Below are 125,514 nucleotides of genomic sequence, written 5' to 3'. Positions count from 1 at the left end.
TTATTGCTCTTAATATCTAGGAGTCCACACCCAGTACAGCCATGTCAAGTTGTGGGGCAGATGCGGTGGGAGATGGAGAGATGGTCCCCAAGGAGCTGTTGCAGGCCAAGGAAGAGGAGCTTAAGATTGTAAAAGTGAGGCTCCGCAAGTCGGAAGCAACCTGCAGGCGCCTCACCCTGGCTCTACTTGACCAGATGGGTGTGTATTCGTTTTGCACCCGGATGAAAACAATGAAGTGCAGCTTTCAGTAACACCACTGTCTTGTATTGTTGGCCAGAAATCACCAGGGATAGGACACTCCAAAAGCCTTGCTGCCGAGCCCCCCTTGAAGGAGCTGTGGTGGCAGAATCTACTTCGTTGCCATCAACTTCTACTGCAGGTAGGATTAGTAACAATAGTTTCCTTCCGCCTCGCCTTCTGCGAGAGGGTGGTGTCGAGTTCAGGGCTGGTACAGACACTCGTTCATGCCAGTCCTCTTCCTGAGTTTTTTACTTCTGTTGTAGACATGTAACTGCAGCTTTTGTGTCTTATTTATTTAAATATTCATTCTGGTTAGAGGTCTTTCCCAAGCTGTTCTGCAGGAGCTGGTGGCACTCCCATCAAATGCAGGTGCAGATAATTTCACATCCCTTAACGAAATATACGAGTACCGCAGGTAAATTGCCTGTTCTGTTTAAAAAGGCACTGACACTCTCAAAGTGTAATTTTTTATAATGACTCGTACGACTGAAAATTATGCCTTGACATCGCCCTCAAAATCTGAAGCTTGGGAACTAATTTTCTGTGCATCAATGCCTGCGCATCAATGACGTATATTCCCACTGAGCGCCGACGCTGTGTTTTTTGTATCTCTGCCCTGTCGTCATTCGTCTGCTCTTTCCACCTCTGTGGATCCTCTCCACATTTCATGGTACTTCAGTGGGCTTGGCCACTTGGTGGCTCCTCGCTCTCTTACGCTACCCTTTTCGACGACTGTTGGGGAGAAAACGGAAGGAGGTGACTGAACTTGTCACTAGCACTTCCCGGCTTTTATGTTATTATTTCGGAACAAGGGGGCGAGGTTTGTTCGAAAGAGCCTTAAAAAATTTTGCACGAATGTCGGTATTCAATGTTATAGAAATGCAACTTGTCAAGTCTCTAAAATGCTGTATCCTCTACGTCATTGCAACGAAGAAGCAAGCAGATGTCCAGTGGGAGAAAAAAATGCAGAAATACAAAATGTGCGCTTGTGCGCTATAAAAAAAAAAAATTGCAGCACAATTTTTTTGGGGGTTTACATGCTATCCTGAAGCTTCTGAAGTTATAAAATAAATTTTAATTTTAGGGTATCAGTGCCCCTTTAAGGACAATGCTTTGTAGAGGTGGATGGACTAATTTGCTTTTGCCAGTATAGTATTTTCTAGCTTGAGGACTTCCCCTGAATCAATACAGCATTGCATTAGTGTTTTAGTTAGTGCACCAGCCGGCGACGCCTGCTGTGGTGAAGAACCTTGCAGCATCGTGCGGTGCCTTGCCATGTATGTTTTGGGTGCTCACTCATCTAAAAAAACAAAGAATGAACCATGCTTCTGTTTGTCTTATTTCAGCACCGGAGAGCCTTCTCGTGGAGATGCGGGAAGCACCCCCACATCCTTCCTCGGTTGTGGTGCTGCCATCGTCACGAGGCTGCTCCCCAAGTGACGGAGGCATGTGCTCTTGCATCTTGCAATTTTCAACCAAACTTTGCACTGGACGCTGGCTTTACGGTAGCGCTTACAAGTGCATATAGTTTCATATCAGCATTTTTAGACTGCCAGGGGGCCATACCTTATTACGAGGGCTCAGTTTTTAGATTCACGATAAAACATGTATACTTTTGCCAGTAACTTGTTTTTCTCAGTGCAGACTTGTTAAAACAATAAAACATAACTTTTACCAGTAAAACTTACTCCAACATTTATACCCATACAGTGTAGACCGCATATAACGTATGTCGCGGGAGTCGCGAAAATCCGCACTATAAGCGGTGCCGCGCTATAACCAAAACATAAATTTTTTAGGCCAAAATGCATGCCATCAGATAACTTACCTTTGTAAAGGAATTTATTTTATGTTAGATGAAAAATAAAGCTTTAGTTTGAGGAAAGTCTTTATTTCACCAGACTAGTACACTTCTCTCTCAAGTGTGTCACACATATTGAAAGAAATGAGCGACTTTTGCCTGGCGCAGCCTTTTAACGGCGTCATGGGTTGCGGACGGACGTTGCGAGCGTTCCGGATTGCTAACCCTAATCACTTTTCTCCGGCGATGAAAACGCGTGAAAATTCGCATCCTTTATATGGTACGCGCCAGTAATACCTTCAACTTGAGCACAGGCATGAAATGCTCCAAATAAGAAATCCGGGCGATGTTCGAAAGCACAAATGCTTAGAAAGCACCACTGTAGTCGAAGTAAACAAACACAACGACACAGGCGTTTCTGCCGTCTTGAGAGTGCCGCCACAACATCGCCGCACGAGTAGGTGGATCTTCCCTTCTAGTACGTGCTGGGTTATCATAGAATTCAGTCAAGGATAGCGCTTTTACGCGGAACAATGAGCTTCTACGCTGTCTACGTCGAGGATAAAAATCGACGCCATGTTTGCGGATAGAAGCAGCCGGCATGCAACGCGCGCGAACACTTCTCCTCGACCTGCGATTGGTCTGTCGTTGCGGTTGTTTTCCAACGCAACGGAGGGACGCACGCATGTGAGCGACACATGCGTGCATCCCTCCGTCACTATGGCAACTGAAGCCTCTCTCTTCGCTTCTCCCCGCTTCTTCGAGCAACCTCCTTGCCCCGCGAGTGCCGCTTGCAGCTTGCGCTGTTATCTAGTGTCCCACAGGGAAGCGTGCTCTCTGCGTCGGTCAGTCGGCGCAGTCGCCAGGCTGTTCCGAAAACCACACTATAACCGGTATTTCCCTTCGCGCCTGCATTTTAAGCAGTATGTAATTACATAGAGTTCTATGGGAGGCGAACCGGTGGTTTAAAAAAAGCCGCGTTATACCCGGTCCTGCACTATAAGCGGTTATGTTGTAATTTGTCTATACTGCATTTCTTTGCTTGTTTTTTCGATGGTTTCTGTCTTAACCTGATATTCTTGTATGCATAAGAAAAGAATCTCTTTGCCAGAACCTGCCGAACCAAAGCAAGAAGTGGTGCCGTGCACGTCCGTAATTGTTCCCTTGCAATAGACCTATTGCTGCTTTACCCAAGTGCCCCGGCCCGCACTCCGGGAGTTCTAGAAACATACCGTAATATCCCGAGTCATCGCCCACCCCCCAACCGCCTGAAATTCGTTAAAAAAGTGGGGTGGGCCATGTCTCGGTGGGTGAGCACAAACACTTGAAAAAAAGCGGAAAAACCGCCTATTTTTCTCTGCGTAGCCAGCGCTGATGCACAAGAGATACATCAAACTCAAAACTCGATTTAGTTTCACTGTTTTATAAAAAAAGAATGCTCACGAAAGAATATTTTACTGTAGCGAAGTCCGTTGATTGCATACGCGCTAGAAACACCGCCGATCTGCATATAGCACGAACGTTTGTGCCGTGAAAGAATGTCACCATTATGTTGTCCTAGTTAGTAAAAAAAAAAAAAAAAAAAAACAGAAAAGTCTACACGAAAATAGAAAAACCGACCAGGCGCAACGAGCGAGCGAGCGAGCGCGCGGACCAAAGAAGCGACTAAGAGCAATGCTGGAAAAGCGGGAAAGACGGCGGTCGCGTTGGCAAATACTTTGGCGTCGGGCCAAGTCGGGCGCCTTGTCAATTGCAAGCTCTTGCGCAACTTTCTTGTTTGGTGCGTACATACGTGCGTCCGTGCACGGCGGGCTATCAATACACGGTTGGGACGCTCTGCAAACGTCTGTGTAGGACGTTCCAGCAAAGCTTTATTTACGCTTTGGCTTTGCCTAAAATATTGCACAACCGCGGTCGCGACGGGCGGGAAGAAGGAGCGGGTTCGCGGTGACCTTACTTCGGCGGAGACAGACTTTGACCTAACACTCCGCGGTTACGTTAACAGACTCTTATTTTGTTATCTCCATCGTTTTCTTTTCGCACGGACACACGACCACTTCGGGGTCGCTCACGGAGGAAATGCGTAAACAAAAAGAAGTGTCTTTCCCTCCTTCGTTTTACTTTGTCACGGACGTCCTCCAACTGTAAAGTCCGCGGCCGCGTCATTCAGGTAGGATGGGTGTTCGGGGATCGCAGAGTCTGCGCTGGGGTATTTGAAGGGGTGGGCGATGACTTGGTGTTTTTTCGGAAATCGATATTGGCCCAAAAAATAGGGTGGGCGATGGCTCGGGGATGGGCGATGACTCGGGATATTACGGTAGTTCCGCGGCTTTCGTCTTCCGGCTTCTCTCTCTTTGGATCGCTTTCCCTCGCCGTTGGCACTTTCATAGTCTTCTTTTTGCTCGTCGTCCCCCCTCTGCTAATTATGCCAAGTTTAACTTGGGCTCGGCCACTGTACAAACCTTGTGCCCTGACAGTTACCATTTTGAGCTAAGCCAGTGTGCCAAGATTGTTGCAGGACTTTTTGCTTTGGTATGGATAGGTGTATGCCAGCTCTGGATGTTATTGCCAAACACACTCTAACGCTATGTTATGTCTGCCACTGCTTTTCTTTTAGGGCCACACCAGGAGGAAGGTGCTTCCCTAGCTGCACCTGCTCCAGCAGTGTCTGTGCCAGCGATAGTAGTGCACGAGCCATTGCCACCTGGTAAGCAGTTATTTTGTGAAATGCGTCAAAAGCAGTGAGTCTCTTAACGCGACAGGGTTAAGGAGCTCGTGCCCCAGACAAGCCGACGTCGGCGACGTGACGTGAAAGTCTTGATTGGTGGATAGGGTCATGGCATCACAGCCCCATGACCTCTTGCGGGACTGTCAAACTATGCTCAGGTGAAACATGACGTTGCACGAAAACTGTACAACTAACTGTACAACTAATTGAACATTGTATTAGTAATAGACCACTCTGAAAAATGCACAGATTATAAAAACGAACTTCACTGCACATAAACTGGCTTCAAAGGTAGCTGAGAGTGCCTTGGCTAATGTTGCGCTTTAATGGAATATTTACTTTCATTTGCGCGAACATCACTGGCAGCGGTTGCAAGGGCGGCTGGCGCGGTCGGCGTCAAGGTCCGACTCACTTTTTTGCTGCGCGAGTTTTCAGATCAAGTGAATGTTCTGCTCTCTTCAGGAACATAGACAGTCGCACTAGTTTGTAAGCAGCTTGCTGCTTGTAACAGACGACTAAAGCATTCTCAGCCTGCACAAGGAAATTCGCTGAGGGTGCTGTCACATAGCTCCCAGCTTGCATTGGATTGGCTCACCTATTCATAGCTTCTACTGTGTGTAGCTTAGGAGGAAAAAGAGTGTAGGAGAGCTTGTGTAGGCTTTCTTCTCTCATGCTGCATATAAGAAAAGAATTGTGGCATAAGTATTTTTTTTTTTCTGAATCTTGTTTCATGGGCACTCAACAGGCCGTCAAGAAAATTGCTTTGCTTTTTATTAAATTGGACAAGCAAGTGTGCCAGTGGGTGAAAGGAGGAAGAATTACTGTAAAATGCCGAGCATCCGCTTATTCCACTATAAGTGCCCACCCACAATTTTTCAACATTTTGGAAAATATGCAAAGGGAACATTTTTGCATATTCATGACTAAGAGGCGCCGATCCCCCAGGGCATCATCGAAAACCTACAGATCGCCTGTTTTGATAAAGATATAGCACGGCCATCGCGCTCCTGGCAAAGGGTGCTGCGTCACCTTAGCTCTTCCCTTCTTTGGAGGCATGGTCATGATGACGATGGGCGTGATTAGTCGCTTTGGCTGCTTAAAGCGGGCCTGCGCCTTGCGAAGATCATAGTCGATAACAAATTGGAACTACTTTTTCGCACCTAAATAAGGAGGCTTTTCAGGACACCTCAGAATGGTGTACATGCGTTGCATCCTTTAAAAAATGGGTGATTAGGGGGTTTTCGATGATGCCCAACAACATTCTAATAGAAACCTTTTTCTTTGAATGATAAAAAGTTAATTAGTGAATTTGAGGCAAACAGCCAGTTTTTATCTGCTTTCTTTCTCAAACCTAAAGGCTCGTTCACACTCTTGCAACTGAGTAAGACAGAGAGCGACAGAACCAGTTTTTGAGCCTCTTGCGACATCTTAAACCCAGGCGCGCTGCTGCGGAGCTGGTTCTAAGACATCGTAAGAGGAATAAAAACTGGTCTTGTCTCTCTCAATCGTACTCGGTTGCAAGAGTGTGAACGAGCCTTTAGGCTCGTTCACACTCTTGCTGCGGAGCTGGTTCTAAGACGTCGTAAGAGGAATAAAAACTGGTCTTATCTCTCTCGGTCGTACTCGGTTGCAAGAGTGTGAACAGCGCTTAATGTCCGTCTGGCCGTATAACCCACCTACGCAAACTTCAATTACTTAACTTTCATGGCTTTTTTTTAGAAAAATCTGTAATCGTTAAACAAAAAAGTTCAGCCTTTCCACTCTTGTGAAGAAGGAAGACCAGCGGAGCTGTACTCGATACACTGTGTGCTTCTTCGTTGTCGTCTGTTTTTCGCTCTGTTTCCTACGATGAATTCCCACCAACACGCCCAATTATCCATTCCTCTATTATAGCTGGAAAGGTTGCCACCATCTACGAGCGACGGCGGAAACCATACTGGTTGTGTGCTTGCTGCCGTCGCTTATAGATGGCGGTAGCTGTCCAGGTAGGTTTGTGTCGACATACGCAGACACGATCCTGGGGAACCTAGCCCTTAACAGCTCTGCTGTAAAAAACAGCCTGTGTATTTAACGAATGCAGTGTCAGCTTGAAGAACTCTTTTCCAGCTGTCTCTCACCAATGATGTTTATGTTAACAGTGCCGGAACAAAGGCAGGCCAATGTCCCTCCAGTCACTAAACCCAAGCTGTTTGACGTGATTGACGGCCACGTAAGTTATCATGACATTGTGTGTACAAGATTTGCAATTCTACAGTGGTTGTGAAAGATTAACCGAAAACTGGAAATGAGCTTGTGAACACGTGTGTTGTGTTTTGCAGGTGTATTTTAGCCCAGGCGTCTCCATGCCACTGCCCAAATTCAACTTGGCACTGTCAGCAAAATCGGACTCGAAGTGCGTGATAGAAGGGTCCAAGTGCCTGTGGACTCAGGAGCAGCTGGCGTCGAGGAGCGTGACCGGCACAGCGTGCCGGAACAAACCAGGCTCCAAGGCTAAAAGGGAGGCTTCACCTGAAAAGATGGAGGCACTGAGGAGTAAGTGGCCATAAGACTACATGAGGGTGACGACAGTGGGTTGAATCTCCATCGTGATTCCTTGACTCTCAGCAGCTACATGAAATAATTGTATTTGGGGGTGTGTTCAGATGAGTTCAAACACGTGTCCCCAGTTTGCATTTTTTTTTTCTTTCATATTTTTATATGCTACTCCCCAATATATGGAGAAAACAATATCATAAATGTTTTCTAAAGAAAACAAAAAACTTGATTGCTTCCATACAACAACACTTTTTTCAGATTTTGTCGGTTCTGTCAAGTTTAAGTGCATGTAAAAGCAAGCTAAAAAAAAAGATTATTTTTTACGAAGCAGTAAATTACAATGTTTGTGGAGAATAACATAGAGGACGAAAACCGGACGACACATTTCTCCAACTGTTGGAGAAACGTGTCGTCCGGTTTTCCTCCTCTATGTTATTCTCCACAAACACCGTAACTTAACCAGCACGCTCCATTTCCACCAATAAATTATAGTTACTGTATTCTTAAATGTTTACAGGATTATAAAATATTATATTTCACACATAAAAGATAACAAATTCGGCTGCTTTAACGTTTTTCTGCCATTTTTGTGACTCATTATCTTATTTCGTGTTAAGGATATTAAACAAACTGTTTTCATGTGTCCCTTATAAAAGTGTCTCTTATCAAAAAATAAATTGCTGGTCTAGTTTATAATTCAAAATATTCACAGCGCTTCAAACATATTCAAAATTGAGAAGTTTCACAACTTCAACGTGCAATGGAAAGAACAAAAAACTTTTTCGATCTTTTTAAAATTTGGATGAATCACTCTCCTTTACACTCTACTAATATTCCATTAAAAATATGTTGCATCATTTCGTCCCTGTCAAAAGCGCAGCGCTTTGAAATTTACCTCCCACGTGGACATATTTGCCCAAGGCCACAGCCGCCGTGGCTGCCTTCCAGTTTTTTTGTTTAGAACTTCGCACAATGTCCTGTTTTTTACTGGTGCACAAGTTTGAATTACCTATTCATCTGGACCGCTCTAAATACGTCTATGAAGTGCACATAGCTCACTCAGGACAGCAGTTCGAAGCATCAAAGAGGCGAACGGTGGGGAGCCCGCCCTTCGTGCTTAGTTGTTGCATAGGCCACTGCGAGGTCGTGCGAACTGTAACACAACCCCTCGCAGGAGATACTACACTCGATAGCAAGAAAACAGTACATACAACCAAGAAGCTCCCAACCCCAGACACACAAAAAGAAAAAAAAGAAAAAACTCGCTTTCAGATGTTGTTCACCCAAGTAAACTGACGGTGCTGGGAGAGCCGGGCTGGTAGGGTTTTTATGCATTTTTACATGAATGAAGGAATAAGTAAATAAATATTTACACTCAATGCTCAAGGGAAACTCCCTTGATCAGCAAATCACGAACAAGGAAAGGGGGGGGGGGAAGGAGGCAAGGCGGGGGGTATAGGTTTGCGCACACCAGTGTGGCATTACATTTGAGGAAAGGATCACACACAGGACAGACAGACAAAACTTACAACTAGCAACAACATTTATTGTTCCGTGAGTTTGTATATATGTGATATTAAAGGGAGGGGGGAAAGGGTGAAGGTAGGAGAAACCTAAGCAGGAAATATTTCACGCCATGGCAGAAAGTGGTGCCTCTTGAACAACGTCGCAGTTTGGGAAATGAGAGAGAAGCTGCTACAGAAGGAAGTTAATCTCTTTCCTAGGTAGGCTTATCAAGGGGAAACTGAAGTTGTCCTTTGAATGATGCATGCTGAACGTCTCCATAATATCGGCCATATGTGCAGGGGTGACCGCCGATTCTACTGGTCGAGGAATAGTCAACCGCGCAACAACCGCAATCCAACTTACGTTTAGCGGTCGGGTGTTAAATGATCTCAGAGTCACCTTTCCTGAAATGTATACACATTACCAGCATGCTCATTTCATTCCTTACAGTGTAGCAAGCGACACCTTTAGTTTGGAATTGGAGCTGCCGTCTCCCCATGTCTGCGTTTGGATTTATTTATTCATTTATGCATAAAAACCCTACCAGCCCGACTTTTCCAGCTCCGTCAGTTTACTTAGGCAAACAGCGTCTGAAAGCAGTATTTTTTTTTGTGTGTGTTTGGGATTGGGAGCTTCTTGGTTATACATGTCATTTTCTTTCTATTGAGCCAAGCATCTCGTGCGGGAGGTTGTGTTTCCACAAAGGGTGGGGCTCCTCACAGTTTGCATCTTGGATGCTTCAAACTGCTGTCCTGAGTGAGCTGTGTGCACTTCATAGATGTATTTAGAGTGGTCCAGATGTATAATTCGGACTTGTGCACCAGTAAGAAACAGGACACTCTGAGATGTTCTAAACAAAAAAAAATTAGAAAACAGCCATTGTGGCCGTGGCCTTAGGCAAACTTATGTCCGCATGCGAAGTGCATATCAAAGCGCAAAACTTTTGACAGAGACAAAATGATACGTACATGTTTTTAATGAGATATTACGAGAGCGTAAAGGAGTGTGATTCCTCCAACTTTTAAAGAGATCGAAGATGTTTTTTTTTTTTTAATTGCACATTGAAGTTGCGAAACTTTTCAATTTCGGATATGTTTAAGACGCTGTAAATATTTTTAACTATAAATTAGACCAGCAATTTATTTTTTGACAAGACACGCTTCTATGAAGAACATACGAAAAAAGTTTGTTTAATGTCCTTGACATATAACGAGATAACGAGTCGCAAAAATGGGGCCAAAATGTTAAAGCAACCAAATTTGTGAATTGCTTATGCGCGATATATACTTTTTAGGATTCTGTAAACATTCAAGAATATAGTAACTATAATTTACTGCTTCTTAAAAAATTCAGTTTTACAGAACCAACAAACCCCTGAAAACGGCGATATCATCATCTTGGGGCAGTCATGTTTTTTTTTCTTTAGAGATATGTCTTTTTGAGAAAATATTTGGGATTTCGTTACCTCCACATATTGGGGAGTAGCATATAAAACTATGAAGAAAATCACAAATGCGAACCGGACTCGCATGTTTGATCGTATCTGAACATATTCTTGGGCAGAAAATACCCGGGTACTGTGAGGTCCAGAAGGAATATTTATGGGCGAATTCTCATCGGGTTTCGTTAGAAGAAAGTAACCTCACATAAGGTGTTTTTTTTTTGTATTCTTGAGTGTTCCATATTGCCGCGCGCGCAGCTGGCCAAGTAGGCAGCGCGCGCGTGGCCTAACGGTTATCGCGCTTGCCTCTCACGCAGAAGGCCAGGGTTCGATTCCTGGCAGCGGCTACACATTTTTGTTGAGAGTGTAATTTGATGTTGTGGTGAATTCGAGAACCGTCTTGTTGATTTGCGGTTAGAATGTTCTACGCGCCGAACCTTCTACGCCGAACGATCCAGAAACCCACGAGGGTACATAAGGGATCCCGCCAGGCGAGCGCAGTCAGTCTCGCCCCTGTGCTCGATCCTGCGGTTTCGCCGATTTCGACGCCTGCGACGCTTTGTTATTATCTTTTGTACTCTTTTATTTTTGGCACAAGTTCGCCACATTAAACGTTTATTTCTTCCTGTTCATCTATTGTTTTTTTGGTCACCACCCGTGACATATTGGTGGAGGTGCTGGGTAACGCATGCCCGTGCAGCGTTCCCCTCCGAGGGTTCGCAGTGCAAGTCCGACGCCAAGCCCACGAAGAACCGACGAAGGCACTACCGAGATCCGGTTCAGTCGTCGCACCCAAGGCCTACACCCGGAATTCGGACTTCTGCCGCCCAGGACCAAGCAGCCAACGAAGCCGACGATGGCCGACCAGTCGCCGACCCCCGCCGCTTCTGCCGTCGTCTACCTGCCCGCCGCTCCCCGTACGCCGACTCCCTTCCACGGTGAGATCCATGAGGATGTCGAAGACTGGATCAAGCACTACGAGCGTGTGGCGCGGCACAACGGATGGACTGCGGAGCAGTGCCTCCAGAACCTCTACTTTTCGCTGGAGGGTACTGCGAGGCATTGGTTCGAGAATCACGAGGCTTCGCTTACGTCGTGGGACATCTGTGTGGCCGAGTTGCAGCGGACGTTCGCCACCCTACACCGACGGGAGAAGGCAGAAGATCTCCTCAGAATTCGAACGCAGGGCCCCGACGAAAGCATCACAAGCTTCGTAGAAGATGTCCTCCGCCTGAGCGCCCGTGCCGACCCACGAGCCACAGACGACAAGAAGCTGCGGGTCCTCATGCGCGGGGTGAGAGACGACATCTTTGGAGGCCTCGTGCGCAACCCGCCGGGCACCGTCGAAGCCTTCGTCACCGAGGCGACAAACATCGAGCGCGCCCTCCAAGCGCGCGCTTCCCACTACCAGCGACATCCAAGTGTCGCTGCAACCGCGCTGCTTGGCGGCGAGCACGCTCCTGGTACGGATATCCGCGAAATTATCCGGGAGGTCGTCCGGGAGGAACTCCGCCAGTTGCTGCCAGCCGCAAGTCGTCCAGCGACACTTTCCATTGCCGAGGCTGTGCGCGAGGAAGTACAACGGGCGCTCCAACCAGAGGTTCCCATCACCACGGTGGCACCGCAGGAACCGACGTTGAGCTACGCTGCCATAGCCCGACGACCGCCGCAAGCTCCCCGCCAAGCCGCGGCGCCACCCCGAAGAGACGCCCCAACGCCGCAGTATCCCCGACGACAGGAAGATCAGGCGCACGTTCACCCAGACCGACCTGCGCCGAGGAAGACAGACGTCTGGAGGACGGCCGACCGACGCCCGCTGTGTTACCACTGCGGGGAAGCTGACCATGTGTACCGCCGATGCCCATACCGACGACTCGGGCTGCGCGGATTCCACCCAAGCGACCCGCGTCCCAGGTATGGTGAACGCCCTCGGGAGATCGACGAGTACTTGCGACGACCCCAGTCCCCCGAGCCTGCGTCCCGCCGAGAGTTCCGATCGCCTTCACCACGACGTCCAGCTTCGCCGATGCACCGACCCCGACGTGAAAGCATGTCGCCCCTCGCTCCACGCCGGGGAAACTAGGCGCGGCAACCCCTGGAGGTGGAGTTGCCGAAGACGACCGACGCCAAGATCCTCCACGAACGTCGGAGGGCCCCCACTCGAATGCTACCGGAGACCGAAACGACGCTCATGAAACGGTGTCCAACAACCTAAACGTCATCATCGACGGCCACGACGCATCGGCACTCGTGGACACCGGAGCAGACTACTCAGTTTTGAGTGGAAGGCTCTCCCGCCGCCTTCGAAAAGTCACGACGCCGTGGGATGGACCTCAAATACGAACCGCCGGTGGGCACCTCATCACACCAGTCGGGCGATGCACCGCTCGCGTCGAGATCCACGGTGAGACGTGCCCTGTAAAGTTCGTCGTTCTGCAAGACTGTTCGAGGGACGTTATCCTCGGAATGGACTTCCTCTGCGAGTATGGCGCCGTCATCGACCTCGGAGCAAACCGGTTGATGCTGCGAAAGCCTGTTTCACCACCGGAGGAACCCAAAGCGACGTCATCTGCGGTCCGAGTCCTCGCCAGCCACGTGAACTTACCGCCGCGGTCGAGTGTTTTCGTACCCGTCGGGATCACCGAAGATTTCTGCGGCGAAGTTCTGCTCGAAGGAAGCCTCCAGTTGCTTCTGGGAAGAGGAATAGGCGTCGCAAGAGGAGTTGCTGAACTTCAGGATGGCCGCACTGTGGTCCTCGTCACGAACTTCCGATATGAAGCGCAACACCTCACAAAAGGTGCAGCCGTGGGCCAGGTCGAGGAACTCCAAAACTCCGCCGCTGTCGCCGCCATTACTGACGAATTCTCGCCACCTCAGCAAGACAGTGCGTCGCCAGCGCAGCTCGACATTGACCCTAAACTCCCGGGCCCAAAACGACGACAGTTGATTAACCTTCTCGCCGAATACCGCGACTGCTTTGCCACGTCGTCGAAGGTGCGCCAAACCACCGTTGCGAAGCACCGCATCGTTACCGAGGACGACGCGCGCCCTGTGCATCGATCGCCATACATAGTCTCCGTTAAAGAAAGGCAGGCGATCCAGGAGCAAGTTCAAGAAATGCTGAACGACGACATAATTCAACCTTCAAGCAGTCCTTGGGCCTCTCCAGTCGTACTGGTTAAGAAGAAAGACGGGACGCTTAGGTTCTGTGTAGACTACCGGCAGCTGAACACGGTGACAAAGGTCTACCCACTCCCCCGCATCGACGACACTCTAGACCGGCTGTGCCACTCTCGATATTTCTCATCGATGGACCTGAAGAGCGGCTACTGGCAGATCGAAGTCGACGAAAGGGACCGAGAAAAGACAGCCTTCGTCATGCCGGATGGACTGTACGAGTTCAAAGTAATGCCCTTCGGACTGTGCACGGCGCCAGCAACTTTCCAACGTGTCATGGACACCGTACTGGCAGGACTGAAGTGGCAGAGCTGTCTCGTCTACCTCGACGACGTCGTCGTGTTTTCCAGCGACTTCGACGAGCACTTGCGACGACTCCGAGCAGTTCTCCAAGCCATACGGACCGCCGGACTCACCCTGAAGCCGTCAAAGTGTCGGTTCGCTTATGACGAACTGAAGTTCCTCGGCCACGTGGTTAGTAACGAAGGTGTCCGCCCAGACCCCGAGAAGACTCGTGCCGTCGCAGCATTTCCAGCGCCAAGAGACAAGAAGGCCGTCCGAAGGTTCCTTGGGCTATGTGCCTACTATCGGCGCTTTGTTCGAGATTTCGCAAGAATTTCCGCACCGCTCACACACCTCACGAAGGACGCCGAGAAGTTCGAATGGGCCGATGAACAGCAGCAGGCATTTGACGAGCTGAAGCGACGACTGCAGACTCCTCCTGTTCTTGGACATTTCGACCAGGATGCGGAAACCGAGATTCACACGGACGCAAGTAACGCAGGGCTTGGCGCGGTTTTGGTTCAAGTACAAGAAGGCACCGAGCAAGTCATCGCCTACGCAAGTCGGACATTGACCAAGGCGGAGAGAAATTACTCCACGACTGAGAAAGAATGCCTTGCGGTCGTCTGGGCAATCACGAAGTTTCGTCCATACTTATACGGGAGCCCGTTCCGGGTAGTCACGGACCACCACTCGCTCTGCTGGCTTGCGAACCTCAAGGACCCGTCAGGACGCCTCGCGCGGTGGAGTCTCCGACTACAAGAGTTCAACATGACCGTCGTCTACAAGTCAGGCCGCAAGCACAGCGACGCCGACTGCCTTTCCAGAGCTCCCGTCGCAACACCTTCCGGCAGCAGCGACAACGATGACGACAAGTGTTTTCTGGGCGCAGTGAACATCGACGACATGGCCCGGCGTCAACGAGACGATCCTGAGCTGCGCGCACTAATAGAGCACCTGGAAGGGCGCGGGAGTGCCATGCCACGTGTTTTTTCACGAGCGCTGCCGACCTTCTCCATTAGACAAGGTGTACTCTACAAAGAGAACTTCGGGAACAACAACTCGCCATGGCTGCTGGTAATCCCGACCGACCTTCGGGAGGAGATCTTTCAAGCCTGCCACGACGACCCGACGTCCGGACACCTTGGTTACAGCCGGACCCTGGCACGTATTCGTGAAAAGTATTACTGGCCCAAGCTCCCCAAAACCGTCCACCTGTACACGCGATCATGTCATGAATGCCAGCGACGAAAGAAACCTCCGACGAGGCCGGCCGGACTCTTGCAGTCAATTGCTCCGCCAACAGCACCCTTCCAGCAGATCGGAATGGATCTACTTGGCCCTTTTCCGCCGTCGACGTCGGGAAATCGCTGGATCATCGTCGCCACAGATTATCTCACGCGGTATGCCGAAACGAAAGCCCTTCCTTCCGGAACTGCTGTGGAAGTTGCCAAGTTTTTCATTGAATCCATCGTCCTCCAGCACGGCGCTCCCGAAGTCCTGATCTCAGACCGTGGATCATCATTCATGGCCCAGCTGACGCAAGAAGTCCTTCGTCTCAGCCACACCAGCCATCGCCGCACCACGGCGTACCACCTGCAGACCAACGGGCTAACGGAGAGACTCAACAAGACCATCGCCGACATGATCTCCATGTACGTCGACGTGGAGCACAAGACATGGGACGAGGTGCTGCCGTACGTCACATTTGCCTACAACACGGCCGTACAAGAGACCACCGGAATGACACCCTTTCAGCTGGTGCATGGGCGCAAGGTAACGACAATGCTGGACGCTATGTTACCCCACGAAGCGGCTGTCGACGCAAGCGACGACGCCCAGGTGGTTGCCCAAAGGGCAGAAGAAGTCCGTCAGCTCGCCAGACTTTGGATTCAGGCTCAACAACGTGTCGACACTGGCCGCTACAACCTTCGTCGTCGGGACGTCCACTTCCAGCCCGGAGAGAGGGTGTGTGTGTGGACACCGATTCGCCGCCGCGGTCTCAGCGAGAAGCTCCTGAAACGTTACTTTGGACCCTACAAAGTGCTTCGTCGACTCGGGGATCTGAACTACGAGGTGATGCCCGACGGAACACGGACTTCATCACGCCGCCCTCCACGACCAGAAGTCGTCCACGTCGTGCGCATGAAGCCGTACTACGCTCGATAGGACAGTGGACCTTACGTATTCCAAATACTCTTTAGTTTACCGTTCTTTTTATTTGCTTTGTTTTGTTTTTGGGTTGCATCGGGACGATGCAATTTTTAAAGGGGGGAGTAAGGCCGCGCGCGCAGCTGGCCAAGTAGGCAGCGCGCGCGTGGCCTAACGGTTATCGCGCTTGCCTCTCACGCAGAAGGCCAGGGTTCGATTCCTGGCAGCGGCTACACATTTTTGTTGAGAGTGTAATTTGATGTTCTGGTGAATTCGAGAACCGTCTTGTTGATTCGCGGTTAGAATGTTCTACGCGCCGAACCTTCTACGCCGAACGATCCAGAAACCCACGAGGGTACATAAGGGATCCCGCCAGGCGAGCGCAGTCAGTCTCGCCCCAGTGCTCGATCCTGCGGTTTCGCCGATTTCGACGCCCGCGACGCTTTGTTATTATCTTTTGTACTCTTTTATTTTTGGCACAAGTTCGCCACATTAAACGTTTATTTCTTCCTGTTCATCTATTGTTTTTTGGTCACCACCCGTGACAATATGGTTTAACTTAAATATTTGTTGCTGTATAATAATTCTTGTGTATTTTGTCCTGCATTAATGAAAAAAGCACTGAAAGTTCAAACTTCAATTTTGTTTTTATTTTCCTGGATGCCTCAGAAATGGTGCCTGGACATCACCCTAAACAAGTGAAGCTTGGAAATTACTTTGGAAAGAAAAACAGCTATTCCCGGAATCCGAATTTGAAGTTCCCGCACACAGCTGGGCATTGCCCTTTTTGTTTTGTGGCTTTATTGATTGTTGTTGCTGGCATGTATGCAAACTGCCGATATAAAAGTCCATTGGTAAAGAAATTGTAATTCTGATTTTACATGCAAAAAATTATTTTGTGCTTGAATCAGAAATCCCTCACGATTTTATTAACCTGTTTAAACAGCCTCGCAGGAACGCGAGTTTGCCGCGTCTGCGGTATCTGTTCCCATATCGCGCGAGTTTGTAGCCAGTGCCCGAGTATTTTCTACTTTTATTTTAAAATTATGCAGTTTTATCCCCTGATGGCCAACCTCATATATTTACTGTTCATGCTATCAGTTTGGGTGGGCATTTGTCAAGATACTGTGGTAGATATGAACTGTTTTTAGTCCCAATGGATTGTCTTTGGTTTTCTTGCTTCATTTTGAGGAAATGATTTGTTGTTGAGGGCTAATGCACTTGTTGCCCTTGTAGATCTGCTGGGGAGGTACGTGGCACTGCACCCAAGGGCCAACGAGGTGGACGTTGTCAGGGTCGCTGCCTTGGGTGACCTGATGACCAACTATCTCACGGACTGTGGCCGCAGGGTCAGGAAGCGCCTGGAGCAGCTGGCGGCAAAGGAGGCCACGTCTGTGTGAATTGTTTTTCTTTGAACATTTGTGGTGTGTTTTTTTTTTTCTATTCTCGTGATGTCAGAAATAAAAACATGAACTGGATGAATAAAACTTTAAATGAAAGTTTAACGCGGTGAATTAGTGCCGAGAAACAAAAAAGGAAAAAGACACCGTACACGATTTGACGGCGATGGATAGGGGACTGCTTTCAAGCAGTCACGAGAATCTCCTTGTGAAAGTGTGTGCGTATCTAGAACATTCCGAGCTTGAATGAACAACAAGATTTTCAATCTATCTGAAACATTCCAGTCATGCAAAGAAAAAAAAGGATAAAAAGGACTAAACGCTGGCAGAAATCGAACCCTGGCAAGAGGCATGGGAATCAAGCGTGCTGCCGACTTGTGAAATGGCTTGTTTGCTTTTTAAAACAACCCCCTGCACTCTTTTTTACCCCCTACACTTCTTTTTCCTGGTACTAAAAGCTTTGTTTTATTTACACCCGCCCAGTTATTTTTCATACTTTCAGTTCCTCTAAGTGTTTAGATCACTGCTTCACTGCCATCATTGGCAGCACTATGTTGCATTTTATGGGATTTTTTCCTTAATATCCTGTGCATGGACTGTTATAGGTTTGGTTGTGCAAATTATTTTACTGTTAGCGACCCTGTGAAGTAAAGACATGGAACTTGCGGGTCTACAGTCGAGCTCGGTTAGATTTAGATCACACCCGGGTATTTCGAATTATTGTTTATATCAAACAGTCCAAGGATCCCCTTGAAAATCGCATGTCATAGTACAGGAACATTGTTTTTCTCTATCAAACTCCCATGGCGAGGACACTCTAGTATAGCAAACTAAGCACTGCCGCCAGTCCCTTCTCCCCAGGTCGGATTGGCGCTGGCTGCGAGCATATACGTTAGCTCGCATTGCGGGGCTGGCAGACTGCCAAGCCAGCGCACACTCGCAGAGAGACGCAACAAAAAAACAGTTGCAAAAACAAAAAGGAAGATGGCAAAAGCAAGGGGAAGGGCACCTGTGCGCATAAGGAGGGCAGGAAGTGTTGCTGTTGGAACGGCAGCGTGCGCTCTTTCCCTGAACACTGCTGTTACTGCCAGATTCTTTAGCCCCAAAATTGAATAAGCAAAAAGAGAAGTTTGTCAAGTTGAGTGTGTGGACAACGGTTCAGCAATTACACTTTGAATGCCTTATCTTTGTTTACCTTTCCCTTATGCCACTTTTGCTTTGCCCGTTTTTTTTTTTTTTTGCTGCCTGATTTTAGTGATGTTTCTTTTTTTGAATCGAAAGTTTTTTTTCTTTTTTTTATGCGGCTCGTTTTTTTTACATTATTTTTGTGTTTTGTTGCCGGCTTTGTGTCGAAATCATGGCCAGGCGTAAACGATCGCAAACACAGTCGTGTAAACGCGGCGGTGTTTGTGACCTTCATTAACTAAGCTCTATACTGTATTTAGCGGCTCTTAGGGGCTCTATTTGGCAAGGTCCTGTTTGTCGCGGCCCTCGGTATTAACAGAGATGCGTGGAAATTTCAACTGGGAGCTTAAGTTAAAATATTTTTGTATATCAAATTATCAATATATCAAACTATTTTACAATCCCCTTTGAATTTGATATATCCGGGTTTGACTGTATATAAACTAACTGATTTAAGGGACCCAACAAGGTTAATATTTTATCCACTTGACTGATTTAAATGACATTTACAGGGTGAGTTTCTGTTGCTGTGGAGAAAATTTGAGACAAATTTTTGAACCTGAGTGAAGTACAAAACAAATTGCAAATGTTCAAAGGTGAATGTGGGCGTATCTGCGTAGGAAAACTATCGTTCTGAAATTACTTATAAATTTGTTGTTTTCATGTGTTATATTGCTTTAGGACAGTTCAGAGCAGATAGCTATGAAGCTATATTTTTATATTATACCATCGTTCATGACAAAAAAGCCACATAAACACAAACTTTTTTTAGATTTCCATCCTTGGTCCAAAATTTTAGTTTTTGGGCATGAAAAATGACAAGAATAAAAAATACAAGCTCATAGCTATCTTCCCCTTAAAATTGTACCCCAGAAAAACTCAAAAATGAATCGAAGTTACGTAATAACAAAGCGATAGTTTTCCTAAAGTGAAATTTATGGCAAAAAGTGGAATGGAGAAAAATGTGTTCAGAGGGCTCCAACCTCTACCTTTTCTTTAGCAATGGTGGACTGAAAATAATCCATAAAAATATAAATATGCAGTGTAAACTTATGAAACCTTCTGGGAATACTCTCTAGATGTTGGTGGATATAAATATGACATTTTTCAAAATCAACTTTTTTGCAGAAATTGTTTTTTCTGGGTAGTGTCCCCCCTTAATGGTTACCAAATCGTCCAACATCTGGTAAACATACGGTTCACAGGCTTCTTCCTAAACCCTTCCGTTAACTTCCGAAAAAAAGAAGAGTAAGTTTTGTTCATAATGTAAAAACAGCGCAAACAAACACGGACGAAGGAGAAGAAACACGCGGACGGGACAAGCGCTGCCCCGTCTTCGTGTTTCTTCTCCTTCGTCCGTGTTTGTTTGCGCTGTTTTTGCATTATGATCAACGAATACCAACTAGCCCAACTCTCGACATTAAGCAAGTTTTGTTCAATTTCGATAGATATGGTGACTTCCGGTAATTTCCGGTGAATCCAGGCAAATCCGGTAAATTCTGGCTTTACCGGAAGTGAAGAGTCCCATAATCCAGTAAACTTAGATTTTTTACTGGAAATAAAATTCCAGTAAAAAATCTTTTTATCAATAGGGAGGCCTATTCAGTAGAGGCACAACTTAAAGATCGGTAGGGGTAGATAATGAAGGTTTTTCAAAGATTTGCCTCTGCAACCCGTGTTGGCCATGTCTACGCTCGCACCGCCCTCTTTTTGCTGTCGTTCCAAGCCGTTTGCATGCCTAGTTTCCTTTCCTTCCGCTCTCCTGGAATGGCGGTCCTGTCGCACATCCCTAGTTTCTTCTGGCCTCTCAGGGTGGGTCTGTATCGTGTGCTAAACAGCTTCGCTGGTCATCCACCTTCACAGAGTGGTATGGCTCATGATTTTTTCTTGTGTCACTAATGTCTGCATATTCCAGTGCCAATGGAACAAACTGGGAGCCCACTCTGCACACAAAAATATGCAGCGTCCATTTTGTTGGAGGTGCAAAATTCAGCCTTTCCACTCTGGTTTTCATCAGAGTGGAAAGGCTGAATTTCTCTAGGTGTCCTAGAAGCAGAGGTCGGCATTTTAGGTCGCCCTCACTCACCCTCACCCTCACAGCCACACTCACCTAAGTCCCTCACTCACCCTCACCCTCACAGTCATACTCACCTTCAGCCCTTCACTCACCCTCACTGAACCTCACGGCCCTCACGCACTCACCGCCCTCACGGCCCTCACGGCCCTCACGCCCCTCACGGCCCTCACGCCCCTCACCGCACTCACGGCCCTCACGCCCCTCACTCACTCATGGCCCTCACACCACTCACCGCCCTCACGCCACTCACCGCCCTCACCGCCCTCATCGCCCTCACGGCCCTCACGCACTCATAGCCCTCACCGTCCTCGCGGCCCTCACCGCCCTCACGGCCCTCACGGCCCTCATGGCCCTGACGCACTCATAGCCCTCACGCCACTCACCGCCCTCACCGCCCTCACCGCCCTCACCGCCCTCACGCCACTCACCGCCCTCACGTCACTCATGCACGCCACTCAAGCCAGCTTCAGATGGGGCAATTTCGGCCAGAAACTTTACGTCGCAACACCAGCAACACGCGCCGCCCGCGATCACACGCAGCAACCACTTGCTGCAATTTGCCATCGTCATCATAAAATTTTATTTTTCTTGCACTATTTAGACACAATTAAGCGTTATAAACGTGTTTTTATGCATTTAAATCCCGTTAAGAATACTAATGCACCTTTCTGAAACAGTTTATTTCCAAAAAACGATCGATTTCAAACGAGAACCAAGTCTTTCGGTGTCGTCATCGCCGGCACGAGGTATCACGTGAAAATTTTGCGTCCCTGATTAGATGCAGCCGCTTCAAACGTATTCGAATTGCTCCGAGTTGCTTGCTTATTTCGAGCCGGACCCGATCTCAGCAATTCGTGTCGATCTAGGGAAAGCTAGAGAACAACCCGCCATTAACACCAAAATTGCTGAGAAAGATGCTCGACCTGAAGGGGGCCTCGCGCACTGACCGCCCTCACGGCCCTCACACCACCTCATGCACTCACCGCCCTCACGGCCCTCACGCCTCTCATGCCACGCACTGCCCTCACGCCACTCATGGCCCTCGCACCCCTCACGCACTCACCGCCCTCACACCACTCACGCACTCACGGCCCTCACCGCCCTCACCGCCCTCACCGCCCTCACCGCCCTCACTGCCCTCACCGCCCTCACAGCCCTCACCGCCCTCACCGCCCTCACCGCCCTCACCGCCCTCACCGCCCTCACAGCCCTCACGGACCTCACTCACCCTCACACTCATGAATTTTCCTGGTTCAGAAACTCACTCACCCTCACCTCACCTGTGAAGATGAGGGTGAGTGAGGGTGAGTGAGGGCCCTCATGAGTGAGGTTTGCCGAGGTATGCCTAGAAGTCGTCCTCCAGGTCGTCCTAGACGTCGTCCTTTGAGGTCTTTCGAAAGGTTGTTCTCGAAGTCGTCCTAGAAATCATTCTTGAGGTCGTCCTTGAGGTCGTCCTGGTTGTTGTCCTCCAGGTCATCCTTAAGGTCGTCGTAGGCGTTGTCTTTGACAGCGTCCCTGAGGTCTCCTAGGCGTTGTCCCTGAGGTCGACCTTGGGGTTGCTCTAGACGTCTTTGAGGTCGTCCAAGACGTCCTCTAGGTATCGTCCTTGAGGTCGTCCCACCATAGTACTGCTTCGCTGGTCTTTCTTCTTCACCAGAGTGCAAAGGCTGAAAGTTTTTTTTGTTTTGGTCTTTTGCCGGAGCCTAAGAAGGAGAGAGGGGGAGAGCATATTCATGATACCCGTTGGCTGTTAACTAGCTGACGAGATTGCTTCAATCTAAAGCAATTCTACTGCCTCACCTCGGTCTGTGCGTGATATTTCAGTTTGAGGCAGACACTGCTGATTGCAACTGTTTGAAAACTTACAATAGTTGCCCCCCCTCCCAGTTAAACTGAGAGGTTTTCTCATTCGATGTCAGCCTGCACTGTAATCAATTGGGGAAGTGACGGTGTGAATTTTCAATTTTTCTTTTTAGAACTAAGAAGCAGAGAAGAGCCGCAACACCTGTTACAAATCTCACCCACTCCGCAACATCCTCGCCGAACGTGCCTCAAGCTGCACCACCTACGGCCACCATGGACTCGCCAGTTTCTCCAGCACCAGCAGTCACACCCCCACTGAAGGAACCTGAAAGCACAGATGGGACAAATGAACCCAAACAGCTGCAAGGAGTTGAGGTAGGTTCTCCTGTACAATCGTAAAATACAGAGCAAGTGCCCACTCAAGATTTGGAGATTATTGAAAAAACCACAGGGTGGGCGCTTCTTAGGTTTGAAAGCTACAAGGCGGAAGAGACATATTGTCACAAACGATAAATGATGAAGCAGTGAATAACTGCTCCTCCCATAATTATCTGACTAATCACATGCCATAACTTCAATTCACTTGTTTTTTCTAGTGTCTTCATGAGCTTCATGGGTATGTTGTCTGGGCCTGTCGCTGTACCTGCTGGAACTTTACTTTCTGCCTTGTCCCATTCCCTTGTGGTCGCCTCCTTTGCTACACAATTCTGCTCGTCCTCTACACTGCTGTTGTCAGTGCTATCCACTCGCCCCCTCTGCTCAAGCTGGGAGAAAGCTTCTTTGATTGTCTGCCTAATATATTCCCATGCCTCTTCTCTCTCTACTCCTCTCCCCTCCTGTGTGGTCTGTAAGTGTTAGAAACCCTGTCTTTCTCCCCTGCGCTTTAATGCACTCGTAAAACCTTGTTGCCGCATTCCTACCTTTTTTATTTATTTACATCATCCACTGCACTCCTAATTTTGGCCTGTGTTAATAATGCCTCCCTTTTCTGCTCTTGGAAGTTCTCCCATTTTCATGCTACTTCAGCTGGCAAGGCTCCTCTTTTCTTTGCCCACTTATGCTCCCTAGATGCTTCTTGGCACTGCGATATGGCTGCTTTGATCTCCTTATCCCACCAGCACTTTGGTTTCTGTCTTCGTTTTGACTTCTTTTTGTTTAATTCAATGTTTCCGTAATTTTTTTTTAAAGATTCCTATTACATCCTTATACGTCCATTCTCTTTCTGCTTGTTTTGATATATGTTCTCAACACTTTTAGACACTTTCTTTTTAGAACGCAGCTCTTAGGCGCCCGTTTCCGGGTTGAGCGGCGTCGCCGTCGCCATCGGCGTAACTGCACATTTAATTATGGGGCGTTTCCCCGCTAAAGATAGTGGGAAAATTTTTACCGCTAAAGCTAGCGAGGAAATTTTCACCGCTAAAGCTAACAGGGAAATTCTTCCGCTAAACAGTAGGTGAGCATGATTGCAAACCAGGAAAACAACGGGGGCAGGGATGCGAACCAGATGCAAGATCGCGAAGTGGAATCTTACCTCTGATGTTGCGGTACACCTCACCCAATCAGGGCGCGGCGACCGCAGCGACGTTTGTGTTTGCTCCCGGGGCTAATAGGTGCTTTATTTTGGATGAATCTACAGGACAGGTGTTATACCGAAAGGGAAGTAGAATGAAGATAACAGATTGACCCTTGGCATTTCAAAGCCAGTTATCTTCAAGTGAGATACCTAGTGATTGGATGCCTGCAAAGTGTTTTTTTGATTTCCAGCAGCATATTTGAAAAAGAAAAGGGGTGTAATCGTTTAATTGCTGTTAGCTACGAAAATGATGATTTTGAGTGGAGAGATGTCCAAGTGGGCATTATCTCTAATTAAGAGCATGCCCATTTGTGCCGTTTTAGCCATACCTGAAAAGGAAACAGTGTTTTTGGTGCATGTTTGGTGCACTGAGATGTGTCAAACAGTTAGATGCCCAGAGATTCACTCAAACTACCAAATACTGTGTCAAAGTGTGCCTAGCATTTATGACTATCTCAATTATTGTTCTTTCTAATACAGAGTGTGTTGTATGGCTGAGTCCTAGCATTTTGTTTGTAACGCACTCCTGTAACGGGAAACGTTGCACAAAAATTGGTTTAATACGAGTGCTGCATCTGCTTTTGGCCGGAGCTTGTGTCCCCGCTGATTGAACACGATTGCCAGCCGATCACCAGCAGACCACTCGTGTCCAATGTGTGCCCCTTGCTGGCCTTCGGTGGGTAACAGAAAATTCAGCACTGCGGTCTAATTATCTAGGAGCTGCCAAGTGAACATGCTCACACGTATGTTAGGAGAGCGTGCGGGCAGTGACAGGGAAGAGAGCGAGCGTATGCTTGGGAGGAAACGGGAATTTACAATAGAGCAGGTTCAAGGTGTGTGACTGCCTGAGACGCAAATTTCACGTTCCACGCCCACTGGAGTGCTAGTTTTGGCAGGTTTTTCTTTCACAAACACTGCACATGGCAGTGTTCGTGCTGTCGAGACACAAAAGGCGTACCAAGTTCATCTGTGCAACGTCACCTTAGAGCTGGGGTCAGCAACCTTTTGCAGCAGCGGGCAGAGTTATCACGAGGCTGACATGGAGGGGGCCGGACGGCAAGTCGCGAGGCAGGGGCAGGTAAAACAAGGTAAAAAGAAAATGAAGACGCTCTCTGCCCATTTAGGGGGGTGCCGGGCAATATGCGAAATAGCACCGCCCCCCTAGCGGTTCAGGTGCACTCTGGGAGCAGGAGACTGCCAACAGGTAGTTTCGGTTTTGCTGGGTTAGTGCATCGGTTGCTTGCTGTCGTCTCTGCGCCGCCATTGCTCACGTCGTCGTGGCTTGCTCCACACCTATGCGTGATGCAGTAAGTACCCCTTCCTCCTCGTCGCTACATACGCAGCGAATGATGAAGTGATCACCATTTTGTTGGCACGGGAAGCGAGCAGGAACGCCGCAACAACAAAGTCAAGTGAATATGGATGGTTGTACGGTGAACGCCGTGCCAGCTCACTGCATGCATTTGTTTGCAACCTCGAGAGCAGCCACTGAGACTAGTACTCCAGTTTTAAGACACACTTGCTCCCGTGGCCAATTTACTCACAGCGATGTAGCAAGAGTTGCATGTTTACTCTTGAACGCATTCTTGTCCAGCAACGTTCATCACATACCGCGTAGGCTGATTGAAAACAGCGATTGGCGAACCAAGGGTGTTATAAAACTGGAATATTAGCCTCAGTAGCTGTCCTCAAGGTTGCAAACGAATCCATGCAGCGAGCTGGCACGGTGTTCGGCATACATCGATCTGCATACATTTGGTTTCATTGTTGCGGTGTTTTCGTTCGCCAGCACAATCGTAATTGTTTCGTTATTTGCTGTGTCTGACATGTAGTGACGACAAGAAAAGAGTATTTTCTGCACCGCGCAGAAGTATGGAGCAGTTTATGGCGAAGTGAGCAATGGCGACGCGGTGACGATAACAGACGACAGATGCAAAACCCGGTGAAACCGAAACTACCCGTTGAGTCTCCTGCTCCTGGAATGCACCTGAACCGATAGGGGCGCTAATACTTTGCATCCAGCCCATTGAAAGGGCACTTCGCCTCACAGGCCGCAGGTTGAAAACCCCTGCCTTAAAATAGCACACAATTGGTTTTGTTTTATCACTAGCTTTGTCACAATAATGGGCAAAAGGGGAGAAGTGTTTTCGTTTGTTTTTTATAATACACATGATGATGTCTGTTTGTGTAGGTGATGCAGGTGAATGCCCGAAGGAGATCAGCTGCTAAAAAACCCATGACGGACATTCTCTTCAATTGCTGTTTCTGCACCCAAGTCACTGGGGATCACCGTGGAATCCTCACTCATCTGGTTGACCACGGTGATGAGCAACTCAAGTGCTAGCAGTTGTTGTTGTTGTTTTCCAAAGAGGAAGAATTAAGGTGCCACGCTGAGATTCACAAGCCAAAAAGAAGTTTTGGGTGTCAACTATGCCCAGCAGCATTCCGAAAAAATAGTCCATTGGCCAATCACATTGAAGCCCACACTGGTGAAAATCCTTCAGCAATGCGTGTAAACTCTTTCTCGGTGTAGTTGCCTGAGCTCTCACATGCAAGACCGGACTAGCAAAAAGCCTTTCAAATGTGAGCTACGTCCTCAACTCTTTAGTGCAAATGCAAATCTGACGTGCCACATTCGAATCACATAAGCAGGACTCCTGACAATTGCAAGCAGTGTCCCCAAACCTTTAGTGGCATTCACAAGCTAACTTGCCACATTTCAAGTCACACAGGGGAGACATTTTACAAATGTGAGCTATGGTATGCACTCAAGACTTTAGTTGTAGAGGAAATCTGACATGGCACATTCAAACGTACACAGGTGAAAGACCTTGCCTTACACAGGCGAAAGAACCCCCAAGCCTTTATCGTAGCGTAGGGCTGACTATCCACGTTCGAACACACACGGGCGAAAACCTTACAGATGTGAGATGAGATGTGTCCCAAAGCCTTTATTCAAAGTGAGAAGCTGACCTGCCATATTCGAAAGCACAATAGTGAAAGACAAGTGCGAGTGAAGTCCCCTCTTTTTCGTGCGTTTGGGAGGCTGATTCAACACATTCAAAAGTATGTGTTATGTACTTCGGATACTTCAGGGTTCGGGTATAACATAATACTTTATTAACAACAAGCGGCCGGAATGGCAGCAGCCTTCCTTGACGCGGTTCCAGAGTCGGCTCCTTCTGATGAGAGTTTCTTAGGCTTCCTCGGCGCAGTCGTTGCAGTGCGGGTCGGTGGCACCATCTAGTGAGGGCGTACACAGCACTCCTCCCTTCTTAATGAAGGCTACCTTCTTATTGAAGGTTACTTATGTGAATCTTAGAAGCTTGCGGACGGTTCGTGGGGGTCGTCCCATATTGGGTGTCCTTGAGGTCTTCACTGTCCTTGCTTCGCTCGTTGCGTAGCCTTGGTCCTTGTCGGGTGGTAGTTGTTCCCCAGGACTTGATGCTAAAGTGGTCAAGTGTGGCTTTACTTGGTCTTTGTGGCGGCGCACTTGCCCTTGCGGAGTTGACACAGTAACAATGGATGTTCCGCTGGTGTTGTCACCCTCACCCAACCACCATCGAGGTCCCTTGCCGAAATTGCGAACTGCTACCTTGTTCCCTTTCTTGTGGCGTAGTCCCTTTTCCTTTTCTTGCTCGGCCCGTTGCCTAGATTCTGTCGGCAATTGCTTTAGGATTGCCTCTTCACTCCTCCTGGGAATACAGAGGTCCAGTCCTGCTTTCATTGGATAAGCCAGCATCTGCTTTGCTGGAGACATTTCGCTCAAACGGGGTGCTCGGCGATACATGAGCAACCATTGAGCAAGTCGGAGCTTGAGGTGTCTTCCCTCTGTTTTCTTGAGTCCACCCTTGACCGTGCAAACAGCTCGTTCTGCTAAGCCTTTAGGTGCTGGATGAAAAGGGGCAGTTCAGAGATGCTTGATCCCATTTCCTTGAACGAAGTCTTGGAAGGGCTGGCCAGTGAATGGAGTTCCATTGTCTGTTACAATGGACCTTGGTAGTCCGAACCTTGCAAAAATGTCACGTAGGTGTTCTACGGTTTGCTCAAATGTGGCACTTGCCACAATAATGACTTCAAGCCATTTTGACTTCGCATCTACCAACACCTGTAGCATCCTCCCCTCGAATGGTCCTGCGTAGTCGAGATGGAGACGCTCCCAGCATTCCTTTGGTTCGGGCCAGGGTACCGGTTCTGCTTTTGGTGGCATTGGGGAGTTCTGGAGGCACTGCGAACATTGTCGTGAACAGCGCTCTACTTATGCGTCCATGTTCGGCCACCACACAAGAGATCTCGCCATACCTTTCATGACCACCATTCCCTGGTGAGTTTCATGCAGCAGGTCTAAGATGTGTTGGCGTACAGGGGTTGGCACAACCACTCGGGTTTCCTCGGTACAGGAGATTCCGATGCACGCTTAGCTTATCATGTCTGTTCCCCGGGGAATCGGTGGCCGAGTGGACTAAAGTGCACACCCAGCTCGACGCACGTGGAGCGAAAGCTCGCGCTGCAGAACCCAGGGATCCTGGGTTCGAGCCCCACCCTGCCCGTTTCGATCTGGATGAGCATCGTACCGGTGTGCGGTCGTGTATCACTACTGCGTGAGCACGTTAAAGACCCCAGGTTAGCAGTCGTACTGCACTGGCGAAATTGCTCATCTACAGTGTAAACCAGTGTCGCCCCTACTGGCAGACCGACCTTACGCTGTATATATCACTAAAACGTCCAAGTTGACTTTTTGACGTCTCTTCCAAAATGGTTGTAGTGATTTGTCCGGAGGCTTTTGTGGCCATCCTTCTTCCTCCCACTGTAGCACTTGGCTTAAGTCCTTGTCGCTGCTTGTGAATTGTTGTAGTTGCTTGACTGAAATCTCCAGCTTTTCTAAGCTCGAGACTAAGTTGACCAGTTCCGGAGGATCTGTATCTGCCGTCTTCAAGGGCAGCCTGCTCATGGCATCGGCATTTCGGTTGAGACGTCCTGGTCGGTGCTCGACGCTGTACCTGTAGGCTCCAAGAGTAAGAGCCCAGTGTTGGATGCGCGAGGCTGTCATGGCTGGAATTGCCTTGTCTTCCTGAAAAATCCCCACAAGTGGCTTGTGGTCAGTGATGGGCACAAAACTTCGACACAGCAGGTAGTCTCTGAGCCGTGTGACACCAAAAATAATGGCCAGTGCTTCCTTTTCTAACTGTGAGTAATTCCTCCCGGCCGGTGTCAGAGTCCGGGACGCGAATGCGAGTGGCGACTCCACGCCATCCTTCCGATGCGAGTGCTCAGCAGCCACACCATACGGTGAGGCGTCGCATGCCAGAACAAGCTCTTTTGATGGGTCATAGTGGGTCAGGGCCCTTGCCTTCATGATGGCATTCTTGCTTTTGCCGAAGGCTTTTCGTTCAGTGTCTGTCCATTGCCAGCAGGTGTTCTTGCGCATTAGGGCGTACAAGGGTGCAAGCACTGTGGACAGATTCGGAATAAACTTGCCGTAGTACGAAAGAAGTCCAATATCACTGACAGTTCACTGACATCCCTGGGTTCAGGTGCTTCAATGATAGCTTCTGCATTTTTCTTTGAAGGCTTCAGCCCCTCTGCGTTTATCTCATGGCCCAGATAGCAGAGTGATTCTTTGAAGAACTCACATTTCTCTCGCCTGAGCTTCAGCCAAGCGAGACTTGCGAAGAACTTTCTTTAGGTTCTCTAGATGTTTTGCATTGGTCTTTCCAGTCACCAGAACATCATCCAGGTACACAGATATGCCTGGAATTCCCTGCAGGGTATCTTCCATTCTTCTTTGGAACAGTGCCGGAGCCGAGGACACGCCAAATGCTAAACGGTTGTAAGCAAACAGTTTTCGGTGTGTGTTGATGACCAGGAGCTTGCTGGTTTCTTTATCAATGAGTACTTGGTTGTATGCTTCACGGAAGTCTAGTTTAGAAAACTTGACTCCTCCTTGCAGAGAAGTGAAGATGTTTTCCACTTTTGGCAGTGGGTACTCGGTTGTCATCACTGCAGGAGTCACACCTAACTTGTAGTCCCCGCAAATCCTGACACTTTTGCCATCGGCTTCTATCAGTAGTACGACAGGGGATGCCCAAACAGAGTGGTCTACGGCCGCAATGATGCCTTCTTCTCCAAGTTGTTGGAGTTTCAGTTCCACCTTGTCCCTCAGTGCATATGGTACTGAGCGGGCTCTGTAGTACCGTGGTTGGGCGTCGGGTAGAACGTCCATATGCACCGGTGGTCCTTTGAATACACTGCAACTTGGTTTGAAGACCTTTTAAAATTCCTGGAGTGTTTCCAGTACCCCTCGGTCGGTTGCAGTTTCTCCTAGTTGAGTGGAGTTTACTTGCCGTGGAAGCAGGTCAAATACTATCTAGTGAAGGCGTACACAGCAGTATGAGACACTAGAAATGGTATGTCCCATAACTTGTCTAGGTCAGCTGCACCGAGGAAAGTTTTTATGAGAAAATAGCCAGGAAATTCGCAAATCTCAGCAGTCGGTGTTTTGCTCCGGGACATAAAAATGCACAGAGAAGGCCTTGCCTATGTCAACAGTTTTCACAAGGCTTTCTTTACATAACATAGACAATTGGACAAGTTGATTCATCATTTGAAGTACAAACAGCACAAGGACACAGACAGTCAAAGAGGGCAGACAGTGCTGGTGTTTGTTTGTCCATTTTACCCTGTTAGTGTTTTTCTGCTGTATGTGCTTTCTGTACAATGCTGCTTTCTAGCCACTAGAAGTTGTGCTAGGAGAGGAGGTGGATTTTTAGTAATGCATTACCTTTAATTATAATGCAGATGCCAAACAGCCCTCACTAACCGTCTGAGCCTGATAGATCTTGGTGGCCCTTATTTAGAAAGGAAGCAGGCCTACCTGAATACTTTGCGTTGAAAGCATCTGTGCGGGTGCCTGAGGATTTTCGTGCCTAAGGGGGCACCTCGGGCATGCCGTAACTATTGTAAAAAGGATTTTAATGTGACTTTGTAAGTTTCAATTATATGTAGACTTTTGGTGTTGGAAAGATGTATAGTTGTGTCTCACTAATATGAACACCTCTGTTCTTCCCAAAACTGTCCATAATGCGAGTTCTCAGTAATGATGATACAAAAATGTATGTGCGAGGTGTGACCAAATTGTTCCGGGACTGATTTTATAGCGTAAAAAGAGAGGGCAGCACAGTGACGCGCGGGCAGCAGTCGGAAGGCGGGGGCTTTCCTGCGTCATTATGCCAAATGGCGTCACTCTGTAACCTTTTGGAACTGCGCTACACGAGTTTGTTTGACCACATGCACAAGCATAACGGCGATCTCTCCACAGGCTGCAAACCAAAGTGAGAGCGAACATGAATTTTACGTCAAACTCGGCAAATAAAAAATAGATACCTCTGAAATGATATACTAGAAGGCTTATGTCAAAAAGCAGTGAGGTGTGCGAGGTGTTTTGAGTGGCACTCGCGCCTCAAGAATGGCAGAATGTCACTGAAGTCAAGATGTCGGATGAGGTCACCCCACCGCTCTTCGTCTTCTAGCGATGTTCAGCCGTTCCTGAAGCAAGAGTGTCGCCTAAAACACTTCACAAAAAGCTTTTACCTTTCCACTTTGGTGAAGAAGGAAGACCAGCGAAGCTGTACTATGGTGGGAATGAAGTAATGGCCGTCCAGAAGTTGGCAAGCCAGAGTGGAAAGGTTGCCGCCATCTATGAGTGAAGGCGGCAAGCAGAGTGTTGTGTCGACATTTGTTTGGTACCGGACACCATCCTGGGGAACTTAACAACTCCGCTGTAATTCACTGCTTTTTGCCACAAGCCTGCTGAAGCATTTGTAAGGTTTCTGTTTTATATTTGCCGAGTTTGATGCAGAATTGATGGTCGCTCTTGCTTTGGTTTGCAGTGTAGGGTGAAATCACCATTCTGCCCGTGCACATGGTCACAAAAGCTCGCGTAGCGCAGCTCCAAATGTTCACAGAGCGACGCCTTTTGGTATAACAAGACACAAAAGTCCCTTCCTTCAACTGCAACGCGCGCATCGCTGTGCTGCCCTCTCTTTTTACGCTTCAAAATCAGTCCCCGAATTTTTTGTCACACCTCATACTTACCAAGTTGTCCCCAAAAACAGTTTCCATATATTAGCGGGGTATTCATATTTATGAGGCACATATTAACGAGACATCACTGTATTACAAAATGATTTGGAGAATAAATGTGTTAAAACTCTGCTTTTATTTCTGGCCCCGACTTCTGTGCCACCTCTGGCCATGTCCTTACACAGTATGCCAACATCTATTCAATGCTCTTTGTTTGCTTTTAGCAGGATATTGGGGAACCAAAATGTGGCATGTGTTGATATGAGATGTGAATTCTCTATCACAAGTAATTGCACAGAGTTCATGTGACCTAAGTCCAACACTTGTAGCTGTGCAAGTCCAATACAAAAGACCTCATCTTTATTTTTCTAGGCCATGAAAGCACACATTCCGAAAGTATTTCGCCCACTAAGCACTGCTGAGGACCTCGAGTTGAAATGTTGCTTCTGTATATAGCAGGGGTGGCCAAACCGCGGCTCGCGAGCCGCATGCGGCTCTTTGGTCGACCAAGTGCGGCTCGCGGATCCCTCGTAAGGGGACCCCCCCCCCACCTTCCCGCATTTCCCCAGGAAAAACAGAAGAGATTTCAGGCGGAATAAAGTACGGCTACTGGTTTGGCAGCCTTGTACCTCCATACGTACACGTCGTACAGCCTTGTGCAATCATACGTAGCCAGAGTCCGAACAAAATTTAAACTTGCCCCCCCCCCCCCCCCCCCGTGGCTCTTAGAAGTTTCGTGGTTTCGTTTGCGGCTTTTAGGCCTGGTCGGCCTGGCCACCCCTGGTATATAGGGTGGTCCAAGTCACCAGGCTCGATCTAAAATGGACCGTAAAAATCGACGCCTGCACGTGGCAATCAAAACTTTTCGTCAAAGGTGTATTTCACAGGTCGGTTTTTTCTTGTAAAATTAGAAAGCGTAGTTTTTTTTCTGTAAAAAATAGGGCCAAGAAACTTGCCAGGGTCTACAGCGGGCGACGACCCAGGCGACCAAGTCCAGTAGCGGGGTGTGTTTGGAGTTTATGTTGATAGATGGCGTCAGGAGCAGCGTCCGAAGGTGCAGCCGACCAGTGGAAGAAAGCAGACAACACGCAGACGAAATCTGTTGGCAGCAAAAGCGCCGTCTTTATGCAGACGTGTTGTTTTGCTTTAAGTTTTGCTTTTATTGTTCGCATTTATTTTTTAGCCGAAGGTACGTTTCAAAAAGATAATGTTTATTTCAATAAACCACGGTTGTCGCGAGCCGTCACGATAGGGAGGTAGTGCCATCTCTCAATACGAACGCCAAACACACCCCGCTACTGGACCCCCGTCGTTTGCGTCGCTGCCCACCGTAGACCCTGGCAAGTTTCTTGGCCTTATTTTTTACAGAATGAGAGCTACGCTTTGTAAATTTACAAGAAAAAATTGACCTGTGAAATACACCTTTGACGAAAAGTTTAGATTGCTACGTGCGGGTGTCGAATTTTACGGTCCATTTTAGATCGAGCCTGGTGTCATTTTTAATTCGAACAGATTTATTTAAAAAAAGCTGTGAAAGTTACACTACTGCTGCTTGTGGAGGTGAGTTATACGGCCAGGGGGACATATTATAGGGGGCTAATCGTAACAATCAGTTGGCTAATTAACTAAAATTCGATAATTAACTTTTTAATTAATGAAAATAGACATATGGTTCCAATTAGAAACTTGCTCAGCGTCATCGAAAAGCACTAAATCAGTCATTTTCAGAAAGACTTTGAGCGCGTGAGAAGCGTAGTAGTGCACTAAAGTTACCACTCGTGGAGCAGGTACAAAGCTAGCGGTTGCGGTAAGGCGCCCGCGCGATTTTTCCGTCTCTTATCTAGCCCCAGCCTTGTACCTGCTCCTGTTGGAGTGGTAACTTTAGTGCACTACTACGCTTCTCATGCGCTCAAAGTCTTTCTGAAAATGACTGATTTAGTGGTTTTCGGTGACGCTGTGCAAGTTTCTAATTGGTACCATATGTCTATTTTCATTAATTAAAAAGTTAATTAACAAATTTTAATTAATTAGCCAACTGATCGTTATGATTAGCCCCCTATAATATGTCCCTCTGGCTGTATAACTCACCTGCACAAACTGTATCAGTGCATCTTTTACGGATTTTTTAAAATAAATCTGTTCGAATTAAAAATGAACACCTGGTATATATATATATCATAAGATCAATGCAGAATTGTCAACCACCCACATCTTGTTCATGGCAAACAATGAATTGAGTGTCAGCACTGCCCAGATGTCATTGTCTGCAATGAAGGATTTGAGCGGTCAGAATGTTCCAAGTGGGCGAAACACCTTTCGAGGGTCAAAATGCATTGAGCAGCATTCTGCAAAAATAGTGACCCAGTCCGGCATGGGTGCAAAACCTTACCAGTACTGGCAGTGCACTCAAGCTTTTACTTTTCACGACATTCAGCCATATCAACTGTAAATGCATTGGAGTAGGAATGTTATTAAAATGTACCAGCTGTCAAAAGTCTTTTGTGCAAAATGTAGAGTGTACCAAGCTACTTCGAAATATACACAGGAAAGATCCTACACATGCAAGCAGTGCCTAAGAGGTTTCACTTGGGTGGGTCATTTCACCTGCTATGCTGGAGTGCACTCTTGCGAGAGAGCTTTCACATGTGAAGAGCTTCCAACAATCACATTTGAAGCATGCACTCTGTTTTGTCCCACGCTCAACTAATAATTTGTTCAAATGCACTTGCTGTCTGAAGACCTTCTTAAACAATGTGCATTTTATATTGATGAGCACACATAAAGTGAGCGACCTTCCAAGTGCATGCAGTGTCATATATCCGGGTGGCACTCAGTCGGTCGAATAATGTTTTACCGAACAAGGTCTTGCACCCGACTTTTCATCGAAAGATACTTTAGCAAACAATTGGCTGCTGCAAAGCGGCATGTACGGGTGGGCCAGGTGGGTTAACATTTTTAGCCGCCACAAACTGTCGCTTCAAAGTGGTGTGAGTGATGCGTCATTTGCTAAAACTGATTTGCTCAAAGGACCGCTGTTCGCTAAAACGTCATTCAATCGTGATATCGACCTGTCCGTCATATCCAGCCTCTCTGCTTTGGTGGACAACAAGAACGCCATTTTAAATTTCAGTCGCCGATAGAATGGGTAAGTCACGGTTAAACAAAGGGGTCCCAACATCGATCGGTCAGCAACAGTAAAGCGACTCGCATTCCAACAGTGAGCATGACGAGTTGATCACCCTTGTGTTTGACGACTGTTCATTCAAAGGCAGTTTCAACTATGAGTGTACCTAGCCTTGTTTAACATTGAATTCTTACTGAAACTGTTGTTCTCGATGTTAGGAATTCTTACTGAAACTTTGTTCTAGGTGTTAGGTGGGCTATCTCTTGGGGGACTGCTGGAGTTGTAATTTTCAACTTTGTGTGAAATATATATTTGCCTGAATAATATATAACTGAAAGTTCAGATACAATATATAAGGCAGTTAATATTCCTAGGCAGACCAGCAGACACCTACATTTGTTATATCTCTGCTGAAACCTGTTCGGAATCGTGTGGCCGAGCGTCGCTCACGACTCAAAAGAACTAAACAGACTGCCTCCGCCCGTGGAAACATTGGGTGGGCCAGTCGCCGAATGCAAGACAGAAAACGCGGGGAAAACTATCGGCCATGAAACATATTTATTTGCCTCAAGAAAGGGAAGGAGGAATCATGTCGGTAGCTTTCGACCTGCAGGCTGAAGCCGGTCACTCGCAGTACCGTGAGTACCGTGGTAGCCGTGGTAGTACCAGTAGTACTACAGTACCGTTGATAGATGGCGCCAGAATTTGTAAACAAATGTAGAGAGCCCATGATCTAAGAGAGAAAGCAACCGAAACCATGGATATCGTTTTAATGGCGGGCGCCATCTGCTAACGTTGCCTTCTGCGGAGATCAGTGCAGATCGGTCGCAAACGCACGAAGTTCAAATGCGCGTGCGTTGCTCCGGCGGCTAGAGGCGCTTGCGGACGATCAACACAAATCCGCCAGTCGAAGTCGACGCTTTCGCCACCTGCACCCCACCTCGGAGCCCTCGCAGCGTGTTGCAAACGGGACGCATGTCACGTGACCCGATCGAGCAGTTGGAAACACTCTAAACTTCAGGCACACTTAGCAAGCGAGGCGTTCTTTGCGTCGCTCATCAAGACGCTGGAACGAAGTAAGTGATTTTGCACGCGAGATTCACAACTTGACACTTCAATGCGTCCCCGAACCGATGCCCTATTTTGCCGGTCTCCTTCGAACACTTCTAGGCATGACTGACCGGGCGTTCGAAAACAAATTCGCCGACTACGACGGTAGCTCAGACGTCATTCTGCCGGACGGGAAGGTGCGTCAACATTTCGGCACTCCCTTCAAACGCGCTGCCGAAACGGCCGTAATTATCGCGGCCGCTCTGTTTCAGTTCACTCACAAGTTCGAGCAGGACGTCAGGAAGCACCTCCTGGAGCTGGTGGCAGTGCTGGAGAAGAACCTTGACAAGCACACCGACTGGAATGACGCTTCCGTCTACACCGGCACCACAGGTGTGGAAGGCTCTTCAGCGAAGTGACAGTTATTGCGTCGTCTATGTTCAAGGCATCGGTATCCAAACGTTGAATCAATAAGAGACTGGGGATATATATTTATAGATATATATATAAAATCTTGCGGTATTCACAGGTGGTGTTTCGTTTGCTGAAAGTCCAGTCTTTTGCTAACGTGTATGTTTCCGAAACATTTTGTTTTCCTTACTTTGGTCTTGAGGTGGAAAAGCATAGACGTAAATAAGAATATTGACTGAACTCGTAGCGGAGTGGAATAGATTAATCAGTCGATCATCAACATTACTATGATTACATGCAGTTCGGACGGAAGGCCATCATGGCTGTTGTCCGTTGACTTTACAGCATTCTTTCTAATTTATGAATGGCCTGCACAATGGAAGTCGCCACTGTTAGCTAGTGTGTTGGTAAATTGTCACTCTTGTATGAAAGTCACTGAACTATGGTGAATGCTATGAGGGCAGATGGCAGAGTAGGTGGGAGTATTAACATATTAACCATGTTGAATTCACTTGAGACGGGAGTAGAGAAGAAACATCAAAACATGGAAGAGACAGAAAATGGGCAAAACGACGTCTCGAAAATTTGTTTAGTATTCACCAGCTCGCCTGCACCCTTACCCTATTTTCTAGGGGGATTGTCATTAAGCTGGAACTTCTTTAAACCAATACCCCAGTTGAAAATTCCTATTAAGTTCCAATTGGAATTTCCTTATTGGTACCAATTGGTGACTTATTGGTACCAATTGGGTTTTTGGACAACCAATTGGTCACTGCCAATGGGAACCAACGGGAACCAATGGGAACCATTGGGAACCATTGGGAACCCATTCAGGTTCCAACTGGAAAAATAATTCCAATTGGTGAGACCCATTGGCCAGTGCGGTTCCAGCTGGAACCCACTAAAACCAATTGGTTCCAGTTAAAACCAGTTGGAATTCCAATTGGATTTAATGGGAATTTTCAGCTGGGACATCATCCTGGTTCATGTCTCATGCCAACGAATATGTCCTTGTCCTTTGTTGCTGATGCATTCTTTGAGAGTATCAATAGACTGGCACATTTGATTTTTGTTTTGTAGGAGTGCCAGTCAGGTGGTCAAGGACTATTTGCGTCTCCAGCTCGTTGCTCGCCCTCCCGCAGCGGGAACGGGAAGCGCTCTAGTAAGGGTTCCCTGGTTCTCCTGCTCAGCGGGCACGGCGGAACTGCTCGCGATCATGGCTCGCGAAATGTCATTTCCGAATGCAAACAACACTCTTCACTGTCCCAATATAGTGCTGCAGCCGGTATGGGATTGTAGCTTATTAGAGTCTTAGTTTTGCATATAGTAGAAGAAAACGCTGTGCTTTTGCGTTAAAGTTGCGTGCTCCACGCTGCACATGCGTATAGTCACCATGCTTCAATCCAAGACTGCAATTGTGGGCTCCGTGCACAAGCAGTGTGAAACACTCAAACACCCAGTGCTTACAATTGCTTGTATACGCACTAACAACTTACTACTGTTTCACCGGCTTCCAACGCCAACGAAACATTCTGCAGTGAGCAGACGAGCAAGTGGGTAGGCGTTCCTTCGAACTGGAAAGACTGAGATTGGCAAAACCACAAATATTCATTCAAAGTCACGACTTTGATAGCTTCATATGCTATACCCACAATTAATGTAATTTTACATTGATTTTTTAGAGGAGCTAGAATGTTTAATTGATTTTAGACTATTTTTATATTATAACATGTTAATTAAAAATGCTACAATTGGCACCAGTGATGATAATTTGCACACTTTCGATTGCCAGACTTGTGCGCTGATCATTGGCGACAAATCATATTAGAGCTTGCAAGACTATGTATAAAAATGTCTTAATTCTATTCGTATTAATACGAATTGTGGCAATATAGGCCCCCAATAAACGCCACGATCACAAAAATATGCCATTTCACCATAATAGTCTTTCCAGAAAGGTCTAATCTTGTTTTCTTTTTAGCATATAAAAAACACTGGCATCGTTATCAAGATATACAAACTGTCACACTGGATCTAGTATAAACTCATATGCGTCACGCATTGCTTTAAAAAAAAAACACACTTCTGCTGTCTGACTTGGATTCTGCCTTCGGGTTTTATAGCGAGAACAGCGTTTCTTAATTTTTTTTTTTTTTTAACATATTCTAAACTTATTGCAATATTTGTGGTTTATTGTTGACGTTGCATGGGATGCGCTATGCAGATGCCTACTCGGGCCACACCCATGTCCCGCGTCTCGGGATCGTTCCTCGTCGTCTTCCGCAACTTTCCCCTGCTTGGTGGCGCCCCCTAAGGGTATTACACTCGTCACCCGTGGTGATATTTTGTCAAATTTAAATTGATTTTGTTATTCTTGTGCTGGGAATAATGTTAAAGCAATTAATCGTCTAAATGCCTCAAAACTCATTAAAAGGCCCGCAGTTTATTATTTCACGTGACAATTATCTGAGCGAGAAAAGGTACCAAAACACACAAATATCAGCACTGATTTTTTAACAAATACAATATTCTATATTACCTCTAAGGTGTAAGAAAGACCCTGTCACACGTATGTCACAAAAAATAAAGTTTCCCCAAACAACTTCTTTAGCTCAATAATTACGGTGCAAGTCCCATCTTGAGTTATTAATGAATCCGATTTTCACACCGATACCGAGAAATTAAATCCAAAATAGAGGTTAGTTTCTGTTTCGTTCCAGAATTCAAACACGCCTCCTGGTGCAAATATTATGCTAAACACCGTTTTTGTTTTCAGGGTAAAGTGGTGACCCGCGCTCATAACACACTAGCTTCCTCGTACAAGCAGGAATAATTAATGTCACTCAGTGAAGCAAGCACACTAGACAGGCTCAGCAGCCTGTATACCGGCACGCATCTCCGACCCGTGCCCCCACTAGAACTGCCATTTTAGAAAACGAGTGGCGCCACCTGTAGTGAATTGGAGTCGCGAATACAAACAGTGAAAGTCTCCAAATGCATATCTAGGTGTATCTCGGCTCAAAAGAGGTCTCCATCTACAAGCAGGAAAAATCTAGAACTTGGAAATTGAAGTATTCAACACCCCCTGTGTAGACGCTTTGTGCGAGTACAAAGTATTAAAGGACAACAAGCTATGTTCATGTAGACCTCTGCCCAATCTGCACTGGGATCTGCATATGACAGGCCTTACGCTCAGTGTCCCAACACAGATCATCATTCTTGGGTCCCTTTCATTGGCCTATTATCATCTGCTTGCCTTGTCTTGGCCCGTCATTTGTAGAGAACTTCCGCCACACCAGTGGTTCTCAAGCATTGATGTGTGGGGAACTCCTTGCTGACCTACCGAAGGGATGGGGGACCCATGCCAGCAAGGGAAAGGGACAGAGAGGAATAAAGGGCAACCTTAACTGTTATAGACAGGAAAAGAGAAGCATCAAGTGAAAAGGTTGAATGGATGGATAGATCGTAATGCCTATATCCTTTATAATGTGTGGTAGCTTGCACTACCTAGCCAGGGTCAACAGAAAAGGCCATTTAAAAGAAGGGGGGGGGGGGGGTTTGAGGCGAGGGCTTTGTGGAGCCCCATTTTAGAACCTCTGCGCTACACTATTCTTTGTCTCACTGTAACTTGGCAAACGGCAAAGGCTACGGCCCCAGTGAGCCATTCAGCGCATCAGAAGGAGATACGTGACTATACTGTGATTAGTTTTACTCAGAGCTGTCAAAGCCACAGACAGGAGAGAAAGAGGAAGGCTGCTTTTGTATGAATTTGGGTGAGGAGCTAATCTCCGAAGGAAACAAAAGTGACATCTCGGATATACAAACGAGGGTTCAATTAAAGGGGTCATGAAGCGCTTTTCTAACTTGTTCCTTTTTAGCTTTCCTCCACAACTCATAAATCGTGCATTGTACCAAACAGGTCAAGAAGACGAAAAGGGGGTAGTCCCCTCTTGCTCGGACTCTCGTTTACAGCCATTCTCCTCCTAGAAGATTAGCCCGTCGCTCAAAATTCAGACAAAAGTTGCTTTCTCCATTCTTTTCACCCCGAAGCTGAGAGTGCTGTGGAAGCAACATGCTCGTTGGGCCAGCCACACTTTTGCCACATGATCACACTCTCTCGTGCATACCCACTCGCAGAGAATGAGGTCAGGTGATGAAAGGGAGGCGGCTGATTGGTCCGGCAAGCGCGTAGCTTTCACCGCGATGTCAGCTTAGGGGTGAAGGGAATAAGTGAGGTCCGGTGTCGTGTGACGTGGGTTTGGACCCAGTGACGCGCCTTGGGGACCGCGGAGGTATCACAGTGAAAAGGCAGAGAGCTTACGAAGGGAAGGAGGTGCGAAATAATCCGCTGTGTTTTCAAATTTTTGTACCTAAAGTCAGGCTTTTAACTTTCTACCTTTTTTCTTCTGGCCCACTGAACGATGTGCTATAAGTAAAATACCAATCTGAATTGATTTATCCCAACCCAAAGTTTGTTTCATGGGCCCTTTAAAGAACCCCTGAAAAGGGCTTTTTTTTTTTAACGTTCTGGTTGGGAGACACGTGTCAAAAATAAAATTTTACGTGAAAAAAACATTTTTTAGAGCAATATTGACGGTGCAAGATGCGATTTCGTCTGTAGTCACCTTCTTTCTACTTGTTTTCTCTCTCAGAATTTTGGGCGCGTGGAGGAGAGGTAGATTGGCCAGGCCGTCACGTTGAGGTGGAGAGAGTGCATGACCATTGACCATTTCGTGAAATCATAGACTTTGCGCGCAGAGTTTAAACTAAATCTTGCGCCGTCAATATTGCTTCGAAAATTTTTTTTTTTTCCACGTAAATTTTTTTTTACACGCGTGTCCTAATTGGTTTACATAAAGAAAACATTTTTTTTTCTTTTCGCACTGACAGGGTATTTATGCTCGCCAAGGTTTTTATTTGTACATTACATAAGAGAGCCCAACGAACCAGAACACAATTCGCGGCTTGAAATTCGTTTCCTTTCCGACCGAAAGCAGCCGATCGAGAACTGGCCGGTTTAAATTGTGCTCACTCTCTTCTCTGTGGCCACGTGCCGTTTTCTATGGTTTAGACACAACCACCAAAAACATTATCAGAAACACACATGCAATATTAAAAAGAAATATATATATATGATACCCATTTTTTTTTTTTTTTTTTGTGACTTCTAAAAAGCTGCAAATGTGTTTGGGGAAAAAAAAGTGTCACAGCCATGTGACTTCCGCCACCTCCCTCCTCCTCTCTATTACTTCTTCCTCCCCAGTCCAGTTTTTCAGTTTCGTGCAGTTGCGTTTTTTTAGTTTATTAAAAATATACGTGACGCTGTAGCAAAATATTAATTGGGCAGTCTTCTGCCACCATTGTGAATCGCCTGGCAAAACATTAAGAATAAATTTTGGGAGGTGTTAGTGTTCGTTTAAGGAAGAACATAGGCCTAAATTTCAGTTTTTTTAAAAATTCATTTTTCAAATGTGAGGTTTTCGGTTTTAGAAACTAATTATTCAGCCTTACACTAGATTTGATAACCATACACCAAATATTTATGTTGATATAAAATATTTTCAACACATTGTGAGGGAGTAAAGAAGCTCAATGTTTGAATGCATTTTTCTCAGTTCCACATTTTGCTGCAAATTTCATACGAAGGACATAGGACAGATATGCATCTCATATTTTGAGATAATACCTCTTCCTAAAATATTTACATTTGAGTCAGAAAAACTAGACAGCCCAAAGTCCCACATCCCCCACTTTATATTCAAGCAGTCAAAATGGTGCTTAATGGCTTCATTTGCATATCATAGATTTCTTAACGAAGAGTGACACATCTTTTTATGCAGGTATATAAAATTCTCCTAGAGAGCTGAAAGTTTGCACAATGCACCTACATCTGATGTCAAATCTCCCCTGCAAATTTCATTCCGATCACTTGAGTAGATTAGAAGTTAACTCTCTAGCCAGTTTCCGCAACTTCAGGCATCCACCATGCTTTTTGCGAACATCAACAAACTAATGGAACTCATCGTTTGGACGCAATCTTCCTTTTCTCACTGGAGCGATCAGACAATCTGCACAGTATGCGGATTAGCAAGCATCCGTGACACGAATCACATAACTTCAAAACATGGTGACGTATATTCCTCTACCTGGAGAAAATCTCCGTTGTATGAGTACGACACAAGAGCAATGTCACACTGTCAACATTAACGCTGTTGTTGAATGTGACGACTTCAAACTTGCCTCATACTTTTTGCACACGCCATCGAACTTGTCGTTTGATGCCATCTTTTTTTCTTGCGGGAACGATGGGGCAATCTTTGGCTTTTGGCAGAGTACAGGGATTAGCAAGCATCCGTGATGTGCTGCATGTGACCTCGAAACGCGATGATGTTTGCCCCTCTCTGTGGAAAAAATTTCCGACGTGTGAATGCACTGTTAGGAGCTTCACTATGAGAGATAGATGGCGACGTGGGAAAGCCGGTTCGTGCGTGCAGTGCCGTGCAAAACTAACTTCGACCTTACAAAGATTTAGCGTGATGTTCCCCTAAACCTACTGTATTTACACGCCGGCATTGTTCAGAAAAGAGTTGGCATTCATTCGGGAAAGACTTGCCAACGATGGAGGAGTCAAGCTTTCACCCTGTAATTCGACCAGTAGGCCCACAAATAGCACAAAAAGTGCCAAAGATGAACCATCTCGTGGTGGCGTTAAATTAAGAGAATGCTGTACTTTCCCACGGTGTATGCAAGTTTTCATTTACAATAAGATGAATCAAAGTTAAAAAATCTTAAGCCATAGGCATAGCTTGCGTGGAAAAGGGGCATTTGGAAAAGTGTGAAATTCCGAGCTAGGCTTCTCGGCGCATCAATAATATCTTGTTTGCCCCAAGTGCCCTGGTATAACGCATAAGACTTTCGAAGGGTAATATTTGTAAGCTTTTTATTGTCATAAGCCAATTTAGTAGATGGAAGCTTTATCTAATTCAAGCACAGGTTTGGGGTTGAATTTTTTAATAAAAAAAAAAATACCATTTTCTGGGGGAATTTCTGAAATGAACGAGCGCACAGACAACTAAGATGGCTAATTTTTTTTTTTTTTTTTATTTTTGAGTTAATGATTATTGAACTGGCCAAGGCGAAAACTGGTGTTTCTTCACCTGACGGAGATCGCATGTTTGACCGCTCGCTATTCTTTCACTTTTCACACTACTGCGCTAGAACTCTTCCGAGACAGTTTCAAAATAAATTTTATGGCACTTAATAAATAAATAAGTGGGTATTTTGGAATAATTAAAAAAAGGCAAACTTTCTTTTTCCAATAATTTTTGGCAAAGATCGTCGTTGCATGACCCAACATCATGTTACCTAACACCACAACTTGACACTGATGTCAATTTCCCTGCTAAATTTCATGGAAAATTGGTGCCGCGCGAGACGTCAGGTTGTGACGTCAATTTTGCCACTGAATTTAGCATGAAGAAAACCTTTCAGCCTTTCCACTCTGGTGAAGAAGGAAGACCAGCGAAGCTGTATTATGGTCAGACAACCTCAAGGACGACTTCTAAGACGACCTCGAGGACGACGCCTAGAGGACAACCTCAGGGACGACATCTAGACGACCTCAAGGACAACGTCTAGGACAACCTCAGGGACAACGCCTAGGACAACCTCAGGGACGACGTCTAGGACGGCCTCAAGGACGACTTCTAGGACGATTTCGAAGACAATATCTAGGACGACCTCAAGGACAACTTCTGAGACGACCTCGAGGACGACCTCAAGAATGACTTCTAGGATGTCCTCGAGGACAACCTCTCGGATGACATCAAGGACGACGTCTAGAACGACCTCAAGGACAACTTCTAGGACAACCTCTCGGACAACCTCAAGGATGACGTTTAGGACGACCAAAAGGACAACTTCTAGGGCGACCTTGAGGACGACATCTAGGACGGCGCCTAGAGAAATTCAGCCTTTCCCCTCTGGTGAAAACCGGAGTGGAAAGGCTTAAAGGTCTGGTTGCCGCCGTCGCTTATAGATGGTGGTAGCTGTCCTGAGTTTTGTGTCGACATTTCTTTGCGGGGGACACGATCCTGGGGAAACTAGCACTTAACAGCACCGCTGTAATTGACGTGATGTGTCCTCACGGGGTCAGGTTGTAGTGTCATGTGACATTTATTTCCCTACTAAATTTAGCAGGAAAATAAATAAACGATGTGTTGCCGTCCACTTCCTGAAACAACTGTTTAATGTCGTCTCAGATAACGTAAATGTTGACTCCTAAAAAACTGTGTTCCATGCATTGTAGGTTTGGATAAAGGTTGCTGTCAATTTGTTTTAAATGGAAGATTGCAGAAAGGAGAAACTGTGGAGGAGAGAGTTAGGAAGGGAGACATACAATGAACACTCCTTATTTTGAGAATGGAGTCAACCCTTGAGAGCACCCTTCTTTGAGGCTGCCCCTGTGTTTATTTATAAGAAAGAAAAAAACATGGCCTAAAAATATATTTACTAGGTATAAGATTTTTTTTTGCAAAAAAAACAAACAAACATTGATTTTGAAGTGTGTCATATTTAAATTCATGAACATCCAAAGAATATTTCCACAAAGTTTCATTATATTTTTGCTGCATAGTTAACTTGCTAATTATTATTTTCAGTACCTTGGTGGATAGTTATCAGAACATTTTGAATGCTTTTTTGCCCATTCCATGTTTTCAGTGTAAATTTCAGTTTAGTTAGACATAACATAACTTCAGTTCATAACAGGACTAAAGAAAAGGCTCATTCTTTGTTTTTCCTGATCGAAATTTAATGAGAAATGCATGTGTGAATTCTTTTATTTTAGGAATGTTTTCTGAAAAAAAGCTTAGCATTTATCCGGAGACACAGAAGGTCTGAAATTTGCTTTCATTTTATCAAAAAAGTATTTGTAGAGAAATAAATTACTTTTTACAAAATCCCCTTCACAGTGGCACTCTCCAGAAATTCTGCATTGTATCTGGTAAAAAAAAAGTTCTGAACATTGTTTTATTTTTTGATACATCGACTAAGCAACTTTACTGGGAAATTGACACGAACTGTCGTAAGTTCCTTCACAATTAATGTACAGAGAAGAAACTTCTTGCAGCCCTCCTTATCACAACTAGCCGTCTACACTGTTAGTTTTGTTACTTCACTTTGATAGCCTCACAATCTTCTGTGCCTACCGGCGCCAAAAGCGTGAAATCGACCAAGATTGTGTCACGCTCTGCCAAAGGTCATGGTGACGCTACAATTAGTGGAAAGTGAAAACTCGGTTGACATACTTGGCTATTTCATCGAGAGGAGGTACGAGCCACCGCCCGATTCCTTCAGCCGTATCTGTACATCCATTCATCCGATAGATTCAGTGTATCATACATCCTAGCCATCATACTGTTGCATTATACATCATACATTTACGATATATGATGCAACATAGCATGTAATGTTATGTTGCCGAGTTGTACACCTTCATTTTTAATTAAAATTTGTTCCTAAAATTATACATATTTCTGTGTGCGATTTCAGATATTTTCCAGTAATGTTCTATTCAATACTTTCCAACACTTGTAGTAGTACTAACCTAGGTCACTTGAACTGTAACTCATTGTTCAACTGTCTAAGATGGTTTCTTAAAATGATGTCACAGTTACTCCTAGGTACTCCAAAATATGTTTTATTTTTTTTTATACTTAAGTACTCCACAATGCGGGTTTTACTACTTGTAAGTTGCTCCAAAATGTAGCTTGTCTGCTCTAAGCTGCTTCAAAATGCAGATTTTTCTGCTCAAAAAATGTCTCCAAAACCAGTTTTGGTCTGTGCCCTTCCTTGCTAGGGCTTAAAAAGTCGGCCCTCCTGAGTAGTGTCCTCCCATAATGCCGAGGGCGTGGAAACTGAGCTTTGCACAAGCATCCACAAAACAAGGGTCCATGCAGGCGTGGCCCTGATGTACATGAACTTGGCGGAGCGCCTGGGGGACCCGGTGTACCTGAAGCGCGCACTCCCCCTGGTGGAGACACAGCTCAAGGGCCTGAAAGAGAGGCGCTTCTCCTTCCTATGTGGGGACGCGGGACCCCTGGCGGTCGGGGCGGTTCTCTACCACCTTCTCGGCAGGGAAGAGGACTCGCAGAAGCTCGTCAAAAAGTGAGTGCGTGTGGATCGCGAAATGCTCTTGGGTTGATCTAGAGCTGGGGTGGCTCGATAGATTAATACGAAGAGCCATAAAAAGGGATCCATTTTAAAAGGAAACTGAAACGCTTCTTGAAAAAAAAAAAAAAAATAACGAGTTCGAGGTTTGTTTTTCCGTGAATCTGAATATCAGGTTCGTTTCCCCTGAAGATGCAACTAAACACGAGAAAACAGGAAAAACCTCCGACCAGTCGTGACGTCGTACTAGAATATTTTGGCCTTTAAGCGCGCGTCGCTCGTGTGGGCAGCGCAAACAATTGCAGGCTTTCCAGGTATATTCCCCTGCACCGACACCAGTTCTGACGTTTCTTTCTGACTTTTTTAAAATTATCCAGAGTACGGGTGCATAACTTTGATAGGCGCTGTAGATGCGCGCAAGCGGGGACTCCAAAAGCTCGAAAGCTCCTAATATGACGTCACGCCCCTGAAAGAAGGGATTTCAGTGGTACTTTGAAAATTAATTTCTGCAGCCTCCGTGCACCAAATTGTAAAATAATCTTGATATTTGTGATTCTGGAGGTCAATTGAAGACAATTGAAGTGTTTCCTCTCAAATACAGTACCGCTTCAGTTTGCCTTTAGTGACAGTGTTTTTTTACTTCTTTCCTTCGAGTTAAAGGCCACAACAAATTCCACTTGTGAAGTGATTGCTGATGATGTATTTTTATTGTGGGTCCCCATTCATGGAACAAGCTAGAGCTTTGAGGTTTGGTTTGGATGGTGTCGTTGCAGTCCTGAGCAGCACGGTTAGGCGTTTCTTCGTGAGGCTCGCATGCTGTTTTGATTTCGCCGCCTTCCATGTTGAGAAATGTGCATCACAGTGGCATGTTTGGTGGTACAATGCCGCCAGAATGCAGGCTGTTTTATATTCTATAACTCTTTCCTTCTTATCTTGGGGAGAGGGGGAAGGGACGTAAGGTTACCGGAAAGCAGCAAACCGCTTTTGGACTCGCGGGGATCTGCGGTTCGGCCACTCCTGATCTGGAGTCACTAAACTAACTAGACTGACTATCGGCCCTTCCTCCTCCAATTATCTCGTGAGTGCCACCACCTTGCTTCTTAGAGCAGAGGGGGTGCAATTGGCAATATAGTTACCACCTGAAAATGAAACTCTCTTAGCTTTAAATAAAGTGGGGGAAGCTCAGGTGATGTCGTTTTGATCTGTCATGGACTGCATGCTCTGGGAAAGTGTTTACATGGGCATCACAAATAAAAGCCACAATTAATAAAAATTATAACAACAAAATCCTATTTGTTGAGTACATCTTTCACGATCGTGACGAGCATTGTCCTGGCTTGTTAGGCATTTTGCGAACGTAGCAAGTGCAAGCCTGCTTTTTGGGAGAGCGTCTCGATGCTCCTGCACTTGTGTCATGCGTCTGTAACCAATGCTCGGAGAGCGGCTGTCCAATCTTGAGCAGAAGGTCAGGAAATGGGATCCTCTGCTGGATTTATGGCAAAGTGTTGTATTATGGAATTGTGTAGCGTACAGAATAGAATAATTTTCCCGATCAGACTGTGACAGAGATACATCCTGAAGAGGGAACTATGCGAATGCCTGTGTTGTGCAAAGTGTGTGAATTACTTTGTGGCTCTTTCAAAATTATTTTTTCTGAAGCAAGTTGAAAATTAATGTTTTGTATACAGTTGAACCTCGATTTAGCGAAGTCACCGGGACCCAATAATTATTTCGTTAAATCGGGAACTTCGTAAAGTCGAGAAAGACATTCTTCGGGATAGGCTGCGCGGGGAATCCGAATTTGTTCGTTAAATCGGGAAACTCGTAAAATCGGGTTTCGTTAAATTGAGGTCCAACTGTATTGCATATCAGGTTGAAAACATATTTTTGGTAACTGTGCCAACATGTTGCCATGTTTTGTAGTTCTTTACAATCGTATTTGGTGCTTCTGCCCACCTCCTTTTGTAATGTGTCCCCGGAACACGCCTTTGAGGTGAATACCGTATTGCCCGGACTAAAGACTGCTGATTATAGTCCACAGACTATCCACTTTTAAAAGTAGAAAGTGACGTGGTGCAGCCTATCTATAGAGGTCATATTTTAGGGGCGAAGCTCCTTAGGGGCTAGCCATGTCCGTATGTCCGTTCGATGTCCGGCGTCGGGAGCTCATGCTCACGAGCACGTGAGCACGTGCTTTCGTGCTCGTGTAGGGAAAAAAAAAAAAAAAAAACGCATCTCCACGTGGTGAATGATGTTGATTGGGGCAAAGCTCAGGTGGTGCTTGTCTGCGTAGATGGTGAGCTGCAGCATGCCGAGCCTTTCGTTCGTTTTCATCCATGTCAGAAAGAGAATGTGTGGTATGGAACGTGGTTATATACGCATTTGAGCATTTGACCGCAGCGTGACATGGATGAAAACGAACGAAAGGCTCGGCATGCTGCGGCTCAGCGTCTACGCAGACAAGCACCACCAGAGCTTCGCCCCAATCAACATCATTCACCACATGGAGATACATTGTTTTTTTTTTGGGATCGTTTAGTATGACAACTTGTGAATGACTTTTTGAATGACAGATTATGTTAATAATGATTTCTACTAATATGGGCACAAGCTTCGTTGTGTGCACATAAAGCAGGCATTTGTTTTAGAAGTGCAAGGAGTATATTTTTATGTGCACACACACATATGTACGGGGTGCAGAGTCCATACCAGGTGCGAACTACTTAAGAAACAAACTTCTTTTTCTAAGCTCGAATTTTCCCTAGCAGAGTTAAATACACAGTGTGTGGGGAGCATACGTTAAATGAAATGAAAAATCCACTGTGGTGTGCATTTCAGATTGCTAGATTTGAGCAAGCACGTGGTGCCCTTGGAAACGGACATCCCGGACGAGCTGCTCTATGGCCGCGTGGGATACCTGTCCGCCCTCCTCTTCGTGCGCAAACACATTGCCACGGCTGTAGTGAGCAGCGAGGTCATCCGTGATGTGAGTGGTCTTCTTCAAAGGTGCACTGAGTAGAGTTTGAGATCGTCTTCCCGTGATGCAAACCCTGTGTGTGTCAACGTTACTAGATCGGCTCAGTTGACTAGCTCCGCTTTAGTTGCGCTTCGGAAAGCCGGCCCTCTCCGTACGTACGTGCGAACGTGGTGGCGCTGTTGTTGCAGCCCGTCCGATCCGCAAGGCCGGCCAGGCTCTGGGCAAGCTCGGGATGCCAGCTTTTAATTGCGAAAGAAGGCAGTCGGCGGTATGTCGGTGGCCCCGTGCGCTCTGCTTTTTAAGAAATTGACTCAGCAAATAGATTCTGCTGCGGCCACATGATTGAAAATGTGCACACTAATGATTTCTATGATTTTTAGACGGTATAATGCAATGGATAGGAGCTTAGGGGCTTAGCTTTGGGTCGAGTTTCCGAATGTGATTTTCTGCTCGTGTAACATTAAAGTAAAACGGGATTTATGTCGAACTTGTCTCTCATATTCGTCTATGACCAGCATCCACAATCAGGAGCTCGCATGCGTTGTCAGTGCCGTAGCCAGTTCTCGATAAATGCTCCCACATATTTGACACAGAAACACTAACAAAATATGTTTTCTACCTTTTATTTGTTGCCACAACAAATCTTCGGCGAGGCTAAAATTGTAGATGAATACTGTGCATTGTTTATTTCTTTTTCCATGAAAAAATTGCGACCAGAATGCATAATACCAAGGCTGAAAATACATGTAGTTGACGATCACGGAGCCGGGCTTTGTTTGCTATTCCCACCTTCTCCGTCATCTCCTACTTTTGATTGGTTTCTCTTACATAGAACTTCTACGATAGAAGTGCATTCGTGTTACAACAAAGAGGCTGAGTAGTTGTGCAGTAAAGTTTTCACAGTTGTCTTTGCACTTCAGCCTTTCTATGTCGCATTCTCAGGGGCTCAGTGAGGTGGCTAGAAATGTCTCTATTTTGACTTGAAATACTAGATTGCAGAAACGTCATGAGATTAATAAAAGAACAGTATCATAAACTTGTTTTTAAGCACAACTGCAACGGTAAGAAAAGAGTAGTTAACATAACTACTCATATCAACGCGTCAACAAGCACGTCACTCTATTAGACACTGGAGCATGCATACATGCTTACACAAACAAACTCGTTTCACATAGACAACGAGAGTGTTTCAAAATTCGAACACTGTTGCCGTAAAGCTGTAGCAAGTACAATAAAAATAACAGCTTTAATATCTATCGGACGTTTAAACGTAAATCTTTGAAGTACACACATGAATCTGCGCTGATCAGCTGATCGAAAGTGATGTCTTGAAATTCTTCCCCCTTTGTCACACGTCTATGAAATGGCCCTCACACGCAAGGGACCAAGGTAGGCCCCCTCGACATAGCCGAATACAAATACAAAAACAGCCTGCTTCCTTTAAATGACGAAGACGTCTTCAAATTGGCATTTTTTCCTAATATAGCTTTGGAATGTATGCAGCAGTTCGTGCTTGAACTTCTGACACAAACACAGGACACAAGAAGAGGGAAGGTAGCAGTATCTCAGTCCGCAAACGACCAAAACACAATGGTCCATGTGCTGGAAACCACGATAGACGCAGTCATTTCTCCGAGCTGGCCTGCCTAGGTGCCGAATGTCGAAGACTGCCAAAACTATGAAAGCCCGGCGGGCTTGAATTTGCCTCAAAAGCCCCAAGAAATGTTGTCTCAATCTAGACATTATCATACTGGCACCAGTCGTTTGTAATACACTTTGTGAACCCGCACAAAAAATGATGTGTTTCACAGCGTATCCAAGGGCACCGAGGCGGGTCAGACCGAGCAAGTCGGGCGGGCAGTGACACGAGCGCTATATGCAACAGCGAATGGCAGCGCGTCACTTTTTTCTCAAAGCTTGTCAACTTAGCCGATCCAGTAACGTTGGTCTGTGTGCCCTAGGCGTCCTAGAGATAAACCCAAGGCGTTGTGTTGCGACACCTCCCCTCTCGGTTGTTGACTCCCCAGTTTTGCTCAAAGCCTCGTCGGCATTCCCGATCTGGCATCCTCTTGTGCTGCACAGGTGGTATGCTCGGTGCTGGAGTCCGGTCAGCGGCTGTCGGCACGGACAAAAGCGAGCTTTCCTCTCATGTACCAGTGGCACGAGTCATACTACTTGGGAGCGGCCCACGGCCTCTCGGGAATCCTCTACATGCTGCTGCAGGTGAATGACCCCGCTGTTCTTAGGGTGTCGGCAACTCCATTCCCCGAATACCTCGTGGGTGCCGCCATTTTTGCGCAGGGCGGGTGCAATTGGTGGCGGATGGCACTTGAAAATGCAACTTCCTGATGTACTGTGCCAAAAAGCTCAGGCGATATCGTTTTTTTTTTGTCGTGTACAGGGTGATAAAGATGGGAACGGAGCGTGGCAAATAGTGAGAGCTGACGTCGGTGGTCTTGAGAGAAAGAACGAGAAAGAGAGTGGCGGAAGAGCGGAGGAAGGAAACAGACTACAAGTTAGGAGTATCCTCTTTGCCCCGACGAGTTGAAGCTGTTTGAGTGCTTGTTCGACTTTATTTCATCTTATACAACGCGTGACGCCTATGTTTTTGTGCGAAATAAAGCTAGGAAACAACAAGGTACAGACCTTGTGAGGAATGGTTTGCCACTTCTTGCGTGTAATAGTGTCGACAGGAACGTGGTTCCATCGGGACCACCAACGTTTTTTTCTACGCCTTGCTTGTCCAAAGTGGCCGAAATGCACAGAACTTTCTTTCTTTGATTGTTGCGCAAACTCCATAGTTGCGGACTGATTTAAAATTTACGGAGAAGTTTCCCAAGATTTCGTGTAGGGCTTTGGATAACCGGCAACCACGATTCTAGGCACCAAGATGGTAGATGAGGTGTAGTCGCTCTAATTTACGGCTTGGTTGGTGGCTCCGGGCACCCTCCGGCATGTCGCGTAACTTCAGGCGCGGTCAATGCGTGCAGGTGCGAGCCCAGCTGAGTGAGGCGGAGCTCAAGGACCTGGTTCGCCCAAGCGTGGACGCCTTTGTGTCGCTGCAGTACCCTTCGGGCAACTTCCCCTCGTCGCTGGGGAGCGAGACGGACAAGCTGGTGCACTGGTGCCACGGGGCACCCGGGGCGGCGCACCTGCTGGCGCTGGCTCGCACGGTGAGGCCGCCGTCGACGGCGGTCTACAGTTGGGGTCTTGTGTTTTTGGTGGATGTCGTCACGCCGACACCTCAACGTTCGCTTCTGCCGCCTTCGACGCTTGCTGTTGCTTCCCCACACGCGTTAATTCCTTGGTTTCTGGCTCAAGTTAGTACCCGATTAAAGCTTTATTTTCAATTTCTTACAGTCGTCGATCCGAGCCTGTCTGCTACAGTAAACTGATGAACCCCGAAAATTTACCCCGAGCCAGTCTCATGAAAGTGAGAAAACCGGGGAAAACCCAAATTGGAGCCATCTTTGAATTAAAAAAGTTGAAACTTCACGAGACAAAAAATAACATTCTACCTACATATTTATTTTGTGTTGTCCCGAAACAGAACCCCCACCAAATTGTTTGTGAGGCTATACTTCTTTTTTTGTCTTTGAACTGCACCCCTTGTGTTGCTTCTTTTGCTTGTCGGTACTATCGAGTCGCTTTCCGAGTATTTGGCTCATGCGTGCGTTCCGCGATATTCAGGAAATCCCGTGCTCACGGACCACTTGATCGACACGAGTCCCGATAAACACCGTTCTTCTATTTCCTACACTGAAAATTGACATTGAAATGCACCAAACTGTGGGGAAAAAATTAACCCCGAAAACACGGTACCGCACCTATGGCCACCGACAAGAGGAGAATGGCAGGAAATCTTCCGGTTGCCTTGCTTCTTGTGCGAGTTTCCTACCTTGGATTACGCATCGAGCAAGCAGGCACAGCCAAAACACAACGAAAGACGAGAGCGCGTAGGAGGTGGGGTGTCCGAAGGAGACGCTCCATCGTTTTCATCCGGCCAGTGACCATAGCCGCCGACGCCATTCATCCGTTGCTCTAGCCGTCTGTGGAGAGCCGCTTGTGTTTGGAAGAGATGCAGTTCATCGAGAGCTGCTGCTTTGATGCGGTACCTGGAATGCGACTGGGGTCCGATTTTGCTTGAGGTGAGAGCGAGAGCGTTTTCGGCTGCCGATTGGACGTGGCGCCACGCTTTGCGCGTAATTGACCAATGAGACATTTTTGACCCGTTTGCGAGTTCACAACTGGGCAATATTTTATTGAGAATGTCTCACCAACATACAAAAAGCGAGAGAGGTGTCACAATCTTCGATGCGCTTCTCCTTGGTACTGCTTCACCCACTGGTCGATATCAGCTTGTGTACGGCATCAGAATAACTTGAGGTTTGCAAATGAGGCGTAAGCTGTCAATGGCTTCCGCTGTTAAAAGGGTGGATGATCGCAACATCTGCCTGTCTCCCATCTTAATTTGTCTCAGTGCTCGGTTCGTAGCAGGCAATCTACTCTTTTTCCGGGCTACTATGTACTGTGTTTTCTCGTTTTATTTTCGTCGGTGAATGATGCTTCGTAGCAAATGAGCCGCGTTTTTCGCTCAAGTTGGCAGACGAACAGTCGAGGAATGCTATCGTCACTCTCTTCAGGAGTGCTGAATTAGATCTCGCTCTTACTCTCGTGGGTACCAAAGTTGGACTCCTGGTGTGTTTACCGCGTCTTCATTTGTGGTTCTTCAGCGTCTGCCTGAGGTCGTAGAAGTGTCACGCTGTTGCCAGCCACGATCCTTGTGGTGGTACGGCAGCGGAGGTGGGCACGGCGGACACTCGTTCTGCTGTGGCCTCTAGGTCGCCCTTCACCTTTATGGTCTACGGAAATTCAAACAGCCACGAGTGGGGTATGCGGCAATGGCAGTGACACTTGCTTTTGCTCATACTTCTTGCTGGAACTTCTAGGACGGGCCACCTAAATCGCGACATCCCACATCACGGTAGCCGGCTTGTGTGATGTAACGTGTTGCCACTTTGGGACCCTTTTCGACGCACCGGGCGGTGCAAAGCACGGAGTTCACCAGTTGAAGGCGCAATCTAGGCCCCCATAGTTTTGGAGGGATATTACGACGCATGCGCACATGGAAGCCTCTTGCGAATCGTGAACCATCATTTTCATATGTTCGTTCATTAGCTCAGGCTTTTGACACTGCTCTGGGAAGTGTGCCTGAACATGTGTTCATGGTTCATGTCATCGTTTTGCTTTTTTGTGTACTCGTTTTCACCTCGAGAACCGTAGTAAAACAAAGTCCAATTCCTCACGAAGCATTACTAATTTCCCCTTAATAGGATATATATGTAGGTGCATTTGAGATTAGTGATACATTATTTTACTAAGGCCTACACATTTCAAACACTATAAGGATAGTTTCTGCCGCCGAAAACCTAATCTTGTAAGAATTATTTTGCGCAACGTGAAATAAACAAGGCGCATTTTTCTTTTGACACCGAGTATACATACGTGAATTGCCTGCAGTTATTACATGATCTCCAGATTATTCGTAAATTGTATGTCGATGTATAAAGCGGTCTTGTAGCATAAGTGGCACCAATTATCCACCTAGTTCAATCGAATTTCTTTATCAGCTAGAATTAAAATTTTAAGGGACCAACGAAGCGGTGGGAGATTGCTTGCAAGAGTCGGTTCCATGGCACTTTGCACTTCAGCATCTTAGCCCAGCGAACACCTTCTATGCACGAACGTCCCGGGTAGTGCCTTGTCGCATCCCGATCTGCTGAGGTATGTATGGCCGACGGCAGCCGTACGGATCAGAGTGCATTTACCCATTGACGGTACGGTGCATCATAGGAGCGAATCTATGGCTCCGGTTTGGGACGGGGGCATTTGGCTGAGGGAATCTGCAAAGAGATTGAATGTCACAAACAGATGTGACGTCACGGGCGAAGCGTTACCCAGGTTTATTTTGTTTACCTACTAGTGTTTGCCATTTCACCAAAAGCTGAGCATTTTGCCGTAAGAAAACCCCAAACTGTGTCTTTTTTTTTTAATGAAAAAAGCTGCCCTCGAGGGAGGGACTTGGGAGCTCTTCACAGTGATGGTGCGTGCAGTGCAAGACAGAAATGGCATCCTCATTTCTACGAGGGTCGAATGCCACATGGCATTGTACTCCGTACGATCAGTGTCTTCGGTGCTGCACAACGTTGGGTGCAGACAGAAAGTAACGGACGCAGCAGTCGATGGTTTTACCGCCTCCTCGACCCCTGCCAGTTTGGCACGCTTTCACACATTTCCGTTTGCGGTGTGACCGAGTGTGTTATTGTGCTCGCTTGCGACTGCTAACAGCAAGAAAACTCGCCGGCACCATTGGTCGGGTAGTTCGAGAGCACTAAATTTTGATCTGCATATGTATTTCCCAATTAGAGCAGATTGTGTTTTATGGGGCGTGTCCCACAAAAAGATTGCCATGAACAAGCGTCATAACGAGCGTCGGTCAGATATCGTCAGAGGTCGGCATTTTAGGTCGCCCTCACTCACCCTCACCCTCACAGCCACACTCACCTAAGCCCCCCACTCACCCTCACCCTCACAGCTACACTCACCTTCAGCCCCTCACTCACCCTCACCCTCACAGTCACACTCACCTTCAGCCCTTCACTCACCCTCACTGAACCTCACGGCCCTCACGCACTCACCGCCCTCACGCCCCTCACGGCCCTCACGCCCCTCACCGCCCTCACGGCCCTCACGCCCCTCACTCACTCATGGCCCTCACGCCACTCACCGCCCTCACGCCACTCACCGCCCTCACGGCCCTCACCGTCCTCACAGCCGTTACCGCCCTCACGGCCCTCACGCCACTCACCGCCCTCACGCCACTCACGCACTCATGGCCCTCACGCCACTCAGGCCAGCTTCAGATGGGGCAATTTCGGCCAGAAACTTTACGTCGCAACACCAGCGACACGCGCCGCCCGCGATCACACGCAGCAACCAATTGATGCAATTTGCCATCGTCATCAAAAAATTTTATTTTTCTTGCACTATTTAGACACAATTACGAGTTATGAACGTGTTTTTATGCATTTAAATCCCGTTAGAAATACTAATGCACCTTTCTGAAACAGTTTATTTCTAAAAAACGATCGATTTCAAACGAGAACCAAGTCTTTCGGTGTCATCATCACCGGCACGAGGTATCACGTGAAAATTTTGCGTCCCTGATTAGATGCAGCCGCTTCAAACGTATTCGAATTGCTCCGAGTTGCTTGCTTATTTCGAGCCGGACCCAATCTCAGCAATTCGTGTCGATCTAGGGAAAGCTAGAGAACAACCCGCCATTAACACCAAAATTGCTGAGAAAGATGCTCGATCTGAAGGGGGCCTCACGCACTCACCGCCCTCACGGCCCTCACACCACCTCATGCACTCACCGCCCTCACGGCCCTCACGCCTCTCATGCCACTCACTGCCCTCACGCCACTCATGGCCCTCACACCCCTCACGCACTCACCGCCCTCACACCACTCACGCATTCATGGCCCTCACGCCACTCACCGCCCTCACGCCCCTCACGCACTCATGGCCCTCATACCCCTTACCGCCCTCACCGCCCTCATGGCCCTCATGGCCCTCACGGCCTTCACGGCCCTCACCGCCCTCACCGCCCTCACGGCCCTCACTGCCCTCACGGCCCTCACCGCCCTCACAGCCCTCATGGCCCTCACGGCCCTCACCGCCCTCACGGCCCTCACCGCGCTTACAGCCCTCACGGCCCTCACGGCCCTCACGGCCCTCACAGCCCTCACGGCCCTCACTCACCCTCACACTCATGAATTTTCCTGGTTCAGAAACTCACTCACCCTCACCTCATCTGTGAAGATGAGGGTGAGTGAGGGTGAGTGAGGGCCCTCATGAGTGAGGTTTGCCGAGGTATGGATATCGTAGCCGCCGAACCATCAGTGCAGCTGCTCTGCAGTGATAAACAAATTTTTATTTGAATGCGAATGTACCGGCCAGAGTGGCAGGTTTTAGATGCAAATAATAAATAAAAATCCATAAAAAAGATTGACACAAAAGATAAGGCAATAAAACTAAGAGAAGGGGTAATCCAGTTGCGCCAATTGCACCATTTTGATAGATTCCTCTTTGCCTGCGCCTTGCTGCACCTAAAGACACAAATTGCACCAAACAGTGCCAAACTGCGCCAGAAAGAGCTAATCAATCCATGAACGAATCCTTTTCTTTTGAAGAATCGCATTTTTGACTGGCAACTTGGTGGCAGTGGCATTTTCGACTGGGAATGTTCTATCATAAATAAAATGGGTGTCTTTAGGTTAGTTATTTTCTTTATAGATTACTGAATGAAATCCAGATTTTTGTGACACACACACACACACAAAAACACATGCACGCGCGCATATATATATATATATATATATCAGTGTGTCGAACCGAAAAAAATACGGGTTCGGTTACGGTTCAGGTTCAGGTAAATTAATTTTGTTCCGGTTCAGTTCCGGTTCGATTAATTCGATCCGCGAACCGGTTTGCGAACCGGCTCGGGGCGCTGAACCGGTTCGCGAACCGGTTCGGAAATTATAAATGACAAATTGCAACATCAAAATAAATTACAAATAAAACATCTGAAATCTGCACATACGAAACGGGATACATCGTAGTGTAAGGCTCAGGGATTTCTACCAGGAATGGTTTCTTTATGTGCACTCAAAGGTTACCTCACCGACGTTTACGTATTCGAACTTCATCTAATTGGGTCCGACGCAGTAGCTGTAAAATCCGCGACCTCCTTACAAACCCACTTACAAGTAGAACTCGCTAACTATCCCGCCACCTCGGCGTGTAAGCAATTGAAGGAACAGTGGGGAGAAAATACAGCTTTCTTTATTTGAACTAGCCTTCTGTAACTCAAATTAGACCCTTAAAGAAGTTTTCATTAAACAAGATACGGAATATGAAAAACACTTCACCGAACGCAACGCCAGAAGGACGTAATAGGATAAATATTAAAATAGAAGAGTTCGCTGTCTCACAAATATGTTAGCCTCTAAGTGCCTATATGAAACCGGATGCATTATTATCGAACTCCACAGCCTTTTCTTTTCTCATTCCGATGGAAGCAAGCTTCAAGAACTCGCGCGTTCTGGAAACGTGTTATGAAATGAGCACACAGCAGCATTTAGGATTTACGAGATTGTAGGAAAATAAAATCCCGTGACGCGATTTTTTTTTTTTTGCACAGCCTTCCAATTCTCTTTCTTCCGTGCAAGCCACGACCAGCGCAATACTGGTTCCTATGTCAAGATTCATGGATGCAGCGTTTATATTCCTAAAGGCTCGTTCACACTCTTGCAACCGAGTACGACTGAGAGAGACCAGACCGGTTTTTAACCCTCTTGCGATCTCTTAGAACCGGATGCGATGCAGCGGAGCTGGTCCTAAGAGATCGCAGGAGGCTTAAAAACTGGTCTGGTCTCTCTCGGTCATACTCGGTTGCAAGAGTGTGAACGGACCCTAAGACTGAGTGGAGAAGAAAAATATGTAAGTGAGGTGTGTGTCAGTTGACGGCACTTAAAAAACAAATGGCATTGATAGCACATTCATTGTCAACAGCGCGTGGCCGAACCGTTTTGACATGAGCCGGTAACCGTTATTTTTTTTCCGGTTCAGTTCCGGTTCGGGTTCATCTTGATAACAATATAACGGTTCGGGTTCAGTTCCAAAAAAAATACCGGTTCGGTTCCGGTTTTTGGTTCGGTTCGACACCCTGATATATATATATATATATACACACACACACGCACGCACGCAAGCACGCGCGCACGCGCGCATGCGCACACGCGCACGCGCGCACGCGCACACACGCACGCGCACGCGCGCACGCGCACACACGCACGCGCACACACGCACGCGCACACACACACACACACACACACACACACACACACACACACACACACACACACACACACACACACACACACACACACACACACACACACACACACACACACACACACACACACACACACACACACACACACACACACACACACACACACACACAGAGAGAGAGAGAGAGAGAGAGAGATATGGGGGTGAGGTAAGATTGACAAGGGCAGATGTAATATTGTGAATGGATAGGGGTGAGAGTAATTATTGAATTTATTGTTTTAAAGTTAAGGAGAGAGAGAAAGAGCTGGTGCCGCCCCTGGCCCAATTTTTTGCCAGATCTTTCCCTTTTCCTAACTTTAATGCAATAAATTCAATAATCACTCTTCCCTCTTCGTTCACTATATATATATAATGATTGTGTAAAGCCTAATAACTTCTTTCCACCACAGTCCTGTAAAACGCTTATTGAGGGCCTCTGCTAGAATAAATAGCAACAAACAAAACGCTATTTTGTATTTAAGAGGTTTGTGGTAATATATTATGTTGTGGACTTGTTTGAAAGCTGTGCAGCCCCACTTTGCAAGGGCAGTACTACTGCTAACCTGCGGTTTTTAATGTGCTGCAGGATTTGATTTAATGAATAGGCATTGGTACCACCAATGAAAAACAACACAGAACTGCTATTTGTTCGTGCTTCTCCAAGATGTTTAGTTTTCGTGATACCATGGTGCTCCAAAACGAAGTTTTCCCTGCTGAAAAAGGGTAATTTATGTGATACAAATTGCTCCAAAATCGGATTTTTCTTGTTCCAAAAATCGTTCCAAAACCTAAAATGGCTGGACCACCACTGTAAGAGTTGAAGAGAGAAAAGCAGTGGATAAAACAAAGAATAAAAAATATAGCCCAAACGATGCACGGAATGTGGCCTGTGCGGGACGCGTTCTGTGTTCCCTTGTCTTTGTCGACATCGTGGAGCCTGTATCAATTTCTTTCATGCATCATTTTTTATTTGTGGGCTCGAAAGAAATCCAATATCGTTATAGGCGATCATTTCTCTAGATGGCACGTAGACTCAATCTCGCAAACGCCGCTAAACCTTGTACGCAGAGTATGAAGCATTCCAATCTTTTTGGCAGACTGTGCCAGCGTGCCACCGCATCCTTCTATCGAAAGTGGTAGCAGGCGAGCACAGCGCACTCAATCACGCTCAATCGCAAGCGCGCAAATCAGTCCCGAAAGCTATGAGACTGCATTCGGGAAGCGACTTTGATAGTCGTACGGCGCCTAAAACGCGTCTTGGACCGGTGTGTTTGGCACCTCATGGTCCAGAAATGGAGTTCTAGAAAGTGGTCAGAAAAAGTGGTCCAGAAATGGCAATGAGTAACATCGTAAGAGCTAGAGCGTCGTGCCGTCGGATGTTGCGGTTTCGGCGGTTGGCGGTAGAAGTCCCGACAAAAGGTATGACCGAACGCAAGCGTGGCCGTCATCGCGGCTTCCCAACCACCGGCTGCTGAAGCTTCCGTGCACTGTCGAGCCAAAGGGCCACTTGTGGTGGATTGTCATCTGCCACAACGTATCCAGACCACCGCTGCCACGACACCGCCGGGATCTGAGCCGGCGACGACGTGACACATCTGCACGCCGCGTTTTGTGCCGTGCCGGCACGCCGTCACGACCTTGGCACCGCCTTCCTGTGACGAGCTGCTTCGTTGTGGTGTCAATTGTGGCGACAGGTGTTCGACGATGCCCGGTACCTGGATCCCTTGCGGAAGAGCGTCGACGTCATCTGGAGGCGGGGCCTGCTCAAGAAGGGCTACGGCATCTGCCACGGGGTGGCCGGGAACGCCTACGCGTTTCTGCGCATGTACCAACTTACCAGGGAGCTCAAGTACCTCCACAGGGCTGCCAAGGTGGGCATATCTGGAGCAACCCCACCTAGAACGATCAAAGCCTGCTCGCCAGAATTGTGACATCATCATGGCAAGATTGAGCGCAGACGCGGATTGGACGCGAGTGATGCATCGGCGTTTGGCATAGAGTCGCTAAATAAAGCTATGCTTTCAGAGTACCGAAACTCCAAAACTATGCGTCTGAAGCGCATCAGGCACCGCCATCTTGGGTCCACGCACAGATGGAGGAGTGACTCTAGCCGAGCCAAGCCGAGCTGTAGCCGTCGCCTGCGCCAGCTGCCGCAGGCAGCGAATCAAGGTCATGTTGTTCGTATCTCGACACAACATGGAAAACGCGCGTGCTGAGCGACGGACTTCAGCGTGCACGTGCAGTGAACAGTAAACAGTAGCAGGCAGAGGACCTCTTGCGACCAAAGATGGTGACATTGAGAAAATGCGATGATGATGATAGTGACTCACGTGACTGCCACTGTCCAATGACGCCGCAGCGAACCAAAATATTGTTGGATAGAGCGACTGTATTGTCGGCAAATTGCCAAAGAAAGGGAATGCGGTACTTTGAAAGCGTAGCTTATTTAGTGACTCTAGTTTGGCCAAGCCTCGTGTCCAGTCGACGCGTCAAGTTGCCGAGTTGTCGCCATCTGACTGTGATGGCGTTCCGTGGAGGAAGAGAAGGATGTTTGCAAGCCTTGTGTGTTCTAGGTGGTGTTACCTAGAGTCACTCAATTAGCTCTGCTTCGGGGTATCGATCCAACTCAATTTATTTGACTCCCAGGATACATGATGGAAGCATGAAAACAACCGCAGACTGTTTTTTTTTTTTTTTTTTTTTTTTTCGTTTTTTTTAATAATTTTTTGAGGACGGAAATGCATTTCCTGTGATTTTGGATACAGCTTTGGATTGCCAGCAACAATAATTTTAGGTAACGAGGTGGCTGAGCTTCCTTTGTTTTTCTGAAGACACCTCCTTAATTCGCAACAACTCCTCTATTCTCAATGCCCCCCCCCCCCCCCCCCCCCCCAAACAAAAAATGTAGACATCCCCCCTAAAATCCATTCCTGGGGAAACCCTTGTTGGATGTTGTTCACGGAGTGACAAAATGCTTGGGGTTTCACTTACTGTCACTGGACGTTGTCGGTGTCCTACCAGCGTACCCCGCACCAAATTGTGGTTGCATTCGTCTACAGGGACCTTGACTGTGTCTGTTCTGAACGCTAGAATGTATCCATTCTGAAAGCTAGAATGTATCCATTTTGAAAGCTAGAATGTATCCATTCTGAAATCTAGAATGTATCCATTCTGAAAGCTAGAATAACTTCAAACGAAGTGCAGTGAGTAGTCGTGAAAAGGGCACAAGCGTTTAGCTGAGAAGCTTTTAGGCGAGGCAAAATAAACGAGTGCAGCTCTCGTGTAACAGCTGTTTCTGTGCTACTACTTGGGCATTGTCTGGCTCCTCAATTGCTTCTTTCTTGCATTGCAGCTGGTGTTGCTACGTGTAGAAAATGTTTGCTTTTTCATTCCTGCTTTTTTTTTTTTTTAACACTTGCAGTTAGCTGCGTCGACGTATAGTGTAACTTTTAGCCCTGAATATTCTACTGGTTGAGCTTGACAGGCTCTGTTTGCAAGTATGGAGTCGAATCACTTTTTAGAGGGATGCCATTCTCGATTATCATTCAATATAACTGTCAATTTGCTCGAAAGGGAGGGGCACCTAAGACATGGAGGCAGCTATCAGAAGGACCACAGGGCAGAAATACAAAATGAAGGGTTACAGGAATTAGGAAAACAATGACAAGACTCAGCACAACATAGTTTTGTCGGTAGGTTTTACACCAACCACTGCCTAGTACGAAAGCTTCAGGCCTCGACATGACACGTGTAAAGAAGTACAACGGAAATGGGCGTGTACTTTGCGTGACGGTAGAATGATTGGTTAGAACAGACTGGACAAAGACAACAGTTTCAGGTGCCCTCATGAGATGGCTGTAGGTATTTTGCTGGCAAGGGTTGCAGCACTCCTGGACCAAATAAGGAAACTTGGTCATCTGTGATGCCGTGATCAGCCTTCGTGCTCGGCGAAAAGACGAGCACTTAATTTTATTATTTTTTGCATGTGCATCTAATATAAACCTTTAATTTATAAGCAATACCACTCAAATTATCAGTGCAAAGTGCTTTCATGAGCCACAGTCAGGTTTAATTATGGAGTAAGGATGTAACTCTGGTAGGCAAGAGCATTGTTGACCATGAGATTTAGCAGCCACATGGGCTATGTTAAAGGGCCCATGAAACGGATTTTGGGTCGAGAAAAATCATTTTAGATTGGGATTTTACACATCGTTCAGTGGGCCAAAAGAAAAAAAGGTAGAAAGTCAAAAGCCTGACTTTCAGTGCGAAAATTTGAAAACACAGCAGACTATTTCGTACCTCCTCCCCTTCGTAAGCTCTCTGCCTTTTCACTGTGATACATCCGCGGTCCCAAAAGCGCGTCATCGGGTCCAAACGCACGTCACACGAAACCGGACCTCCCTTGTTCCCTTCACCCCTAAGCTGACATTGTGGTGGAAACTATGCGCTTGCCGGACCAATCAGCCGCCTCCCTTTTATCACCTGACCTAGCTCATTCTCTGCGCGTGGGTATGCATGAAGGAGCGTGATCACGTGACAAGTGTGGCTGGCCCAACTAACACATAGCTTCCACAGCACTGTCAGCTTCGGGGTGAACGGGTTGGGGAAAGCAAATTTTGTCTGAATTTTGAGCGACGGGCTAATCTTCTAGGGGGACAATGGCTCTGTCCGGGTAGATTCCGAGCAAGAGGGGACTCTCCTCTTTTCGTCTTCTTGAACTGTTTGGTGGAATGCGCGATTTATGAGTTGAGGAGGAAAGCTAAACAGGAAAAGTTGGAAAAGCGTTTCATGACCCCTTTAAAGCGTGCAACCGTATCTCATTTTACTGCAACTCGTTTTCACTAACTCATTGCACTGTATCTCATTTCACTGTAACTTTTACTGTAACTCGCAGCTTAGTGGAGGCCTTGGGTGGTGCTGGACCTGCTTGTTAAAGGGGATTCGCCTGTAATTTATTTGTACAATATTCAGTACTCGTGTGTATGGTGGGTGTTTGCTCACTTTCTGAATAAACGAACAAGCGTGTGCTGGGCTGTGATTTTGTAAACATTGGAATGGTGTATAAGCTGTCAGATCTGCCCATGCGTGCTAATATAGTATAAAAAATAAAAATAAACGAAAAGGAAATGAAGTATGCACCTTTGGCATTTAATCAAAACGCTAATAATGCTCTCTTTTTGGCTTTTTGTATTTGTTTTCTTTCACACATTTGTTGTTCATGCTCAACTAGAGCGAGCATTCGAATGGTAACAAATGGCACAAGCAGAACATGCACCTTATACACACAGACGCTAAAAGTGGCACCGGCCAGCAACCCTTTTCTGAAATGATTTATACTTGGGGACAACTTTCTGCGGCATTTCAGAAGAAATGAAGAGCACGTGTGTACAGCTTTGAGCGGCACTCGAGCTGCGCAGGTGCCTGGTCTCTGGTATATAGCTTTGGCCTCAAAGCCACGGGAAGTAACTCCAAGGAAATGGTACGCCTTATGTGTTGTTCGCTTGACACTTTGCGCTGCCGAAGTTGGTTTGCAGGAAAACTGAGAATTCTTTGCCACCCAGGGATCGGGTTCGAGCAATCTGAAAGGCTGTATGTACGACTTAGTGATGCCATGGCCATGTTCGCTACCTCGCTACTGCACGCCTTCCTTTCACTTTGAAGCGGTGACCGAGGCTGGTGCAGCGAGCTATCCCAGAGTTACTTTGTCCCACTCAGTTCAGTACTGACCTCGAGCTCTGCGAATCGCAAGTCCAAACCAAAAAGGCACGTGCTCTCAGTGCTGGAGTGACTCTGATGGCTTGCAGAGTCCGCTTGACACATCTCGGCTATTCACTGGCTCATCTTTTATGTGTTTGTAAATTTCACGGACTATTGCATCTCTAGGCCCGAGCGCATAGACTGTACCCTACCACAGCTCTATTTTATCATAAGTGCGAGTGCAGTTGAAGACACTAGCGCAGTTTTTTTGTTGCCTGCACCGATGTCACACCAGGCGCCATTGAGACTCTGGTGGCCTTGCTGCTGAGCACATACCTTTTGAAGCGTACAGTTTATACCACTGAATTTCTTTTATGTCAAGAACAAGTTGGAATGAACACCAGCATGATGCAGTGACATTACTTGCAAGCCATATATAGTGTCAACTTGGCCGAACTTGTGTCTCCTTGTATTTTTTAGATTTGCGACGCTGTAGACTTTCACGGTTCTCACGGGATCGCTCTTTTTGGTTAATGAAACAAATGCTAAAAACAGCACTGTGTTTCAGCACAGATAATTGATGAAACAAAGTATAGACCTCTCCAAAAGAGGGCTTCTGGCCGGTGCCATTATCAGCGTCTGTGCTTATATAATGCAAGTGCATTTTAAAAAATTGTCCACATGTTTTTCTCTTGCCCTGAGATGAATAGGCAGTTTTGTAATATAGGACTTAGTAAATGTGAGAACTAACACATTTTAAACAATTTAAGATCAAAAGTGACCTTTTTCAAAAATGACTTCAGTGCCCCTTTAACAGTGCATTGAAATATGGCATCCAGTGAATGCCCTCTATAGACTGAGCTTTCATGCTGCTGAGATATGCAATGCTTTTTGAAAACACAAGATGTTCCAAAAAACGGCCACGATGTCAAGCGGGTGATACAAGCCTGGGGAAGCCAAACCTGTTCTCGGAGTTAAATTACCCGAATAAAATTAATTCTTGGTGTTGTTTTAGTACCGACAACCACTGTTGTGTGAACATTTGAGACACAGGCCACGAGCAAATGCTGCACCACCATTTGCTTCCAAGGGCCGCACAAGGCATGAGCATTGTGCATTGGCGCATTTGATGCTACATGCTTGCGAAATAAACTCGAGCACATCAGGGGGCTTTACTGAGAGCATGTGACCTTTCGGTTTGATTTTGGGGCTTCTGGAGCACAAGGTCACATGGCATGTTCTGATCGCTGAATAGAGACATTGCGGCGTTGAGACATCGCACATTGCTATGGCATCACTACGTCATACATCCTTTGCCTTCGTGCAGCGCTGCCAACAGAAATCGCACACAGACCATTCTCCGGCAAAACCGATCTCAGTGACGTCGGGCAAACGACGTATGCTGCGAGCTGCCGTCTGTGCAAGCTCGAGAAAACAACAACGGCAAATTCTCTTGCTTGGGGCGTTTGGTGCTGGTGTCGCCATCTCATTGAACCTATTGAAAATAACACTAGTGGAAACTGTCCTGTCAAGTTTATTTACACAAACGCGCAAATGCCGTAACATTTAGTCACATCGTCATGGTCTTAAAATTGGGATAGGAGACACCTCTAGTATGTACAGCCAATCATTTTGTCATGCTTGTCTTATAAGTAATTTTAATTTCCAATCTTGAAGTTTTATTAAAAATTGTTAGCGCAGTCAAGGAAAAGTTTAAGGAGTGTACAACCTTTATCACATCTTCATAATGAACCTAGACTCAATATTCTCGTGCATTCCTGAAACTCAAGTTTGCATAGCGACATTTGCTCATTGAGTGATGAGCAGGTGAATACCCTTTAAAAAAACACTAAACCTTGGGAAAATTTTTTTTTTCTAACTGGTTAAGACAGGCAAATCTCAGGATGAATGTTTGTTGTAAAAAACTTTTTGCCCACAATACAAATTTTTCGATTTGCGCGCAAAACTGAAATTGTACCCCTGTGGGATGATGATGATAGCATTTGTACCCAACTAGTGTGTGCTCCCAATTCCCTGGACCTAAGGCCCGTTCACACACGTGCAACCGAGTACGACCGAGATAGACAAGACCGGTTTTTAAGCCTCTTACGAAGCCATAGGACCTGCTCCACAGCAGCACATCCAACCCTCCGCCGTCGCAAAAAGCTTAATAACCAGTCTCGTTCTCTTGGTCTTACTCGGTTGCAAGTGTGTGAACAGCGCTTTAAGGCCCGTTCACACACTTGCATTTGACTCCGACTGATTGAGTACGACCGGCTGCGTTGCTGCGCATCCGGTCGTCAGCCGTCCTAAGAGGCTTAAAAGCCGATCTTGTCTCAGTCGGTTGGAGTGAAATGCAAGTGTGTGAACAGGCCTTAGAATGCACACTAGTTGGGTACAGATACTGCCATCATCATTCCACAGGGCTACAATTTAAAATTTGCCTGCAAATCGAAAAAAAAAAAAAAAAAAAACTTATTTTAGCATAGATATTAGGCAGGAAAAAAATATATATATTTTTTTCGACCAACATGTATTTTGAAAACGTCTGTCATAACCAAGTAGAAAAAAAAAAATTTTTTTTTCTATGTTCCAAACTTTTTTTTTAGCTCGTGCGGTGGAAGCAGTTGCCAAATGTTAGATAGCACTCAAAATATAATTTGTGCTTTGTATCGGCGGTGGGGATTCCTTGCTATCACTTACTGTGTTAGCGGGAGAGAATCAGCACAGGGCTCATAGGAAGCAAAACAAAAGCACATGTCCACACTATTCACTGTGGCACTCTGAGCTGAATAGGAAAATTGAGAGAGCGTGAGCTGGATTAGTGAACAAGAGTGTTTGGTGCAAATGCTGCAACCTTTTAAAACTGTTCTCTGCCCGCTACGGTGCAATAGGAATAGGATATTGCAATGAGTAAAACATATTTTGCTTAGAAAAAAAAAAAAAAGAGTGCAAATGGAAATTGAATGTGGATTCTTTGAGGATGAAAATGAACTCTGCAGGCATTTTTGGCTTTGGCACCTCGAGTAATTACTCACCATTCTAGTAAAGAACTGAGCTTAGTGTGAAAGGAAATTAGTCTTGATGTTCAATATTGTCCATCCTTGCGTTTTGTCTCCTCTTGCCTGCAAAATTGAAACCGTTTTGCTGTGTTTAAAGTGACAATATTGTATGTATTTCTTTAATGTCTGGTGCAGTTTGCTGAGTGGTGCTTCGATTATGGACACCACAACTGTCGCATCGCCGATCGTCCGTTCTCTCTTTTCGAAGGTAAGCTCAGCCTGGTGTCACCTACGTCAGTGGCTCTGTTTGGATGTGTCCTCTGCCGAGTTGAAAGGAAGGATGGAACGATACAATATGACACACACCTTCCAGGTCTTACCGTAAAATGCCCCGCATCCGCCCATTCCACTTTAAGCGCCCATCCCCAAATTTGTAAGATCTGAGAAGATACACACAGTACATTTACATGTAAAATTGATGACCGGACAAGCGCCCATCCCCCATTTTTTGTGATTATCTCTGAAGTTTGAGTGGGCACTTGCCCGGTATTTTACGGTACCTTTTAATGCTTTGAAATTTGCATCTGCATAGGTACTCTCTTTGCTCTACCCTTTAACAGGGTGTCTACTTACCAGAAAAACCTGGAATTGTCAGGGAATCAGCTAGAAAAGTCCAGGAATTGTCAGGGAAGTTGTCAGAAAGTTGGTGAAGTCGGGGAGAACGACTGACATGGGCACGGCACAGTGACATGCAACGAAGCAGGAGGGTGCGACGTACGGGGACATGGATGGTTTTCGTATTGAGTCACATTTATTCAAGGTATCTTGTGGCAGCGTAAGCCACCACATACATGTTCGATCGAGGCACTTAAAGACCATCTGCTTAGAAGTTCAGTGTCCCTATTAAGCATAGATTTTTGCCTGGAGAGTCATGTGAATTTATAGAGGCAAGAGATTGGTGCATGCGACCCACAGCTTTGTTTTTCGAGCGAGTTTTAAAACTGGACAAAATACTGGAGTTCTATTTTAGAGGGTCCACCAAGCGATTTCTTTCACTATGATTAACCGATGCTCGGAATAAACTTTTTTCATTCGTAAGGCATGGAACAGGCACTGGTCTTTGTTCACATCTACTGGTTTCTGATGCTAGGCTTTGTTTTCTTTTCTGACTACACATTCCGCCTTTCCACGAACGGGCACACCCTCATTGAAGCTTACAAAATCGGTATATCTTCTCATTCGTGAGGCATGGAACAGGCACTGATCTTTGTTCACGTCTGCTGGTTTCTGAGGCTAGGCTTTGTTTTCTTTTCCGACTACACATTCCGCCTTTCCACACCAATGGGCACTCCCTCATCAAAGCTCACAAAACATGGACTAAACCTCTCGACGAGAGACAAGGGCGTGTAGGGGTTAAAAACACAATGCCGTAGACGTGAAAAGCGGCGAAACCGGTTACAAAAATATTGCTGCAACCAAATGGTGCACGTCCAAAATTTCGTCTTCCAAATGCTCGCGACAGTGAAGTTGGCGGCAATGTGAACTGAGGCAGCCAAGTGCCAGCCAAAAAGGGTAAAATGCTGCATGGGGTGCCTCCAGTATGCTAGGCCAAAGAACCTACTGCCACACTGCGACAATAGGGAATTAACAGCTCGATGCACCGGGGGCCCCCCATTTTGGCCACTCTGGTGCGAACGCCGGTTTATCGACTTTGGTAGGCCTTTTGCAAAGCATTCAACACCGTTTGCGGCGTCGAAATGAGTACTTGTCATAGCAGGTGACAGAGGCGAACTGGGAGGCGAGCGACTGCACTATCCTCTCACTCTTTTCAGTTTCACATGTAGATCGTAGATGCTGCTGGTGCAAGGACTTCGCGCGCGGCCTTCTGAGATTTTTGTGGGAGGTATATCGCCGTACCCTGCAGCCATGGTAGTTCATACACCCCCTCTTCATGGTTAGACAGCATCATCCGACTCGTATGCGGAGAGCAGGTCGTCTGCTCCTTGCGCAGGAGTTGCGGTGAAGTGAGAAAGACACCGAGTTCCGATTGGCTTTGATTGAAAGGATAGTGGGCAGACCTCAATGCTAGGTCCTCGAAGCAGGCACGTAGCCAGGGGGGGGCTACGTGCCTGCCTCGAGGACCTAGCATTGAGGTCTGCCCAATATCTTTTGAGGCCCGAAATTGTCCGTTTTGCTGGGACCTCCTCTCCCCCCTCCCCCTCATACAGCATTTTCTCATGGGCGGCCCTTCCCCCCCCCCTTCCTGAAACAAAATCCTGGCTATGTGCCTGCCTCGTGGTCTACCTACTTTTTCCAATCGGCCAGTGAGAGCTCGGCATTCTGACAAAGCAAACCCTGTGCAAGAAGCAGACAAATTTGCACCCCACATTAAATGCTTATTGGGCATGTTCGATTGGTTTCTAATGCCGTGATGCCCGTCTCAAACTTCTGGATCTTGAAGGACTTCATCCCTCTCATTTGAGATCCAAGGAACCCTTCCCAATCTCGGGGTTGACTCAGCAGAGCAGCGCAGAAGCCTACAGGCCCTCCTCTTGGCTTATAGTTTTATGTGTCTGTTGGGGAGACTCGGATCTAAAATAGTGCTTAAAGGGGCGATGCAACAATTTTTGTACTTTGCGCAAATACCGCTTAAAACGGATCCCTGATGTTAAGGACCTATGAAACACGCATTCATTTTTCGCCGGGTCCATATCACAGGAGCGAATGACGTTTCAGCGAACAGCGACATTTGAGCGAATCTATGTTTTAGCGAATAACGGGGGCGCGCGTTAACCCATCTGCCGCGCTGCGCTTTCGCCGCTTCGCGGCGACAGTCTGCGGCGGCTCATTACAAAAATGTGAACCCACTTGGCCCACCCGGAAAAGCTGCTTCGCGGTGTCCAACTGTTCGCTAAAGTGTCATTCGATGAAACGTGGGCGTTCGCTAAAACGTCATTCGGTCAAGTGAGTGCCTCCCGGTAGAACAAGCGGCCACGTGATCTGGAGCCGATTATATGCCACCAATGTTGATCATAGCCACGCGTTGGGGTTGGCAAAGCGCAGGACGCGTGCTGAGTTCCAGACATTGTTATGGCTCGGTTATTGTCGTCGTTGCAGCGATTGGACATGGGCCACTACCCGAATGCATGTCGAGGCATCGATTGTCACGAGCCCAGATCAAATGTGTACGCAGTCTTCGAGTCCACTGTGTGAACAGCATTTGAATATCGTCACCGCAAAGCTCAATGACGCATTCCCGGGGATCGTACTGTTGCCATTGTCCCCACAGCTCCGTTATCAAATTTCGCGAAGGAGCAAAAGGTGGCTTCGGAAGGAGAGACTGAAAGAAAAGCTCCGCTTTCATCCTTTGAATTCCGCCGCGACAAGACGCTTCTTGGTCAGTGGTGTTGCGTTCGAGTATTCTTGGGTCCCACTAGTGCCAGGAAGCTGGTGTAAAGTAAGAAATACTCCTACCCAGTGTCGATGCACAGCCCCTTTAAACAGGAATATCACTTTACATAGGGGCGGAGACCGATGAGGAAATGGGGAACCCCTGAGACCACTCTGGGGAGCTGCTGGGTTTTTAGGAACCCAGTTAACCCATTCCCTGGGGGTGACCAAATATCAATTTCCAAAACTGCAAATTTGCTTCACGATTCTTCGAAAGATACTCTGGCTGTGGGAAACTGGTGTTGATGCAAATAAACATTACGCGTCTGTGTGACTGCACTTTTTTTCCTTTTTATTGTTTAGTTGAGGCGGTTTCTGTTGCACCTCCCGCGAGTACTGTGTAAGTGGATTAGTCACTGCCCCGAATTATCCAAAAGCGAGCCCGACTGTAGATTATCGCTAACGATCCCCTTTGCTGGGAGCTTTGTAATTATGTTTGAATTGCAGGGCGAGTAAGTGCACGTGTAATATACTGAAAAAAAAAAAAAAAAAAGGTAAAACATTTGAGGGTGGTTATTTTCAAGTCTTAGAAGCATAAAGTTCAAAAATCTTTTTATCTCCGCAATATTGTTTTTCTTTTTTTTCGCAGGGATGGCTGGCACAATCTATTACATGGCTGATCTGCTCGAACCGGGAAAAGCAGCGTTCCCAGCTTTCCAACTCTGCTGAACAATGAACGAAGCGCGCGCACACGCGCGCTCCGCTTTTCGCGCATGTATGTACTGCAAAAATAAAACCGACGCCAGCGTTTCAATGCTTTCGATAAATCGACGTGGAATTCTATTCCGGCAACGTCAATAAATTGGATGCATATTCCATGTTTCTACATGTTTAAAAGTTTACAGTGTACGCGTTAAAAGGCCAACGGACGGGGCAACATATGCTACGAAGGAGTGACTGCTGCATGTGCGAAAAATTGCAGTTCCTCGCTGCTCATTGTTTGGAAAGACACCGTTGAACATCTCAGTTGCGAAGCTCGGAGCCCTTTGCCGTTTTCCATTTGTTTCTCTTTTTTTTTTACTACTATTGCAAATCAAACTCAAGGTTCTCGACAGGATACCGCCCGAGCTCCGTGCTGTCCGCGCCCGCTCCCATTTCCGACACCGCCCCCAGACATGTACACTGCCTCAGTACGATCGATCGCTCCTCTCCGACAAGAAATATAGTTCCTGTCGTATATCTCTCCAGCGCCTTGACCTCTCAATTCCAGCCTAATATACTCTAAGCAGGACACTTAATGGGCGACAGGATCCGAATCGACTCAAAAGTGAGGCAGATGATCTTATTTGAGCGTTCTAAAAAGCGTTCGTCTGCTGTCGCGAATTTGCCGAGTGTCGTCATGGCTGTGAATCAGCGCGTCGCATCCAATGGCGGTGACGCTTCTACTCGTCACGTGCGCGTCGCAACTGGCTCGACCAATGGCGGCCGTTGGTGGTGACGTGTCGCGGAAGGATATGGCGCTCTTAGGCGAGGGTGATGCGGGCGTGCTTTCAGTGACGACGACGTTGTACTTTGACGTGGTTCCTACGTTTCTGCCAATTTACCCACTCGGGTTGCGGCAAACTTGGTGACGAGAAATACGTAACCGGTAAGTGCCCTGCGTCGGCTACAGTAACAGTTCGTGCGTGCTTGTGTTTCGGGGATGTCGCGGCGTCATATTTTTGATCGTGGGTCGATGGGTCCGCGCGATCGCCACGGTGGACTGGTGATTTTTTCCGCAGGACCAAGTGGAGTGTGGATATGGGACGAGGCGGTTCGCCGTAAATCCCCGCAAATATGGCAGACTGCCAGTGTCCGCGATCCTTTGCCGAAATTAGAAGTGTGCGTTAGGCCTAGTCGAGGTTGTGGTCGCGAGTAGGGTCCGTTTTTGTTTTATATCGGTCAGTTTGTTGACATCGGTTGTCGGGAAGAGAATGCTTCGATGTTTAGAGCGCTTGTGTTTGAGTGATGGACGGCGCTCGAGTGTTGGCGGCCTTGGAGGCGAGGCGGCGAATGGTGCTGGCGTGGCTACCGCGCTGCGCTGACTCGCCGTTGAGCGAAGAAATTAATTTTTTGCATTGGGTTCACGCAGTCGGGTTTTTAGAAGAAACCTTTCGTTCTGTTAGGTCGGTCATGCAGGCTCGTTGATTTGTTTGTTAGAACTGCGTGTTCGATGCGGTTGTGGTTCGATATCCGTTCGCGTCGAGCCAATGCGACCTCCCCCGATGGTTGTTTCAGCACTCCAGTGTGCGTTTCAACTAACGGTGACCCATGTTTATTCGCTGTGACCTGTGTTCGTCGATTTCTTCGTCGTGCTCGGGGAATGGTGCCGCGCGTTCCTTTTTCTGCGCTGTTGCTAGCTCCGTGGCCTTGAGCTAGATACCGCAGATCGCTCGACGCCGTGGCTAATCGCCGCCGATTGTGGCATTTGCTGTTTTGGGTTGCACTCTTTTTTTCCCCCCTTTGTTTCTTAGATCAATTTAGAAAGGTTCTTAATGTCGGCGAAGCTCAGAAACTTGCTCACGCATCCACGTAATGTATTCTTCAAGCTCTGACTTTTTTTCTTTTTTTTTTTATTACGAGTATTTTTTTTTTCCTTCTTTTTCAAGGAGTTACAAGACAGTGGAAATTTTCGCGCACCTGCAGTCAGTGCGCATGTGCGAAAAATAAAGAAAAAAAGCTGGGGGGGGGGGGGGGGGGAGGTTGGTGTTGTTTTTGCCCTTGCTTCTGGCTGGGCTGGTCTTTTGCTGCTGACGTAGGCGCGCTCCTAAAATGCGGCGTGCGTCATCTGATGACGTCATCCACGGCGCGTGCGCTTTGGACGAGCTCACGTCATGTGGTTTCGTAAGCTCCTCCGGTCGCAGCAGCTTCCCCGTTTTTTCTTTTGGTTTTTTTCCTTTCTTGTGTAGTTTGCATATTTATTTGCTTGCTTTTTGATGCTGCCTCTTCCGATTTCTCGTTTCAGTAAAGTTACGCGTGTTGGCGCCTAGCCATTGAGGTAGCCAACGTTTTTCCCAACTAATTTTTTCTCATCGTCTTGCTTATTATTGCCTGCTCTCATCTAGAGTCGCCTTTCAACTAATTGCTGAGGGTCAATTACCTCAAATGTTATACAGAACGCATACAATAGCCCGTCAATATTTTCTCATTGCTTCCGTCAAAATTGCCCATCAAGATATATCTAATTTGTTTTGTGTGTATGTATCGCTCGATTTAGATTTCCTTGGCCATTGCTTTTTCCTTTGCTCAACCTTCCCTCGCTTTTTCAAAGCTAAGTGGTAAATGTGTTTGCGCAACACCCAATCTTCATCGGACTTCTTCGCATGCGGTGCATTCCACTGACCTCACGACATCGACGAGAAGCATGGAAGACTGCTCTGTTTGTCCCCTGCGCCGTTTCAGATTGTGATCTCTATGGAGGTGTCGCAGGAGCTTTCTCCCATGCAATAAAGACCTGTTCTGTTACAACTCTCCTCTTTCATGGTAGCGTGATCGGGAGCTCTGCCGCTGGCACCTGTTGCAAGACTGCTGGGTGTAACTCTAGGTCTAGCAGCAGGCTACCCATCACTCGGTTGATGGGATACTGCAGAGACGGGGGTGAGCTAGCAAGGGGGTAATGCGGATCAAAAGGCATAGATAGCAGGGAGGTTTTTCGGTGGTCCCGCCTCTAGCGATATACCTTGAGTAACATTCGAACATCGCGTGAAGTGAGCCTTGAGTGTACGCACACATTTGAAGCGCGATGGAAGGTGACGTGCACATTCTGGAGACTGAGCATTTGAAGAAGACTCCCTACCATTCTTTTCCTGTCTGTGGCCGTAGAAGGCAGAAAAGTTTGGACGTATGAAACATATCGGGGTGCCTGATTTAGTGGCATTTTCTGAATCTGCATAAGAGATGCAACACGAGCTTGAGAGGAGGGGGGGGGGGGAAGGGGCAGCATACTTATTGTATGTCCTCGCTGGACACTACTCCTGCAAAATCGAATGAGGTTTGAGTGTTGCTGCATGTGCCAACATAGAAAGCGCATTTAAATTGCTCTCCACTTTGCTCGGCCGCCGGCAGAATTTTCAGGAAAGGGGTTCACGATGGCGACAGTCTCGTCTTTTTAGGAGATGGTTGCGAAGGAAGAAGCTCGAGCAGTTGGTATAATGCGGACGTTTACATTAACGAGGAATGCTTTCAGTGGGATGATTTCAAATTGAGTTGGTCCGAAGTGCTGGTCTGAATTGTCGGCCCTCTGCCCCATCGTTGATGCCAACGCCGCAAAAAAAATCATGTTTCGTAGCATACAAAGAGCTTCCGTAGCTTCGAGGAGAGGTTTTGCGACCAGAAGTGCCTCGAAGGACTCTTGTCGTTCGAATCCTCAAATTGCAAACGAGGGGCATTGTACTTCACAAAAGAACGTACTAGTAGGGAGAACTTTCGTGACCAGATGCGTATCGGAAGACTCCGGTCGTATTAACACTTTGTTGCATTTCACGAAGGGAAGCTCCGCCACCCTGAAGACGGCCATGAAAGGATGCGTTCGTTTGCACGTCCCTCGCGCAGTTAACGGTCGTTCGCCCGGATGCCTGCCGAAGTCGGGACGAGCCCGTAGGGGGTGGGGGTCGAGGCACCCGGGGGTGACGTGTTGGTGGCCTCGTAGATGGAAGTCCTGATGGAGGAGGGCTCGGCCACGGTGACCTCTGCGCCCTCGATCTCCCGTGGCGGCGGCGGCGGCACGAGCACGGCGGCGCCCTCTCGCTCTAGCCCGGCTCCCTCCACTGTGGTGGCGGTCTCCTCGTCCCAGGGGCGCACCAACGGCACGGTCGTGTTTGCCTCCCCGGCACAGGTCAAGCAGCTCAACGTGAGTTGTTGGCCGGAGCCCCTGCCTCTCTCTGCCGCACCCCGACTGCAATGCTCGGGACGCGTCTCGGTCCGATCGGAGACACGTTCCAGGTGCCGTACGCCAACCCTACGAATTCCCTTTGGGCAGCCCGGTTGCCGGACCCGCACGAGTCTCGGTAGGTTCCGGCTTCCGGCTGTCCCGACGCAACGACCCTGCACCGAAGCGCAACCTTCTGGGTCGCACCTTAGTGCCGTCACAATTAAACCATCGTCCCGGAGGCTGGTCGACAAATTTGTGTCGGGTGTGATCGAGTGCTCCACGCTCGTTTGTAACCGCTTGCGGTGAGAGTGCGCCGGCAGGGCTGCACAATATTTCGGGTGAATCCGGAAAGCTTCCGACCTGCATATATATTTCCAAATTCTTTTTGCTGTATTCGTTCGTCGTGAGCTTGAAACGATTCTGACAATGTTATGAGGATAAATTTCTCATAGGTAGTATGCAGATTTGATCTCACAAATTCTGCACAGTTTTGTATCTGGTGCCATCTGTCGGGTCTGCCCGAGAGATCGCCCTAAGTGGTTACAAACAAGCACAGCACACTCGTGCTCCAACGCAAGTGCGTGAACCAGCCTTACCCAGAGCCGTTTATACTGAGAGAGTTTGGCCTTCTTAAGGAGATTTTGACAGTCTGACAACCACAGCAGCTTAGTCTGACAACCGGGGGATGACTACTTCCGTCCGCCATATTGTGGATCTGACTCATAGGAACTCTACGCGATTTCACAGGAATGAACAAGACAAAGAAGTAACGCCATATTGTGTTATCGCGAAATCCGCTTGTTCTAGCGGCCAACAAGCTCCGCCCATCGGCCAAACTCTCTCAGTATAAACGGCTCTGGCCTTACCAGTACCAAAGGGTGCCCTCAGCAGTGCGGAGTGGTGGTGTGGCCGTGCTTTCAGGTCTATCTATATTCATTAATCTGACCTCTCAATCAAGATAGCAGACAGTGAACAAGTCACGCGCAGACTAATGGCATTGATGATAAATATTGGGTGTCTCAAATAATGGCCAGGCTCTTGAAATTGACCGCGAAATTCGGCTTCCGACCTTGTCGCGCTACAATTTTGTGCAGCGTTGCCCACAGGTGGTGCATTTTTTCTATAAAATTTGCAGAGTGTACTTACTTGAGGAAAAAGTAAAGAAAGAATAAGGCTTAACTCCTATGGAGACCCAGCAAAGCCACCGGTTTTCAATCAGTAGGGTGTGAAGACTGGTGACCTTGGGTGCATTTCCGTAGGAGTTAAGCCTTTTTCTTTTTTACTTTTTCCTCAGGTAAGTTTGCTCTTTGTAAGTTTTACAGAAAAGTGCACCACCTGTGGGCAGCGCTGCACAAAATCTTAGCACGATAGGTTAAGAAACCGAATTTTGTGGCCGATTTAAAGAGCCTGGCCGCTACCTGACACACCCGGTATTGTTGCGTGATGGTCCGCCCGGCCAAGTCGGCGGACAGGGCGAGAGACATTACACTAGGTGTCCGACGAAGACCCCATTGGGGCAAGCCAAACTGGAAAACCTGTAGATGCCGAGTGACTCTAGGTGCTTCACAGGCAGCGCACTAACTTTGAACCACGTAATACTCCACACTTTGGTACCGGTAAAATGATGGCTTTGTCGCGGCAGCGGGTGTTGGAAGATCAAACTGGAAACGGGGCCAAAATTTGATGCTCACTTTAGGTGGGATCATTAAGTTCTGCGAAATTTCGGTGGCCATCTGAGCTCCGTGGGAGGAGGTTGTTTGCTCGGGGTCGTTGCGTTTGAAGGTGACCGTGGCTGCTGGTTGGTTGTTTCTGCTACGTGGGTCTTGCAACTGCACTGGAGGAAGATCGGTGCAATGGGTGCTCGCCGGTCTTGTGGTGATTGCCGCCTTTGTCTTATGCATGAGGCGTCTGCGCTAGGCACCGCTGGTGGCGGACAGGTTTGTTCGAAACAAACCGGTCGTCACAAGTGTGGGTGCGAGAGTTTTCGTTGGTTTCGGGCTCTTCCTGCATCTTGAAATTGCATGCTTGCTGCTCTGTGTTGTACTCGAAGCTTGCTGCCTTTGCACGATACAAACGCGGTAATTAAAAACACGATTTATACGCGGCAAAGTGTAGGAACCGATTGCGCATGAATGTTGTGTGCGGCGTTGTCCAGGTTGGTCGTGCGATGTTAGGAAGCTTGTCATAAAGCACTAATGAGTGCAAGTAGAAACTTGAAGTAACCTACGACACAATAGCAATTGTCTCGTCAATTCAAGAATAAACTCATAGAACAGATTAATCTAGACTCTCTAAAGTGACTGATTATGCGGAGAGGATGGTCGGCATGCATGTCCTGCTTTTTTTAAAAGGTTTCGCCCATGTGAACTGTTCTCTCTAATTTTTTGTTTTTCGTGCGGCCATTTCTGGACCAGGATTGGTGGTGGATGTCCTCTTTGGGCATATTTTTATGTGAAAGCGAAACAAGTGCCTGTTTTCTCTAGTGGTTCTAGAAGCTGTTGACTCATGTCTAGTGTGCCTCTAATCCTCTATGTGCTGTGGTCAACTGTACAGTGTCAACTTGAGAAAATGTTTGAGGGTCTTTTGCAGAGCATAAGTGGTTTGCATATTCATGTGCTGAAACCTGACCAGAAGGTAGTCCCAACAGTTGAATCTCTATACGAAAATTCTTGATTAAAAAGTTAGAAGCATTTTCTTGTAAGATTGGATTGAAGGCCCATTCACACAGAAGCATTTGCCTGCATTCAACTAGGTTGACAAGACTTGCATTTAGTTAGGACCGCAAGTAACTGGGAGATCCGTGCGTTGTATGAAGCGGGGCAACCTAATCAAGAAGTAGCTTAATTTGCACGTGACATGGAAACAACAAGTGTTGGCTAAAAGGTATGTTTGGGCTAGTTGGTTGATGAGCGTATTGGTTTAATAATAATAGTACCTTTATTTTTTTCCTACAAAAACAATGTTTAAAATAGTGGAACAAGACAAGAAAAAAGTAAAGACAAGACAGACAACAGTGCTAACGAGATGACAACATCTCCAACAGATGTTGTGGAGACTTGCGGTCGTCACAACGTAATGTCGAAAGACAGTCAAGTGCGAATGGGCCGTTGGGTCACTGTCCTTATTCATAGCAGACCATCCCGCTGCAGGCTGCGGCTCACAGATGGCACCAGTTGCCTGTTTCACATTAAGTAACCATTTCGTGAACTGACCGCTAGTGCCATCTCCAGCAGCATCAATTGGCCAGCTCTTGTCCACCACCGACAGAGGCCCTTCGTAGAGACACCGATTCTGGACAAAAGTACTTGCAACACCAGAGAGCAGACTTATTTGACACTGCAGTGTTAGCAGACATAGACAAAAAAAAAGCTTCCTAAAGAGACTCGTCTATGCACATGCGACTTTTCATGTAGGAATAGTCCCTAAAGCGGTGTTCACACAAGAGAGAAATCCGTGGAGAAATGTGCGTGACGTCGACAGCGGGTGCAGTTCCCTCCTCAACTTCCTTCGTTCACACCGACAAGGTACTGAAGGGATGAATGTCAGCGTTCGCAGTATGACTTTCATGGTTTGCAATCTAGATTAGCGGCTTCCGCTCCTGACACAACCACAGACGAATTCGGCGGTCTCTACACTCAACGCCAAAGCGTTTAAGAAACAACAATCCCAAGCATCCCTCCCTCCATTGCAGAGCCGACGTCGCACTGCCGTGTCGTGCAGCACGAATTTCTCCCCGGGGATTCTCGTGCAAATGCCGCTTAACCGTCACACTTTTTTCATCACCCGGATCGATAAGGAATGCAGCACTCGGATGTCTCGTGTCTTCTCGTCTAGCTGTTGCTTCCTCATGGCGCTTCTGGCGCCAATGCCTCCAAGGCTGGAGTTTTGGATTTTCTATGTTGCCTGCTGTGCAAGTATTCGGCTGTAACCTGCGTCTTTGCAGGTGTCTGATCTATGTCCCGTGCCGGCCTCCGGTATTAGACGTAGAAAACCCAGCACTACGGCCTCGTAATCCGGAAGGCGTCGTTCTAGCCCCGCATGGTTTACGCACTTCGTGCCCGGTATTGCTCAACGGCTAACGGGCGCACGTCCATCGCAGGTGGTTCCCTCCTCCACAACGCAGGCGCTGGCAGTTCAACAGCCGGGGGGCGGTGTCTCCATTGTACACGTGTCCATCCCCAACCAGCAGATGCATGTCCAGTCGGTCATCCAGCCCAACCAGCAGTCGGTCATCCAGGCTGCCGGGGGCGCCGCCCTCCAGACGGTAGGCACTCGCTGGCAGCTCCGAGCGGCCCGCAGTTCCGTCTTTTCCCCTCGACCGCGGTGCCCAGACTGTGTCTTCGACCGCCGCGTTTAGCGTCCCATCCTGCCCATGCGTCGAAAGTGGTTCCAGAGTGGTGGCAAATGATGTCGCGAAAGCCGGATCGTCACGCTGCCAGATGTCGCGATCCTGACGGTTGGTCGTAGGGCTTCCGTCAAACAAACAGTATTAGCGAAAGCAAGTGTTGCTGTCAATGCGGCGTCCCACCTCCTGGCAGCCGAAGCTTCCTCCATCTGTTGAACTGGAGAGCGGCCTGTGGCAAAACGGGCGTCTGCTGCTTCCACCACTGCTGCCGCGATGGTGTGACTCTTCTGTGACGTCGTGGGGCGGAAATCGAGGGACCACTTTTTAGGATGCGGCAAACGCACCGGTCGAGGACGCATTACGGGCACCATATCTTGACTTGGTGGCCTTCTAAGGAGTATGGGCGTGTCGTGTGTCTTGTTCGGCGCAATGGCTCTTTTTGGGGTGCCCGGCTGTGGCACCTCGTGTGTTGTCGCTTTTCTTGCGTGCCACGAATTTCCTGTCTCTCAACCGGTGGTGTCTTTTAAGATACCCGTGGTTCTGTTTCTGAGTGGTAATGCAGACTTTGGGGCGACGTTAAAGCCCGGTGTTTACCTGCAAGTTGGCAAAGGTGCGGCTTAAAAGCGCTTTTATTTATGCTTCCGTGCAATTTTCCACGCAGTTCCCCGCGTCCGTTCTTGCTAGCCTGTCCTAGCTCTTACTGCGATCGTTCAGACGAAGGTTTCTTCAACTGGGTTAGGGGAAATCCTAAGATTCTTTGCACCTTTTGGGCATACTAGCGCATGACTATGCAAATTTTTAGGCGTACAGTTTTGGCAGGCAAAATCGGTGTCCGTAGTACCCTCAGGTCATGTGCCATAATCAAGTGAGTTTGTTACGAGAATACAAGGAAGTTCTTCAGTATGACGCTGGGTTTCTAGAGACACGAAGGTTGCCGACACAGAGAGGGTGCCAGTTCACCTGCCGCCATTGCGTGGCTTTAACATTTCAATTTGAGAATGCATGCGACTGTGTCACTGTTTTACTTCATACTCACTTAGGATACACCTCTTCAATATAAAAAGAATGATACACTTCTTTAGTATAAAAAGAGCAAGCAATTTAACAGGATTCTTAGCCATAGTAAAAGCCTAGATTGTCGTGAACCTATATACTCGTCTTTTTTCACTAAACTTCACACGAGGCATATGGTCATTTCCCTAGATCGACACGGGCAGTCATGAACTGATATGTATAAAGGATTAATAATGTTTACGGCCGTGTTGCCTAATGCAACAGTTTCCAGAAAAAGAAAATAGTGCACAGTCGCGACACATAGCGAATAAGAAAGCAGGTAGAATGCCCGAGTCATGGAGAACAGACGGGCAAATAAGTTAATTGTGCGCAGCTCATTTTCACACACCCCAAGCCTTTTTAAAATTTGCTGGCTACCAAATGTCACCAAAATCGACCTTGAGAACCTGAAAAAAAAAGTGACATTCTTTATCACATTTTGAAACATTGAAGAATGATCTCGATAGTCCATCTCCGCAGGTTGTACACATACCGACGGCAGGCAGCTTTGTAGCAAGCATAAGCATTAGATAATAGTCTACGAAATGTTATAAAAACTTGGCGAATCTCTTTGGAAAAGATAATCCAATGCATTGGCCAGGCACAGAGTGCCCCGCTGCGTGAATAACTGAAACTGCCATTTGAAACCCGCGTCACATGTATTCAAGGCAACAATGAGTGGTTTATTTTTTTAAATTACACACTGCAGTGGCTGAGTGTGTAATGCAATATTAGAGCAAATATTACAGGATATTACAGCAAAAGTTTGAGCACAAGTATAGTGTTACTAGTGACTTTATCTTTACAACAAGCGCGATGCATCCAAGAGCGCCAAAAGAATTCTGCAAGTTAAAATGTCTGTCGGTACTTCTTTGAAGGTTATGGTCGAGGGTTGATCCTAAGAGGACAAGGAATGTTTCGATTGAATGCATGGTACATTATGGCTGAGCAGCTTTGTACCAATAAAAGGAGCCATCGAGCCGACACATAGTGCTCTTTGTCCTTGCGCATGATTTATGTCGGTTTTGTTGAGTGTGCACTTTTGCCCCTGTGTAGCCCTACCACCTTCTGGGTTGTTACTCTCTGGGGAATGGTGGCCAGACCCTGGCTTAATCGCCGTCGAAAGGCTCTCATTCTCTTTCAGCTGCAATCCCGAGGACTCGTTATGTTGGTCTTGTAGGTTTTAACGGGTCTGCACTTGCCCTGCTGCCGCAGTCTTTGTCCTAATGCTTTGTTTTTTCTCTCTGCTCAAAAGTGCCTTGGAAGTTTCAGCCTGCGCTATTTTGTACAATCACCCTCGTTCATCGGTTTCCAATCGCTTTGAAGTTGGAGCACTATTTAGTGGATTAATTCTCGAGTACTTATAGCATGTGGCCAACCATTAAGCCTTGCGCGGCTCAAGTTGGGGGCAGCAGTAGAGGTTTTCTTTTCCACTTGGTATTCAACCGACTCTCAAGACTGCGCCGAGCTGGCATGTCGTGCCAAGCTTGTTCCATGCAGTGTTAAAATGGCGAGACGAATGGCAATGGGAGTTTGTTCCAACAAGGGTGGTAGCCCATGCCATCTAGATTACTGTTTTGAAAGCTTTCATGGTTTTATGGTCCCACTTTTATTTCCTTTTCTGGAGTGTCTCCATGAAAAGTATAAGAAGGTAGCAAAACTTCTGGTTGTCATCTGTGTGGGAAGCAGAAACAAAGAAGCGTCGTGTATTGTGAGGAATATCTGTAACAAGCGTTTTGATATAAGTCTGTTGTCTCGTCTTCTCACTGTTTTATTCTTTCCACTAGAGAAATTTTGAGGAACTTGTTTCTTTTAGGTTTGAGGGTTTATATACGTAAAGGCCTGTTTGCCGAGCCTTTGGCAGGGCAGAAAATCTCGTCGAGGGAGAGGGTGCGGGGTTGCCCTTGCTGCCGCTGCTCTGCCTTTCTCCAAGTGGGCCTCTTGTCTGTTTGCTTTTTGCAGCTGGGCAAGAATGTTATTTTGGTAAATAAGGGCTCAGTGATCCACAGTGCCGACGGAGACGCCGGCGTCCATCCCGTGCAGGTAAACACCCTCCCCACCCCTCGCCCTCGGCTGCTCGCACGCCTCGCTCGCATGCCTTGCCCGTCTGTCCGGCGCTTGCAGTCGTGCTGGCAGCCGCACTCCGGTGCTTCGTAACGCCTACTAACCCCCCAATTGTGACGGTCACTAACGGCATGGTGCTTCGCATCCCTTTGTCGTTGCTTCTTCGAGGCGATAATTCTTGTGCGCTCCCTTCTGGACCTTTGCTGCTTCTGCTGCTGCTGTATTGGAAGTGTACCGTGTGGTGGGCAGATCCAACATCTGCTTCAGTGTCACTGGGTGTTGAAGGTTGGGGAAAGGGAAGGGGCCGTCACTCAAAGGTGCCGTTTGAATGGGTGCGCCAGCATGGCATGTCACGCATGAGTCGCGTTACGGCAGCGTCCCTTCTCTTCGTATCGATGTATTTTGTTTCGGGACTGTAGATGCCGAAAGGATGAGAACGGCAGGGAGTAGCTTTACATGTCCCGCCTCGGCGTAGAGGACGCTTTGCGTATGGTGAGTTTCGGGTAGTCGCGTGTGCATAGTGGAATTTAAGCTCAAAGCGAATGGTGGTTTTGGCTGGAAATTTTTGAATCTAATAGTTTCTTTGAGCCTTTCACTACCATGCACCATGCTTAAACGAACATTCAGCTGAACTCTTGAAGGTGGTTCCCAACCTTCCACTTGTCCACTTCTAAGCTCAGTTAATTTTAATTTAGCTCCGGCATATAAATGCCAAAATTGTCGTAGCTATCCTAATAGACCGATCTCACCAAGCGTTCGGTGCATGCGTGACACTGCCATAACTTTAGTTCGCAGGAGGCAGGCAGCAGTTCACAAGACGGCTTGTGCCGCCTCATGCTCCACACGCGCAGAGCTCCAGCAAGGTTGTTGCAGGTGCAGAAAGACTAAAGCTCCCTCGATGCATTGTGGCAGTGGTGGCGTAGTCATACTGGCTGGTGAGATTGGTCTATTGAGAGAATTCGTATGTCTGCTTGCTATACGCAGATATTCTTTCTTCAATTCCTAATTTGGCAGAAGAATACAACAATTAAACAAGCATGAATGATGAGTGCGGGTTGTCAAGGCATGACAACCTAACACAAAGCGGAGTCCGCGAGCTCCGCAGGTATTGCTTCCCCGCAGTGCACGGGTGCTCGACGAGAAGCGCACTCAACAGGGCTAACTCGCCGCCATCAACGCCTAGAAAAGTATTAATGTCGCAGTTTATCTCGAAGCGAATATCGAACAGCATGTTATTTGAAACTACTATTAAAAATTTTGGGTATTTGCACAACACTACCTTTGAGCGTCAGTGCACACGCTAAGCACGACAGAATGCTGTGCCGAAGGATGGGCATTCGAAAAGATGTTCCCTGCCGTTTTCATCCTGTCGGCGAGTAAGGTGTGCATAAAAAAATGCAAAAAAGTGAAAGGGTAAAAAAACAAAAAGCTTGTTATCTGCCCGAGGTTTTTTTTATCCTCCAGGCAAACAATGTTGTTATCACTGCTTGTTGTGTCTTGTGTCTGAAGGGGAGAGGCTTTGACTCATGTAACTTGATCTTTATGAAATGCCAGCAGCTTAAAACAAAAGGGTTTGAAAAGGCCATGTTTTGGAGCAGCTGCTATTGGAGTGCCTAGCTGACAAGGCAGTTCCATCACCATCAATCAACCTGCCGTAGTAAAGCAGGTCGGCTAGTGCAACATAATGTTTATTGCTGTACGAGACAGAGATGCTCGGATAGCTCGAGACTGTTCCCTAAAACTCTCGTGCTTGTTTTCGTGTTAGCTACTTTGGCGGAGGAAACCTTTTGTTGCGACGAAAACGTCCCTCCGTCCTGCGTACCCCCCTCCCCCCCCCCCCCTTTCCTCCTCCTCTGATGCCGTCTGCCCTCCGCAGCTGATTCCGGCGGGAAAGCTGGATGCGACGGGCCAGGCGGCGATGGTGACGGGAGAAGACGAACCCAAGAAACGGAGGGAGCTCCTGGCGCGGCGGCCCTCGTACCGCAGGATCCTCAACGAGCTGTCGTCGACGGAAGCCCAGGGAGCGGTGGCGTCGCTGACGGAAGAGGCCAAGGAAGAGCAGGAGGACGACCCGGATGGCACCATCACCGTGGCCGGCACTCAGTACCACACGGCCGCCGGACTGCTCAAAGGTGGGCGCCGCCGCTACGGCGCCTGGGACGCGTCGTCTCTGACCGGTGCGTTTACGGTGTCCTCGAAAGTGGTCCCTCAATTTCTAGCAGAGGACGTCATACAAGTGTCACACCGTCGCTGGCCACGAACCTGGCGGAGTCCGCTGTAGCACACAGTGGGCTTGACAGTCAACTAAAGCACACAGTGGACTCGGCAGTCCACTAAAACACACAGTAGACTCTACAGTCCACTGCAGTAGACTTGCGAGTCCACTGAAGCACACAGTAGACTCGACAGTCCACTGAAGCTCAGGCAACCAGAAGCTGGGACGCCGCGACGACGGCAGCACTCGCTTTCTTTGTCTGTTTTTGCCGGAACCTGACCGCCAGAGTCGTGATATGCGATGGAATTGTTATTGTTATTATTTTATTTATTTTGTGCGCTCTGCAAACAGCTTGACACCTCCTCTGTGATGACCTTATCGATGTCGAATGGTAGTACAATTGCTTGCACAGTATAAAAAACTGGAAAGTTACAACAAAGCAATAGTAGCAACACACTTTTTAAATTTACGCTCTTTATCAAAAAGTATATGGGCTAACATTCCCACAAATCTTCTCTACTCTAACTGATTGTACGTCGATCGAAGACATGTCATGACTCATGGGTACTATGTGATATAAATAGGAATGATAAAGTGAAGAATAAAGTTACTAGACCTATGAGGAACAAGCAAGTAGATGTGACTTAGTGGCGCCGGCGACACAATTATGCCATATATATATGATCTTGTACAGAAATATCAATGCAAGTATTGTTCTGCTGTTCTGCAACGTGTCGAATTTCACGCTATCGCAAATCCTTAAGTAGCTGTAGAAATGATTTGGTTTAAAATAACTATCAAACAATACATGAATGAATTTACATTGAACATGCTCTATACTTGAATTACCATAGTCTTTCCAATACAGTTTCATACAGTTGAGGCATATTTGACATGATTATGCAGCATTAAAGAAAACAAACATAAAAAAAAACCAAATGGTTTAGAAAAACTGTGTGTTATTCGCGTAATGACTCTTAGAACACTAAAGGAAGCATTTGTAATTGTACTTACGTGATGATCCAAGATAATTGCTATACTAATAAAAACTCCCAGATCACAATGACCTCAACGCTAATATCGGTTAAATCTAATGCATATGAAAAATTCCGAATTTTATGTTTTCTAGAAAAAGACTTAACTACCGTCTTTGACTCATATGAGAATAGGCCATTTGAAAGACACCATGTCGATAATAGAACCTATATCATGCCGAAGACATTTACAATCTTCAACCACTTTGACCATTGTAAAAAACTTAATATCATTGGCAAATAACAACTACATGTGCTTGGTACAAGAAGCGAAATCGTTCGCAAAAATGAAAGACGGTAAAGGATAAAGGATACTGCCTCAGGGAATGCCGGAAGTAGATAAAAAAAAAAAAGAGTGAATATTCAACCAGATGCTCACACAAAGTTCACTCTACGACATAGATAGCTATTGCACAGGCGACGGTACTCAGTAGACAGACTGTAACTAGAAATTTTACTAAACGGTAGTCAATGATTTACTTCATCAAAAGCTTTGCTCACATCAAAGCACACTACATCCGCTAGTCCTCTGCCATGTACAGGTGGTGCTACTTGACTTGGGAAGGAACGTAGGCTTGTTTGTGCAGGGCGGCCGTTCACGAAACCACGCTGTTCGGGAATAACATTCCGACAAAAAATATGCACTGAGGCAAGTGTGCGGAACAATTTCATGTATTTCTGACGAACTATGGGGCCGACTGTCATTAACCGTGGATCGATTGGCCGATTAGCTCAAGGACACGCCGGCTTCTGCATCATAGTTTGTCACCATGTCGGGACCTCTTTGGACGCGTGGGTGGGATAGGACGCCAAGCACAACGCTCGAAGATGCATTGCGGGCACTGTACTGCCCAGCTGCTGCCATGCTCCGTTCACCCCCTAAAGGCTGGTTCACGCACTCGCGTCCGAGCGTGCTCGAGAGCGTTGCCCTCCCTCGTATCCTCTCGTGACAGGACAGCTCTCCTGGCACAGTCTGTCGGGTAGCCCCAGTACACTTTAGATCCGCGTATTTATCTTCTCGAGTTTTTAGCACCATCTCCTGACAGTGGCCTCGAAATAAATCTGACAATATTATAAGCGATCGTTTCTCGCGGATCGTGCTTATTTCTGATCTTGCAAATGCTACAAGTCCTTCGGTCCAGTTATATGCAGTTCCAGGGTTGTCTGAGAGATGGTGCCAGTGGGCCGGTGCATTCCCTCAGGAACATTTGTTAAAAAACGCGACGCAACCGTGCACGGCGAAACGCAAATATGCGTACCTGCTTTCAGCCGGCGGTTCGACGGGAGCCACATGTTCGCCGGACCGATAGACCGCCTGGCCTTCGTTGCAAGATTGTCCGGCAATAGGTTTAAGCATACGTCCGGTCGGATGAGCACGCAGCTCCCGTCACACCGGCTTAGGAGTGACCGGAGTAGAGTGGGCGTGGTTCTGGTTTTCTGGAGCGGGCGCTTTAAAATTACTTGATTTTGAGAGGCGCCTTCCTTTCTACACTTATGGCCAAGGAACCCTTCTGGGTCTTGGCGTTGAAGCAGCAGTAAAGCGGCGTAGAATCCTAGAGACCTTGTAAACAATCGTGCAAATAGAGGGGCACGTAGCCGCGCACCGATGGATAGCGAAAGCTTGGATCTTCTAAATTAGTTGTTAATCTAAAAAATAACCTCGGGTGCAGCTGCGGCCGAGAAACTTTCAGGGCGCGGGCCACGCCGAAATGCCTGGCTAGTCGTTGCAAAAAAAAAAAAAAAAAAAAAAGCCCTTCATTTCCGAGTTACTGGCTTCAACGGTTTCACCTCCTTTTTGAAGTGCTGCGACACAGACTGCTTTTGTTGCGTCGATCCACAGCCAAAACGAGGAGTACGAAGTAAGATATCCGTAAAATGCTCAGACTTTGAAAGCTCATTTTGTCATGTGTACGATAGACCTTCATTAATTTACACTCCAGGAAGCCACAAATTTCATTTGAATTATCAAAAATTTATCTAAATTTAATGCGAGAAAAAAAGTGAAGATTTTGCTGTGTGAATGGCTACATATAGACCAGGGGTAGCCAAACCGCGGCTCGCGAGCCGCATGCGGCTCTTTGGTGGTACAAACACGGCTCGTTGATCACTCGTAGGGGACACCCCCCCCCCCCCCCCCCCCCCCGCCCCTTCTTTTGCCCCTTTCCGCATTTCCCCAGAAAAAAAAAAAGAAAGGATATCAGAATAAAGCACACAGCTTGCAGTTTGACAGCTTTGTACTCCCATACGTACAGGCGTACAGCCTTGTGCCCCTACAGTCAGATTTCAAACAAAACTTAAGCTTGCCCCCCCCGCGGCTCTTTGAAGTTCCATGGTTTTGTTTGCGGCTCTTAGGCCAGGCCAGCCTGGCCACCCCCGATATAGATCATTCCATTTAGCGCTGTCAAGGCGGTGCCATTTTTTTCGACCACAGCACCCTCTCCATACATCCGGGAAATTCAGCGGGTTCGGCGGGGTAAAACGAGAGCGAGGGCACGCGCCCGACTCCGCTAGCAGACGACAAACCGGGAGATTGCCATTCTCCATCTTTGGGCTGTACCGGCGGGCTGTTCCGAACATAGAACTCTCGCTCGTGGGTGCCGTTGTGAAGTGGTTCGCATTCTTGGAATAGTTATGGCTACTCCAAAATCAGCCTATAGCGCTCTGTTGTTTTATTTCTGTAAATGATCAACTAGCGTATCTTTGTTCCGTTACTTAAATAACAGTGGACTCGGCCGGCAGTACTACCCTTAACTACTGCGTGTATTGCGGCAGGAGAGCACGTTTTTATTTATTATTTCAGACTTCCACATATGGTCGCTAAAGGCCTACAACAGTACGAACCTTGTATAGTAAAAAAGGTACAGCAACCAGATTTACTTTTTGCCGGAGAGTCCAGCCAATCTGACACAGTTTCCCTTTTTTTTCTTTTTTTATTTGCACGCAGGTAACAGCGCAATTGGACCCGGTTAGTTACACGATAACTTGCATACCAAAATCGGCGCATCTGCGCTTGAAATTTCCAAAATGACGCAATTTTAAACCGAGTGTGCACGCCAGCCAGATGTTAGGTACAGCCCACTCGGTGGAGCAGACGACGAGCGGGGCGAGCGGGAGAGGGCTTTTCTTTATCTCTGCTCTTCCTAGTGGAACGGTCTATACAAAGCAGATATTTGATGATTTCATCAACATAGGCCTACTGATCATGAGCAGGTATGCCACACAAGAAACATTATTAAAATGTATGAGATAAGTTTATTTATCCCTCAAAAATATTGTTTATCGTGGACTGTTTAGGCAGCACATGACTACTTAAAACAAAATTAAGTTTGTTCATCAGGCCAAGAAGTTGTCTAATGTGAACTATTGGGACATATGAGCGACAAAAACGGCCATCACGCAGCACTTTTCATAGCAACTTGCGCGGACGCTGTGATGGGAACCTATGCCATGCCGTCACGTCAGCATCCGCGCAAGTTGCTATGTAAATTTTTGCGTGGTGCCAGTTCTCATAGCTCATGGTGCCCTGCTTTCACTCCGTGAGTGCGCTTCTCATCGAGCACTGGTGTACTGCAGAGAAGCTACACCTGCGAGAGCAAGCTTCGCGGGGGTTGCCTCTCTGCAACACACTGGTGCTCGGAAAGAAGTGCACTCAACGGGGCCGCAAGTACAAAAAAGTATGATTTACAGGAAAACGACTTTGAAATTGAGCAGCTTATGTATACATTAAAACAGAGCGGGACAACCAGAAGTTTGAACTTCGTTTGAAGAATTAACCAGAGGCACGAAATATCCAAGTTTGAATTATCGCGAGCCTACTGTAGTTTAGTTTGTTTCAGCCAGCTTAATGTTTCACTTCCCTCAATGTACACTATTTATTGCGACCACTCGTTGCATCTGCACTGTCCTTCGGTGGTCTCCCGTTTCTCACGACGTGGGTGGTCCCTTGCAGTGGTCCCGGCGTCTGCCATCCAGCTGGCCACCGTGACGCAAGAAGGCAGCCTGCAGGGGCTGCAGACCCTGACCATGACCAACGCGGGTTCGGCCGCCACGGCGGGAACCATCGTGCAGTACGCCCAGGGACAAGATGGGCAGTTCTTTGTGCCAGGTGGGCAGGTTGTTCTGGGAAACTCACTCTGCGGGAGGGGACCAGCAGAGCAAAGCGTTTGTCTCGCTGGTCTATATAGTAAAGGAGGGGTTCTGGTCCATCTCACGGAACCCCTACCAACCTTAAAGGAGCTGTGCAACGATTTTAATGTTGAAAGAATTGGCATTTTCTGCTTTTGATATTGTTCACTGTGTCACAAATGGCAGAAAACACACCTCCTTTCATCGAAATGTTGCGATTCCGCCGCGTAATAGCGAGGCAAAACTTCGATTATTCCCCGACCTGCAGCCACGAGCGGCGGCCATGAGAAACAAGTGGCGTGACGTCACTTGGGTAGTTGTAAAAAAGATAGCAAGTTGTGCTAATACCTGCTCGATAAAAGGTAAGTTTTCTATAAATCTTGTCGTTCCAACATATATATAAATGCGTCAAAATCCTGGTATCATCGACAAAACTTTTATTATACGGAGTTTTAGTGGCGCCATCTATCCTAGGTCCACAAAACCGCGAATAGCACCCAGAAGCCGGAGGGCGAGGGGGACAGTGCCGGGCGGGCGAGGACGACTATGGCCGGACCCGGATGAGACTTTCCTCCTTTCACCGTATATTTCGCGAGGCGCCCGCCAGCACGTGGTCACGCGGTCGCGAGTGGAGGAGTTCTCGCTGCTCGCTGATGGCTCTAAAGAGAGAACTTTTCCGGAACCCCGCGCCAACTCAAGTGACGTCACTACGCACGTGACCCGGAAGACGATGTACGAGTTGAGAGGCGGCAAAAACCTGGATCTTTTTCATTTCTTTAAATAAAAACTAGGGTATCCAGGCAAAATCTGTTTTCTGTAGTTCACTGCAGAAGTGTCAGGCATCAACTTCCACAATTATTTAAGCAAAGCCCTGAAATTGTTGCACAGCTCCTTTAAATGGCATCCACAAAACCTCCTCCCCAGTCTTTGCATCGAAGCAGCGAGGCAGTGCAGAAGCTTATGGACATTTTAAACAATAATGCAGGTTTATAGGGAGCTTTTTTGTCTATGGTCGCGCACCGATGGTAGGCTCGGACCTGTTAAAATGATACCTGATATGGAAATACACCCTAGAGATTGTCCGACGTCAGCACCTCGGAAAATTTCCGGGGAGAACCTCGCCGTGGCCGTTTTTTCCTCGTCGGGCCGGGGTTTCACGGATTGCGACGTCGTCGTCTTGCAGTGACGGTGTCTGCGGCAGACCTGCAGGCCTACCAGATTCGGACGACGGGTGGCGGGGGCTCCAACCAGGGCCTGACGCAGAGCGTGGTCATGGCCCCCGCGGCGAGCCTGCAGAGCCAGCAGTCGCTCGCCGAAGAGGCCTCGCGCAAGCGGGAGCTGCGCCTACTCAAGAACAGGTGCGGATCTAAAAGTGTCGTCTGGCGTCTCCGGGGCACCGAAATCTAAATACGATGCCAAATGTAATTATGGTTTACCATATGAATGGTTACACGTACAAGGCAGATATCTGATGATTTCCTCTACGGAGGCCTGCTGATCATAAGCAGGAATGCCACGCTTGAAACATTCGTGAAATATATGGTGCAAGTTTATATATCCCGCAAAAATGGTGTATATCGTGGACTGCTTAGACGGCACGTGACAGATTGAAACAAAATTATGTTTGTTCGTCGGGCCTAGAAGTTGTCTAATGTGAACTATTAGGGGATGCACGAGCGATGAAAACGGGCACTGCGCGGCAGTTTTCGTAGCAGCTTTCACGTACGCTGGGACGTGGACCTATGAAACGCCGCCATGTCACGGTCCTCGTATGCAAGGCTTTCACCCCGTTGAGTTCGCTTCTCACTGAGCACCGGTGCACTGCGGAGAAGTAACACCTGCGGAAGCAAGCTTCGCTGGTGTGGTTTCTCTGCAGTGCACCGGGGCTTGGAAGGTAGTGCAATCAATGGGGCCGCGAGCACAAAAAGTACCTATGAATTGCATGAAAACACCTTTCGAATTAAGCGGCTTATGAATACATTAAAAACGTAGCGCGACAACCAAAATTTGGAAACTTGTTTGAATTAACCAGAAGTACAGAATATTCGAATTTGAATTATTGCGAGCGTACTGTAATAGTTTTCTTTTAGAAAGAACCACGCATTGCATTGGAGCAGAAACTAACTTTGCGAGAGTTGAAGCATTTCTTCGCGCGGCTGCGGCTGCGGATTTGCAATCCGAGTGTTAGGAGCTTCTAAACACTATTCAAAAATAAACTGTGTTTGCCTCTTAGAGGGCTTAGCATACTGCCCAGTTTATTTATCTAGGAGTTTGAGATCGCCTTTCTCTTGGCAAAAAGAGAGTAGGAGAAAACAAGCACCGTTCTCTAAAACTGAGGTTTCACAGGTTCGAGCGAATGAGGACGCGTCATTATAGTATAATGCGATGCGGACGACTACCGGAGATCAGAACGTTGCACGCGCTTTCCGTTCCCCATCGCTGGGCACACGGCACCATTGGGGCGGTCGGTTTATTTTTCGTATCGAAACGGGCGCGGTGGCACTTTTGGTTTTGAGTCACGCATCTTAGCATTTTGCAATCGTTCCTGCATGAATCGTTGTTGCCACGCTTCCTCCGACTGCGGAGCTACTTTTGGGAGCTCCAAGGTCGGCGCCCATCTCACGGCTTGCCCCAAACGCCCGTGCAGGGACGCGGCCAAGGAGTGTCGTCGCAAGAAGAAGGAGTACATCAAGTGTCTGGAGAACAGGGTGGCCGTACTGGAGAACCAAAACAAGGCACTCATCGACGAGCTCAAGTCCCTTAAGGAGCTCTACTGCCAGAAGAACGAGTGAAGATCCCCGGCCACCGTGTACAGCACCGACCTCGCTTCTGGCCCCGGCCGACCCGAACCGTTCACCGTTTCCTGCGGGCCGGTCGGATCACGAGGGACACAACTGGTACCGCCTAGAAGACTGAGCCCGCGCCTCTCCCCGGGCGTCGAGGGCTTGCACCGCCACCATTCATTGCGGTCGCCTTGCTACCGAGGACATAGTGCCTGCCGCATGCCCGTTTCGTTACCGAATCTGATTTTCTCGGCAGAAACGAGGATGAATGGCCACCAGCATAGAGCGATGACATCAAGTGCGCATCAAGTGCAAGTTTGTTGCAGGTCTAGAATAGCAAAACAAGCTCCACCCACAAGGCTCTCTATGATTGGCTGTTTCCTCCTCTCCAATATTTGCTCCGACGAAGCTGAAGAATGACGACGTAATGTGCAGGCTTTGTCTTCTAGGCGGTATAGGTAAAACACTACACATTATCACCTTTTTTTTTTTTTCTGATTATTTTTGTTTGTTTTAAGACCAGCTTCTGTCCAGTTTGCACTGGTGTCAGTTAGGCTGAAGAATATTGTACAAAAGATCTCATCACCTGTAAGGGTTTTTCTCTTTTTGTGTGTGGGCCTTTGGTCCGAACTGGCCACCATGGTTTCCAGATCTAGGGTTTCCTTGTAAATACTGTAAATAGCCGTCTCGTCTCATTGCGCCATTGTCTGTTTTTGTACATTCTGTTTAAGCAATCATGCGAGGTCAGAGACCCAGCCTCGGGCTTTGTTGAAAGTAAAAAACAAGTGTGTCGAGTGATCTTTTGGTGCTGGTTTTGATATTTTTAGTAGTTTTTTCTGTTGTTCTGACTGCCATCGTGCATTGATTCGTCACTGTCTCTGGATCACTGGTTGAGTGTGTTCTGCGGCAACCTTCGCAACATTGAACGTGGTGCCTACGCACCGCGATGCAGTCCTGCATTCAACCGGAGAGAACCACATTTTGTTCAGACATTCAGAGCATTTTTTTCTTTTCAATTCTATTACATCTTGGAGATCATCCTGTGCCTTGATATATTTGTAAATCATCGAAAATAAAAAGGTACATAAGACGCTTTCGTGTATGTTGTGCGATTGCATTGTTCTGCGAGCTAAAGGGGCACTGAAGTCATTTTTGAAAAAGGTTGTTTTTGATCCTATATTGTTTAAAATGTGTTAGGTAGTTCCCACATATCCCAAGTCCTATATTACAAAACTGCCTATTCATCTCGGGGCAATAAAGAAACGTGGGTGTACTTTTTTTTTTTTCTTGCGGACTACATTGTGTGGGCGGACCAATGAAAACCCTACAATTTGCACAGATTCCGAATGATTTTATTATAACTCGTTTCGAAGAGTCTGCATATTCAGATGAGACCCCTCTTTTTCTCCGCGGGCGAAGCCATTGCTTGCAACTTGCCGACAAGCGCCCTTCGTCAACCACTTCACTCGGAAGAAAATTCTTCCCAAAATGGGTGTGCCGTGACCTTTGAACACGCTTTAAACCAGGATTGTAATTTTGGATTTATTGGGTTAACACACAATTCAAATTCTGGGTTTATTGGGATTCTTGGAGTGTCTAGATTGAGTTGCAACCACAGAAGGACGATCTCGGAATTGACTTCAGAGCTCCTTCAAGGCCGGCTTGCTAGAAACCACCTTTGCTAAGACAGTGTGAAAGAAAGCCTGGCAGGCCTGGGGCACGTAGGAACTTGAGATGACTTCACAGGCCCCTCCACTTGTGCGGGAGCTTTGGCAGTGCTTTTTTTTCACACAGTTTTGGCTAAAACTGTTTCCAGCAAGTGAGCCCACAAGGTAAGCACTGCGTGAACATGGGAGCCAGTACATTATTTTTATTATTAGTATCACGGAACTTGGCTACACTCTTGACGTGCCAGTATAGTGAAAGGTGTGGTCTCTTGGGCTGCACTAACGCAGGGCAAGAAGCTCGAAGGCGGCTGAAGCTGGGTAAGTTGATCGCCTTCGTTGGTGTGCGGCGACAGCGTACAATCAGTCTCAGCTTCTTGTCCAGAACAGCGTCGATCACGGTAATAGAGGGACAATAATTAACACAAAGAGCGCTCCGACACTGGGAGAGTTCATCGCTTTCGTCGGCGTGCGGCGATAGCGCGTGCTACCAGCCGCCGCTTCTCTTCCACCATGGCGTCGAAAACGGTCTTGAGCTTGGTGGCTCGGTTACGGTGCCGTGCGTTCTCCAGAAGCAAGAACTCCCTGGCAGTCATGTCTGCCTCTGTCTTCCTGAGCTGGACGAAGGCGCAGTCCATGGAGCGCGCGTGCTCCTTGACGGGGTCGTCGTCTGGCTCCCAGCCGGTCAGCTCCTTGAAGCAGACGTAGCAGCGGGCCAAGTCGGGCTCGTTGTCAATGGGGCAGTGGTAGAAGCCGGCCTGGGCCATCTTGGCGGGTGTGCAGGCGCAGTTCTCTTGGAAAGGCCATCTGGCGAAACTGGTCAGACGGTTGGACTCGCGACACATCCCCATATCCGTCCTCAAAGTTAGCACGCTCAGCTGCGACAGATTCGACGGAATCTCGGAGAGTGCCAGTGTGGCGGTTGACGCCTTGGCTGGTGCCTCGCTAGCCATACTGGACGGCGCAGTCGGACGTTTGTTTTTTTAAAAGAAAAAAAAGCTTTTCGAATCGCTATGAAATGTCCGGTTCAGAGGCGAAGAACAGCAACTCGAAGCGCGGGTAGCGCGATAGAGCCAAAATTTGAAAGTTTGTATCCTTCCGCCTGCCGTTGCCACATGTTGTTGGCCAAGGGTGCTAAGACGACTGTTTAATGGGTTTAATGCCATTAGCTAATATGTAACTTTTCAACAATTGAAATCTAAAATTGTTATTTGTCTCTAAGTTTAATATGTCATATATAATAGTTTCCTAATTTTTTACACTGAACTTTGTGAAAGCACTATTTTGAAAATAACTTCTCACAACGCGGAAGAGCAGCGTTAACAAGTAAAAAGACAAAAAAAACAACAACTAAAGAACAAACGTTTTATTTTATGATTTGTTAACACCAAAACATAGGTTTTATTTATGGTGAGCTGATACCAAGAGTAATACATTTATTTTTGTTTTCCGTGAGAGTAAAAGTTTCTCCAAATTTGACGCAAGTTGCTTTCTGACAATGAGCCGGTTGAATGTCACGTGACTGAGATCACGTGGCCCGACGTTCATTTTTTTTTCTCGCTCCCTTCCTCTTCTCCCGGCGGTCGCCTCGTCCTTCGTCGTCGTGTGCAGCAGGACACGATCATGTTGAGCGTCGTGGGAAGAGCTTGCTCGAGCATCTTGAAGTCGGCCAAGCCGGCCGTTTCCCTCGCCAAAGTCAGTGGCATCAATTCGAGGCTAATCCCAGCGCTATGCACCACACGTGAGTTCTATTCATCCACCCAACCCGGCCCGAAGGCACCCTGTACCCTGCCTGCCCTTGAGTGCAAATGTTGGGTCAATTAGGGTTAACCGAGCCGCCGTGGAACGCTGACACTGTAAAAAGTACCGATGCAAGAGTGCCGTTGTTATTAGCAGACTGTCGAACTGATTACATTAAAAACGGTGACCTTGCACCGGACTTCGAGAAAAGTGGGGAACTAGTTTTTTTCTGGGTGTGTAGTGTTGAACTGCACGCCATGCCTTCGACGGATGCCGGCATCGAGACTTCGCTCAGATAGTGTTCGGATGCGTGCATCGCATGTCTCAAAGTGGCATAATACGATATTTTATTGCTGAGAACTCCCCTAAACGACACAGCTGTTCGGTTTCCTGCGTAGCCGCTGGTATTCGTGACCGGTGTGAGCGGGCCGAGCTTTGACCTCTTTCCCCTCTATGTCGTACCCATTCACCAATTTCTCGGTTCGAAGCAATTAAGTCCCTTTTGCGAGGTCGCTAGAAAATTTCTTCGACCTTTTGCTACTCAAAATTTAAAAAAAAGGGCAAAGAAAAGAAAGTTTAGAGGTGCCCTTTGCTCGGCAACCTAGGGGAACACACGGCGGCCTTCTTTGATCTTGTTGGGTGACGCCATTCTGGCTTTGCTTGGCTTGCCTTGGTGCAAAGAGCATCGGAAGTCTTTTTTGAAGAGTGCCCCATCCGTAGTAGTTAGTTGAACATGTTGGCATAATCAGTCGGTTGATGTGGGCCTGTCCTCTGACCTTTCTTCATGGTACAGCACTTGAAAGAGGTCAAACATGGGCCTTCTGCACGTTAGCCCTCGGACGGGCATGAAATTGAAGCACTCGATATATTATTCAAATTGTGCTAGCTCACTACGACTGCCAATGAGATTGTTTCATTAGCCATCCAGAGCTACGTGGGCTTTTTGATTTTAACAAAGCAAATGTTGCTAGTGTACGCTCCTATTTTTCTATAATGCTCAAGTTGTTCTTGCACATACTACGGTTTCACCTCTCAAAGCTATCTGCGTGCATGCATAGCTTTTACTTTAGCACAAGAAAGGGCTTGGGTGAACATAGGTTTTTCTTCTTCCTCCTTGATGCCAGTTATATGTTCTGATTAGTGTGAAATGCGTCTGACTGGCATGTTTATAAAACTTTTTCTAACATTTTTTTTTTTTACTTGGTGGTGCCTGCATTGTATTAAAGAGTCAACACTGGTGGTGGTTCTCAGAATTGCCAGACCCTTTCAAAGTTGGCTGCAGGGGGTACCCGTCTTGCTCTATGCTGCGTGCCACTCAATGGATAAATGAATGTTAATGGCTATACCCTTTCTAATGGGTGGTAGCTTATGCCACCTAGCCTAAAGCTCGCGACTGCTTGTTCCCTTAGTGCCGGGTCACTGGGCTGTGAGCTCGCGCGTGGCATCTGATATTTCGCTGAAAAGGGCTACTGCACACGCTGAAGACACGTCCCACAAGCCGGTAGATAAAGATGGCATCATGTAGAAGGCAGTTATTGGAATGGTCTAAAGATTTTACTAGTTCAGAAGCCATGGCGAATTTTGGTCCACCGCACTGTTCCAGTACGGCCGACCGCCAGGATCGGCCTTTTTTTGAGGACTCCCCCCTTGTGTTGTAAAGGCCCATTCATGCAACGTCTGCTTGCATTATAAGTCGCCGAGACATTTGTGCTTCAAAGGTTGCGTGCAAAGTTACTCCTTGAGTTGATTGCCACGGTTAATGTGAAGCACAGAATCCTCTTGACATTAGCAGACGGTGCTGCATGAACGGGCCTTGATTTGTGGGCTTTTAGTGGACGTACCAGTCGGAGGCACGTCTGGAGCATGGTCATTCTTATTGTGTCCTTTGCCGCTGAATGTTCTCTCGTTTTGGCGGTTTTGGTCTCTGACCTTCTCGTTTGTTGCCGCCCCGGTGCAGAGCCGGAGAGCCGGCGTCATGCTGCCGCCCAGGCCAAGGCCAAGGTGGGCAACGGCCAGATCGTGGCCGTGATTGGTGCTGTGGTGGACGTACAGTTTGAAGACAACCTCCCGTCCATCCTCAATGCCCTGGAGGTGGAGGGACGCAAGCCCCGCCTGGTGCTGGAAGTTGCCCAGCACTTGGGTGAGTCGCACGTCCCCACTGCCCAATGGCGTCGGAAGTGTTTGGGTGTTTAGGGGTAGGGTTGATTTCTGGGGTGTCTGTCAACACGAAAAATGATGGTCTTATCTGGATCCTACAGATGAAATCGGTATACGCAGAATGTTTCTGCGGCATCCTTCGGAGATTGCCGTGGATATTGCAACATTTTTACTTTTATTTGGTTATAGCTATAGTTGGTGACAGGTTGAGACTTCAGGGCGAGGGAAAGGAAGGCTAGAGAGGAGGAGGAAGATGGATTGTTGGAGAGGAGGAAACATCCCTCTCTCCACCAGTCTGCTTGCTTCCTCCTCCCCAGCCTTCCTTTCCCTTGCCCTGAACACTTAAAGGGGCACTGACACATCAAATTCATATCTTTTTTTTATTATCCGAAACAATTGAAAACGATGCCGGGACATTACCCTCAAAATTCGAAACTTGGGAATTCAGTATTTGTGAAGTAAAAAAACAATTTCCAAATGCCGACTTCGAAGTTCCCGCACCGGTGCGTTGACGTCAAGTATTGCAAAGTCCTGAGAGTCCACTTCCTTCCACCACTCTGTGCTGTTGCCATCGCGACCCAAAGCGAGGAGGAAAGGAGCGAGCGCCGGCGGATCGGTTTTGAGCGGTGTCGCCTGTTCTCCGTGAGAGGATACAAATCCAGGAAGCGGCACCACAACGGACTCCGATTTTATGGTATTTCAAAAAGAAGTGCGTTTGCAATTGCGTTAAAAAACATGTTTTACGATTGCCGTTATTAAATATTATAGAAGTGTCGCCTACAAAGCTTCTAAATTTTATGATTCTTGACGTCACAAATCAAAAGAAGCAAGGAGACAAAAAGCAAGAAAAAAAAGCAACAAAAAAAAAAAAATGTTTACGCGCGCGCGCGCGCGTAAACGTATTTTTTTTGCAATGCGTTTCTTTTTTTTTTTTCTATGACTACAATGTGCATTGTTTTAGACAATAAGATACGACCCTTGGGTTGTCAGTGCCCCTTTAACTTGTCACAGACTATAAAATTCTGTTTCAGTGTTAATGTTTTTTTAAATTCAAATGTTTTTTTTTTGTTTTTTGACTGATTTGGTGTTTGTTTTGTAAATTGAAGTTGTAACCAATCACAAAAAAACAAACAGTGAATCTGTAAAAAACCTCCCCCCAAAAAGGACACCCTCGAATTTGAAAAGATAATGAATACAGAGTTCACTGAACCCTAGAGTTAGCATACTCTTTTACTCCAAACTCTGTTGGCACATTATGATAGCCTTGGACGCTGCTGCACCATTAAACATCAATCATTCAATCAATGCAAACTCTGTCCTTTTCTATGCGATGGTGGGCACGTCTTGATTTAAATGCTGGCGTTAACGTTTAGTCAGTAGAGACCACCGTGGTGGAGACAAAGCATCTACACACTAATTGGTGGAGTGATAGAATTTGGGGCTCACAACCACGTGGTCAATGGTTCGATTCCCGTTGGGGCACGTTAAGAATTTCGTTACTTTTCAAATTTTCCACTATTCATATTTTCCTCTGAAGTAAGTGTTGCACATTTTGTAACGGTTTCTGTAGTGTCTTGTTGCACTTTCTTCTAGGATTCTAGCCCTCAAACAGATTCTTTGTTAAAACCTGGAATTGTCGTGGAATTATGATGCCTCTGGAGAAGTCGGGGAAGTCGTCAGAAAGTCGGTTAAGTTTGGGAAAATGACCTACGAGACGCTACGAGGTAGGAAGGTGCTGCGCAAGGCAGAGTGGACGGCTTTTGCACCAAGCGACACAAGCGACAGTTGCCCGAGGTGTTGCTAGGCAGCGCAAGTTACCTTCCTATTCGTCGGATTGAGCGGGAACAACCCAATCGGCCGCTGCTAACCTGTCCTCGGCCCTCTCTTTTTTTGTAACAGTCCGGGTAATTTTATCCAAATATTCGGGCAGAAACCTGAAAAAGTTGGAGAATTTGAAGGAAGCAACTTGGTAGACACCTTAATTTCTCTTCCCTTCTCCCGAATAACCCTTTTTTGAGCACCATTGTTTCCCGAAGACGTTCAAGGGATGCTCGAAGTGGCCGAACTGAATGCTCCCATTGTTCTTTGGGTATGCGTGCAAAGCGAAAGTGTGCCGTGCTTCCCAGCTTCCTCAGTATCTGATCGTACTCAGATTGCGCACCGAATCTGGAGACGCGGGTGCTTGTGCCGCGGCATTTCTGCTCGTTCACCGAGGGTGCGCGTCGTCTGCCCTCGTTCAGGTGAGAACGTGGTCCGCACGATTGCCATGGACGGCACGGAGGGCCTGGTGCGGGGCCAGAAGGTGACGGACACGCAGTCTCCCATCATGGTGCCCGTGGGGCCCGAGACCCTGGGCCGCATCATGAACGTCATCGGGGAGCCCATCGACGAGCGGGGCCCCATTCCCTCGGACAAGTTCCTCTCGATCCACCAGGACGCCCCCGAATTCGTCGAGATGAGCGTGGAGCAGGAGATCCTGGTCACCGGCATCAAGGTCGTCGACCTGCTCGCCCCCTACTCTAAGGTATCCCAGCTTTCGTTTGTTTCTGTTGCTTTGGGAAGCAGAAAAGGGGTCTACCGGAGCCTGTGTACGTAACCTATATCTTGTGTCATACCTCTGGCTCGAAATGTAAGCGGGAAAGAGGTTTTCCTGAGTATATGCGGGTAGTTTTCAATTTCCCAGAAGGGGGGGATGGCAAGTTGAGTAGCGGGGTGTGTGTGGCGTTCGTATTGATAGATGGCGCTACCTCCTTATCGCGACGGCTCGTGACCGTGGTTTGATGGTCGCGATTATTGTGAACATGATCTTTTTGAAATGTACCTTTGGTTAAAAAATAAATGCGGACAGTAAAAGCAAAATTTAAAGCAGAAAGACACGATTCTGCATAATGACTGCGCTTTTGCTGCCAATGAATTTCGTCTGCGTGTCGTCTGCTTTCTTTTGCTGGTCGGCTGCACCTTTGGACGCTGCTCCAAACGCCATCTATCAATATGCGCGCCAAATGCATCCCGCAACTCGATTTGGTCGTCTGCCTCGCCCTCCGCCATAGACCCTGACAAGTTTCTTGGTCCTATTTTTTTTTTACAGAAAGGGAGCTATTCTTAGGGATTTTACAAGAAAAAAGATCCGTGAAATACACCTTTGACAAAGTTTAGATTGCTACTTGCAAGCGTCGATTTTTACAATCCATTTTAGATCGAGCCTGGTGACTTGGGTCACCCTATATATTTGTGGAACAAGCATGCGCATCTGGGTGGCCTGAGCCGCTGCGGGATTAGTAGGGTTCAGCTGTATCCATCCGTCCAATAGCATGTAGAAGACGGGCCTGCGCATTACGTCACCGTTGGTGGGTCCCCAAGCCGCCCCAACTGGGAAAAACGCCTTGAAGCTTTACAAGATTACAGCGCAAAGTGGCAGACGCGTGCGTCTTGGCGTCGCTGCGTGATAGCGTCGCGCTTCTTGCGAGACGCCGAGTGATGCGCTGGCAGTGATGCTGATGTGTCTTGCCGTTCGTCGCAGGTAGGACAGTGAGGCGCGTGCTCAGAATGAAGCGAAGAAACTCCGCTGTCAAGATGCCACGAGGCGCTGATGCCTAGGGTTTCAACAAAACATCGAAGCGACCGCTGTGACTGTACCTCTGATTAACGAAACCGCTCAATTTGCAAAGGGCGAAGCCGGTGGACGCTGCTCACAAACATGGCAGAGCACGGCTTACATGAGAGGAAAAGGCGTTTTGCGGAACCACTCTACAGTTCGCGACAGGCTGAAAATTCAGTGGATGCTCCGCTCCGCCTCCAGCGCGAGCTTTTAAGGGAATACCATGTTGCACGCGCAGCCAAAACCCCGTAGAAATAAGCAAACGGGTACCATAGGCAGAGCATCTACCAACTCAGAATAGCAAGATATTCGTTCGGAGAAGAATTTAGAGAGTATGCTGAAAGCAGAGAGGAAACTAGTCCATTACTCGAATCAGTCCAGAGTTAATATTTTCTGAAGCACTCGGTCTCCTCTTCCAGGGAGGCAAAATCGGCCTTTTCGGTGGAGCCGGCGTGGGCAAGACTGTGCTCATCATGGAGCTGATCAACAACGTGGCCAAGGCCCACGGAGGTTACTCAGTCTTTGCGGGAGTCGGCGAGCGCACCCGCGAGGGCAACGACCTGTACCACGAGATGATTGAGGGCGGCGTCATCAGTCTCAAGGACAAGACCTCCAAGGTGAGCGTCGTACCGCCCGTCTGCCGACGGCATAGGATCGTAAAGGGGCTGTTATAATCGCTGACTGGATGAGAACTGCAAGGTGGATGGTCTCTCACGTGCTCGTTGCCTCGTGTAGTGCTTTCGCTATTCACAAACTGTCAAAGCTCTCAAGACGCAGACGCGTTACCGAAGGTAAGGGGTTTGCACTGGAGGGGGGAGCCATTGAAACTTCTTCTCTTCTTGTCAGTGACTATAGCGGGGGGATGCTTCGGTGGCAGCCTCTTACGGTTCCGATCCACGACGTCGCAACCGGAATCTTGCTTTGGTGTCGCGTGTTGCGATCCTGGCTATGTATCATTTGCGGTGAGCAAGTTGGATCCTTTATGTGAAGAGCGCAATGGAAGTTCATGGTTGTCGCATTCTCAACTGCACCATGGGCAGACTTGACTTTCTTTCGAGGAGAGCTGAGTAAATCCTACAACAGACTGCGTAGTAAGTTCTTCGGCAATCGTGGAAGGTCAACGGCAGCTATGGTTTTGGTCTTGCAAGCTGCCGACAGTTGCCCGAGTGATTCGGGCAAGCCACTTCTATACATAAGCTGCCTGTAGACGTGTAAGCTGCCAGTAGAGAGTAAACTATGAATCGACTGGAACAATTGGCTATCAGGCTTTTGACCATGCACAAAGCACATAGTCACGTGCTGCAGGCTGGATAGACCGCATGTAGCTTCCAATCTACTGTCTGTAGTTCTAGGCACACTTGGCCCATTTATGGCTTGTCTCGTTTTCAACCTGGTTTAAAGCACGCTTCAGGCATAGAGTTAATAAAACAATCTAGAGGAAAAGGTCCTACCCATTTCAGCTGCTTTGGAACGACAGGGCATCGATGCAAACCTGGGTGGTCCCAAGTGGCCCATCATGCCGGCGATGCCCTAATATAAACAAAGAAGCACCAAAAACTCCTCGAACAACTTCAACTCATTGCGACAAAGGGAACACGCCAAACCTATTGTCTGCTTTCTTTCTCTGCTTTTGTCTCTTTTTCTTTCTCCCGATGTCGGCGCCTACGATTTGCCTCATTCTGCTTATGTCTTTACCCCCCTGGGGTAGTGTGCTGGCGAATGTGGGTATCTCTCCCAGCGGTAACGAGCTTGCGGCAGCCATTCGCCTGAAACGCTGGGTACCTGTGGTTTCTTGACCCCTTGGAATCGGCCATGCGAGCTCAAAATCCTTCTCGCGGCTATTCTAACTATTATATTTGCCGGGAGAGATACCCACATTCGCCGGCAAACCGGCCCAGGTGAATGCGAGTATCTCCCAGTGGCTAAAAACGCCACGAGAGGGACTTTCTGGTCACATCATGGGGGCACGGTACCTATAAAAACAAACTCTGTGTCAGTTTTTTTTATGCTACGCTGTCAAGGTAAGCGTAGCTTCTATGGGGCATCATCTTGAGTCTCATTCGCACGCCCTCTGGTGGGAGTGACCAGCACCAAAGCGTCGCGCTCGCGCAAGTAGCTACGACATCGTTAGAGCACTGTTGCTGTACCAGCCTTGACTCTGCAGCCCAAAATAGTTGATGCGGAGATAGGACTGTTCCCGTAAGTCTACCCTCCCTTCGGTTATTCGGGTTCGCTTTTGTGCGCAAAAAGAGGGTGAACAGGCTTGAAATAAAAGTGAAATGAACTGCATTTGCGTACTTTAGGGGTGGCTTGTCAAATTATTTGTGAATAAGATTGTGTTAAGCAAGAATGGCAAGAGGCAAGGCTTATGTCTGGTGAGGGGAGTCGCGTGCAATGCTAGGTACTTCCTGCCCTTCGAGGTAGTCACGTGCCATAAAGACTCCTCTTAACGCCTGGAGGAAAGGCCCCATTCACTAGCAAACCGCCCCTGGCTTCGGGGCCGTTCCAATGCTTTGCTCGCCTCCGTCCAGGTGTCTCTGGTGTACGGCCAGATGAACGAGCCCCCTGGCGCCCGTGCCCGTGTCGCTCTGACCGGTCTCTCGGTGGCCGAGTACTTCCGTGACCAGGAAGGACAGGACGTGCTGCTCTTCATCGACAACATTTTCAGGTGAGCTGCAGCGTCTCTCCTCGTTCATCTGTGCAAGAAGTTCAAAGGGCATGTTTACACGCACCATTCTCAACAAGACGAAATGGGCTTTTGCTAGGAGCATATACAGTTACTCTAGCAGTGGTTCTCATTGGAAGCGTGCGACGAGACAGTGGCGCCACGGTGCGGCTCCTAGCAAAAACGTTTTGCATAGACTTCTTACGTTGCAGCCCACCTTAGTTTCTAATCGATGTTGGATTACCCAACCACAGTGCTAAATGAAACTTCAGGGGGCGGTAGTCCCCGCTAACCTTTTTTTACACAGCGCCCAAAAACGGAGAACATGGATCCTCTCCATGCGCTGGCAAAAACAGCCGATATCATCTCAATCCTAGTATTCTACTTAATCCTAGTATTCTACTCAATCCACCAACAAGCAAAAAGCAGTCTGATCATAAGAGGAGTGAAAAATGCTTCTCGTGTAAATTTGATTTATCACTGGCACTGGTGAATGCAGGGGTGTGACATCTGCGCCAGTTGCGCAATTTTGATTCGAACCCAAGTTTCTCCGCCTAGTGGCGCTAAAATCGGTCGAAATTGCGGCACACTGCGCCAAAAGTAACTCAAACTAAAAAATTTGCAGCAATGCTAGATTTAAAGGAAAACGAAAACTTGGTTGGCAACATTTAATCCCGTCGTAGTAAAGTAAAAGGGCATGGGTGGCTTAGGTACAGGGTGGCGCAAGCAATCGCCGGATTCGAGGATTTCAACTGTAGTACCCTTCTATATCTATGATATGTGGTCTTTTCCCAATTTCCCTATTACTTTACGCTGTCATTTGTGACTGCATGATACCGGTGCGTTGTCATGCGGTCTCGCTATCTGGCCGCGGGAAGTACGACGCACAGGCTATCAAGATGAGCAAAGCAAACCTCAGTATTTTTTTTCGTTTTGAGAGTAAACCTTTTCTTAAAAGTGCCATTTAGCGCCTTTATTCTGCAATTGTTCATTTGTGTCCGTAATCTTCTCGTGAGTACTTTTGGTTATCACACACGTGCTTCCAGTGCATGAACAGTCGAATGAATCGGTCACACTCCCGTATTTAGCGTGCATGTGCTGCTCATAGTTTTTCTACCAATTCACTATTTACCTTGTGACTCCTTTTTGTGGGGAGTTTTTTTGTATCTGCACATGCTTTCTACGAGCGTCCAATCAATGTCTGGTTGTAGTAAACCGTGCTTCCCTGTTCATGCTCTTGAATCACCGCTTAAAAAAGTTTTGCACTACAATTGCGCTTTGGCACCAGTTCGTATAAGCTTGAGGTACCTGGTGCCAGGCATGGGCACGTTACCAGAAAAAAGTAACAGTGTTACAGTTACCTAGGGGGAAAAAGTAATTCTGTTACAGTTACAGTTGCCGGTTTCAAAAAGTAACGTGTTAGTTACAGTTATTCCAAAAACAGTAACGCCGTTACTTTCTCGTTACAGTATGAAAATTGGACAGAAGGAATCACAAACCAAAACAATGTTATTTTATTTGTTACACTATATTGTGAGAAGAAAGGTAAACTGAGAAATTAAAAAAATGTAAACCCGTAGGTTTTTTTTTTTTTTTTTGCGTCATTCGCCGTTGTAACATTTTGATCTGCATAATTTATTTGCAATAATTGTCATAACATAGACTCAACCGTTTTTCAAAATTGTCATAGGCCCGATGACAATTCTGTGTTTAATACAGATGCTAGATCATTTCACCAACATTAAAAACAGCAAAGGACCGAGGTTACTGCCTTGAGGAACCCGAGAAGTACAGGGTGTCACAAAAGAAAATTTAGTCTTTTCTACTACAAAAATAAACTAGCCATCGTCGAATGCTCATTCTCCGCCCAAAGGTAGAGCTAGAGGTCACAACCAGATGCCAAAGTTTCAGCCCGATCCGATAACTTAATCAAAAGTTATAACTGATTTTCTGAAAATTTCAATGGGAAAATGGCGGCCGACGGAGCTTTCGAACACATGGGGCTCTATGGCGCCTGAAACTGAAAACGAGAAAAAATGAACTCCTTTTTCCCACTAAAATTTTCAGAAAATCACTTATAACTTTTGATAAAGTTATCGGATCGGGCTGAAACTTTGGCATCTGGTTGTGACCTCTAGCTCTACCTTTGGGCAGAGAATGAGCGTTCAGCGATGCTTAGTTTATTTTTGCGGTAAAAAAATGGCGTAAATTTTCTTTTGTGACACCCTGTAGAAAAAAAAAGGAGCAGATAATCGACCGGATACTCGTGCAAAGTTCAGCCGATGAGATGGGTAACTATCGAGGAGACGACAGTACTTAAGGGACTGACCGTAACTACAGAGTTTTCTCAACAGTAGTCGACGATTAACTTTGTCAAAAGCTTCGCTCATATCAAAGTAGACTACATCCGTTTGTCCTCCACTATGGACAGACGGTACAATCTGATGTAGGAAGGAACATAGGTTTGTTTCTGTGGAGCGGCCTTTCATGAAACCATGTTGCTCAGGAATAATCTTCCGACAAAAATATGCATAAAGGCCGGTGTGCAAAACAATTTTATAAACTTTAGAAAAACTACAAAGGCCTATAGTTGGCCTTTGTAGTCTGTGGAGCGGCCTTTGTAGCTACTGGCCTATAGTTGTTAACCATGGATCGATCACCCGATTTATATAATGGAACAACAGAGTGCTTTCAAGCAGTAGGAAATGTTTCAGATGCAAGTGATAAGTTAAATATATGAACCGAAACTGGACAAAGGCCACATTCATTTAGATCTGCTCAACTAGTGCCCAAACGTAAAAATTTCTTTCCTTGGGAGCAGGGTCAGCCGAGGAAATCTGGGAGCTCGGGGACCCTATGGGGTATCCTAGGGAAATGTTGAAGGTACCCAAGGGAACCCATGAGGATACCCTGGGGAATCCATGAGGGTAGCCATGGAATTCATATAGGTGCTCTGGGTAACCCATGGGGGTACCCTTGGGGATTCATGGGTACCTTGGAGAACTCTTGGGCTCATTCAATTATAGAACCCATGCTCCACTGTATACAGCTATAGCGTCCACAGTGACACTTGCCTAGAGTATTCTTATGGCTCTGCCATTTAGTTGCTCTAGGCATGGCTAGAGTAACTGTATATTCACAAGGTCACCCACTCTGCTGAGGCATTTTGTTTCGTTAAGCACTGTGCTCCACAGCACTACCTCGCACAAGCAGTCAGCACTAGAAAGAGCACAGACTTAGTTTAATTTATGTAGTGCTGACTTCACACTTCATTAGTGATGCGGCATTGATTCGGTGCTGCGTCTGTGCTGCTTTGAGCATTGCTTTAATGCTGCAATGCGTGCGTGAACTGGCCTTAGTTCTCTGATTGTTTAGTTTACCTTTCTTTCACTCTGCCGTTTGTCAGAGCCGTAAGCGCTAATTTGTGCTTCTAGAGGATAAATTCATCCTGCGTCTGTTCGTGTGGCAAGGCCACATTAGGCCGACGCTATGGGCTTTATAGGATTCTCGCAGTTGTCTTCACGAAACAAAGCTTGCAGTTTTTTCAGTTGTTACAAAATATGGCTTTGTGCTCTTGTGACATTTGTGAAGCAACATTGTTCTCTGCTAGACTTCTATAATTATTAATGTTAGCATTTACATTAAGTGCTCTGCTCGGAAATGCATATCTGGAAAATAAGCAGGTGTTAAAAAAACTGAGCAATGTTTGACATTGGTGGGTTTTCGAATGTCAAAGTGCGAAACCTTTACTCCAAAGCAGATACAAGTTTTGCTCCTCCCCGTCCGCACCTGGTCGGCGACTATGGCACCGAGGACTTTCCCAGCAATACTATTTCTTCTTGAGAAAATAAACTGGTTGATTTGTTAAACCAGTTTATTTGTTTAAGAGTGCAAATAAAGGCCCGTTCACACTCTTGCGACCGAGTACGACTGAGAGAGACGAGATCTCTTAAAACTTCTTAAATGTTTTTAGAATGAGGGAACACACTGGCATTGTGGCGCCATCTATGCGGTGACCCTGGAACTGCATTTCACAAGAGCGGAGGTTTTGATGGATTTCCAAGGTCGAATGTGCGTAATACCCATAGAAAGGCTTGTTTATAACATTGAAAAAAAGTTTTTCGAGCCAAGAAAGAAAGGATAATGCGCGAGAAATAAAAAAAAAATATGCCGGACCGCCGAGTTTACACTGCTTCCCAATAGATGGCGCCAGTGTGTTCTCCGGTTTAAGAAGTTTTAAGGAACCCAGGTTTAAGAGGTCGCAAGTGTGTGAACGGGCCTTAACTGGGGGACTAAATAGGTTCTAAACAAATGACCGAGCTGCAACTTCTCCCCGTGGGTGCAGGTTCACCCAGGCTGGCTCAGAGGTGTCCGCCCTGCTGGGGCGCATCCCGTCGGCGGTGGGCTACCAGCCGACCCTGGCCACGGACATGGGCACCATGCAGGAGCGCATCACGACCACCAAGAAGGGCTCCATCACCTCGGTGCAGGCCATCTACGTGCCAGCCGACGACTTGACGGACCCGGCCCCGGCCACCACCTTCGCCCACTTGGACGCCACCACGGTGCTGTCCCGGGGCATCGCCGAGCTGGGCATCTACCCCGCCGTAGACCCCCTAGACTCTACTTCCCGTATCATGGACCCCAACGTCGTCGGGCAGGAGCACTACGACATTGCCCGTGGGGTGCAGAAAATTCTACAGGTGTGCCCCCCCCCCCCCCCCCGACACGGTGGTTTTGGTGGAGCGGCGTTACTTTGTGCAATGTTTAACTTGTGCTATTTATGGATGTATATCCTCTTCAGACCCAATGTAAGTTACACATAGTTTCCTTTTAAAAAGGTCAGATTGTTGCAAAGTGTAATAACATGTAGTAAAAACAAGTCGTAAGGCAAAAAAAAAATTGCAGCTGTAGTGGGATATTTTTTTTTATAGAAGAATGTGCATTTTATTAAGCATTATCATAAAAACAGTTTGTAGGAGAGAGGATTGAACGGGCACCCGGAAAGTATCTAGAGCTCTTCTAATCCTCCAACTTGTTATAGATTGGTTAGAAGTCACTTACCAGCAACTAAACAAAATAGGTTAAAGCTTGCGACAGTTAAGGCTGGCTCACCTACTCGTAATTGCTTGGGGCCGAGTCCTTGTCATCTCTTGCGACGAGAGAAGACTCCGGCACCATCTATGAATTAGCACTGAAACTGCACTTCACTAAAGTGAAGTGTTTGAAGTATTCGAGACATCAGATGTGCCTACTATTTATGAGAAACAGTCGTTTGTAACATTTCAAGCCAGAAAAGAAAGAAGGATGCGAGAAAAAAGTAGATGTAGGAAAATCACAATTGTTCCACAGCTACCTCATAGACGGCGCCAGTGTGGTCTCTCGTAAGAGATCGCCAGGGTTTTTAATGCTCTTGGACGTAGTCAGTTGTAAGTGTGTGAACTTCAGTCATTCTTTTCAGTCATCGCCACTGCAGCTGTGAAGTCTAACCACGTGTGCTTGCGTCTTTTCCTGCAGGACTACAAGTCTCTGCAGGACATCATTGCCATCCTGGGCATGGACGAGCTGTCTGAGGAGGACAAGCTGACGGTGTCCAGGGCCCGCAAGATCCAGCGTTTTCTCTCCCAGCCCTTCCAAGTGGCCGAGGTCTTCACTGGCCAGGCCGGCAAGTTTGTGCCCATCAACGAGACCATCAGTGGCTTCAACCAGATCCTGAAAGGTGGGCTCATTTGCCCTCGGTACAGCTGACTTTGTCTGGCACTTTTGGCGGTCTACCTCCTTTCGACGGTGGCGTGACAACATGCTTCATGGGTTTAGGGCATTCTTAACCATCGTGAAAGACATTTCCTTCACAAACTTTGGCTCCACTGACAGAAATGCACCCGCAACTGATCGTAAGCGCGTCACAGTAATCATGCTCTCTAAATTGCAAACCTTTTTTAGGGCGCTTTTGGCATGCCTTCTCCCGAAAAAAAAGCGCCCGATGAAGCTCACTCTGCACAAAGAACGACGCGACCGTTCTTAGGCCTAACCACTTTCATGATTTGACTGTCCGAAAGCGAACCGCGCACAACGGCGTGTTTGTTGACATAAACGTATCCGATAAGCGGAGCATGTTTGGGGCTGGGCAATTCCTCAACCCCAGCTCTGTTAGGTGTGTGCGCCACTCGGTTTCACGATTGATCCCTTCTGCAACTACACACTTGCGGCCATTATGAGAGCGGCTTGGCATGGCTTGACTTGGCCTGGCCGCTTGGCGGCAAAAGAAAATTGGCTCGGTGGCTAGCTGAGTTGGACGCGGTTCAAGACTGGCGGAGCTGAAAATAGGAGGTGCATTCATTACGCGAGAGAAAAAAGAAAAGTTAATATTGATGCCTGTTGGGGGGGTGCGTTCATTATGCAAGTAAACACTGTATATTCCCTACCAAAAGTGAGTGTCAGGATGTACACATTTGTGTACATAGCATTTGGAAGGGCCAAAGCAGGATCCTTTTTGTGGGATGGTTTCCGAAACCAGGCCATAACGTCATTATGAAAACATATAGCACAAGTTCTCACGACAAACCGCTAAGTTTAGTGAGAATGTTTTCCCTCTAAATTTAGCTGCGGTTTATTGCTCTCATGGGTCACATGACCACACAATATTACAGGGTCACGCAACGACACTGTTCACATAATGTTACAACCTGATGTCATGTGACATCAGTGCCACATGATGGGAGGCTGCATGTCATTAGGTGACATTATGATGTGATCACACTTCAGAATAGAAATACGAAGGTATTTGATCATCTTCAATTACTTTTTTCAGGTACATTTTGTTATCAAAGATTGCCATCTTAGACTGGAGTCTTGTATATTTACTAAGCTTGAGCTTGGGTATGTATGGGGTGTTATGTGCAAAATGGAGCATCATACGGCTTCCTGAAAAACCGCATAAATTCGACGGGTTTTTATGTTTCGGCTTGCTATCGGAGCACATCTTGGCCCAGGCGGCACCGCGCCCCGTGGAAAGATAGTGCAACAAACCTCTGCTGCGTCATGCAATGACAGCACAACACAGGTTGGTTGCACTTTCTCTCCATGGGGCGTGGTGCCGTCGGGGCCGAGATGTGCTCCAATAGCAAACCGAAACTAACAAACCTGTCGAATTTGTGCGGTTTTTCAGAAAGCCGTAGAATGCTTTGCGTGCCTTCTATCGTTCTGCAATTTGTTGATTTTGTGTTTTTTGGTGATGCTGAGCAATTTTCTAATTGAAACCATGCCCTTGAGCCCAATATTTAAGAAGTTAATTACGCAAAAGTAATTAACAATCTAATTATCCCGGGCTGTGATAATTTTCCTAAATAGGCCCCTGGCCCAGGACCAAAACGACACAAGCCTTTTTTTGTTGCGACGCATAGTTTTCGCAATATCAAATTTGTCCACCTTTCGTAAAACACCTTGTATACCTAGAATCAAATGATTATAAACAATGTTGCAGCTCTAGATAAAATTTGTCATAACTTTACAGGCGGATGCAACTTGAGGAAAACGAATGTATTTATTGTAAGATTAATTTAAAAGGCAGAGTTGATGTATCAGTCTTTTCAAACATGCAATTAATTCGAAGTGTTTCAATAAATCGTCCAACCAAAAAGACAATCTACTTATAACAATAATGAGAAAACCCGAAGATTCAATCGTTATAACCAATTATCATCGTATCTGAACCAGAAACTGAGTGTTTCTAGTCTCGAAACTCTAGAAACTGATGGTTGAAAGCAGTACATTGCTATATCTGGCATCATTATTAGTGGTTTGCACTGTAATTGTACTCTTCCCATTAGTTTCTCCTTCTACTCTTTCATTCTTTTTCTTCCATGTTTATTCTGTGTCAGGTGCAACAAGCTTCATGCTATTTGCATGTGACTTCCTTTGCAAAGTGTGTCCCTTTATCACATTAGATTGCAAAGATCAGTAACCAAAATTGTATTTGGGGCTGTATTTGAAATACATGTATTTAAGGTACTTAATTTGAAATATTTAAATAGAGCTGACAGATATATTCCCCAATATGTAACCAAGTATGAAATACAACATACAGTTGAACCTCGATTTAACAAAGTCACCGGGACCCGCTAATTATTTCGTTATATTGGGAACTTCGTAAAATCGAAAGTCATTTCGCGGGCATAAGCTGCGCACGGGATCTGAATTTGTTCGTTAATTCAGGAAATTCGTAAAATCGGGTTTCGCTAAATCGAGGTTTAACTGTACTAAAATGATATTAAATGCAGAGGTATTTATTAACTTCTATTTGAAATACTGCTCATCTCCGCAGCTTTGCACTGCCCCAGTGGAAAGGTTAGAACACCTCCACGCTTTGCACATGCCTGGAGATGCGCCAAAGTCTTTGTAAAGTTGACCGATATAGGGGTTTTCGGCGGTGCTAGTCGTGTTCCTAATTTAAACCATATGTTTATTTTTACTGATCAAAAATTTGAGTGAATTTCGGGTAATGGTTTAGCTATTAGTCCATTCCGTTCTTTGCGATCCTCGGCGTGGCTGGCGCTTCGTTCTTGAAGAGTTTTTGTTTTTTCCCTCGACCACCCTATTGGTTGGAATTTTTCTAGATTCTTTGCCGAAGCACCAGGGGTCTCAAACTCATTTTTGTGTGGGGGCCAGATATCCACACCTGAAAGGTGGAGGGCCAACGTAAGACGCGGGAGGGGGTGGGGTAAGACTTCGTGCTTTATGCTTTTTGTAAACTCAGTCTTGCCAGTGACATCTTTAGATTTGATTTGCTTATAAGACTACTTTGGGCCTTGATCTGCTGATGTGGTAAGAATAAAAGTGACGCCGCTCTGCCAACGTGCTGGCATTTTTAATAGAACAAGTACTGTTGTTCCAGTTGCTCAGTTCACCCAGGACTTAACCAAGCTCAGCATGTCTCTACAAATAATCAGTTAATATGAAAGTTGTTTCCCCTGATGGTTTTTACAAACAAACACTTGTCTTTTATAGATATCTTTTTGAAGGTGAAAGTTTTGAGCTTGAACCTTTATCTTTTGCCAGTTGCTCCCGCTGATCGAGAAGTTTGTGCAGCCGAAATGCATCCTTCAACGAATAGCTCGCGCTTGCAGCCTAGTAGTGAAATTATTCTAAATTACAGAAAGTTGGGAAGCAAAATATGAAGCGAAACGATGGGCACATGAACACATAAGTATGGACTATGTGAATACCTTGAAAAAGCAGGGCTACTCTTTGAGCGAGAATGAATCGGCGAGGTGAGATCACTATGGCGCATGCCTTCTCGGGACATTAGGGACCGAGACTCGTAGCCAGTTTCCTGCGGGCTGTGTCCCAGTGAGTTGCAGGCCGCGTGTTTGAGACCCTTGTCCTATACGAATACCACTGAGCCCTACTAATGAGCCACTCGCCGTTTCAGGTGAGCTGGACCACCTGCCTGAAGTGGCCTTCTACATGGTGGGCCCCATCGAGGAGGTGCACGAGAAGGCAGAGAAGCTGGCGGCAGAGGCTTCCTAAGCCCCTTCTTTCATTCGGGAGGTGTACAGAAACTGCCATAGCATAGCCACTCAGCACTTTTTTTTTTCTCCTGTTTTTTTATTTTTTTTATGTAGCGCAAGTTGTGAATGAAGGCGGAACTTACGCAATAAAAAACAAGTCACATCAATGTTTGCTGGTTCTGTTTTATTTTGTTTTGGAATTCTTTTTGCCCTCTGGAAACTGGTGCTTGCCAAAAAGTCAGTGTGGGCGGGTTGGTTTGTTGTCACAAAAGTTGTTAGCAGCGTGCAATGAATGAGGACACGGAATAAGGAGGTACACGGGACAAGTGCTGACTCTCAATTAAGTAAACACTTGCTAAAAAGCATACCAGCTGCAGCAAATCAACATCACAGGTTCAGAAAGAACCGAATACTGTAAACGACTTAATTTTTGCAAAGACCTAATTTTCAGAGACCTAATTTCGCGAATTGCCTACATTTTGCGAAAAATCGGTCCCACGAACAATACCGGCAAGTCAGTTACTGGAGCTGCCACCAGTCGGCGCGCCCTTCGCGCGCTTTCCGGGCCGCCATAGCCGACCTTCAGTTTCCCGTCGTTGCTCCGCGTTGTGTGCTGCACGAGCCACTGCCGGAGCTTATTTTTCGTGTTGCGCGTTAAAATCTTGTGTTTGATTTAGGCCATTTTGATATTTAGGACATTGATTTAATCATTTGATATTTATATTTCGACATTAGCTCTTGTATTTTCTTATTTATGAAATGGAATCGGACAGCGAATGGGTCGACGATGAGGCTTCAATGACCATGTTAGTTCATCCCATTCTTAAGTTTTTGTCGCTAATAAAGGGCAGTCAACACTATTGCGACATATGTAAATTGCAACTGACGCAGTAAGGCTATCGCAGTCGTGCTTCTCGCTGCATGTGCGCGCTCGTTTCCGTAAAGCCGACACGCATGTAAGCGATTTAGCGCGCGACGATACGAGCGACGGAGATTTCTCACCGTCGCCCGTCGCATCGCTCGGTTTTGGGATTTCTAGAAAACGTCGCTCACCGTCTTGGTCGCTTGCTCCGTTGCTTCCATGCAGTTTGTCTCGTCGCGCGACTGACTGACCGACAGCGAAGCGAGTCGTCGTCGCTTATGTGGTCGCTTGCCAAATCGCTTACATGCGGTGTATACTCTATTTTTATGCACACAGGATTGAACCATTGGCGCCTCGATATTAAGCATAAACCGCATGCAAACGATTCAGCGAACAACGAGACAAGCGACGGTGACCCGCTTCGCTGTCGCTCGGGCAGTCGCGCGACGAGGCAAACCGCATGGAAGCGACGGGAGCAGGCGACGAAGACGATGAGCGACGTTTTCCAGAAACCTAAAAAACCGAGCGATGCAACAGGCGGCAGTGAGAAATCTTCGTCGTTGTCGCCGTAGCTCGTCTCGTCGCACGCCGATCGCTTACATGCGGGTCGGCTTTAGTGAAAGGAGGGCGCACATGCAACGAGAACACGACTGGATAGTCAGTTGAAATTTGGATATGTCGCAATGGTGTTGACTGCCCTTTATTAGCGAGAGAAACATTAGATTAATGGGATGAACTTGCATGGTCTCTGAAGCCATAATCTTGTATCGTCGATGCATTCGCTGTCCCATTCCATTTCATAAATAAGAAAATACAAGAGCTATGTTGAAATATTCGCAACTCCAGCGCGCCGCTCGCCCTCCCGCGGACGAGCGGAGAACCAGAGGAACGGGGACGGCAGCGGCGGCGGCGGCGCAGAAAAGGTGGCACGAGCTGTCGGCCTTGATGCGTGAAACCGTTGTAACGAAAAAAGTGAGCGCGTTAAAAAAGGAATTCTTATGCTCCACCACGCAACAGCGTTGCACGAAGGACCGGGATGTTTAATTTTATTAGGGACTTTTCGTATATCGCACACGCTGTCGATTGCTGGTCTTGTGCATGACCGCCAGCTCGATCTGTGCTCAACGCGACGGCAAACGCTCCCGCTAATAATGTAGAGCTCTAGCGTTCGGTCTATGAAAAGTCTATTCTTTGTCCTAAGTAGGAGAAAACTGGTCGCGCAACGATATGTCGAGCAATACACGTCGGGAATGGCTTTGCGTTTTAAGGCCGTAGGAACATGACCATTTACTCAAAGCACTTTTAAAAGATAGAATACGCGTACTTGCTTTCAGGCAATTGTAAGTAAATAAATAAATTCCCGAAGAATCTTAAACCTGTCTGTGTTAGCCAGCCGTTCATGACGAAAACTTAAAACGGGCAGTTTTTGCGAGAGGGGCCACAACGTTGCAAATAAAACGGTACAAAAAAGAAAAAAAAAAATGTACAGATATTAAAAAATGCATTTCTGGTAGAGAAAGAAATAAAACCCCTAAACACGCCGATTATGGTAATAGGCAGTTATAGCGTTACCGCAGGCAACCGTTGGCTACCGTGAGCACGGCAACGCTCCTGGCACGCGCTGAGAATTGTGCTTCAAAGGAGCAGCGCGAGCCTCCGGTTGTAATGCTACAACGCACGGTAGCCTGCGGTAACAAACTTCCTATCAATAGGGAGTTTTAGAATAACGTGCGCAATTTTAGCGCACGCTAGCGCTAAATTTAGCGCTTGTATTAGCGCACCCGACGCGAGAGAGTTTTAGAATAGCGTTTCTCCGTCGCGACGCAAAAGCCCAAGCATCTCGCGCCTGCGACGCCACCAAGACACAGTCACAATTTTTATTTCACCCACGAAATGCTGTAACTTAAGAAAAAAAAAAAGTTTTTTGGTCCAGAGTATTATTTTAGATTAGTTTAAACGTGATAATGCGACGCGAGCGGTTGACCGGTCGTGTCCGCTTGCGTCGCCTCGGCAAGAGAGGTCTCGTGTACTGACCTTCGCACATCGTACCTTCGCCGAGAAATGTTCGCGCGTCACAAGCACCAAGCTGTCGGTGATCGTTGGCAAACCGAGTACAATGCCGTCCCGTATTGAAAATCGCTCCCGCGAGGATGCCGCCGACGTCGCACTCACGACGTCGCCAAAGCAGCCGCTGACATAATCCTGGAAGCCGCCATTTTTTTTCAACTCTGCTCGTCTTGGCTTTAGCCAACTTCTCATCACGAATCCTCCTTGGAGAAGCGCAAAGAATCTTTGCGTACGCACGCTATTTCCGAGAAATAGCGCACGCTAAAATTGCGCACGCAAAGCGCAAAATCTGGTTTGCGTTCGGAGCATGCGCAGTGGCGACGACGCTATTCTTTGCGCACGCAAAGCTTTAGCGCGCGCTATTCTAAAACTCCCTAATAACCATAGAGCAGTTTGATCATGTGTTGCAATACACTAAAAGCGAGACGGTAAGCATCGAGTTGCGAGCCTGTGACACGAAGGCGTCAATACTGTGAACGCTGCTCTTCTGAAGCTTCACGGTCACCGTGCGCTGCTCACATTTTACAGCACTAATGGCCAGGCAAAGCGCAAACACGGTATCTTCATCACCCTCAAAAATATTCTGCCACATTCGCAAGTCGAGGTTTCTGCAACTTTTAAATATCCGCGAGCTCATTTTACTAACGGGCATCAACATCTCCGTCACTTGCAATATGATCCTGCCCTAGCCATTTCGCGTTTGCAGACAAATAAACCATTTTTAGCGCACTGACCAGCGTCAGCAAACAGGCGCACGGGAAACCCTGGAGAGTCTATCCCCACTGATCTCTATGACAATTGCTGGATCGCGCTTCCCCGCTTGTTCGCTGCAGCGCAAGTGAAGCCACCGGGCTTCACTCGCTTGGGATACGATTTGCCGTTTTTGCTAGCCTTTGCTGCGGTTTTCCAGCGTGCTGACGACACGTTTTCTACTCGTTGGTCGTCATTCGCCGAAGAAATTTTTTGAAGACTCTGTGTATGTTGAGACGTGCCGTTGTGAACACGTGGAAAATTTTACGAAAGTGCAGTGTCGCAGGAAAAAGGCACAACGCGTCGAAAGGAAGGGCTGGCGGCGTGTTCAAAGATTCCTTGGCACGCCGAAGTGCCGTGTCTCTGTGCCTTCGCAGGCTTGGATACCGACCAAGAACCGACGCCGTATGTGTTCAGCGAGTGCAATGTGCGTGAAGCTGTTCGTGCCTCTGGATCAGCGTCTTTTCCCCTCGCGGTTTAGGAACGAGCTTAATCCAGCGTCCACTAGCGACGGAAGATGGGGAGAAGGTACGTCTTTTTTTCGTCCTTAGACGATTTACACAATACCGTGCACAACAGCTCCTCATCACTGATCAGTGCTGGCTTATTATCAACCTACTTAATTGCATTTGACGTTTGAGCGCGGCTCGCCTAATTGTAATTGGTCAACAGATTGCACACGACCATATCGGCCGCGCTTCAAAGATTTTCATTCTCGCCGTCTTGTACTTTTGCTTTCGAAAACCCCCCTGGCTCCACGTACAACGTTGCCCTATTCGTGCTCCCACGGAATCTATTAGAGTAGATTTGGGACATAGCCATGGTTAATATAGTACATAAGAATACGTACAGATCTCCCCCTTTTATTGATAGCAACTCACCGGAACAGCTGGACGATCCAGAACTCCGTGGCCGATATATATAAATGATCTAAAGGCATCTACGCGCGACACACGTTCAGAACTTTGGCGCGGCGTCAATTCTTGACCGGTATCCAAGCGTGCGAAGGCACAAAGATGCATCACTCGGCGTGCCAAGGAAGTTTTGATCACGCCGCGACACCGGCGACACGTTTTCGACGAGTTGTACCTTTTGATACGTCTTCACGCACATTGCACTCGCTAAACACATTCACACGGCGTCGGTTCTTGGTCGGTATCCAAGCGCTCGAAGGCACAGAGACACGGCACTTCGGCGTGCCAAGGATGCTTTGAACACGCCGCCAGCCCTTCCTTTCGACGCGTTGTGCCTTTTTCCTGCGACACTGCACTTTCGTAAAATTATCCACGTGTTCACAACGGAAAGTCTCAACAATACACAGAGTCTTCAAAAATCTTCTTCGGCGAATGACGACGAACGAGTAGAAAACGTGTCGTCAGCACGCTGGAAAACCGCAGCAAAGGCTAGCAAAAACGGCAAATCGTATCCCAAGCGAGTGACGCCCGGTGGCTTCACTTGCGGGGGCGGCAAGCGCGATCCAGCAATTGTCATTGAGATCAGTGTCTATCCCCGTCTCTTCCGCCATCTTGGAACTAGCGCCCCGCCACCTATAGGGCGTTGGAGTTGCGAATAGGTATCAAATGATTAAATGAAAGCCCGAAACATCAAAAGACCTAAAGAAAACACGCAATTTCAACGCGGAACGTAAAAGAACGCGAAAACAAAACAAAGCTCCGGTAGTGGCCGGTGCAGCACACAACGCGGAGGATCGGCGAGAAACTGAAGGGCGGCTATGGCGGCAGGGTCACGTGACGTCAAGATGGCGGCGCCCATGAAATGTTGCCTGAAAAAGTCTATATTGTGATCCCACCACATCGCGAAAATTTGAACCCTTGCCAAGCGTTCGGCGCATGCGTGGCGTTGCCATAACTTTAGTTCTCAGGAGGCAAACTGCAATGCACGAGAGGGCTCGTGCTGTCTTGTGCTCCACACGCGCAGAGCTCCAGCGAAGTTGTCGCACGTGCAGAAATACTAAAGTTCCCTCGATTACTGTACCTCGTTGTATTGCGGCAGCGGTGGCGTAGTCAAACTGGATGGTGAGATCGGTCTATTGTTCCAAAGCTTCAGCTTTGACCTATAGGGAGTTTTCACTGACGTAATTTTGTCCCCCATTTTGTTGTTTTGAGCTATTTAGCATGTGCAGAAGGCAAGCATTTTAAGGATTTCCATGACCCCAAAGGGGCCGTGCAAGGACTTTTTACTGTTCTTTAATTTGCACCGAACCTGAGCGTACTAAACGTAGTAACTTAGTGAAACTTCTCTTTTCGCGGAATTCGCTTTATTTTAAAAGTTGTAGGCAATTTAGAATTACAAAAACAAGCAAAAAATAACCTCCTTCATGACGTCGTAGGTCCTGGCTTGAGTGGCCGTGAACTAGAGGAGGAATAGTGAGCTCATCGAGCGCTCACGGCCGCCGCACTCCGTGTCGACGGCGCCAGAGGGCGCCACTAAAGCATGTTTTGGATAGGCTGTATGCAGCGGGCAGCCAAAGCGGCTTTCATTGCGTTTGCAATTAAATACTAATTCGGCATGACACTTCATTGGCCACAAACGACAGCAAACACGGGGTAAAGATCAGAATGGGAGCCACTTCGCGCTGCCATACCGCGAAAGCCGCGAAACGGCCAAACCGCAAGACAAAGCCCCTCGCCGAAGGCCTTCGGAATGCTCGGAGCCGGTCGGATCCTCCTGTCTATACGACTGCAGCGCCACCGCGTACATCCGGGATTTTTCCGTGTCGGCGCCTTATCCCACTACTCCTTTCTAGTATGCGCCGCCTTTTCCACCGCTTGGCGGCGGGTATGTTGACGGGTCATTTCTTGTTTCCGTACTTTATAAACTGCATTTCTTTCTTTTTTTCATCTATAATAGTGAACAAAAACTACTTGTATAAATAATTGAAACGGTTCGCACCACTTATATTTTGTATTTCGACCAAAAAGAAGTTTTTAGTGGCTCTGACCAGTAGTAAGCCCAGGACCAAAGACGTCACATTTTGCGCGCTTTCGGTACCGCGGGTCGCCCTCGTCGGTGGAGCAGGTTTCCGTGTCGTCCGGTTAAAATATGGCGCACTGATATTTAGCTACTCTTTCCGTGCCCGCTGGCTTGCCCGAACCCCAAGAGACGTGGAAACCGCATAAAAGGTAGACGCTTAAATATGATTGCAGGGCCCCTTTAAGTACTTCACCGGTGTTTTCATTATCTGCGATTTGCTTGAAACTTTGCTAAACTAACCAACAAACATTGCTAAAACAGTATCCCAAATATTAGGTCAAAATATTGTTTTTTCGCGAAGTTATTGAATTTACAGTTTTGGTCTTCATCATGTTTTTCAAACTGAAAGTCTCTACTGGCAACAACAACAAAGTGAGGTCAGTGGAAAGCAGGGGTTAACTTTTTGGACTACAGAAGTTGTTCCCAACGGATTTGAAGCAGTTTCATGGTGTCAAATGAGTGCTTTGGATGCTCGCTCCCGTATCCGCGCTCCAGCACGGAACAAATGATTGGCATATTCTATTTTTAGACTACTTGCTCGCCTGGCAAGCCTGCTTGCCACTGAAGTCACGGCACTGAAAAGTGCGCGAATATTTGAATATTGGTTTTTGCACCATTTTCATTTGCCGATTTCACAATACCTATTATGAATTTCGCGATGCTAAATAGCATACCGGAAAGGCTAAAGGCGGGGGAGGCAGAAAATATAGTTAGTTGAGGTAGCTCAAAAAATCGGTGGAGTACCCCTTTAAATGCGTAGAGCACAGAAGATTACAGGTCTTACCACGCTGACGTCTCCTCGACAGGTTGTTATGTAATCCTTCATATTAGTGAATTTGTTTGAAAAAATAAACTAACAACAAAGTGGCGGATTGACGTCATATGAAAACAACCTATAACGCGAAATACTGAGCCTGCGAAAATGTTTACAGTAATTCCTTTTACCTTACCTGCCACAATGAATAGTGCATACCAGGCATGTAGCCAGGGGGGTGGCCCATGGGGCCCGGTCCCCCCCCCCCCCCCCCCCCCCCGAAATCTTCGATTTTGCTGGGACCTCCTTTCCCCCCTCCCCTCATACAACATTTTGTCATGGGTCATAAGAGCCCTCAGGTCATAAGAGCCCATTAATGTGCATGAATAATTTACATGATTAATGTAAATTAATTTGTGCATGATTACTTTCCCATAGCCACCAGTTTTGTTCCGATAGGTTAAGTATTTGTTTAACGCGAAAAATGGTAAATTCCGCTATCTTGGACGTTGCTGCTTGTCTGGCAACGCTGCTTCTTTAAGGAAGCGAGAAAGGCTGCGCCAAGGCGTTCGTTGCTTGCAATGGGAGGCGAGAGGAGGAAACGCGCATGGAGCAACCCATAGCGGGCGTCTGCTCTCGTGCAGGCAACATTGGCGCATATCCTTTTCCAATCCTCTCCCTCAGGCGCCGCCATTAAATTGCAAACGCTCTCCAGGTTTTGAGTTGCACCCACCCTCACTACAGCCTCCCTAGGTGGGAGACACAGAAGTGGTGCCATTTGGCGAGGGGTGGTCAACTTGGTGCCGAAAATCAAATAGATATCAGTCATGTGCTCCACTGTGCTCCACCCTTACACTATCGTTAAAAATACCTAGTTATCGATTAAAATGGAGAAACACTTGGTTATGGCACTTTTGTTTTGATATGTTCTAGAAAGTTTATATGCAAATCAGTAAACTTGTTTGCATATTGACCCTTCTAGTCAAAAGATGCTAATAGCCAACAAAGGCCACTTAAACATTTAAAACGTATAGTTCTAGACAAAGGAAAAAAATCACTTCATTATAAATAGTAATCACTACTAGTCATTTAGAGCCATGCCAAATTGATCTCATCGAAACTTGCTGCTTATTGCCGATTATGGTCACTTGGAGACCGACACACAAGCCAGTGTTTGCCCACATCAGGTGTGGGCACTGCACGAGCGCAGAATCCAGATTTGTTTTAAATGAAGCTTCTGCGCATGCGCCATGGCGACAACAGCGCCACTGGAGAGGTGTGACGTTAGAGCCGTGTGTTAGTCTCGTATTTTATCATCAAAAGGCCTAGACGTCTAATGCCACAAGCTTATGCTCCCTAAGCCCCTAAAAAAAAAAAGTATATATGGGTGGTTTTATTGCAACTCAGGCACGGTTTGGGAATCGAATTTTCAATTTTGACGAAAAAAATTAATATTTTGGGGAAAACCCTTCTGTGACCGGGAGTGCAAACCGCAAGTTCGGGCGATTTTTAGTTCTTGAGTTATGGACATTTTAAGCAGCCGAGGTGCAAACCGACCTTTCACCTGTAGGAGGTGTCATGTTTCACTCCTTTCGACCTTTTTACTTTTTTTGTTAGTGCAATGTAACTTTTTTTCTGCCACTTTCAGAATATGGATTATTTATGGCCAATAATTTTATTGTGATTATTTATCTTCACTTTTGTTTTAAAGGGGTAGTGAAACAAAATTTTAGCGCCGATCTTGTTGCATAAATATGGGCTAGGGACAGGCACCACCTCGGAAATATAAATATTGCGCTGTAAAACACAGGAGAACTAATTTTAAACATAATTAAACGATTTCAAATTCTCATCTGGTGGATGGGGGGAAGTTCTCGTGACATCACTTCTGGCATAATAGCAGCGCCGTTCTGCGGCAATACGGCGTGCCGGCAGAATTCGCCTAGGCCTGAACGCGTTTGCAAAGCCTTGGCGGAGAAAGCCAAAGCGTAGTTGGCCACAGTGAGCTCGTTCTCGTTGCGACTCTTTGCACGACATGACCCCAGCATGCTTCTGGCACGGCCGGTCTTAGTTGCTGCGAGTCGCGAGCTGCGAGCCGACGTTAAAAAGGATATGTTTGAAATACGAGGGTGTCAGCAAGAGCCACGCAAATACCTGTTCACACTCGGAGCGGACACGCGCGTTTGATCGAAGTGCTGGATTCGCTCTGTTAGACCGCGTTTCGGTAAGCGCTTCTGGACCGATCTTTTACGATTGCAACTCGATACTGACATGACACTCGGCAAAGAAAGGTTAGACCGACATCGCGTAGCTCCCACGGACTGCTATAGCTCGACAGTGACGTAGCGTCGAGTCAGAATAAAAATGGCATACTAATAACAGAGTGTACATACCGAGTTGCGAAGGTAATCCGTATGGCGTTTATTTGAGCTCTATATCACACAAAACAAGGAGATAGAATCAATGA

At 47.2% G+C, this 125,514-nt stretch overlaps 5 protein-coding genes and 2 long non-coding RNA genes across 12 annotated transcripts; 5 read left to right on the top strand and 2 right to left on the bottom strand.

Moving 5' to 3' along the window:
* Window positions 1-7,090: 7,090 nt before the first annotated feature.
* LOC8041035 lies at window positions 7,091-17,343 on the top strand. Its single transcript, XM_042287693.1, has 2 exons — window positions 7,091-7,301; window positions 17,098-17,343. Exons 1-2 carry the CDS (start codon window positions 7,112-7,114, stop codon window positions 17,259-17,261), a joined length of 354 nt encoding a protein of 117 aa, XP_042143627.1. The 5' UTR covers window positions 7,091-7,111; the 3' UTR covers window positions 17,262-17,343.
* A 5,162-nt stretch (window positions 17,344-22,505) lies between these two features.
* LOC121833967 lies at window positions 22,506-32,112 on the top strand. Its single transcript, XR_006076957.1, has 2 exons — window positions 22,506-22,701; window positions 26,091-32,112. It is a non-coding gene; the product is annotated as an uncharacterized LOC121833967 (long non-coding RNA).
* Window positions 22,563-35,525, bottom strand: LOC121833968. The gene is made up of 3 exons (XR_006076958.1): window positions 35,500-35,525; window positions 34,191-34,245; window positions 22,563-22,651 (listed from the first exon to the last, which is right to left on the bottom strand). It is a non-coding gene; the product is annotated as an uncharacterized LOC121833968 (long non-coding RNA).
* Window positions 35,526-35,945: 420 nt separating this feature from the next.
* Window positions 35,946-72,586, top strand: LOC8039884 (lanC-like protein 2). Of its 2 annotated transcripts, XM_042287692.1 has the most exons (10): window positions 36,182-36,352; window positions 36,428-36,548; window positions 46,526-46,733; window positions 49,575-49,722; window positions 51,796-51,936; window positions 52,115-52,228; window positions 52,704-52,886; window positions 61,365-61,541; window positions 68,565-68,637; window positions 72,409-72,586. In XM_042287692.1, exons 1-10 carry the CDS (start codon window positions 36,239-36,241, stop codon window positions 72,486-72,488), a joined length of 1,359 nt encoding a protein of 452 aa, XP_042143626.1. In that variant the 5' UTR covers window positions 36,182-36,238; the 3' UTR covers window positions 72,489-72,586. The 2 variants fall into 2 exon arrangements, with proteins under 2 accessions (XP_040064369.2, XP_042143626.1); XM_040208435.2 differs by lacking the exon at window positions 52,115-52,228 and having other exon boundaries at window positions 35,946-36,352.
* A 104-nt stretch (window positions 72,587-72,690) lies between these two features.
* LOC8039880 (cyclic AMP-dependent transcription factor ATF-1) lies at window positions 72,691-95,383 on the top strand. 5 transcript variants are annotated; one of them, XM_029983469.4, is made up of 8 exons: window positions 72,691-73,407; window positions 76,447-76,647; window positions 80,768-80,932; window positions 84,029-84,109; window positions 86,007-86,262; window positions 91,329-91,484; window positions 92,688-92,862; window positions 94,152-95,383. In XM_029983469.4, the coding sequence occupies exons 2-8, from the start codon at window positions 76,447-76,449 to the stop codon at window positions 94,294-94,296; spliced, it is 1,179 nt and encodes a 392-aa protein (XP_029839329.1). In that variant the 5' UTR covers window positions 72,691-73,407; the 3' UTR covers window positions 94,297-95,383. The 5 variants fall into 5 exon arrangements, with proteins under 5 accessions (XP_029839329.1, XP_029839328.1, XP_040356177.1 ...); XM_029983468.4 differs by having other exon boundaries at window positions 86,007-86,307; XM_040500243.2 differs by lacking the exon at window positions 76,447-76,647 and having other exon boundaries at window positions 86,007-86,307.
* Window positions 95,384-95,623: 240 nt separating this feature from the next.
* Window positions 95,624-97,067, bottom strand: LOC8039881 (baculoviral IAP repeat-containing protein 5). Its single transcript, XM_002413764.5, has one exon. It carries the CDS (start codon window positions 96,902-96,904, stop codon window positions 96,404-96,406), a length of 501 nt encoding a protein of 166 aa, XP_002413809.4. The 5' UTR covers window positions 96,905-97,067; the 3' UTR covers window positions 95,624-96,403.
* A 402-nt stretch (window positions 97,068-97,469) lies between these two features.
* LOC8039882 (ATP synthase subunit beta, mitochondrial) lies at window positions 97,470-115,787 on the top strand. The gene is made up of 8 exons (XM_029983472.4): window positions 97,470-97,692; window positions 99,649-99,831; window positions 102,089-102,372; window positions 103,866-104,063; window positions 105,978-106,114; window positions 110,457-110,814; window positions 111,629-111,830; window positions 115,542-115,787. Exons 1-8 carry the CDS (start codon window positions 97,575-97,577, stop codon window positions 115,637-115,639), a joined length of 1,578 nt encoding a protein of 525 aa, XP_029839332.2. The 5' UTR covers window positions 97,470-97,574; the 3' UTR covers window positions 115,640-115,787.
* Window positions 115,788-125,514: the final 9,727 nt, after the last annotated feature.

Source organism: Ixodes scapularis, unplaced genomic scaffold, assembly GCF_016920785.2.
Source record: "Ixodes scapularis isolate PalLabHiFi unplaced genomic scaffold, ASM1692078v2 ptg000154l_1__unscaffolded, whole genome shotgun sequence".
Taxonomy (NCBI): domain Eukaryota; kingdom Metazoa; phylum Arthropoda; class Arachnida; order Ixodida; family Ixodidae; genus Ixodes; species Ixodes scapularis.
The sequence above is the reverse complement of the archived record's forward strand: the minus strand, read 5'-3'. Positions and strand labels throughout refer to the sequence as shown.

Bases quoted from the DNA above. Each gene is read 5' to 3' on its own strand.
- LOC8041035 (XM_042287693.1), top strand. From the start codon at position 7,112: ATGCCACTGCCCAAATTCAACTTGGCACTGTCAGCAAAATCGGACTCG. The intron at 7,302-17,097 runs GTAAGTGGCCAT...TTGCCCTTGTAG, and splicing joins AAAGATGGAGGCACTGAGGA to ATCTGCTGGGGAGGTACGTG.
- LOC8039884 (XM_042287692.1), top strand. From the start codon at position 36,239: ATGCCCTATTTTGCCGGTCTCCTTCGAACACTTCTAGGCATGACTGAC. The intron at 51,937-52,114 runs GTGAATGACCCC...TGTCGTGTACAG, and splicing joins TCCTCTACATGCTGCTGCAG to GGTGATAAAGATGGGAACGG. The intron at 61,542-68,564 runs GTGGGCATATCT...TGTCTGGTGCAG, and splicing joins ACCTCCACAGGGCTGCCAAG to TTTGCTGAGTGGTGCTTCGA.
- LOC8039880 (XM_029983468.4), top strand. From the start codon at position 76,447: ATGGAAGTCCTGATGGAGGAGGGCTCGGCCACGGTGACCTCTGCGCCC. The intron at 80,933-84,028 runs GTAGGCACTCGC...TGCTTTTTGCAG, and splicing joins GGGGCGCCGCCCTCCAGACG to CTGGGCAAGAATGTTATTTT. The intron at 92,863-94,151 runs GTGCGGATCTAA...ACGCCCGTGCAG, and splicing joins CTGCGCCTACTCAAGAACAG to GGACGCGGCCAAGGAGTGTC.
- LOC8039881 (XM_002413764.5), bottom strand. From the start codon at position 96,904: ATGGCTAGCGAGGCACCAGCCAAGGCGTCAACCGCCACACTGGCACTC.
- LOC8039882 (XM_029983472.4), top strand. From the start codon at position 97,575: ATGTTGAGCGTCGTGGGAAGAGCTTGCTCGAGCATCTTGAAGTCGGCC. The intron at 97,693-99,648 runs GTGAGTTCTATT...GCCCCGGTGCAG, and splicing joins CCCAGCGCTATGCACCACAC to AGCCGGAGAGCCGGCGTCAT. The intron at 104,064-105,977 runs GTGAGCGTCGTA...GCCTCCGTCCAG, and splicing joins TCAAGGACAAGACCTCCAAG to GTGTCTCTGGTGTACGGCCA.